Source organism: Populus trichocarpa, chromosome 6 (genome assembly GCF_000002775.5).
Source record: "Populus trichocarpa isolate Nisqually-1 chromosome 6, P.trichocarpa_v4.1, whole genome shotgun sequence".
In the NCBI taxonomy this organism is placed as follows: Eukaryota; Viridiplantae; Streptophyta; class Magnoliopsida; order Malpighiales; family Salicaceae; genus Populus; species Populus trichocarpa.
Window position 1 is genome coordinate 4,294,233 of NC_037290.2, and position 144,179 is coordinate 4,438,411.

Here is a 144,179-nt window from a genome sequence, read left to right on the forward strand (position 1 = left end):
GGGAGGGAGGGAGGGAGGGAGGGAGATGGTGGCTGGAGGGATGCCGCGGTGTGTCTGCGTCTGTGGATAGTTTGTCTGTTTGTATGATGGGCATATGCCGATTAAGAAATGATCCTTTTTTATCTCTATAATATTAATTTCAATATCAGCCTTTATATCTTCAAAAGTTCTCAGTATCACCCATGTTCTTCTCTAATTACTAAAATAGTAACAATTATTTTTCAAAGTGTTTTTTTAATATATTAAAATAATTTTTTTTATTTTTAAAATTATTTTTAACATCACACATCAAAACAATCTTAAAACTTAAAAAAATTAAAAATTAAATTAATTTTTTTAAATTGTTTTTGAAACACAAAGGTTAAGATGGACATATTTCATACATCAAGTAAACCATTAGTGATTATATAAATATTAATATTTTATTTGCATAAAAGTTATATCAACAATGATAACTTGCTGTAAAATATCTAATAATTCATTATTTTATTTTATTTTATTTTATTTTCTCTTCTTTAAGAAGTTAGTAACTGGTGATATATAACTTAAAAGTAATTTAAAAATAAATAATTCAAAATGTGATCCTATCATGAGGTTTTATCGGTTAGGGGCTATATTGAAACCTAATCTCAATACGGAAGCCAAAGTGGCATATCTCTGAATTATAGGGGCGAATATATGTAGTTGCCCTCTTTTCTTTTTTAACTACAGCCCCCTTCATTTTTTTATTTATTCTTTTTGTTACTGGAATGAACTATCAGTGTCAAAAGGGAGGAAGCTTTGTCCATTACATTTCCAAATGTATATTGACCATAACGCCACTTGCCTGATCAAAACTTTAAAATAATAAGTAGTAATAATAATAATAATAAATAAATAAACAATACTCTATGAAAAGACAGGGTGCCCCTCCATTATTCATGCCATGGTTTACCTATCTCTCCTTCTGTTTTTTCTTTTATTTTTTGAATACTCCAATTGTAAGTGTGTTAAAAAATAGATTATATAAAATATTTTTAATTATAATTTTTAAAAAGTAAATTTTTTTAAAAATGTGTTTTTTTAATTATCTTCGAATGGATTTTTTAAAACAAAATAAATAAATAAAACAGGTCTCCTTAAATAAATAAAAAACATGTTATTTTTTTACCTTCAACAAAATAAAAGTTTGAAACCCAATTAAGAGCCTGTTTGGGAACGCGGTGCAAACCGCCTTCCCTCAAATTTTGAATTTTTTTAGATAAATTTTTTTTATATGTTTTCGGATTGTTTTGATATGTTAATATCAAAAATAATTTTTTAAAAATAAAAAAAATATTATTTTGATGTATTTTTAACTGAAAAATACTTTAAACTGCAACCGCTACCACAATCTCAAACAGACCCTAAATGTGTGTTTGGTATTGTGGTGCAAGGTGTTTTTCGTTTAGAAATACATCAAAACAATTTTTTTCAAGTTTTTTATTTTGTTTTTTACACCAGCATATCAAAATCATTAGAAAAGCACTAAAAAATATTAATTTGATATTTTTTCAAAGACAAACAACCTAAACACGAGTGGAAATGCAATAAACATGCAATTATTATCAAGCCAATGTAAAAAGTAAAAATTATTTGGTTAACTAAACGATATTTTCTCCGTGACTGGACAAAAAGCATAAGCTAATAAAATACCAAACAATATATAAGTGGAACTCATTTGGATCAACCATTAATTTGATGCCTTCTACCATGAATTGGATTCAATTTAAACAAGCTAGCAAGGAAAATGATATATAAGTAAAATCTTCACATGAAAATCTCCGTAAAAACTACTTATCAATCTATAAATAATAAAAAACATGATATACAATTAAAAAAAATAACTCCAACATATGTTTGTACAGAGATTTTGTATAAAAAATAACTTTGCAAAATCAACAATCCACATAATTCAGCTAGTTATATAATTTTTTTTAACGATTATCATAAATAATTCTTAAAGTTCAATAATCCACATAAAATTTAAAGTAGTACGTGTCAAATACAAAGATGGGTGTTAGTTTAATTGATAAATAACATGGGGGGTTAAATTTATATTAGAAGAGTGGCTTTATACATCTATAAAGTTGTTATTTAACCTATCGATAGATTACAGTAGTGTTGATTTATCAAAATTTAAATAGTTGAGGGACTCAACCGAGACAATTTATAAATAAAAAACCTAATTGCGAAAAACATGATAGTTCAGGGGCAGATTTATCATTTCCAAGTTTGTAAATCATTTAATGCTACTTTTAATTTTAAGAAAAAAACATCATGTGTACATTGAAAGAGGTAAGACTACAACAAAAGGAAACAATCCATAATTAGTAACAAAAAAACAAATAAAATTACATCAGTGATTTTACTTGCCATATTTATATTTATAAATCATTATACTAAATTCTATTTGTGTTGTAATATATTTTTTTTTTCTGTTTGTATATAGCAACACCATAAAGTCACATCCACACCTCGCCATTTCATTTTCTAGAACCAGAAATCTTAAAAATCAAAACTTTTTTTCCTAAAAAAATAAAGACATGGAAACTTCTTCATCACAAAAGCACCTTCAATTTTTAATAATATCTCAGAAATAACCCGATAGAGGAACAGCAGCCGCACAGAAAAGGGTATTCTTGTCCACACACCATAGAGCAATTGCCGACAAAAAAAAAAAAAAACTCATATATGGGTTTTTTTTAATTGATGATTTCAAGTGTAGTTGTAATTATTTTTTAATAAAATATATATTAAAATAATATTTTTTTATTTTTAAAAAATTATTTTTGATATTAGTATATCAAAATAATTTAAAAATATAAAAAATATATTAATTTAAAGTAAATAAAAAATAAAAAAATCTTTAAAATTATTTAAAAACGTTTTTAAAATATATAAAAACAAAAAAGTTAATATATCAAAAATATCCTATAAAATTAACTGTATTTAATTATTTATTATCTACACACGGTCACAACACTGCCTGTCGCTCACCCTCTACTTCTTCTCTCTCTCGGACACGTACATAAAAACCAACCACAGCCGACGCCAACGCCAAGAAACACAGAGAAAGAAACTGTAACAGAAAAAAAAAAAAAAAAAACCACACAATGTCATGCAATAACAGATCAAATCCGCCATTGTTTTTTCTCCTGGCCTTTGTTTTCCTTTTCTTTCTCTTCACTTCTTCAACAGCAACTCCCAGTTCCGCAACTTCCCATTCTCTATCCCTTTCCATCTCAGGTAATTGATTAATTAAGGATTTTGTTTTTCTTATCTTTTTTTTTGTTTTAAGATTATATTTCCAGCGGAAAAGTCTCAATCTTTGCATGTTTTTTTGGGTGATAAGAGTAACTTTTCTTGTCAATGTAGATGATGTGGTCGGTGAGAGAGAGAATGATGGTGTGCTGGTTTCATGGAAGGCTAGGAGGCATCTTGCTGAAGAAGGGAACACAACATCTTCTTTGATATTGGCTGCAAAGAGAACAAGAAGGAGAGACCCTTTAGATAACTCTAAATTCTACACTTCTGGTTATAATATCAGCAATAAACATTATTGGGCTGTGAGTTCTTTCTCCTTGTTTTTTTTATTTATTGCAACCAAATTTATCCATTCTCTTAGTGGGGTGTTAATAAAGTTTTTCTATTTCCTTTTACTTTATTGATTGTGATGTTGTAAAAGGGATAAATGTTACTAATTGTTTGGTAGTTATTGATTTTTGTTTTCTTATTTATTGTGTAATGGTGTTGGCTTCTTCTGTTTTTTTTTTTTTTTTTGTTAGGAGAATATGAATATTACTGATGTTTTGCTCTTATTACTTCACCTAATTTTGTAGAATGACTCATGTTCTCAATTGTTTTTTCCCCCTTTTTTAAGGAATTTATTATTATTATTATTATTATTATTATGTACAGTTTTCACAGAAAAAAAATGATTCCATTATTTGGGTTTTCTTGTTTGGGATTTGCTTTGCATTCCCACTGTCCATTCGTCTCACTGGTTTTTTTTTTCTTATGTTATTGTGAGAATGCGTGTCAAGTTTGTAAGTTGTCATTTCATAATCTTATTAACTGTCGTGGATTGTTTTGGATAATAACTATTTAATTCCTAGGCCTGATTGTCCCTTTAATGATGCAGTCTGTTGGTCTTACCGCGGCTCCCTTCTTTATCGTTGCTGCAGTTTGGTTTGTGATATTTGGACTATGCTTGTCCTTTATCTGCCTCTGCTATTGCTGTTGTAGAAGAGAACCTTATGGCTATTCTCGAGCATGCTATGCTCTGTCTCTTATCTCCCTCATTTTCTTTACCATTGCTGCAATGTAATAATCCCTCTTTCTCTCTTGGGCTATATTTACATGCATTTTTTATGATTAATAATTTCATGACACCCTCAATGTTGCTCTGCAATTACAGTGCAGGATGTGGTGTTCTGTATGCTGGTCAAGGGAAGTTTCACAACAGTACAACACGCACATTGGAGTATGTAGTTAATCAGGCAGATGTTACTGCTGAAAACCTCAGGAATGTGTCAGATTATCTTGCTGCGGCTAAGAATGCTGGTGTATTGTCAGTTTTTCTGCCAACCAGTGTCCGAAATGACATTGATAGCATTCAAACAAAAATCAACTCCTCTGGTGCTACTCTTTCCAGTACTACACAGAAGAATTCGGAAGGCATACAAGATGTTTTGGATACCATGTCCGTAAAAGCTCTTAAAACTTCTTCTGGTTCTTGCTTGGTTCTGGAATTTTTCATAACGGCATTTACTTTTTATTGTGCATTGCAGAAGATTGATCCTGATTATCCTTGCTGCTGTAATGCTTGCTCTGGCATTTCTTGGATTTGGTGAGTGTTGTTTTCTTGAACTAGAGGTGGAAATTCTTAATTGTTTGATCTAACTAAATTCTTTTCTAATATTATTTCTATGATGACGTTGGTTGCAGTATTCTCCATTTTCGGGATGCAGTGTCTTGTTTACTTGTGAGTGATATGATCTTTCAGCCATTTTCTGTTAATTTTTTTGAACTTAAGAAAAAATTGTAAGTTAAGATTATGACTCTGCCCAATGTTACTGTTTATTGACTGTAGCCTGGTGATCCTTGGCTGGATTCTTGTCACGTGCACATTTGTTCTGTGTGGTGTATTCCTTCTCCTCCACAAGTAAGCTTGTCCTCCTATTCTTTTGATTTTTTTAAAAAAATCTGTTATAGGGTCATGCATAGAGTTTATACTTCATGTTCTTTTTTAAAAATAAAATAAAATTTGTTGAATTAAGTTTATGTTTAGATGCCTTGTACATACATTCTGGTGTTTGGATACATATACACATGTAAATGTTGGACATCTACAATTAAGTCCAAGAAGCTCTATACGCTATAACGATGCGCAACAACATAGAGCTTCTTGGACTTAACTGTAGATTTCCAACATTTTCATGTCTGTATATACACACACAAACCTTTTTGTAGTTGTGTTTTGGATAATGCTAGAGATTCTTAATTTTTTTTACAAAATTCCTGACAAAGTGATATGCATCATGCCATTGATTTTTTATCAATCACTTGATTCCATAGTTAAAATTATCACATGATCTACATTCCATGGTTTGAAATTTTTTCCTAATATATGCCTAGTCACTTTGTAAAAAGATTTAAGTATCCTTGGCATCGCTCGTGTTTTTGCATCACTCTGGCATGTGGAACTTCTTGTTCTTAATTGTAGATTTCCATATACACACACACGCGAACATGTGCTTGTAGTTATTAGTTTGATGGTTATCTTCTGTGTGTTTGTCTGTGGCACTACAAACCCATTGGTAGTGGGCAAAAATTCAGTACCCATTGGTAGTGAGCTAGAATTTTCATTTTCATTAGGTTACATAGTGATAGGCTAACTTGTTATATCCCTGACATTTCTCTTGATTCTGTTGTTTTAACCAATTCTTGAACTATCTGCGCCTTGACTAATAACTGTTCTCCCTGCTAGATCATGATTGTACTGAGTTCATCCATGCACAATAATCAATCTCTGAATGTTTTGGCTGATCAAGAAATATTCCTGAAACCAAATTAGTTTAGAATTTTGCAATTCAATATCTTAAATTAGAATGAGGGGAAAAAAGCCCTATAAGCTATGAAATGTAGAAGGCTTTGTTTTCTTGTTAATTTAAATTTTTATTTGGCAATATATCTGTACATAGATAGGAAATTCATTTCCAACACCACAAGAAACGAGTACTCCTGAGGTTTCTAAACTTATTTGCTTTTAAGATCAGGTCTAATGAAGCTGCATCTTAGTACCCGAATAACATTACACCTTTAAAGTTTGTTTGATAACATGCTCTGCTGTTAATTTGATCTACCAGTTAGTTGAAGCTAGTGTCATTTAGAATCAATAATTTAAACGGTACAAATTTGAAGCACTCTTTAAAAACAAAATTATCTTCTTTCTTAAGCATGTGGATACTCTTGCACACCGCATGTAAAGAGAGACATTTGCACTGTTGTCTTCGACTTGGAAAGTGTTTGAAAGTGTCGATTTGTCATGTGTTAGCTGTTCTTCTTTGTTGAGTATGTGTCCCTCCCTAAATGTATTTGTTTGTTTTTTATCTTCTAGTGTGGTTGCCGATACTTGTATTTCTATGGATGAGTGGGTTCAGAACCCCACTGCCAAAACAGCTCTGGATGATATAATCCCTTGTGTGGACAACGCAACTGCTCAAGAAACCTTGAGGCAGACAAAGGAGACAACTTACCAACTTGTCAACGTTGTTGATAACATCATCAACACTGTCTCCAACAAAAATATCCCACGCCAAGCAGGAGGTCTATATTACAATCAATCTGGTCCGCTAATGCCTGTACTTTGCAACCCATACAATTCTGATTATACAGATCGGCAATGCGCTGCTGGTGAAGTGGACTTAAGCAATGCTACCCAGGTAATATATGTGAACATGCATAGTGTAAATAGAAAGGCTGAAAGCATTTTATACATAGGATATGCTGAAGATTAGGCCACGATGAGCACATCCCACTAACAGATGCCATACGACCTAATTTTTAGTTTTAATCTTTGGCCAGAGTGTGATGTTTGCATCATCTTATTTTAGCCCATGTTAAGTTTTCCCTGTCATGGAAATTCCAAAATCTTGTGTAGTTTCTATCTGTTTAACTTGTGGTGCCAGCGATTTAAAGTGATATTTTAGGGGCATTTTTCTTGTTTTTGTATTTATGTGCTTTTCAATTTTGATTAAGATTATAAATTCCAGTTCAGACCTCCTTAGTCAGCTTCTGCATACAAAACACCACCTGACCCGCAATGTACTTGAGAGTATGGCACTGAAAGGCTTACTACCATTGTTTTCTGTAACGAGCAGGTGTGGAAGAAATATACCTGTCAGGTATCATCTGGGATTTGTACTACGCCTGGTCGGCTTACTCCTAGCTTGTACAACCAGATGGAATCTGCAGTAAACCTAAGTTATGGGTTGAATCGTTATGGTCCATTCTTGGTTAACCTGGAAGACTGCACTTTTGTGCGAGAAACATTCACCAAGATCAACCATTCTTATTGTCCCGGTTTGCGGCGATACACGCAATGGATATACGTTGGGCTAGTAATTGTATCTGCTGCTGTAATGCTGTCCCTGATCTTCTGGGTAATTTATGCAAGAGAGAGAAGGCATCGTGTATATACCAAGCAGTTCGTGCCTACCTCCTTGGAAGGCCCTGGCAAGGCATCATGAGATGCCATCTAGTTAACAAGGTTGCTAATTAGATCTTGTGCATATCTTGGATCGCTTGCTGTCCATTATTTTTGTACATTATGCTATCATCCATAGGCTGGCTGGAGCATTGTTAGTGTGTTACCAAGCACGGCTCTTTTCATAGGACTCACTCTGAGACCAAAATGGTGACTGCTGCTTTGCCACCTGTAAGAAAAGGGTTATGATTTCTTGGCTTTTTGCTTATACGATCTAAATATGGTTTCTCTAATGGAGCCTGTTTCTTGTATAGCAAGCAGATGTATTTGAGTATGGTTGTCGAAATTGATTTTTATTTGCGGAAGGTAAGTTTCTGGTCAAGTTACTTGTGCCTGCACGTTAATTTGCCAAGTCCTTGAGCTCTCGAGAACTGGTTAGAAAATATTACACGTGCAAAGAAACAAGTGGTTAGAAAATCACACTTTTTGTACAGGAGCACCAAGCCATCATCTCTTGTACAGGTATTTAGATGGTTGATGGTGCAGGAAGAAAAAGGACATGGCGGGATCAGTGGCTTCTGTGCAAGCTATCTCGTAGCCATTCAATAAATGATCCCCAGCAGGAATTCATCTCCTTGACCAAAACTCAGCAGAGGCTGACGATATTGGCTGGGAGATTGAAAGAAAGGACATCACGTAACTTTGCTATACTAAGTTTTTAACTGACGGATAACATGTCTTGCCATCAATCAACATCAATGAAAGCTTTTGATCAAACAATCTATCCACTAGCTAGAGCCACCCTGCCCCCATACACTTGTAAAACTTTGAGTGCAAGTTACAAACTAGACCGGTTTAGTTTCAAGTTTAAACTCTAATACAGGATACAACAAATTTCACAATACAAAATGTTCAGCAATGGAGCTGAACATGTTCTTTTTCCTAAGAAAAACCAAATTGATACATTTTAAAATCCAAATCAATGGAAAAAACCCAAAAGAAAAACCAGATTGATGGTTTTTTTCTTCTATTTTTTTTTTTATAAAAAAAACCGAATTGCAGTACCAAACGGTGCAAATTCATTAAAAGACCCAATACATGACCAGATCAGTAATTTACAGGGAGTTCACGTGAAGTTAGGGCAACTAATTAATTGCTTAAAAAACAGACTTTACTCATCCAAAAGTCTCCAAGGGATTAAAGGGTAAATTAGTAGCACTAGAAATCTCTTCTCTCTGTACATCACCCAAAAATATTTGACATTATTACACTATGTACCAGTTAACCAGGTTGTCATAGTGTACTAAATCAAAGGTCATCAAGTCCCAAACGAAGCTATAAAATTGGACATAAATCCAGTCTCGGATTAGTTTGCCTCACAAGAAACAGAATCAGAGAAGACTCTCTCTTTGAGAGGTATAAAACTATCACATCTTACATGGCATCTAGAGACGTACCTTATCCTAGGTCAAATGCGCAGCAACAAGCCAGGACATGCCTATGTTCACCCACCACACATCCTGGATCATTCAGGTGCAGCCTGCACAGGAATTTCCGTAAGGTGTCTTCAGGATCAAGAATCGGTCGTGTTGGGTCGAATCATAATTGGGACTTGACTGTGGTTGCCAAAGCGAATCCGTTCAAGGCAATCTTGTTACAGATTATCAAGCCAACCAGTCATGACCTTCACAGGAGGAGGGATTTCCAGCCCAGGCCTACCAGGTTTTGCCTAATGAATGCTAATAGAAATGGGGTTGCTGTTTCTTGATCTTGATTTTATAATTAGATCCAAGAGTTCTTTTATTTTTTTTAACATTGTTTGAATTAGATCATGAGATTTTGCAGTTTTTCTGCCAAGTATATACGAGGATTTATGTACATAAGGTTACTTAATTGTGTTTCAAAGAGTCTGATGCATCAGGATTCTATTAGTTAAATGGGGTTTTAAGATTCGTCCATAAATAATACAAATACATAAGCATGTGTATGTGTTTACAGAAAGCATTTCTTTAATGTGAAAGCAGGTGAGAAGCATTTGCAGAATCTTGGGTTCATTATAATTTCTTAAATGATGAACAGAAGTTCTCAAGAATACAAATCTTGCAGAATATCACACACACACACACTCGCCTCACATGCATCCTGATTTTGTTAATTGAGGATTTTTCTAAACTGAACCTTCAGGACACCAGGCAGTAAATTCTTAAAATCCATAAATTCTCTTATGCTCAGCTGAATTCAGGAAATTAAATAAGAGGGGATGTTAATGGAAAAAAGAAATTAAAAAAAGAAAAGATGTCTATCTGAGTGATCTCACCCTTCATACTTTCTCCAAGACAAAGACAATTCTGAAAAAGAAAGCAACTTGATTTACAAAATCCTTTAACCTCACTCATAATTAAGGCGTGATCAGATGTCCGTCAAGACAGGTTACATTTGTTAATTATATTTCTAATGAAAATTAATTAATTAAGATGCTAAGCTCGATTTTAGTATAAAACGCAGGTTGCACCGCATAGTGAGTTCTTCAATGTCTGACAAAATGGTCCTTCTGTCACCTATTTGGAATAGAAGAAACTACATGGGAATTCGAGGGTACAAAAGGGGCAGATTTCAGAACAATATTGAGAAATCCAATGCTGTTAAGCTTTCACTTTCGTCAATCAAAAGTTGTTTTGATCTATATAAACTCGTTCTTCGGAAGTATTTTTCTCGTTTGATTTCCTCTGCTATCATGGTCGATCATTCTCCATCCCCATTAGGTGTTTTTCCATGTCAGTGCAGGAATTGACTGGCGGAATCAAAGCTGTCGTTTCCTTAAAAAACAGCGTTTTTGCCGCCAACAATGGTTGTAAAAATGCAGCTGCCAGATTGAATTGAACAAGGTCCTACACATGGCTCAAAAAGAGCAGCAAAGACTAATTCTCTTCCCCAAGAGATCCGCAGAGTCAAAAGTCAGAATTATAAAAAAGATTTGACCATTTGACCTGTTAAAGAGGAAGCATCGAGTGACAAAACTAGACATTAAAAGGAGGGCCCTCAACCTCCAAAATCTGTGGGCTTCCACACCATGTGGAAGAAAATTGCTCTTCCTAATAATGTAGATGCGGTAGTTTTCAAAACCAGCAGCTACTTGGTTACGGCAAATTTTAATTTTCCTGCCAAGAACCGCAGTACAAGTGGATGCTCGTGTGCCGTTTGCGTGGAGTTTAAACTACCATTTCAAGACAATTTACTTGTCATCCCCATGAAAGTTAAAGAACAACTTGGTATCCTCAAGTTGTTAAAATCATTGTCTTTAATGACTTTGTCATCGAAGATTTTTTCTTGAGTAGCAAGTGCTATACGTTAACTCAATTGGGATTTTCAATATTGTCAAAACGGGATCGGATCGGCATAAATAATTTCTTTATACTTTACATTGTAAATAAAAATCTAATAAATACATGAACGACAACATATTTGATTATTAATGATGTATATATTAAACATTATTTCCAATTTGTCTTAACACATATTGCTATGAAGAACAAGGTCTCCAAATGACAAGAAATTAAGAAGCAATATTCATACTAGAATTATCGTTATAAATCTTCAAGTTGAAGCCATGCTCTTGCCGTCTTAGGTCGCTTTTCATTTTTATTACCTGAAGTTACATATTCAAATTCAAATGATTAAAGTAATATAGCATGATTAGAGAATCTTGTCAATAAAGGACGTTCTGAACGCGTTTTTGCAATGTAGAATCTTGCATTCTTTTATGGATCCTTTTTCAAACAGGTTGAATTGGAAGGGAAAGAAAAGTATACCAGAGAAACAGGTGCATATGGTTGACCCTTTTCTGGTTTTTATACGCATGGTGCCTCTCATCAAGTCTTTAATGGCTCTAGTGGTCTCATTTGGCAGATGTATTCGAACTAGTATGCTGGGAAAAAGAAAGAGGAAGTCCGCCGGGGGTGGCTAGCTACTGTGGGGCTGTAGTTTTATGGCTGGTCCTTTCGGTCCACCCACGACAGATGGTTCCATATTGACATTCTATATAGTCAAGACTCGCATGCCATAAGCAATTTTTTTGTTTAATGGCAATTTCTTGCCCCTTAACTATTAGGATCGTAGCACATTGAGGCATGCACTATCAATTTGATCAATACTATCCTTCAATTATTATGTTTTAGACAAATATTGTCTCTCCCCTTCAAGAAAAAGTATTTTTTTAGTATTTTGTACTGAATCTTTCACATTTTTAATAAAAATTCCAATAGTTTCAACCATAATTTTAAAAGAAAAATGAATTCAAGAAGCATTTTTTTAATTTTTTCTCGGATATTGAATACGAGAAATAGAAAATAATTTGGAATGAACCCAGATTTTGTTGGTAGCTCTGAAAATTTTCATTAGTATCTAGGAGAATTTTGATTTGAATTAGATGCCAAAGTATGATCAGTTTATTTTTATAGGATTTTCTTTCCATGATAATGGCGAGTTCAAACGAAGGGACAGTAGTATTTATCCAAAACATGATAGTATAGGTCTCGATAAACCTCAGGAAAGAAATTCCTTCGTATCTTCTGGATGCATATATGGCCCCCAATTGTGGGATGGAGATAAGTATACTTAAAGTTTCCTTCTCCATGAAGTTCCTTTTCCTTTTGATGATTCCTTCAATATTATTCTTTTGACGTAATCTTGGAGAATGACATGCATGATCATAAGTTGTGATGGACCAATATATATATTCTTGATGATGAATCCAGGAGATAAGATTTTCTTTCACTTTAATCCTTGATTGGATCTTTCTAACCATCTAATCTAACCAAACCGACGTCGGATCGATGCAACCAAATTAATGGTCCAGATAGATCCCACAATATATATATATATATATATATATATATATATATATATATATATATATATAAAACGAAGGTTCCTCCCTCTTTTCACTGAAATCTTAAGGCTTAAGCTCTTCAAAGTTGTCTTTAAATTACACTAAATATTCGCTATAATTATATCAATATATAATTAATGACTCGAAGTACTAAGAAAGACGACTTTTATTGTTGAGGGAATGATCAACGATCAAAATTAATCCGTGTAACAAAACAAGAAATTTTATTTTTGGACATCAAGTAATTAATGAGGTTGAAATTATGCTCGAATATATACATAGTGATAAAATAAGAGATTTTTGTTGGCTAAAAAGTTGTAAACAATTAATTTTAATTACATGAAAAACTTTCAATAGGAATTCCTTAATTCTATCCCAAATAGCAAGAAATTTTGTTTTTTTTTTTTTGTTCTTGTTTCAATAATCTAATTATCAAAGGACCAGTTAGTTTCCAGGCCGACTGACTATGCAAGAACATTGAATACAAGATGGGCATTATATTAAATTAACTCGATAATATTATTTGTTATTTTGAAGGTTATAAATATATACTATGTCTTTCCTTTTCGTTTCATACCGTACATATATAATATGCTACGCCCTACGACATGGAGGTTGGGACATCTTTTTACCTGCAGGTTATATGCATGCATACCATAAAGTTCAGAAAACAAATTAAAAAAAAAATAATAAAAAAAAAGAGCATGGCATATTGGCATGCATTGAGTGATGATCAGTACTGTCCAACATCTCCATTAGTATATTATTTTATTGATTCCGCCAAGCAAGCAAAGATGACAAGAAAAACCTTCTTTGTGAGTCAGTGACTACACAATTTCTTCTATTTCTAATTAATTAGAATTGCCCATTACCTACTTTTTACTCAAAATTGACATATCGATGCTATTTCTTCTTGATGTGATTTTATATATAGAGCTTGTTCATCTTTTTATTTTAAAAATATTTTTTAAAAAAATAAAAAATTTTAAATTTTTTTATTTTAAACTACTTTAAAAAACATATGTAACTAAAATTCCAAATAAAAATTGTCATCAGCAGCTGGGGCCAGAAAACAAAGCAAAAAGCCTAGTGGTTGGGGGTTTGATTTCCAAAATCCACAGGGTGCCTAACACGTTCTGCCTTTCTATGAGTTTAATTGATTAAAATAAACACCACGTAGCTGCCAAAATCATGATTTTAAATTTTTAATACAAGAAAAGAATATTATATAAAAAAACAATAAGAGAGGGCTTAATTTGTTGACACGAGTCTGCTCAGTGAAGCCACCAGTGCCATGAGCTGATTCCACGTGGGTGATACGTGTCATATTGTTTGTTGTCCTCGTCTTTTCCTTTGTGGATCTGAGAATGTTCCCAAGCCAATCAAATGTGTAAAAGCGGCGTGTAGTGCTTTTTCTGTAAGAATGCCTGACTCCCTACGGCGAAAACGATGGCGTTCTTCCGAAAAAAACCACCAAGATAACCCTTCTTTATTCATATAATAAGAAATTTACCCGTGTAAGCAAGCAACCTTTGAACGCTTTGCAGTTTTAGATAGGTACCATCAGCCATTTATTAATTAAAAAAAAAAGAGAGAAGGGGGAGGAGTTATTGGGTTTTTTTCTTTTAAATTAGAACAATAAACTTGAAGTTTTGGAGCACTGTTTGAAAAAAAAATCGATGAAAACCCACCCAGTATGCTGCAGAGAAGGGAATACAAGCAAATGACAGTGCTGTTGTTGAAGGGACTAAAAAAACTACCCATTATCTTGCAGATAAAGGAGCACAGGTAAATGACAGTACTCTAGTTGAAGAGGCTAAGAAATCTACCCAGTATGTATCAGAGAAGGGAGCACAAGCAAAAGACTCCATTGTTGAAGGAGCTAAGAAAACTTCAGAGCATGTTGCAGAGAAGGTAGTAACAGCTAAAGATGTGACAATGAAAAGTGGCAAAAGAGTTGTTCATTACGCAGACATTTCATCAAATGCCATGACAAAATTATAATTACTGTCACGATATTTAGTTAAATATCTTGTTTTATTGAATCGTGACATTAATTCAATATCACAATTCTAAAACATAACATCTTAAAAATATGTTATTTTATCAAAGATTTTTTTGCTTTTATAACATTTTGTTATTTTTTTTAAACATGATAATTCAGGTTATTATTTTGGATATTTTTTAATTGATTTTTTTTTTAAATTTTATCCTTTAACATTATCTTTGTTAGAAATTAAGATACATAATTTGTTTTAGTTTGTTTTTTATGAAATTATCAAAGTCTCGTAACTTGATATGTAGATTGACAAGTTAACTCGGGTTAACCTGAATCGATAAAATATGTTGTCGTCTCAATATCTATATAAAAAAATCTCATCTTAAATATTTATTTTGAGTCAAACTACTTTTTTATTGGTCATATAAGTTGCTTTTGAATCCGTCACGGAGATTGAGTCATATCAGATCAATTCACGTACAGTTTAAAAAAAAATCTACAAGAAAAAACATTATTAACGCTGAGATATTTTTTATGTTAAAAAAATTTGATCTAACCTACCACGTAACGCGGAACAATAATATAGTAAATTAATATTTTGAGACAAATAAAAATAAAGGGTTAGTGAATTTTTTTAAATAATAAGAATAATAATAATAATAATATTTTTAAATGGATCCCATATAAAATTATTTAACTCGTTAAATAATTTGGGTCATCTAAAATAGTGTTGAGTAGGTAGTCTAATAAAAAAAATTACAAATAAGAGTTTGAGACAATTTTAATTTACAAACCAATAATCATAATTTCATTAACATCAAAAAAAAAAAACTAAAAAAAGAAGAGGAATTCATTCTAATTTTTCTCGCAAAATATTATTCACTAAAATAGTTTTTTTTTTAATTTCATCTTCCAATACTAAATTTATTAGGGAGTAAACTCTTATATTTTTTTCTTCAATTTATTTTGAATGAGGCTATCTCATGCTTATGACTCGAGTCACAAGTTTGATGGGTTAATATGGTTGACTCGATTTTTTTTTATTTTTCTAATTGATTTTTTTTCTCAATTTTATTCTTTAATATTGGATTAATTGGGAATTAGGTTTCATGATTTATTTTGGTTTGCTTTCTATGAGGTTATTCATGTCTCGTGACTTGAATCACAGGTTTGATGGGGTAACCCTAGTTGACTCGAGTTATTTTTTGTGTTATTTTTTATTCATTTTTTTTTCAATTTCATCTTTCACCACTGGTTTGATTGAGAATTAAGCTTCATAATTTGTTTTAATTTGCTTTCTATTGATTTATCCCAATTTCATGACCCGAGTCGTGACTCGAGTCATTTTTTTAGGTCTTTTTTTAATTGATTTTTTTTTTCAATTTCATTCTTAAATATTAGGTTTATTGGAAATTGAAACTTTACAATTTGCTTTTTACATAGTTATCATGATCTCATGACTTGGTATATGGACTAACAGGTTAACTCGGGTTGACCCAAATTTTATCCAATACGTTGTCGTCTTAATGTTTATTAAAAAAAATCTCATCTTAAGTATTTATTTTAAGTCAAACTATGTTTTTGTCGGTTATCCAGATTACATGTGGACCTGCCAAAAAAACCGAGTCACATCAAATAAATCCACATATTATTTATTTTTTTTTCTACTAGAAAAAACATTAGCAGCACCTAGATATTTTTTTACGTTAGAAAAATTGATCTAAACCCCAACATTGCGCAGATCAATGATCTAATTTAAGTTTCTATTTCTGGTGTCAAATTTCAAAAGGTGGTTTGAACCGAAACCAGAGTCACTAAACCGGCTAGTAAACAACCTAAGCAAGGTATGTTAACATAAAACATAGAATTGTTTTAAGTTTTTTTGTTACCAAAACTGTTTTATTTTGAAAATAAAATTAAAAAATAAAACCAAGTTTCAATCGAGTCGCAAAGTAAAACTCTCATGTCGATTGATCATACCGAATCCTACTTGATTTATTTTAAAACCCGGTCTGAACTAAAATCAAATTATCGATTTACCAGGTTTGATAAACCAGAATACATTGAGATAATGACACTAACCAAACTGAGGAAGATTTTATGTATACAGTACGCCTAATTTATTTATAAAAGCTTGGAGACAGTTATACAGATAACCCATATCTAAGCTGGTGAGAAGTTCTTGCGATATAGTTGCAACTATATTGCATAAATTTAAATCTTAAACCTTGTTATTTGCTAGCTGTAATTTTCATCCTGTGCTTAGTGGAGATTAGATAAACATCATCTCATGATGTGATTGGCTTGGTCAGACAACCATGATTAATTATTACTGTTATTGAGAACGAACCATGATTAGTCTTAACCCCGAGTAAATGTATCTACACTCATCATAGTGCAAAATTAGAAGGACTAATTGGCGCAGTCCAAGTTTCAAATCTTGATTAGAGTGGTAAAAGATTTATAAATGTGCCCATGCTTATCCCGTAAGATCAAGATTAGAGATAGATAATCATCTAGGTAGTGGTTTAATGGTAAAAATTTGGGATTAAGAGATTTTTTTTTTTATAGTCTCAGGTTCGAGCTCTATGGTTACTCATATGATGGTCACTGGAGGATTACATAGTCGTTAACTTCAGGGCTCATGAGATTAGTCGAGGTGCGCATAAACTGGTCCGGACACCCACATTAAATTAAAAAAAAAAAATAGTAACATGTCTTTGATAAGTTTATTTTATCTTTATTTGATAAGTTTAAAAAATATAAAACAAAATAAAGTTATTTTTGAATATTTATATTGTTATTTTATCTTTATTTTTTTATATTATTAAACTTGTAGTATTTTTTGTCAGCACGGTGTTATAAACGTTGACAATTGCGAAGAAGCAAACGATGTGAATTTGTGACCCCTCCATTGCCATTTGTTTGAAAAATGACGTCCTGAATTGTTCAAATAATAATAATAATAATCGACCCATGCCGTTAAAAAAGAAAAGGAAAGAAAGAAAGAAAGAAAACACAGACGCTGTATTTGTCAAGAAATTTGTAAAATAAAACGGTGACAGTAGAACTCCATTTCTGCTTCATTACCGGTTAAAAACAGAAAATATAAATGTAATTTGTAAGTACAAAAATATAGCCTGAAATATAATCATGTATATCATTATTATGGCACAACTTCACGAATTAAATGTATTTATTGGGCTAGCTAACAGCAATAAATAAATTTATTCTAAAAAAAATTAACAATAAAAGAATTATATTCCTGCTTTTCCTTTAGTTAAGATCGTCGACAAGGGACAATGACCCTCCACCATGGCACCATGTGCCAGCCCTTCTTATAACGACATAGACACCTGTATATCTATCTTACATTGCCCATAGAATTTTTACAGACAAACAACAGGCTGCTAGTGGTCACCCAGTGAGTGAGTAACACGAGTCTTGCTTCTAATCTTATTTATTTATTTATATAATGCACGAGATATTTTGAAGTTGGTTTATATATTGATTAAGATTAATTGTTTTAGAAAATTTTGAGAATATATATATATTATAACAGTATAATCATTTAAAAATTTTAATAGTTTTTCTTATTAATCTTAAGATTCAAGTTAAACCTTTCTAACCACTTAAAGCGTGTTGAGTATTATGATAGCGGTTATTTTTTAAAGTATTTTTTTATTAAAAAATATATTAAAATAATTTTTTTTATTTTTAACATTAATACATCAAAACTATTTAAAAATAAAATTTTTTTTTTAAATTCTTGACAAATAATGTTTTGACTGTATACTCTTAATCAACTCCTAATATATTATGCTGCATAAAAAAAACCCTCCCCCCTCCCTTGTTATATTATAATTAAAAAATTGAATTTTATATATTTGATATATAACTAATAGATTAAACGTACATGTGTTGTCTTTTTATTTTATTTTAATAATAAGAATTGTTTCTGATCATCATACATAATTTAATTTAATTTAATCGATAACTGAATTTGTTTACTTTAGAAAATGGATCATACGAGAGAGTTGAATATGATATCGATGATGAAGAAATTGTATGATTAGTTAAATAATTCTTATTTTTTACACTGAAATTTACTTATAAATGTGTTTTAAATTTTGATTTTTTAGAAATTAAAATAATTTGTTTTTGATTTATAGGGACTTACTTTTTATTTATTTTATATTAAAAAATAAATCTTACAATAATTTTAATAAAAAATATATATTCTTAAACTTTTTTTTTTTTTAAATCACAATTAAATATTCTTTTTTAAACTGCAATAACAATGACTTTACTCCTATGATGCCAAATATATACTAAAATTAGACTCCACCCGCCAGCTCTTAAGGAATTTATTGTTTAAAGAGTAATCTGAGGATACTGTGTTATTAAATAAAATAATAAAAAATATTCGGGTCTGTTGGGAGTGGATAGATGTCAGTGTTACGTGGAATGTAAAGAGCGTGTGAGAGTGTCACAATAGGAGACAGAGCCTCTCGAGGATTTCCAAGAGCTGTCAGTGAAACGGATCAAAATTCATTGGTTTCTTTCTTTTTTATGGCTGTCTTTTGTCAGGTAGAGAGAAGAGAGCCCATAGGTTTTTTATTTTCTGAAAACCGTTGGATCCACTTGGATTGCTTGTGCTCCAACTCAGCCAGAGGTCCTGGTTTGGTTCTCCTACGTTTTCAACTCTCAAAAAGTTGTGGAGCCCGCCGCTGGTTACTGTAATTTCCGTTGCTATTTGAAGTATTTTTTTTAAATAAAATTAATTCAAAAAAATATAAAAACTTAATTCTTTCAAAAATATTTTTAAAATACAATTACTTTTGCAATCGTGTCCGCATACTCTTGCCATTTCCTTAAAAACAATTATTGATGGGTTTTCTACTTTTATTATGTGATTGCATGTTGCCATGTTCTACATTCTTTGTATCTGCTCATCAGATTTGGAGGGAATATAATTTAGGGAATTAGTTCACTTGACGTGGAAATCCAAATAAAGGAAAAAACTCGTGTTAATTCCATAATTGGGTATTGATATTAAAAAAAAAAATCAATGCATTTAAGGGATTTTTGTCATTGTATACTATACAGTAACAAATTCAATGTTCCAAACCAAGAGAGAATTTGAATGGTTATTTTGTCATTGCATTGTGTTCATTGATGGTAAGATATTATATAATTAACATTTACAAATATACTTTTTTATACCAAATTTCCATACAAATTAATTTGCTAATCTATGAATATTAAAATGCATTATGATTGGTATTATTAACAAAAAAAAACTACCACATGCTCTACAAAAAAAAATGTTTGTATAATAAAGTATTTATCTATTTTGATAAAAAGCACATATAAATTCCATGTCATTCTTAATTTAGTTTAATATTCAAAAACCTTTTTTTTTATTTCTCATTTTCATAAAACTGATATGTCAATTTATTAATGGTAAAATGTAAGTATTATGAATTTTGAATAATTAATATACCATTAAAAAATTCATTATATATATATATATTTATGAAAATTTTAATAAAATGACAATACTCAACCAATTTTAAATTTTATATACAAAGGTAATTCCATAAATACACCAAAATACCCAAACAAAGGAAATCTTAAAAATCCTTGTCGACATGTAAATACTTAAACCTCCAAGGACTCCAAAAGAAAACCCAAATTAAAAGATCCCGAACCCCTCAAGATATCGCGAGATATCGAACACCCCACCCCCTTCCCTTCCCTATAAAGATGTCGCTCGAGTAAAGCTAGGTTTGCCAAATCAACTAGCCGAACGCCTCCGACTAGAAAAAAAAAAAAAAAAAAAATTCCCACTTTCTTTCTCTGCCTAGATTTCCCCTTTCTCTCTCTGTCCTTTTAAACCCTAAAAATCAAATCCACCACCACCACAATGGCAGCCACAGCCACTGGATCTTCTAGAAGAACATCAAGCGGACCAGCTCTCCGCTCAGTCTCTCCTCCCGGCAGATTTCACCAGCACTTAACCAGATCTCCGACGTCTTACGCCTCCTCCACGGCTTTTGCTTCTTCAAGCTCTAGTTTCACCTCTCGCTCATCAACTTTCTTCACCAGATCCGCCTCCCCCACACGTGTCAACATGTACGGACACACCTCACAGTCGTCTTCTCCATCCGTCCGTTTAAATGCTATATCTCCTAACCGTTCAATCTCTACCGTCAATCCCTCTCGGAGCCATCACCATCAGGTCGTTAAAAAACAGAGCACTCCTAAGCGTACCTGTATGTGCTCACCGACGACTCATCCAGGCTCCTTCCGTTGTAGTCTCCATAAAGGTGTAGGGTTCGGGGGCTCGCCTTCATCATCCAACTACTCTTCAAACAACAATCGGTTGAATGCGCGCAGATCTGCAATGACAAATTCGCTAGTGAGAATCGGCGGTGTCGAAGGTGATTTGGTGAGGAGAGCTCTTGCTTCTTTGATTCGGCCCTCTTCACACCAGCAACGGAGGCGTTCTGCTTTCCAGCCACGACCAAGCCGACTCTCCGTGATGTCCAAATCTGAGGTTTAATGGGTACTCCGGTCAATTCAAGTGTTTTTTCCTTGAATCACCCGACGAGAGTACTAGACTCAGATTGTGGTGGCGGCGCGTGGGCTTCGGGACGGAATTGATTTTTACGGACTCCGGTGACCGAAACACAAAATCCGACGACATGACTTTTTTTTTTTATAGATATAATACACATGGCTGTTGAGTGTATATAGTTATCAAAGCTATATTATTCATCTGCAAAATTAAGGAGTTTTGAGGACTTCAAATTAAATTTCTAATCACCAAAACTAACTCTGGCAACTTAAACTAATTGAATTCCATTAATCATCAGTGACATCCATCAATTTTCCATCAAGGCCATTTTTTATTTTCCCCTTTAATTTTCTTTATCCTCCATCTCCATTTCCCAGTTGTGTGTGGCTTCTTTTCCGTCTGGTTTCACGTGTTTTCTGTTCATTCCGTTTGTAGGGCTTCTGTGTTGTGTGCGTGTTGTGATCCACCCGTTCACCGTGTCCGTTTACGTGGTCTAAGTTTCTTCTTGAGAGGTAAGGGGTTCTCTCCTTCTTATGTGTGTTTTTATTAGCTTATATCTGTTGTTTATATATATATTTGCAGGTAGGTATCCCAATCCAAGTGTTGTTCCTTCATGCTCTGCTTGGACGGGAGGACGTTCTTAAGACCGATCAAGGGGAATTTACAGACAGAAATTAATAAAAAAACAAAAACAAAATAAAATGAGGAGGGATACTCAATGGATGGAAATCACCAAATAATGAAGGCCATTGATTTGGTCACCTAATTGGAGAAATCTAAAACAAATAATTATCATAAAATGAAGAGATTAATGAATTTATGAGGAGGATTAATACTGAGATTATTGCGAGGAAGATATTATCATTTTGGGAAGAGAAAACTTTATATTACATGAAAAACTACATTGAAATTGAGATTTACTGCCTAAGGGATAATTATGAAAGTTGGACTTCGGCCAGAACAAGAAGTTGATCGTGACACCATGACAGGAAAAAAAAAAAAAAAAAAGGACTGCAAACATTTGATTTCCGCGGGAATACAGCGAGCAAGTACATAATTTATTTTTTATTATTAATATAAATATTCGGTTAATTTACGTGTATTTTAATTAATTTTATAAATTTTAAAATTAATAATTATATAAAATTTGTAAAATTTAAATTAATAATTTTTAAAAAACAAACTTAAAAACTGAATAAATATAAACACTTGAGTTTTATTCAACTCTTATTATCATGAAAAAGCAAGGCAAAAGAATCCTTATTCGGCTAATTAAATTAGAGGCTGCCCTTATTATTCATTATTTGCATAATTACGTCTCACATTACCCTATGTATCACTATTAAAAACCTTTTCATTTAATTTAGAATAGCTTAATTAATTAGATTTTAAATTTATTTTTTAATAATTATGAGTTTGAGTTATTTTAGAAATTAGTTGAGATATGATTATTAACTTAAAAATTATAAATTACTTGAAATTAATTTTTTTAAAATTATAATTATTTTAGAATTACTTGAAATTTATATGATTATTAACTTTAAAAATTATAGATTAGTTGGGATATGCATAAATTAATTTGAATATTTATATTAATAATAAAAAGAGAACCGTTCCATGACTATGCAGGGTCTGTACATAACCAAACCCCTTGTTTTTATTGCATTTATCTATTAAATCATGCCTGCATTATTCCTCGAGTCATCAGATTCCATAATTACGTTGACAGAACCATATAATAGAGGTTTGCTTGTATTTAATTTGCTAATTCAGGCTCATAAGTCAGGCTCTGTCTGCAGACATTTTCCTATATATGCTCCTCCTCTTCATCATGTAATCATGAAACCTCCCACGCTCTGCTGCAGCTGGAGATCATCTCACCACCAAGGGGCATGGTTTGTAGTTATTGTCTTATAAATTTATATTTTGCTCGAGCCTGTTTCAAACCCTTTACCATATATATATATATGTTTTTTTCCTGGGAGTCACCAAACACCACATCATTGCCCACCATATATGTATTATAACCTTCTATTTTTATTTCGTATTTACAAGATAAATACAATTATTTAATTAGTTCAAGAGTGATCATTCATCTTAGAGCCTCTCACACGACAAAGGATATTTACAGTGGGACTCTTCGCTATCACCTCCCATTGCATGATCAAGATATACACAAACCGCTTGGACTTTTAGGGATAAAATTATGACACAGACACGTCTCTATTTACAAAATTTAAAAAGATAAAAAAGCTATTTTCCAGTCGTCTCTATCTGTATAGATGATACCCCATACATGCCTATCGAACACCATTTGCAGGACTAGCTAGAAAACAGCTCTTGGGAAAAAGATGAGGCTCTGAAAGGGATGGGTGTGGGTGCAAGGAAGGTATTGGCAGTTTCTGAGTGATTGTCGTTGTCACAAGACCCATAGTAGATGAGAGATCAAACAAAGAAATGAGATTCCTTCCTGTTTTTGAAGTGGGAAATCAAAGAAACATGTTATAAAAATACGTATGTCATTGTAAAACAACTACACTGATCATGTCATCTGATCAACAAGTCTTTGCAGATGAGGTTCTAACCTGTGATCTTAATCAGGAAGAATAAAAAAACGCAATTAAAGAAGAAGGGTCATAGGTGTAGCTAGTGAGATGATGATGATGAGGTGATGATGTCAAGTGAAAGAGAATGGAAGACAGATGACAGTGAGAGGGGGAGACTGGAGAGAGCTTTAAAATGTAAATGTATTTGGCTCTAGGTTTAGTGTTACATTTAGCTCTAATTCTCATCTTAATTGTCGAAAGCTGAATTGGTAATGTTAACCAAAACTAATACCGCTTCGAAAAATACTTATTCGGTGAGTGAAAATACCGGTAACTGGAAAAATGTGCTCATGGTTTCCTCCTTTCCATTATAAATGCAGCGTAGAAGTCTTTTCACATGAATTATTATATATTATTAAATTAATTAAAAATAAATCATATTATCACTAGTGGCACGCTAGTCATGCAAATTGTTTTAGAGTTGTCGTTTGAGTTATGAGGATTTTTACTTCGATTTTTTTTTTTGATTTTTAATTTTTGTTTTTGGTTATTTTGTAATTTTTTTTTAATTTCATCATTCAATTTCAATTTGGGATATATAATTTTTTTTAATTTAGTCCTTATTCTTTTGATTGTTTTTTTTCCTTTTGGTAAATTGATTTTTCTTATCAATTTCAGCCTCCAATCATAAATTTGTTTTTATTTTTGTATTTCAATCATGATCCTCGTTCTTTTTATTTCTTTGGGTCCTTTTTTTAAATTAATTTTTCTTTTCAATTTCATCATACAATGAACAATAAAATTTAATTTTAATTTTAATCCTTATTTTTTTTATTGCTAACTTTTTAATTTTGTTTAAAAAAATATGTAGAGAAATAAAAGGAAAAACTAAAAAAATATAACAAAAAAAATGAAGATAAGAAAAAAAAATGATGATAAATAGGCCAAGTGTGAAATGAAAAAACTTGTTTAAAAAAAACTAAAAAATTACAATTTTGCCACCGCTACAGTAACAACAAAATTAACAAAATCTACAATTATTCCATTTCTATAGGAAAAGGCAATTTTATTTTAGTATATATACTAGTTATTTGACTCGTGCTTTACCGCAAGTCGGTTAACTTTTTTGGAAAAAAAAAGCAAGCTTTTCAAATGTATTTATTTAAACTCTAATTATAAACCAGAAATCCTATGCATGCATTTAATTAAATATATCGAGAACCATCTGTGCTAATAAATAAATAAAAAGTGTTAACGCGACTATTTAACTCGCTTCGCTACAGGTCAAATAATGTTTTTATAACACAAATATAACCGTGAATCGAAAAGTCGATTCTTAGATATATAATAAAATATAGTAATGATCATATGCGTTAATAAAAGCATGTAAGATCTCAAGCTAATTTTTAACGTAGCAGAAAAATAAAACAATATTATAATTGCTATAATGAAACACCATTTTTTTAGTCCTTGTATAATAAATTCTTAAAAAACAATTGCGAAGAAAAATATTTAAAAATAAATTACAAAAGAATAAAGATAAGAACAAGAAGAATGGTATAAATAGGTCAAATTTAGAGTGATAAATAGTTAGAGTGTAAAAAATAAAAAATAATATTTTTTCTTAAAAAAATGTAAAGAAAAAAATGGTGATAAATAAGCCAATTTTAAAATGATAAAAATACTAAGTATAAAAAAAATATAAAAAAGCTCTTTTTTATTAAAAGAAGAAAATTATAACATTGTCACCACTAAAATAAAAAAAATGGCAAAATGAACAATTAATCATTTTTACAAGAAAACACTATTTTCTTTTAGCAGAAGTACAAATGAAGAGAGTAAAATTTTAACCGTTTATCTGTTCCATTTATTCGAGGCACCTACAGTGGGCCTCTTCACAGACCGAAACCCTGAAATGGAAAGAACAAAAGCAGCCCACATGAATGGAAAGAGAGAATATTTAATGGGTTATAGCTGTGAGGGGTCACGCCAGCACCAAGGACCCTTCCATGGATTTAAACATAGCACAGAGAGAGAGAGAGCCTCTAGCAAGTTATTTTTAAAAGTGACAACAATTCTGCAGAGCATTTATCTTTTTTTGTCGGCTGGGGCTGAGGCTCTGTAGGTCCATCTCACATGGAAGCTTGCCACCACCATTATATACCTACAGAGACAAAGACCTAATTCTTGATCTCACGAACAAAACCCAGCTTGTAATCTTGTGTGCTTTCCATGAAACTGGGTGCCCAGAGATCTACCGAAAGGGAAGGGATGAGTCAGAAACCCGAATCGCTGACTCAGGTACTTGTGTTTGTTTATATGACAAAACAAAAGAGAGACGGTGGAAAAACTGGGAATCGATCTCCCTCGGAGATGATTTTGACATGTGGGCTCCATGATGGGTAGTGGGCCCTTGCTTGTAGTCCTAGGTATTGCTATGGTTGACAGCCCATGTGCATGTACCAGCCTAAGACATGCTGCTGCTGTGATGATGTTTTTCTCTGTTGGAGGAGAGGATAAGGACTCTACATTTTTTGTGCTTATGCAATACTTTATCTTAGTTTGACAACTGAAGCTAAATTCTTAACTAGTTGATGTGCTTTGTCTCTTTGCATGACCATTGAGTTTTCGGGATTCTTTTTTCTTTTTTTTTAATCTCTAATTTAAAATCTAAACTATGGTGTAATTTAATTATATTGATATATTTTTAAAAAATACCTTTTAAAAATACATTGTATTATAATACAAAACACATAAAATACAATATGCACTCCTTTTCTACTAAAGAAGCAGCTTATGTTCCAAAGTACATGTGCATAATACAGTTTTTAATTTCTTTTCAATCAAAATATTGGCATGTGCATATATATATAGTTAAGTGGTGGTTTGGCACACTTTCACCAAGGCCAAGGCTGCTTTTATTTTTTATTTTTTTTATTTTTTAGGGAAGATTGGTTTCTACTCTACTTTTTTTATTTAAAGAAGTTTGGCTCCTGGCTCCTACTTATTCTAACACCAAATGGCGTCTAATATAATGGTGGCACTCCTTCAGAAAAAAAAAAACATGAGACCAGAGAAAAATCTCAACGTCACCTTAAAAGGATAACGATAAAGAGGAAAAAAATCCCAGATGTCATCGAAATCAGCAGCTGCCGGTGGCTCATCGCTGTATCATGCTATAGATAATAATAATAACATCACATTGTAGCGGGTTTGGCAAGCTAGTAGATAAGAGTGAGCATTTTCGATTTTAAACTAAAAAATATAACCAAACTAAATTTATTTGTTTTTTTTTAAATTTAACCGGAAGCACACCGAAATAATATGCTAAAACGCACCAATTACTACTGGACTCGATGGCCTCCTCGACATTTGGCAACAAAAATGATACAATAAATATGTTAAAAATCATTTCAACCTAAAAGTTGAAGTTATTATGTAAAGTTCTAGGATATAATTTATATTATTCTCTAACACATCCCTCAAGTAAAAGCCCTTTGGGCTTGAAACTTGCACAGACCCACATTACCTTTTGCTTAATTTTTATCAAATAAATAGAGGGTTGTGAGATTCAAACTGGTGATCGCTTAGTTATCAAGACTCTTATACTATCTCAAAGAACCATCTCAACCCAAAAATTTATGCTATTAAATGATATTTTATAATATAATTTATATTATTTTCTAATAAAATACACTTGCAAGTAATCACCATTAAAGTTAGGAAAGAAGGCAGCTAAATCAACAATAGAATGTAACTCCAAATCTATGAATAGCTAACAAAGAGTAGCGCTCAATTACTGCTTCGAGAAGGAGTACCGGGACCGGTTTTTCAAAGAGAATGAAAGACAAAGATTAAGAGTAAGAAAGATGAAGAGGAGAGTCATCGATGGCTGGGGGTGCGGCAGCTAGGCTGACGTTGTTTGTTTTTGTATTTTTAAAAATTTTAATTTTTTTTATTTTAAATTAATATTTTTTAATATTTTTAGATTTTTTTATTTGTTAATATCATAAATAATTTTTAAAAAATAAAAAAAATATTATTTTAATACATTTTTAAATAAAAAATATTTTAAAAAGCAACTACTATTACACTTTCAAACACTTTCTAGGATGGGAAGAAAAGAAAGTTTAATATTTATACCCCTATCTTTTTTAACTTGGTTTAGTTTGCTTGAACCGGTCTGATTTGGTTCGGTTCGTTCAATTTTAGCCTTCTGAAATCGAACCCGAGCCAAACCATTTTTTTTTTTTTTTAAAATTCTCTTAGTAGGTTTAATTTTTTTTCATGGTTTAATTTTCTCATTTTTATTTTTAATTTTTTAGTTTAATCAGTTTTTTTTTCCCCTCACCTCTCTACTAGTAGCAGCCACTGTTGCGGTAATTTGCACTTAGATGACATAGATAATTGAGCATATGATTGGAAATAGGTGCCGTTTTACAGATGATGGTGCTCATATATTTCATCTGCAAGTCATACTGGCTAGCAATTTGAATCGCCATTCTAATGGGATTTGATTTTTGTGGATCATCTAGTTGTAATTAAATTCTATGTGGAGGCATGATGAGACCTGCAACGTATGGTATCTATGGGAGCAATAGACAAAGTTGGATGCACCAATTATTTGGATGCAGCACATGAGTACATGTTATTGAAAGTGTATTTTTCAAAATATTAATTTTTCTTTTTAATAATCTTGATATACTCATATTAAAACTATCAAAAATATCCACAGCATCGCACGGATAAACGCATTTTAAAAATTATGTGAATTACAATATCAAATGATGCTTAAAAATCTAGCAAGTTATAGCAAAAAAAGATGTGAGGAAAAGAAAGCTAGTGCAATGATATAACTTAAACAATAAATATCTGAAAAAAAGAAAAAAAAAAGAAAAGAAGTTCTGTCAATAGCAGCAGTTAGGACTTGGGATCGAAGTGGCCTTGAACTCTTGGTGGTAGGCTTGCCGTGAATGGGCCGCGGGAGATCAGCAATTTCTAACTAACCTCCGGGCCGGCTAGATTTTAATATCTACCTTGGGTGGCAGCATGCACCATGTCAATAGTTCTATCCTATTTTTATGGGCCAACACCACGATGATTAAACTTGAATGACGGTAAATAGTAGCATCTTGGATTACAGAAAGATGTTCTCCTTTAGTTTAAGTTGAAAAGAAAAGCTGTCAAATCCTCTGTTTTTTCCCTAATTAAGTGGTGTGCAATGCTTGCTTGCAAATGATTGGCATGGTGTCTATATATAAAGTTCTTAAGAACGTAGCTATAAAACTCTACTCCAAGAATAATCCAGCAGTTCTTGACAAGAAGCCTTGCATTTTCTATATATATATATATATATATAAAAGAATATTGCATTGGGTGTTGCTGGTTTTTGGGTACCCTCCTGACTGTTATAACTTTTTAGTCATTGGGCTAAACCAGATTTCTGGGGAGGGCTTCGTTAAGCAAATCTATATATGTTCCTTCTGGTTGGGCTTTTGATGAAATTTGTTCTATCCTTCTGATCTAATTCAATAAAACTATATGCTCCAGGAAAGCATATATTGGACCGATTTTTAGAACATCAAAAAAAGCCAACCAACTGAAATAATGCTCAAGAATATGATCAACACATTCCAAAGTCAGAAGACGTTGGTCGGTGGAAAATCAATTTGCATGGGTTCGTGCTTTGATATACCAGCAACTGGGTGGAGGCCGAAACACCTTTTCGAGAAGAAATGCTCTCTTCATTACTTCTTTTTCGATGCTGTTCGAAATCATAAAACAAAGTAGTAATTTTCTCCCACAGCTTACCTCAGGTTCTATTTTGGCTACTAAAACATAATTTTTTCTGTAAACTTTGTCCAAATATGTTGCATACACACGTAAAGATATGATGAAGAAAGAAAGAAACAAGCCCTGATATATGATTGCAAAGTAAAATTGACTACATGGAAAGGAGACCTCCATTGTTTTGATCGAAGAGTAATTAATAATGAACTACCGTGCAGGCGAAGCAGAAACTCGGAGCAAGCGGAACATAAGTTTTTGAGTTGTAATAAGAAATATAGGTCGAACCAATAAAGCCCTATAGCTCCATTGCTAGCAAAACTCTCCATTTGAAGAGAGGTTGTGGGTTTCGGTTCTCTAAAGGAGAGTCAACCCTAATTTCTTACACTAAAAAGAAAACAAGAAATATAGGATCTAAAAAAAGTTTTTGCTGCTTAGATAATTGGAAATTTAATTGAAAACGTTCACTATTGCTAATGAACTTGTAACTCAACTTGCCCTCATGTCTCCTCTTCTAGGAGGTCTGAATTTCAAATCTTTTCTTTTCTTTTCTTTTCTTTTTAATAACAACAACAACAACAAAAATCACTTCTACGTATATATGACCTATATATAAAACCTACTCATCCATTAGTTTTGATAGATGTACTTATCCAATGACTTAGGGTGGTCGTTTTCTAAATTCTAACCGTAAGGAGAGGAAACAAAGCAGCAAGAGTAAGCACAAGATTTAGGAAGAACCTGGTGATATCTGGCTATATCTCTAGTTTCTTGCGTAAAAATTCTCTCTATTTTAAATTTATGGGGGGTACCTTCCGTTTCTTCCATGTTGAGTGCTCTCGAGGACATGCTCAACCTTTAATTTTCCCTTTAGTTTTGAATATGGTGTCAGCATCATTTGCCATTTCCTTTTGTTTCTTTTTTTGTCCTCTATCTGGCCTACAGATGAGAGTATAAAATTCCAAATAAATATATATATGTGCTCAAGAACTATTACCTTTGATGGAATAACTATTTATGGCCCATAAGCTACTCTTAAAAAGTAAAAACCGCCTGGCAGGCAATTATTTCTGCAAATGGGCCTTTCAGGAGGACGAGCGATCAGGAAAATGATTCCATACTATATATATATATATATATATGATACTGTCAGGAGTCAACAATGGGTTTGGCAAAATAAATAAATAAAAAAAGATGGCAAACGGTGGATAAGGGTCCATAATTAATAACCAAAAAACTGTACATATATAGCTTTATTTGCTAAAATCACTTGCTGCATCCCAAATAAGTGAAATAAATGAAGTTAGATTTCATATATCACTCAAGAAATGGAGAGTTTGGTGGAGATGGGTCCTTTCTTTTTCTTTTTTCTCGACATGCTTTCTACTGGAAAAGATTTGCCTTGGAGCATATAAGGAAGCATAACTTGGTGGCATTGCCATAATGGTTGGTGCCCATTTACTTCATAGTTCTTGACCCCAGAACTTAATTTCCGTAGGAGAAACGCAAGAAATCATCTACAAACACAGAGCACTTGTTTTGTGGGTCCAAGAAAATAACAAAGCAACCAGAATTTCTGGCATGGATCAGGGATATATATGGTTTATTCGCAACAAAACTTGATGTAGGGTTTTTCTTTTTGGAAATAAGGTTGGGCCTTGCTTATAAATGTTTAGTTTATAGGCACCCACAGTTATAACAACGGTTTTTGAGTGTTCAAACAAGAGAATCCTCGAATCAAGTAATGATAAAGAAAACACTCCAAAAAGGGTGTAAATGTCAGACTTTAATCTTTCTAATTAATGTGATGGCCTGCAAGTGACAGTTTATTAATTATTTCATTTTTTGTTAGAATGTTATTAAATACGATAATTCACAATATCATAGTTTCTAAAAATCTTCATAAATAGTAATTGTCATGTCTGGTTAGTAAGCATGTCAATTTCAGTTAGAATTACTCATATAACTATTACCATTTTGAAAAACAAAACAAAACAAATTAAATTTTATCTTATCCAAAATCTCAAGTCATTTAAAACTTTTCATGTTCACATTTTAGCCGAGATGTTCTGGGTTTACTTTGTCCGCTAGACAATGATAAAGTGGCATTAATTCTAATAGTAATCTGAGGAAGTTTCAAAGTGATCAAAGAGCGTTTTTATTTCTTAGATTCTATTAGACTAGATTTTATTTATTTATTTTTATTTTTCAAAAAATAATTGATTGCTATCTATGTCATGTCATTTTCAAAGAATATTTATTTCAAGTTGTTTGTCTCAATTTATGCATTTTAGATCGAAAAGCATGTAAAATAATACTTTTTAACATAATTCTCAACCTAAAAAGCAAAAATAAATAAATAAAATAATTAGAAAATCAGATTTTGAGTAGGAGAGAGTTTGACGTGTTTCTCGAGGATGCTGATTAATTAAAAAGAGTAATTCAAGTATTCCAAATATATTATATATAATATATATTTTTTAAAAATTAGCATAATAAGTTAAAAGTTTTGATAAAATAATACCGTTTAAATTTTTTTTATAAAATAACATATTTTTATCTCATTGCGCTTCTAAAACGCAATTACTTAACATGTCGAGCTTTTTAATTACAACATCAATTAAAATAATAAGTGACCTCCTCATATTAAAGAACACATAGACACAACAATTCATTTCTCTTTCCAAACCAATGTCCCAAACCAATTCATTCATGTTAGACTAGATTTTAAGATTTTTGTGTGAATTATTGGAATCAACTAATAATATAATTATCCACGTTTGATGATTTCATGCAATAGAGCATGAATGTGGTAAAATTAGAATGAATTATACTTGCATTGAATTTTTAATAAGTTGATGAATTTGATATTTTTTTGAATTATTTTAATTTGCTATAAATTTATGTTTGATTTAATGCAATTCAACATGGAAATATCAATTAGATTTGATATCATGAATTATGTTTAATTTTAGTCAAATTTGCTTTTATATAAAATTTTGATAATTATTATGATTTGAATGTGTTAATTATTTGTTAAGTTTGCATGAATTCAAATTATCATTCCAAAATGTTTGAGAACCAAAATTATCGTTCCAATAAAAAATAAAATGTTAACCAAAATAAAATTACGTTAACCAAAATAAAATTAACAACTTTACTCGTGAACTTTAATAAAAATAATAGTATTTCTAACTTAATTAATTTTTACTTAATCAAATAATCAATATGGTTAAGATTGGAATTTGATACTCCTTTTCTCTCATCAAAATTTTAAAAACTTAAAAAAATTAAAATATATTATTTCATATTGAAAAAATCCCTACACAAATTGATTACTCGATTGCAAAAATCAATTATAATAATTTTAAAGAATCAGCTTAATTTGAATTCAAAATTTAAAAGATGATTTTCAAAATAAAACGTCAATTCAAATATATATATATATATATAGTAAAACAAAGCTTAAATAGAAAAAGCTTACTTCAAGAATATAAGAACTAACACTATAATACTCTCATCATTAAATTAAAACAAAAAAGTAATTAATTATGATATTGTGCAAGCTTATAAAGAATATTATAAGGGAGAGGAGGCTCGATCCGACAAAAACACAAAACTAATAAGAAAAATCTAACGCCACACACGTGTCACCTAAATATTTAGGCTTGGGTGACATATGCCTAACCTAGTCGACCCTAGTTCCTATTTTGGATCTAGACGATCTACCCACGACAAAAAATCCAAGTGGGCCCAGATGACAACATACAAATAACGATGCGCTCTCTGTCTATCCTGAAGAACCTCGCAACTGGAAAGGACCCACGTAACGGCTTTGGTCACATGTCACTCCCAGTATGTCACGTGTGCTGCTCATGCTCCTTCTTCACTCACGAGTTTTGTGCATCATGTGATATATTTAGTTGTTGTTTTGAGATGAGATAATCAACATAGTGAAAATAAATAAGTTATTTTTTTTTAAATAATGAAAATATGTTTATAAATTCTTTTAAAGATAATTTTTTTAAATATTTTTTCTCAATTAAATACATTTTTTTATTTCTGTATTTTTATTATGATATATTAACCAAACATGATCTAACTTTGAAATTTACCTTATTTTGTACTTTTTTTTCTTAACCTTATTTTAGTTCTAAAATAATATATATATATATATATATATATATATATATATGTTTGGTAATATTCCGGATAATATTTTTGCTAAAAGTATGTTTTATTTTAAATATATTAATTTTTCTTAGGTTTTTATATTAATATATTAAAATAATTAAAAAACATTTAAAAAATATTAATTTAATTTTTTTCAAGTGAAAAATATTTTAAGGGATAAATATTTTTAAATGTTTGTTCACATGGTAAGCACATTTGCTTTTAGACGTTGTTTTGAATTGGAAACTCTAACGAACGAAATTGTTAAAAAAATAATAATTCTTAAGAGTATGCTAATTTGAAGTGAGAAATAATATTTACACTCTCTTGAATTATAATAATGTCTTTAAAAATTTAAATGGCATATGCAATTGAATAATAATATTATAATAATATCGAATGATATTATTATTGTTCTGTTTAATAATAGATGATTTATTTAATAATTAATTAAAATAATTTTAATTTTGATATAAAAAAATCAAATTGAGAAATAGAACATACCATTTTGTTATATTTTTCGATTTATTTCTACCCAAAATCTTCAATTCAATAGAAAATATCCGGTGCTTCCAATGATTTTATCTTTCCATGCTTCAACTATATATTATAGTGGCCATTCAAAAAACCTGAACTATTACAAAATAAAATAAAATAAAAAATAAGTTTTTGTGGTGGTATTACAAACTGCATGCATTACCATTTAATTAATGTATACAGTGATTCTTAAGCTATATATATATATATATATATATATATATATATATATATATATATATATATATCCATGAAACATTTCATTACACTTGATTAAGAAAATCTTTGGGAATACAGCTAAAATAATGTTTTTTAAAAAATTAATTTTTTTATATTTTTATATTGTTTTGATTTGTTATGTCACTAAAATTTTTTAAAAAATAAAAAAAATATTTTTTTAAATAAAAAATATTTTAAACCATTCTTCTAGACAATTGATAAATATATCAATCAATCTAGCAGTTATCTTCAGAGATATGGGTTAATGCACGTGAATCTAACAGCATCTAAGACTACACTGCAGTTCATTGTGTTCTGTCCAAAAATTGCTACAGAGAAAACATAATAAAAAACGAAAAAGGAAATTCCAGTAGCTATGGAGGAAAGTCATGAACTAGTACAGCTCTTTGTCCAAATGTCAAGTCATTACATTACATTACATGTACAAACAAACTCACTCAAACCCCACTTTAAGACACTCTCTTGTCCTTCTCCCTCCACCCCCCCTCCCCTCTCTCTGTCTCCTGACTTCATAAGCAAAACAGAGAATTAACCCACTACCCTATTCGGCCTCAACACCATCCAACCATGGTGAACCTGAAAGCTGGGACAAGGCCGCCATGGGTTGGACTTGGAGCAGCAGTTTGGGTGCAAATAGCATCAGGGAATGCTTACAATTTCCCTCTTTATTCCCATTCTTTAAAATCTGTTCTGGGATTTAACCAGCACCAGCTTACCATGCTTGGTGTTGCTAATGATGTTGGTGAGAATGTTGGACTCATTCCTGGTATTGCTTGCAACAAGTTCCCTCCTTGGGTGATTCTCTTGATTGGTGCTCTTTCTTGCTTCTTTGGTTATGGTGTTCTTTGGCTTGCCCTTAGCAGTAAAGTACAATCCTTGCCTTATTGGCTGGTGAGTTCTCTGAGCTATTGCTTATTTGTAATGTTTAGAAAGACCTTTTGTGAAAGTAATTGACGCCCATTTTCTGTTTTCATTGAATTAAGATTTTAGAGGTTGAAGGTAGAGTGGTCATTGTTTACATGGTTTAGGGGCTATCAAATTGATGTGATTAATGTTAATTACACCGATCTTGGATTCGTATTGCAATGTTTTTTTAATTACTTTTTTATGATCAATGAGTGGAAAGCTTTTACATTCTAAAGTTGTTTTGGAGAGAATTTTTGATGAACTTAGTGGATATAATTTGGTAAATTTCCAATAGATTTGGCTTTTCCGGTTGCTTGGAAGTGGGAGGAAATGTTCGTGAAGCTTGCGGGGGAAAAGCTTAAACGAGACTTAATTACAAGTAAATGGACGATTAAAGAGAACTCCACGCAATCTAATACTATTATGCCGAATCAGGATGAATAGCCTGGTAAGCTCAGAGGGACAGTAAAGAAACTAAATGAAAAGAAATAACCAGGCACCATGAAAAGTATAACACCATTAAAATAATCATACAGTATGGGAGAAAGATAAAGTTTCAATTCTGCAATCATGTCTGGAAATACTAAAAGCACTTCTCGTCATTGATATATGGTTACTGGGTATAGATTATTAACTGCATCATTAGGCAATAAACTTCATCTCAGGAAAGGTTAGAGAAGAATGTTTCAGGTGTAATCACGGATGCATAATGTTCAAGGAGGGGAAACCTTGAATTTGCATGGACAAAATGCAAACAATGAATGACCATACATACTTTTTTTGATTGAGAACAAGCATGTACGCACAAGCAAGGATTCCATTTCCTGCTGAAAGAGCACCATCAGGCTGTCCTCTTTTTATGGCTAATGTAAAAATGGTAAAAAATGAGTTCAATACTAGATTTGAACTCACAATCTGCTGCAACTCCACCCCCCGCACTTTTGTCATTTGAGTTCAAGGTTGTCTACCTTTTTGTCTAGTAAAATCAGCTTCCATATTATTGCTCATGACAGATATGATAAACTACAGTGTTAAAGGATTGCGAATCACTGTTATGCTGTAGAAACTCACAAGTTTTTTTCGTTGTTGTATGCATAAGAGTGAGATTTTCTGCAAATTTGGATATAGTTGCTGCTTCATGTGGTTTACTTTGTGATTTGTGGAAAATATCCTGTGCTCAGATACTTTAATGCATGTTTAATTTCTCAAATTCTTCATCATTTTTATTTTGAGTGGCATATATGTTCATTGTGCTCATTCTTAAAATTTTCCAACAAAAGGACTGAAGTCACATTTTTTGTTTTCACTTCACGATATTGCAGCTATGCCTTGCTCTCTGTGTTGCCACCAATAGTAGTGCTTGGTTGAGCACAGCTGTTCTTGTAACCAACATGAGAAACTTTCCTCTTAGTAGAGGCACTGTTGCTGGTGTTCTTAAAGGTTACGGTGGAATCAGTGCTGCAGTATTTACTGAAATTTATAGTACTCTGCTCCGCAATTCCTCATCTAAGCTTCTGATGTTTCTTGCACTTGGAATTCCTGTTCTGTGTTTCATAGTCATGTATTTTGTAAGAGCTTGTACCCCTGCATCAGGTGAAGACTCTTCAGAACACGCCCATTTTCTTTTCACTCAAGGAGCTCTTATTGTACTCGGCTTATATGTCCTAACAACCACCATATTGAATCACATATTTCATTTCAGTGCTCCGGTATCTAATACCATTCTTGTTATAATGGTTGTCCTTCTCATGGCTCCATTTGCAATACCCATAAAAATGACATTTCACCGCATGAGAGTCAGTAAACCAGAGATGCATCACCAGCCAGTTGAGACTCCAGACAGTGTGATACAAGAAGACAACGCAGACAAAACCGAACCACTGCTGAAATCATCTTCATCAACAACAGCCCTTGGAAGTTTTCGGGAAAATGTTGAGGCATCTGAGGTGGCTATGCTTCTAGCTGAGGGTGAAGGGGCTGTGAAGAAGAAGCGGAGACCCAAAAGAGGGGAGGATTTCAGATTTACTGAAGCCCTAATAAAGGCTGATTTCTGGCTTCTTTTCTTTGTGTACTTTGTGGGTGTTGGATCTGGGGTAACGGTGCTAAATAATCTGGCCCAGATAGGAATTGCACAAGGCGTGCATGATACTACCATCTTGTTGTCGCTCTTCAGCTTTTGCAATTTTGTGGGGCGTCTTGGTGGGGGTATTGTGTCTGAACATTTTGTCAGGTTACTACACTCTTTCCTTCTTGGCTAATCATTAAGTTCATTACATTGAAGTTTTCTGCATTTTGATGCCTAATTGATTTACATGCTCTACATTTAAAAGGTTAAAAAAACCAAATCATCTAAACCATGCAAGTCTTGGCTTAGAGCCAGTTACTTTATAAACAAAATATAAAACACAGAAAAACATTTTCATTCTCAAATTGTGTCATGATGGGGCTTAGTTCCAGGAATAATACTGTCACTCCATCTATTGGACATTGCGAGCATCCTCTGAGAATTAAGTTGCATCGGTTTTTCTTCTGTTATATGCTCCAGATATTGATGCTCGTAGACGGAGAAAACATATGCATAAGAAGCGTAGCTCATGTTCTGCCAAAATGTCATATGAATGTTACTTGTCATATTTCCATGAGCTTTTGTCTTTTGCACATCCTAAAATTTCTTTATCAGTCCATTGTAATTGTCTGACTGTCGGTTCCAAAAGAATACAGACTGCACAGGCTACAATATTTTTGTGGTGTTGTATTACTTTGATGTGTTGGACATTTATTCCTTGCAGATCAAAAACAATCCCTCGGACAATATGGATGACGTGCACTCAAGTAATGATGATCATAACGTACCTGTTGTTTGCTTCTGCAATTGATGGTATCCTTTACGCCGCAACAGCATTACTTGGGATCTGCTATGGAGTTCAGTTCTCGATAATGATACCGACTGTCTCTGAGCTTTTCGGCTTGAAGCATTTTGGTTTATTTTACAACTTCATGTCACTAGGAAATCCTCTCGGTGCGTTCCTTTTCTCAGGTCTCCTGGCGGGCTATGTATATGATAACGAGGCAGCAAAGCAGCAGGTACCAAATTTGCTGTCCAATTCAAGCATCTCCTGCTTGGGTCCAAATTGCTTCAGGCTCACCTTCTTGGTTCTGGCTGGTGCCTGCGGTTTGGGCTCCATCTTGAGCATTATTCTAACTATGAGGATAAGGCCTGTCTATGAGATGCTTTATGCTGGGGGTTCTTTCAGGCTTCCTCAAACTTCAAATCACCAACCTGCTCGAAGTGGAATATGATAAGTTGAGGCCATAGGAAGCCATTCTCCTGAAGCACATGACATAGTAGATATTCCGGCTATGTAAATTCACTTTTTAAGAATTTGCACAATGCGTTGCAAGTTTGAGTGCCAACCCAGGAAATCAACAGTCATCTAATTCATGCTAGAACTAGTTATGATGATAAAGTTTTCCTCTCCATATGACAGCTAAAATGCAATTGAGGAGGATAGTTATCGATGATTGATATCCTGTTTTAGCTAGAAGTATACCGAACAAGGTTCATGTATCTATTATTTTTGGTTTCCTTGAAAATGCACTTCTAAATTTCTTTGATGAATAATTTTGCACTAGTGTAATGGTTCAGCTCAAATCTTTGAGTGGTTTTTTTGAATTGGATAACTGTTGTTTTCGATCTATAATTTAGTTTAGATTGCATGCATTTTTATATAATTAAGTTCATCTTGGTCAAAATAAAATCATAGCATACATACTAAATAGATATTAAAACTTGCAATGTATATAGTGTATGAGGGGCATACCCCAAGGAATATAAATGCTTGTTACCTGGTCTATTTAACAAAAAATAACAAGAAAAAAAAGCAAAAGCTAAAAAAGAAACTCAAAAAGGACAAAAGTAGATTATGAAGACAAATAACAAATAAGTCGGTCGACTAGTTAATTACATATGAAACTGTACTAAACAGAATCTCGAAATCAACAAGAGCAATTATATCTCATGACTCTCAGAGGCATCAAATGGACCTGAAAGTAGCTGGGATATGAAACCTGGTTCGAGCTCTATCAAATGGGACTGGACCAAATAAAAAATGTCTTTGCAAACATCTTGATGAGATCAATAAATCTTATGGAAGACTTGATTATTTCTCTCACACTAGATGAAGTAAATCAAGGTTGTAAGGGCTAGCCAAGTAAGTAGATGTGTAAATTCTTTTTTCTTTTATAGTGCTTGCATGCCCACTAAAGTAGATGATGCCATATAAAAGAAGGCCAACCCATAAGGGTCATATTCTTGATAACACCCTAAACTGTAGCAAAGAAAGGACACTGAAAGAATAAATGTTCATGTGTTTCAACCTACAACCCACAAAAAAAACATGTCGAATAGGGAATGATCTGAAAAGCATGTAGTCTATCCATGATGTTGAGACAACCCATAGATACAAGCAACATGATAAAGAGTGTCTCATGATGAAACCTGGAAACCAGAGAAGATGGTGCATATAGTCTATAGGTCTGGAATATTTAAGAACCTCCCATGCCGAGTCAATAGAGAACCTCCCCAATTAGTTACCGTTCCAAACATAATGGTTTGGTAAGGCACTCCTGGGTTAAAAGTAATCGAGTCTATATAAGCTGGAGCTCTAGACTACCCGATGGAAAAACCCAAGTATCCCTCTTAATGATGTTTGAGACCTTAGCATTCCACGATAACCTAATAGAAGTGAGCACCCTAAAAGACACTAGGTTGCATAATCGTTGCCCATCTGGCAATCAATAGTCTAACCCCAAAGAGGTAGTAGTTCCATTACCAATACTGGAGACGAACTTCCTTTTACACCAATCTTTGATGAGTAGAACCTTCCTCCATGACTAAGAGGACATTGAAGGAGGCATGACATGCCATAAGGATCTGCCTTTGAGCAAAACATTATCGACCTATCCCGACCAAATTGATGATCAATCTGATAGTAGTCGCTAGACATGCTTGAGAATAACTGCTTCATTCCAAGTTTGAGCCTCCTTTATTTTTAGGCCACCCTTCTTAAAGGATAACAAACATAGACCCGAACCACCTTAGCCCCTAAGTGGGAGATAGAGCAACTTTTCTAAAGAAAGGCAGCTAAGATACCCTTAATCCTCTTAATAATAGAGCAAGAAAGAATAAACATGGAGGACCAATAAAACTGGATGGAGAAGAGAAATGATTTGATTAGTTGAACACGCCCAACATAAGTAAAAGAAGAAGAAAAGATACACAACTTAATCTTGGAGAGAATCCGCTCTACTAAAGGCTTACAATCAGAGTGAGTCAGTTTAGTAGATATCAATAGAACCTTAAATTAAAGGGTTTTGTAAGCCCTCTCTAAAAATACCTCTTAAGTTCTCCATAGTCAGGATAAATAAATAAGGGGACAAATGATCACCCTGTAGATGAACCCTGGAAGATGGGAAGAAACCACAATTCTCTCCATTAAAAAAAATTTATTTTCGTATGAAAACAATTCCAACAACAAAATTGAACATAAAAATTCAACAATAAAAAGAAAAACAAATATAATGCAAAATATATATATAAAAAAAAAGAAAAATCTTACCTTAACTTTGTTACGAGTGAAGTTGAGTAGAGAAAAAAAGAACAAATTCATACAATATGTTAATTAAAAAAAAGAGTAAAACTGAGAAGAGAAAAAAAAAAGAGAAGAGAATGACTTACCTGGTAGGAATGAAGGAGAAAAAAGAAGAGAAGGAGTTAAGAAGGAGAGAGAGAGAGAGAGAGAGAGAGAGAGAGAGAGAGAGACGTTTTGTTTTTTACAAAAAAAAGGAAGAGAGAAGAAGAAGAAATACTTGTCTTTTATGAAATTAGGGAATCTGGTCTTTATTTAAGGTTTTTTTATCGAAGGTTTTACCGATAGATAATTAAATATTAATATTTTTGACATTTTCTTTGGTGTTTTTATCTGTAATATTTAGTTGAAAATTTTCAGAACCCCCCAAATATCACCGATGACTTTTCAGTCCATTACTGATTTCGTCTGCAATGAACAATAATTAACAGTGTCATTGAGAAGTGAACAATTCCAAAGCTCTCAGGAAAATATCGATGAGCTTAATTTGTTGGTGATTCCATATGTAATAAATATAATGAATAGTGTTATTGAGAAGTGAACAATTTCAAACCTCTCTAGAATAAACCAATAGACTTAATCTGTCAGTGTATTTGTTGGTATTTTATAGTAAGTCGGTAATTCCATCTGTATAAAACAATATATGTGGCCATATTTTATCTATATTCTTTATCTATCCATCATGTAAATACTTAAAATCAAAACAGCGTACACAACACAATAATACTAGTTCTGTGTATAATAATAAAATTAAAAAAAATAAATGTTTCCTTATCATGTAATAATAAATGCATGTCATTGTCATTACCCTAAAGATAATTTCATTACACATTTGTGTGTTGTGCAAATTAATCAGAATTGTCTTCTTCAATTTCATCTTCGTCATCGTCATCTCCATCATAATCTTCTATATTGGTTCTGTATGTCTGTTGGTTCTCAAAACATCATTCAATTCCTCAACGTTAACATCAATATTAATAAAAGTATTCTTGATAATATGAAAATTCAAATTTTATTTTAAATCAGTAGACAAAGCAACTCGATATCAATAAATTATTTAATCAAATTAAAAAATATCATCTCCCACTGTTACTAAGTTATTCTATTTCAATTTTTCGTGCGCATATGAGAAGCCCATTAAAACCATCTAAAAGGTAAAAAGTCACATGATTAAAGCTTGTTTTCACGGTTGACTTGACTTTGGTTGGGTCATTGATTTTCACTTGTCTTTTAAGTTTTGTGACTTCAATAATTATTTGTGATTTCCTTCGTCTAGATTTCGACTCTTTCTATTAGTTTAGTCGATAAAAATAAACCCTCCAAATTCTTAATTTTGTCTTATTAAACTGCATTATCAACCTTGAATATGCATAAATCCTTGTATAAATTTCTAAACTAGGCATGGTGTATTTACGGTGCCACTACCTTTTCTTTTGTTTGAGAAATAACCCTTAATTATTTCTAGTTCTTATAAGTAATTTAAGAAAGTTATTTTATGATATAATAAAAAAAATAAAATTAGTAATATAAGATTAAATCTCGATATTCCGATATTTTTAATTGTCATTCCAAGGCAAAGTGAAAAGTAAAAGGAACGTAACAGAGGGGGGCGAGACCCCTGTGTTACCGACAATTGAATTGATGATCTTTCTGCTGGCACCATGCATGATGTAATGCTAAAACTTGGGAATTTCCTCGAAGCATCAATGGGACAATAAGCCAAATAAAGAAGACTTTATTATATGTGGAAAATCATGTTACGACGACTGTTGTAACTCAATTTTTGATTAACCAATATTTTTGTAAATGTTATTTTATTTTTATTATTATTCATAAAAACCCAAAAAAATTAAGAAAAAGTTTAAAATTCAAAAATATATTTTTCTCGAGTCAACCGCATCTTTCCATCAAAACCGAGTCCACCGAGTCAATACGGGTCAAACCATGTCGACCAGGGTAAACAATGAGTTTCATGCCGTTTCGGGTCAAAACCGTCATTTTCGACCAAAACCGAGTCCACCGGATCAATACGGGTCAAACCATGTCGACCAGGGTAAAAAATAAGTTTCAGGCCATTTCGGGTCAAAACCGAGTCCACCCGATCAATACGGGTCCAACCATGCCGACCGGGATAAAAAATGAATTTCAGGCCATTTTGGGTCAAAACTGTTATTTTTGATCAAAACCCAGTCCACCGGATTGATACCCATCAAAAGTTTTTTTTTTTTTTTTAGTGTTTCAATATAATTTTTGGTAATTAAAATTGATTTTTAGCGGTTGAAACGAGCTTTTTCTAATACTGATTTGAGTTTTTAGTTTTATCCATATAAATATTTATTATTATATATAATAAAATAAAATTAATAATGTAGAAATTTGTAATATAGTAGGCGGTCAGTTATGCCGATGATAGGCAGAGTAGTTGTGGCGATGAAATTTTTATTTAAAACAGATACGTGCCACCTGCATTAGATCTTGATGTCCCTCATCAGTGGCTATAAATAGCTAGTGACAATTCACCAGAAAGGGGGAGAGAAAAGAGAGAGAAAAAAGAAAGAGAGAGATTTGTGCAAATTTTTTTTTCTATTCCTTCAAAACCCTAAATATATCTCAACCATTAGATCTAATAGTATTTAGTTCTGGACCTTTGATTTAAAAGGATACAATAGGGCTTACCACACTAGATTAAAACCCAAATCCATCTCAGCCCTTAAAATAATCGGCCCTTCGATCCTGTTGTGCCACGTCTCCTGGTGTACCAAGCTCTCGGTATAATGCGCCACACCAGATCAAAGATCAGCTCATCCGGACCGTCCGATCAACTTGCAGATCAAGCCAATCACAGCCGAAGGATCAGTTCATTCGCGATCCAACGGTTCACAACCTTCAGCTGCACCGGTGTACCATGCTAACTTTCACACCGTAGCAAAATCTCGGAGTCTCTCTCTCCTCTCGCTGGCGATTCTCTCTCTCTCATCCGATCTCCAATTTCCCTCCGTTTGAAGCCTCCGAACAACTACAGAAAGGTTAATAGCCTCCTATAAAGCAAAACCCCTGCCGAGTTCAGCGTTTCCTCCTCCCTATCTGGCCGGAAAAAGGCTGCGATTTTCATTGGCCACCCGAAGCTTCAAACCGACGATTCTCCCTCATCCGCCATCAATGGCCGTCGAAACCACCGTCATCAGAATCCTCTCCCTCAGATATACCAGAATCAACCATTTGTTAGCCGGAAATCTCGCCGAAAAAGTTCACCGCCTCCAACAGTAACTGCGCGTGAGCCACACGCGCATTTTCGTAATTTTCCGAGAAATTCAAGGGTATTTCAGTCTTTTATCTATACAGTGGCACTCAGGTAATTTTTTGGGGTTTCTAATGGTATTTTTTATATTTTTATATATATAAATACTTGTAAATTTTCTTGCATGTGAAAAAAAAACAAAAAAAACCAAAAATAAATATAAAAGAAATAACGACGCGGGTCCAACACCCATCTTATCATGTCATCGTTCATGAGGTCCAGAGCCCAATTCTCAAGTATGGTTATACCCATTTCTCAACGACATCAAAATAATTTTTATTTTATAAATGAATATTGTTTGTCGACATGTCTTTTTTATTTACATAAAAGGACTGATGTCAAAAATTTAAATACCAAATATGGATTATGTCCATTATTTCTTTTGGTAACCCACATGTAATTCTTTTTTTTAAGGACAAACATCAATATTTTAGACGGGACTGATGTCATTTTTTGACGTGTCTCCTATGAATATTGTTTGTCGACACGTCTCTTTTATTTACAAAAAAAAGGACCGATGTCAAAAGTTTAAATACCAAATATGGATTATGTCCATTATTTATTTTTATTCAGACGCAACTCTTCTTTTTAGGGTTAAAACGTCAACATTTTAGACGAGTCTTTTATTTTTAAGGATTGATGTCATTTTGACGTCTCTTATTTTTAGAAACTGATGTTAACTATTTAAAAAAAAATGCAAATAAGCTCAAAATGTAATAGCATTTGAATCAAATAAAAAAAACATACAAGTAAGGATAACTTTTTTTTTGAAAAGATGTTTTAAGAGTGGTGACTACCTTTTCTTAATCATAACTAACCCAGTACAAGAGTGTTTCTGATACTAGTATTTAATTTGAGATTTCTAATTCACTCAAATCACTAAACAACGATTTTAATAAAATTTTTAATTTCTTTGATCGAGAAAACACTTTTTTGTTAAATAAACAACAAAAATGGAGCCGTCGCCCTCGTGTATCGACAACGACGACCAATTCCATCCAAACCACATGGTCGACAGCGTGGAATTGAATTCCAGTGCCATAATAAGGGCTCTTCCTAATATGAACGCGCAACGCCACTGGTTGTAGGGTACAGTACTGCGCTCTCCTCCTATAAAGAGCAACCCTTCAGTGCACAAAGCCAGCGGTATACAATTTAATTCATAAAGTATTTCAAATGGGTTAAGCAGGTTCTCTATAGTAGTGATAAAGCTGATCTTCATGGTTTTATTACTAGGGTGATGGTGTCATTTGTGTTTGGAGGAAGAGAGAATTGCTCCACTGGAAATACCTTCCCAATTACAACTGCCGGCTTCTTTCCCCCAAGATTGCAGGTGTTCGCCGTCGTTTGGGTGGTTAGAGGAATTTTGGTTGTATACAAATATACAGGCTGGCTTTGTACAAGCTGCTCTTTATACTACAAGACGAATCAACACGCTCGATCTTTCGTTAACAAGGGGTTGGGAATTGGAAGATTTGTGCATAAATACGTCATGGGGATTGGAAGGGGTAGTTAAAAGGAAATTTTTTATTTCCAATGGAGCAATTCTCTCTTCCTCCAAACACAAATGGCACCACCACCCTAGTAATAAAACCATGAAGATCAGCTTTATCACTACTACAGAGAACCTGCTTAACCCATTTGAAATACTTTATGAATTAAATTGTATACCACTGGCTTTGTACAAGCTGCTCTTTATACTATAAGACGAATCAACACACTCGATCTTTTGATTGTTGTTGCTGTAGTAGCGGATCGATTTAATTTACTGTTGTCTTTTACAACGAAAAAGTTGAGAAAGTGTTCGTTCATGAATTGTATTAAACAGCCCACTTGTATGGCACTGGAATTCAATTCCACGCTATCTACCCTGTGGTTTGGATGGAATTGGTCGTCGTCATCACATGATTTTCCATATGTAATAAAGTCTTCTTTATTTGGCTTATTGTCCCATTGATTCTTCGAGGAAATTCCCAAGTTTTTGCTTTACATCAATATCAATTCAATGGCTGGCATTGGCAACACACACGACTCTCGTCTCTCTGTTACGTTCCTTTTACTTTTCGCTGTGGTTTTTGAACACTATCCAAGGTTGATCTGGAGCAAATCTTGGATTGTGGGTCAGGTGAAACTTGAGAAGGTTATTTATCAAGAAATTCTCAAATCCTACCAATGTCAATTCTAACTTAGCAACATCGTCTTTTTATTTGTTAATAATATATTTAAATATAAATCAAGATTCAAATTAATTTAAATAATATAGTTAAATGAAAACAAGATTTCAATAAATTTCACTCTTTCTTTCATTTTCTTTTTCAAAACCTTCACCATTCTAATCCTTCTCAGCTATCATGTCTCCCTTCTTTGATATTGTTATCAAATAGCAAAAGTGCAAATAATCATGCTCTTGGAGATATCAAAATTACCCTACAAATCAACAAATTCCATTCATATAGGATTTTAAATTCCATTCATATAGGATAGCAAAATTGTAAATTATGATGGTATTTAAAAACATAGTAATGATTATTTTTTAAAATATTTTTTATTTAAAAATGTATTATAATAATATATATTTTTTATATTAGCATATCAAAATAATTTAAAATTACCAAAAATACTTTCTTTCTTTATTGTTTCTCATAAAATGCTCCATATATAATCCTTATAATGTGCATATCTCTAATTATATTTCTGAAAAATTGGATTTCAATAAATATCTTCCTAGTAATAACAACAACTAAAACATATTTGACATTCACTATTTTAAAAAATAGTTATTATGGATTGCGTTGTTTATTTTGAACAATGATTCTTTTCCATCATCAAACTTTTAATATTTTCAATTTCATCCTTGTCATATTATTTTCTGTTTACATTTCTTTTAATTTGCCGTATCAAGCATGTTTTGAGTTTTGAGAGGAACTTAATGATCAATTAGTCAATTGGGGCTGAAAATTAAAATTGAAAGAACAAGGACCATATTTAACAAAAAAAACTTTAGTCTACCTCATTTGAAGTACATACGAATCGTTTCAAAGCTTCAGTCCAGCTAACAATTCCAGAGCATTCACACAATAAATTCCAGAGCTACTCTGTTCCAGTTGACATCTCCAGTTAACACGGGGTAAATGAAAACTTTACCATTTTCTGCCTTATTCAACAGATACTCCTACAAATAAACTACACTGAGTTGCATGCCTTGGGTTTGTCTTAGGTATATCCATTACTCGTTCTTACGATTTGAAGGAAGATATATGAGAAAGAACTTGCTGAATGCTGAAAGCAAAATTGTGAAGAAATGATTTTCTTCATTACATTGCTCTAAAAAACACAGCTTTTCAGACATAATTTATACTACTGAGATGAGATAAGATTGACCATCTAAATCTTCCCTTCGAAATGTAGAAACAATGCAAAGTTGAGATTTATTTATACCAAAGGCTTCCAAACTCTGATTCTGAATGGCTTAAGAAGATTGTCCGCAACAAAGTAGTAGCAAGTGTTGATGCTCTTCTCAATGAAATAAAACCATGCTCGCCGCCAGTCTGGGTTTATGTACAAAACTGCAGCTATTCCAAACAGCACCATGATGTACGTCACAACAAAGCTCACACAGAAAACTTGTGCATCAATGATGACGCTACTCTCTTCTTTCTCATCAGTAGAAGGCCCAGGTGGTGGTGGTGGTGGTACTTCTTTGGTGCAACTGTTAAGCAGTGGTGGTCCACAAAGTAAGGGATTTCCCTCGTAGCTGCTCTTACTGAATGTTGAGAATTGTGCAACCATCTCAGGAGTCTTACCAGACAGGTTATTGTTGGCTACACTAAAATAGGCAAGAGAATGCAATTGTACAAGTTGAGGTGGGATTTCCCCATTCAAGCTGTTATTGGAAAGGTCCAAGCTCTCAACTTCACTCAAATTTGAAAGAGTTTGTGGGATTGGGCCTATTAAATGATTGTTGGACAGGTTCAATACATGAATGTGGTTGAGATTCCCAATTTCAGGAGGAATCGCACCTGACAAACTGTTGCAGGAGAGATCCATTCCGGTCATGAAGTACAAAATACTTGGCGGATAAGGATAGGACAGGCTCTTTGTTGCAATAACCAATGGTTCTCGAAGATTAAACTCAGAAGGATATCCTCCGCGGAGGATGAACCGAATAATGCTTTTAAATCTTAGGCACGGTAGAATATGACCAGAAAAATTATTATGAGAAAGATCAATGAAGCTTAATTTGTTCAACTTGCACAATTGCGTGGGTATACTGCCATCAAGATTATTATAACCCAAGAGAAGAAAGCTCAGTTGGGAAGACTCACCAATCCATTTTGGAATGCTACCAGTCAAATGATTATGGCTAAGATCCAACGTTATTAGATCAAAGGATTTCTGAAATGCATGTTCTAGGGATCCTTGTAGCATATTTCGTGACAGATAAACATGCAGGATGTCTGAAGAGTTAAACAAAGATGGTAAGGTTCCAGAGATGTTGTTATTTGAGAGGTCCAAAACTTGAAGAGACAACAGAAAGTCAAATGAAGAGGGAACGCGACCACTGAAGTGGTTATCAGACATGGATAAAAATGTTAAACTTGGAAAATATGATCCTATTTCTCTAGGAATGTGGCTTTCGAAGTTATTGTTAGAAATATCTAATTCAGACAAAGTCTGATGAGGATGAATTGGCAATTGAAAAGTCCCTGAAAGAGAATTGTTGACCAAATGGAGTTCATTTAGGTTTGTGTTGTTCTCTAACAACCAAATAGGAAACCCTCCCCTCATTTTCAGGTTAGAAAAATCAATTATTTGGAGGCTGTATTGATGGAGGAGGAATTTGGGAAAGGAAAATGCTCCACCATATCCATTGCCAGATAAACGAATACACTCTAATTGGAACTTTGGGGCCAAATTATGCTCCTCTAATTCTTCAACATATATTTCGTTATTGCTACCATCGAAATACTTGAGTTGTGAATGGTTGAGAAATGAGCTCAATGAGACGGGGATCTGAAAGTGGTTGTCTGAAAGTGATAACTCTCGGATGGATGTGAGACTTGTAAGAGGAGAGAAGGAAATGTCTCCAATAAAGTTATTGGAAGACATATGTAATTGTTGAAGGGATGTCAAATTTGCCAAACACCAAGGCAAAGCACCACTGAGATCATTCCCACTGATTTCTAGATTTTGGAGATGCTTTAACTGACATAGGCCTGAGAATTTATTGATTCATAAAAATTTTAGTCAGAGAAGAAGCAGAACGCCTAAGGAGGGAAAAGGTGGTCAGACTTACCTTGGGCTTTAGGGATGGAGCCCTTGAGTCGACAGCCATTCAAGCGTAAACTGTTTAGAGTAGTAATCTTCCCGACTATTTGCAGAAAGCTATTATCGACAGTGGAGAAACTCAAATCCAACTCTTCTAAATTCTTGAGAGAAGCCAAGTCTACAATAATCAAACCCACAAGAAATTATGCTCGGTATTCAAGAGCCGGATAATGATAAGGAAGCAAGATGATGAAACCAACAAGAAGCTCCATTATAATGTCCCCGCTACAATCAATTAAATTCCTATAACTAGGAAAATATGATTTAAAGCACGTTTACAAAGAAAAAAAGAACAATTAACAGATATTCAGGATCGCTTTTAGGCATCAATACCACAAATTACCTTTATCTAATGTTGTTCCGAAACTTCCTTCAAGATTATTCTCATCCAAATAAAGGGTCCTGAGGTTTGGGAATTTCGTCAACGATTGCAGCAATGTAAATGGAAGAGCTCTTCCATTTGAGGTGCTCTGAGATAATGAAATGAAGCTTACATTTCCAAAACCTCTAGTATCTGCAGGGGACAGCAGAAGTAAAACAAGTTTTAAGACCTTCTGAGCTTTTATTCTTGAGCAAAATCATTCTCGAAAATACAATTCAATTAATGAGATTTTAGGTTGATCAAGCGGTAAAGCTACCATCAATCAGTGTGGAAAGCAATCAATACCTTTGGATAACACAAATTTGTCAATCTCGTTTCCCTCTAGATCCAGTCTCTCTAAGTTGATCAAAGCATCCAGCTCTAGGTTGTCGAAAAACAGAACTTTAATATTACGTCACAGAAAAAATCACAGATTGGTTTCTAGGAATCAAAAAAGGTGAGGTTACCAGTCACATTGAATGATCCTTTCAGTTGGTTGTACGCTATATCCAGGGATTTGAGAGATGAAAGACCCTTGAGGGATGATAAGGCACTGTCATTGAAGCGATTACCATTCAAACCAAGGGATTCCAGATTTCTTAACCTCAGTAATTCGTCACCAGTACCTATAAAAATACCATAAGCTTTCATGTAACCTGAAAGGATAATGGAGTACTTATGTGTGAAAACAAATGCTCAATCAACTCACAACTCTTTCATACCATGAATGGATTTAAAGCTTTCAATTTCATTGTCACCAAACTCCAACCACCGCAAGCTTGTTAGATTATTCAGTTCTGGCCAAATATAATTGTACCAAGTACAACAATTAAAAAAAGGGCAGTAATTAACATGGTTTTATTTGAGAAAGAAAAGGAGAGAAGTGATCAAGCTTAATTACCATCAACACTAATTGCTCCTTTGAGTTGGTTACCATCTAGATACAGGGTTCTCAAAGAGGAAAGCCCACCAAGGGATGAAAGGATGCTGTTGTCGAATTTGTTTTCGCCTAAATAGAGATCCACCAAGCTGTCAAGTCCTGATAGTCTTTCAAAACCTGCATGGGCATTTCAATCAGTAGCTTGAAAAATATAGAATCTATTCTTTTTTTTTTTCCTGTTGAAATTGCAGTAGCTTGAAAAATATAGAATCTATTCTTTTTTTTTTTCCTGTTGAAATTGCAGTAGCATGCAAATAAGAGATAAACCTTCATTCTCAACACAGCCAACTATAAAATTTCCACTTAAACCAAGAGACTGCAGTTCTTGGAAGGGACGAAACAAAGAGACATTTAGGTACAAATCTCCCAATCCCTCTTCCCTTATGCTTGAAAGATGAAGTTCGACAACTCGTCCTGTAGTGAAATTGCAGTCAACGCCTTCCCAAGTACAACAGTCGGCTACTTTTCCCCAAGATTGAAGGAATGTGCCGCTTGGGTAATTAAAGGAGCTTTTAATCCGCAAGAGAGCACTTCTCTCTTCGTCTAAACACCCGTGACATGAGCACTAGCTTTCTGACAAAACCATAGCATAAATCATCATTGTCACTGCTAAAGAAGTGAACCTGTTTAAACCCATTTGGACTTCTCGATGAAATTATGTATCGAAAAACAACGGTCAGAGGCTTTTTATAGATAAGATCGTTGGATTGCAATTTGCAATATCACAATCAAATGTCGTAATTTTTCCACTGACCATAAACAGAGTCCTCTCTTTTGGCTTATAGTCTTCGTGGATCAACACACTTGATGGAGAAAATTGCCCCCGTTATTTTTTTAAACTGTTTAAAGAAACCCTCATAGTTTAGTGTTAGTTTAGCCCCTCATGTTTATAATAAATTGCCCTTCTTGAAATTGTCCTCTTTTCTAGATTTATTATATTCCAAAAATTAAAAATCCATATCATTTGGCAAAAATTACTACCCATTTATGGCTTATTTATGTTTTTAAATAATTTTAGAATTGCAGAAATTTAGTATGGATATTACTAAGATTTTATTTTTTTACCAATTTAAACCCATGTAATGGCAAACTAGAAATATATCATAGATCTAGGGGAAAAGTTTTAATAAGTTTTTCAAAAAGGGTATATAAATAAAATTATTTATGTGATAATTAAAGTTCTCTCAATCAAGAAATTTATAGAGGGTGGTGACTATCCCCTCCAATTCTCCAAACTCACATTGAACCCACTTAACCCTTGCTTTATCCATCAACACATTTAAATTTTTTGATTAAGTTTGATAGATTTTACTATTTGACACACAAGGACTTAAATAAATTTTTTCCCAAAGACTATATCGTATCTTAAAAGGATAAAAAGTAAAATAAAATATGGGAATTAAAATAATTTCTTGAGAATACCTAGAAGGTTAGTTTTGATTGGTTTAAAATCAACCATTTAAATTGGGTTGTTTTCAAGAGAAACGCACAAATAATTCATTTAAATTTTATATGAGAAATTTTGTGACCAATTCCTCTTCTTATGGCTGGATATGAATGAGTTTATATTGTGATACGGAAACACGGAACATATAGAAAAAAACATGTTTCACGGTATATTATTTTGCGTGTGAATATTTTTTTACTTTTTCTGTTTTCTACAATAATAGAGAAATAGACCAATGAAATATGGCCTTTCCATGCAATGTCTTCCTTACGGAAAAGACAGTGCGCCATCAATGTCAGTCTTGTTTTTGGAATATAATTAATATTGTTTTTTTTTAAATATTTTTTATTTAAAAATATATTAAAATAATATTATTTTTTATTTTTTAAAATTATTTTTAATATCAAAATTTCAAAATAATTTTTATTAAAATATATAATTTTTCATATCAAAATACTCTTTATTATCTCTGGATTTATGAATGGGAAAGCGACGATCACATGTCTTTTCCAAGTGTGAAAAAATCCCATAAAACAATCTAAATAGTCTAAAAAGGTGGCTTGACTTTTCTCTGTGGCGTCGAGTTTCTCTCATAGCTCGCACGTCGGAAATAGATGCACCAACATTGACTTGTACACGTAGTGCAGCGGAAAAGTAAGTTTAATAATTTTTTCTCGGAAATTTCAATTAATATGTGATTTAGAATTATTTAGTGTTTATAAAAAGATTATTGGAATATTAAATATATTTTTTTGATTTTAAGTAATTGTTTTAAGATTGAGTTATCGTAAAAATCATTCAAGTATTCGGTCTCTAATAGCAATGTACATGAACCACTAATAAAAAATTTCATAGACCTATTTACAAAAGAGAGATTATTATATCTTTGAGTGCTAATTCTTTTCTTTTGTATTTTTCAGGTGTTATGTAACTTATGTAGTTTCTCCACAGAAAATAAAAGACATAATATTCTATTTATAGGAACACCTGAAAAACCATATAAATAGCAAAATATCAATTGACCCCTTAAATAATATCACACGTATTATTTCAGAATAATTTTATAAATTTATTCAATCAAGTCCCTACTTGATTTTTCTAGATCTAGAATTATAATTCCATGTACAAATTACATTATAGTCCTTAATTTCTAAAACTTATTTATAATCAAGTCAAACTTGATTAATCATCCAATTTTAATTTCTGACTAATGGTTCTTATATGTGTGACTTATTAGGTTCCCTAATAAGTTTACCAAAAAATAAATTATAATCTTAAATAAAATAGGATTAAATAAATTAATTTGTTATCAATTCAGCAATTAATTAATTTATATTTGAAGATTAAGTACAATGTCTAACTACTTGTCATTATCCCCCAAATATTAGAAAAGTCATAAGTGGTTTGACTTAACCTTTTAGTAATTAGTTTCTTAGTATAATTATTATCCCTTCATCAACAATGTTCTGATTTAGATATTATAGTATGGAGTGTGTCTACTATATTAAATCATGTTTATTCTCAACATTATAGCTATTGATGTTTTAAATAAGATTTGAAACTCTTTTCAAATCTCATTGCTATTTGAGAACAGATGAAACATTTTTCCTAATTCACCTTGGGTGATGAATACTCTCTTGATTGCGTAAATACCTTTATATAGTTCATGTTATACCTAATATTTACCCATTTGTTATCCTTAATTAGAATAACGTGTAGTTGGATCAAAACATAACACTCCTTATATAAGATAACTTAGTGATCTAAAATCTAAGGACCATTGACACAACTGTCACATGAGCTTTTTTATAGACACAAGTGATTTCTTCATATGAAATTCTTATACAGATCAATTCAATGTACATGTTATCTGAAAAAAAACCTATATATTAATTCTAGGTATCCCTCATACCTCAGTTTATGAGAATAACTATTTCTTTTCATAAAGGAAAGAACATAATATGCATTAGTCTCAACAACTCTAATTAATATCCAGTCTTAATAGAGTATTAACCAATGATATTTTAGTAACAATGTTTTAATGCAATAGGAATCCTATAATTATAACAACTTTATAATTTCTTTTGCATAGTATTTTTATTCCAAGAACTTTATCTTTACTCTAAATTCATTAATCATTTTTTTATGAATATTAAAGATAAATAAGCTTTTATTAATAAATTAAATATATTTACATGAACAAAGTCAATGCCACATGTAACCAACTGATTGGCCACAAGGCATATACACTAATAGTTTGGGTCCTACTTTGTTTGTAGTAAGTGGAAATTTATGACATTTGATTGTGATATTGTAAATTACAATCTAACGATCTTATTTATAAAGAGCCTCCGACTGTTGTTTTTCAATACATAATTTCATTGAGTAGTCCAAATGGCTGACTACTAAGTGGCGCTTGGGTCTGGTATGCGTGCCAGACCCACACTACCTTAGACTTGAATGAATACCAAGTCCAAACTCCTTGGATCTGGTAGGCGTGCCAGACGCATGCTACCTTGGATGTGGTGTGCTTCCAAGTCCAAGCGTCTTGAACTTGGATGAATGCCAAGTCCAAGCTCTTTGGATCTGGCAGACGTGCCAGACCCACGCTACCTTGGATGTGGTGCGCTTCCAAGTCCAAACGTCTTGAACTTGGATGAATGCCAAGTCCAAGCTCTTTGGATCTGGCAGACGTGCCAGACCCACGCTACCTTGGATGTGGTGCGTTGCCAAGTCCAAACGTCTTGAACTTGGATGAATGCCAAGTCCAAGCTCTTTGGATCTGGTAGGCGTGCCAGACCCACACTACCTTGGATATAGTGCACTGCCAAGTCCAAGCATCTTGGATTTGACTAACTGTTAAGTTCAAGTTTCTTGGGTATGACATACATGCCAAACCTGCACTACTTCGGACTTGACTGACTGTCAAGTCCAAGCGCCTTGGATCTAACATGCGTGCCAAACTCACATTACCTTAGACTTGACTGATTGCAAAGTTCAACGTTTTGGATCTAACATGTGTGTCAAACTCACACTACCTTGGATTTGGCTGATTGTCAAGTCCAAGCATTTTGGGTCTAACATGTGTGCCTGACCCACGTTATCTTGAGCTTGGCGCATTGCGAAGCCTAAGTGCCTTGGACTTAGTTGAATACCAAGTTCAAACGCCTTGGCACAAGCATGTGTGCGAGACCTACACTATCTTGGGCTCGGCATACTGCCAAGCCCAAGCGCCCCAAGCACCTTGGACTTGGCCGAATACCAAGTCTAAACGTCTTGGGTCTAATATTTATGTCAGACCCATATATTTTAAAGAAGTAGACAAAAATTAAATAAAAACTTAATAAAATTGACTAATCAAAGACTTAATTCTAAAATTTTATTTTCTTTCAAGGACTATAAACTTCTGAGCGGACCATCATACCCCTTTTCATTTTTTTTTTTGTTATGAATCTGTGATTTTTTTTTATCAATTGATGATTGGTTTTTTCGTATTATAATGCCTCTTTTATTATTTATTATTCATTAGAACCTAGATGTTCGTGTGATATTTGCGATAGCTCATGTTGGCTTTACATGAACGAGAGCAAGACGCCTCATTTACCTTTTGTTGTTGTGCCTGAAATGGCAGAACTGGGGAGAGGATAATTAACACAAATAAAGTGAATGTATTAAAAGATGATGTGATGAGAATACAATATTTCTTGACAAAGAGACGAGAGTGTAGGGCTAGTTTAGCTATTGTTTCCCTTTTTTTCTAAAAAAATCGCATGCTAATTTCAAAGTTATTAAAACTGTCATGATTTACGGCTTGGTCCAAACCTCATGTGACGGGTTAATGTATTATCTTGGGTCAAGTGAAACAATTTTTTTTTAAAATATTAATATGATATTATTTTGATTTTTTTAATGATTAAATTAGATTTTTTATTATATTATAGTTTCATATCAATTCTTATTTGATTTTTATGAAATCTAGATAGATTGATTCTAAGATCCAATAAATCATAACTCAAACAAAACTAGTAGACCTTGTGTATACTTGAACCTTACAGGACCACTAGCTATCGATAAACATTGCATCAGCGGCAAATTTTGACTCATTTGAAATCTAGGGAATCTGCATACGACTATCCCTTATGCCATTGATTAATTACACCACGATTTCGATTCGTTTGATTTTTTTTTTTAGTTTTAAGAACATCAAAATGCAAACGTACCTAGCATATAAGTTGCACTCCAATTTTCATTAAGATACAAATGTTTGGTAAAAAAAATGAAGTTTGTATTTCTTATCTTCAACTTTTTAGAGCGGTAATCACTTAAAAAAGTTTTAACTCTAATTAAGAGTATAGGATTATTTGTTTTTTTAAAGCGAGATTTGTTGTAATAATTAGTAGTTATTTTTTATTTTTATGTGATAAAATTAAACTTCAATCTTTTAAATAATTACAGTCTCAGTATTTACGTAGCTATGTTTTTTTATTTGACAAACTATTTATATTATTATTTTTTGCTCTTATTACTTGATATTTTTTTGATTAAATGAACAAAAAAAAAATATTGTTTTCTATTCATTTTATTTAGTTTTACACATGTTATTTTTCTTATATCCACTTTAATAAATGAAAAATCACTTATGTTCTTATTTATCATTTTGATTCTTATAGATATTCCGGCGATGTAAATTCACTTTTTTAGAATTTGCACAATGTGCTGCAGGTTTGAGTGCCAACCCAGGAAATCAACAGTTATCTAATTCATGTTATACTAGTTATGATGATAAAGTTTTCCTCTCCATATGACAGCTAAAATGCAATTGAGGAGGATAGTTATCAATGATTGATATCCTGTTTTAGCTAGAAGTATACCGAACAAGGTTCATGTATCCATTATTTTTGGTTTCCTTAAAAATGCACTTCTAAATTTCTTTGATGAATAACTTTGCATTAGTGTAATGGTTCAGCTAAAATCTTTGAGTGTTTTTTTTGAATTGGATAACTGTTGTTTTCGATTTATAATTTAGTTTAGATTGCATGTATTTTTATATAATTAAGTTCATCTTGATCAAAATAAAATCATAATATATATATATACTAAATAGATATTAAAACTTGCAATGTATAGCAAAACAATTTTTTTTTTCTTTTTTTCATAAGAGTAATTGTATTAAAGGAAAGAAACTATATAGAGTACGAGGGGCATACCCCAAGAAGTATAAATGCTTGTTACTTGGTCTATTTGACAAAAAATAATAAGAAAAAGAAGCAGAATCTAAAAAAAAAAACCTGAAAAAGGACAAAAACAGATTGTGAAGACAAATAACAAATAAGTCGGTCGATTGGTTGATTATATATGAAACTGTGCTAAATAGAATCTCGAAATTAGCAAGAGAAATTATATCTCATGACTTTCAGAGGCACCAAATAGACCTAAAAGTAACTGGGATATGAAACATGGTTCGAGCTCTATCAAAAAGGACTGGATCAAATAAAAAATGCTTTTGCAAGCATCCTGATGAGATCAATAAATCTTATGAAAGACTTGATTATATCTCTCACACTAGATGAAGTAAATCGAGGTTGAGAGGGCTAGCCAAGCAAGTAGATGCGTAAATTTCTTTTTTTTTTTTTCAAGTGCTTGTATGCCCATTAGAGTAGATGATGCCATGTTAAAGAAGGCCAACTTATAGAGGTCATATTTGTGATAGCACCCTAAACTGTAGCAGAGAAGTGACACTAAAAGAATAAATGTTCATGTGTTTCAGCCTGCAACCCACAAAGAATACATGTCGAAAAGGGAATGATCTAAAAAGCATGTAGTCTATCCATGATGTTGAGATGACCAATAGAGGCAAACAACATGATAAAAGAGTGTTTCAGGATGAAACCTGGAAACCAGAGAAGATGGTGCATAAAGTCTATGGGTTTGGACTCTCTAAAAACCTCACATGCCAAGTCAATAGAGAACCTCCCTAATGAGTTACTGTTCCAGACATAATGGTTTGGTAAGACACTCCTGGGTTAAAAGTAATCAAGTCCTATATAGGTTGGAGCTCTAGACTACCCGATGGAAAAGCCCAGGTACCATCCTTATTGATGTTTGAGACCTTAGCATTCCACGACAACCCAATAGAAGTGAGCACCCTAAAAGGCACTAGGTCGCATAACCGTTACCCATATGGCAACCACTAGTCTAATCACAAAAAGGTAGTAATTCCATTACAAATACCGGAGACGAACTTCCTTTTACACCAATCTTTGATGAGTAGAACCTTCCTCTATGACCAAGAGGACATTGAAGAAGGCATGACATGTGAGAAGGATTTGTCTTTAAGCAAAACATTATGGACCCATCCCGACTAAACTGATGATCTATTTAATAGCAGTCGCTAGACATGCTTGAGAATAACTGCTTCATTCTAAGTTGGGACGTCCCTCTTCATTTTTAGGCCATCGTTCTTAAGGGATAACAAACATAGACCCAAACTACCTTAGCCCCTGAGTGGGAGATAGAACAATCTTTCTAAAGAAAGGCAACCAAGATACCTTTAATCCTTTTAATAATAGAGCAAGAGAGAATAAACATGGAGGACCAATAAACTTAGATGGAGAAAAGAAATGATTTGATTAGTTGAAGATGCCTAAAATAAGTAAAAAAAACTAAGGTCTACAACTTAATCTTGGAGAGAATCCACTCTACTAAAGGCTTACAATTAGAGTGAGTCAGTTTGGTAAATATCAATAAAACAACCAAGTATCTTATTGGCTGAGAACCTAACCTGAAACCCACTTAACCCTTGCTTATCCATCAACACCTTTAATTTTTTTTTTTCAAAGACTATATCGTATCTTATAAATTGGGTTGTTTTCAAGAGAAACGCCCAAATAATTCATTTAAATTTTATATCAGAAATTTTGTGACCAATTCCTCTTCTTATGCCTGGATATGAATGATTTTATATTGTGATACGAAAACCCGGAACATATAGAAAAAAATAATGTTTTACGGTATATTATTTTGCGTGTGAATATTTTTGTACTTTTTTTGTTTTCTACAATAAAATAGATAAATGAAATGGTCTTTCCATGCAATGTCTTCCCTACGGCAAAGACAGTGCTGCGCTACCAATCAGTTTTGTTAGAGCTTGTTTATTTTTATGTTTTAAAAGAAATTAAATTAAATTTATTTTTTTATTTATTTTAAATTAATATATTTTTAATGTTTTTAAATTATTTTGATATGCTGATGTCAAAAATAATTTTTACAAAATAAAAAAGCATTATTAATATATATTTTAACACAAAAATTATTTAAAAAACATCTATAATCATTCAATCAAAGAAGCTCATGTTTGTAGAAAATGACATCACGCGTACGCAACTAAAATTCAAAGAGACATAGACAAATGAAATGGTCATCGCATGCAATGTCTTCCCTACGGCAAAAACAGTGCCATCAGTGTCAGTCTTGTTAATGGTAGTAGAAAATTCAAAGAGTCTAGCTACGAGTGAAATGCTTTGCTTTGTGGACCACCACGAAGATTTTTACAAGAGGAAGGTTGAAAATATTCCAAAAAAATCGAATAAAAAATTGAAAACTAATGAAATAATTGAAAAACCAGCATCTTGCCACTTATTTCATTGGCTTGGTCATAGGTTTTACAAAATGGTTTTTCACTTTTCTTTTTAATATATCTTTCAAAGTTCGTTCTACAAATCTTCTATAGGGTTCTTAATGTTTTTATTTATGACATTCAAAATATTTCTTTTAAAAAAATTAAAATAATATAGTTTCATTTTAAAAAAAAAAGACTGTCTAATCATTTAGGTTTCACTAATCGTTTCTTTAATTATATATATAAATTTTTATAAAAGTTCAGTCTGAAATAGGTATTAAAATAATATGATGTTGAGCCAAATTGAATTTAATAATAATAATAATAATAATAATAATAATAATAATATAATCAGCTAGTTAATATTGTATTTTAATATGATGTAAATGTTTTTTACTTAAAAATATATTAAAATATTTTTTTAATTTTTTATATTTTCAATATTAACTTATCAAATAATAAAAAACAATAAAAATTAAAATAATATGATCTTGAGTAAAATTGAATTTAATAATAATGGTATAATTAGTTAATTAATATTGTATTTTAATATAAAATGAATGTATGATATTACGGTGTAAATATTTTTTACTTGAAAATATATTAAAATATTTTTAAAATTTTTTAATATTAACTTATCAAATAATAAAAAATCAATAGATTTTTTTCAATTTAACAAGACTGTAACTTTGTCCTTGCAGCGAAGCTCTGCTTTTTTTTCTAACGTTTCTACCGAGCAAAGTTGCAACAGAACGAATCATTTCTTTTCATTTATGCTTTGTAGATTAGTTCCTTTACTAGTCATACAGTCCCATTATATTAGAGTTAGATTTGTTATTGGACGGTACGAAACATTAGTTTAGTCAAACTTGAACCCGTTCATAATAAAAAAATTTAAAAGCATTGATCATGGCTATTAAGAGTATGTTTATTTTTGTATTTTAAAAATATATTTTTATCTTATTTTTTTTGGTTTCAAGTTATTTTTTTGTAATTGTAAAGTGTATTAATATTAAAAATAAATTTTTAAAATATAAAAAATATTATTTTAATATATTTTTAAGTAAATTTTTTTGACTGAGATAATAATACACTGAAACTTAGAGATCTGGGATTTGAAATTAGCAGGTTATGTATCATGAACTTTTATGAGGCCATAGAAAGAGATGAAAAGACTTGCAAATGCGGTCGAAATATGGAGATTTAAGATGATATTCACGGGCTTCCAAATGATTTGAGATGGCCCAGCCCAAGGATCCAAAGTAAAAGAAACAGACATTGCTTGTCGCCGCCCAGCCCGAACTTCCAAAGGGAAAAAAAAGAGAAGACATTGCATGTCTTGGCCCAACCCAATTGTCAAAGGAAAAAAAAATTGAGATGGCTGCACAGTAGATTTCAAGTTCGAGTCAGGACATGCACCTCTTGTAAGAACCTGGGACAGCCGAGATTTTACTCTCTCGTCTGAGTCCACAGAATGCGTTTTTCGGGAGATAGAATTTGCTCGAATCTAAAAAAAAAAAAAAGGTAATTGAGGGGGGCGAGACTCCTGTGTTACCGACCATTGAATTAATTGTCTTTCTGCTGGCACTATTCACGATGTAATGCTAAAACTTGGGAATTTCCTCGAAGAATCAATGGGACAATAAGCCAAATAAAGAAGACTTTATTACATGTGGAAAAACATGCGACGACGACGACGAATCCCATCCAAACCATACGGTCGATAGCGTGGAATTGAATTCCAGTGCCATGCAAGTGGGCAGTTTAATACAATTCAAAATTAGGTAGACTAAAGTTTTTTTTTGTTAAATATGGTCCTTGTTCTTTCAATTTTAATTTTCAGCCCCAATTGACTAATTGATCATTAAGTTCCTCTCAAAACTAAAAACATGATTGATACGGCAAATTAAAAGAAATGTAAACAGAAAATAATATGGCAAGGATGAAATTGAAAATATTAAAAGTTTGATGATGGAAAAGAATCATTGTTCAAAATAAACAACGCAATCCATAATAACTATTTTTTAAAATAGTGAATGTCAAATATGTTTTAGTTGTTGTTGTTACTATATAAGGGAAGATATTTATTGAAATCCAATTTTTCAGAAATATAATTAGAGATATGCACATTATAAGGATTATATATGGAGCATTTTACGAGAAACAATAAAGAAGGAAAGTATTTTTGGTATTTTTAGATTATTTTGATATGCTAATATAAAAAATATATATTATTATAATATAATTTTAAATAAAAAATATTTTAAAAAATAATCAATAATACACTTTTAAATACCATCATAATTTACAGCATTATAACTTTGTTTGAGGAAGGGCAATTATTTAAAAATATTAAATTGAAAGGCCAAATAGATTACTCATCATTGGGTTCATGATCCCCAAGCCTCTCATATATTTCTAATGTTTTGGTGGACTTGCATCCTTTTGGAACTTCAATGAATGAAAGGATCCTTTCAGAACTTGGAGGGTTTAAAATTTTAGCATGTTAGCATTTTGTTTTGCTCTACATTGCAAGTTTTAATGTCTATTTAGTATGAACTTAATTATATAAAATTGCCTTGACTCGAAGTCAGCTGAGGAAATCTAAACCATCTTTTTTTCAGTAGACTTTTTAGATGGTTTTACTGGGTTCTTGATACACATGACGAAGAACACGCAATCATCCGTTTATAAACGCCAAGATAGTAAAATGTGTTTTCCATAGGAGGAAAAAACCTTGCGGGCACATCGTGGCTGGCAATTTTGACCACTGCTAACAGCTTTCTTTTCTTTTGTCTTAGCAGGTGGCCCATCGAGCCATCATCAGGTCAAGCGATGAATGAATGCAGCAACCTTCTTCTTCGTCATAGCGTGTAATTTTCCACAACCACTAACAAGACTGACAGCCACTGCATTATTTTCGGCCGTAGGGAACACGTCGCGCGCGATGACCAGTTCTTCTGTCTCTTGTAAAAAGTAAGAGTAAAATGCAAGATTTTTCAAGGTGTTCTTCAGCAGTCCCCAGATCTTGGTGTCAGGGTTTCATCAATCAACCTGTTGGCAAATTGGTCTCTGTTTTTATTTTTTTTAAAATACAAAAACAAACATGCTTTTAATAGCCACGGTGAATGCTTTTTTAAATTTTTATTATGAATCGGTTCAAGTTTGACTAAACTAATGTTTCATACCGTCCAATAACAAATCTAACACTAATCTAACAAATCTTGAAACAAGAAAATTTAAAATCCTATATGAATGGAATTGTTGATTTGTAGGATAATTTTGATATCTCCAAGAGCATGATTATTTGCACTCGTGCTATTTGATAACAATATCAAAGAAGGGAGACATGATAGCTGAGAAGGATTAGAATGGTGAAGGTTTTGAAAAAAAAAATGAAAGAAAGAGTTAAATTAATTGAAATCTTGATTTTCATTTAACTATATTATTTAAATTAATTTGAATCTTGAATTTTATTTAAATATATTATTAACAAATAAAAAGACGATGTTGCTAAGTTAGAATTGACATTGGTAGGATTTGAGAATTTCTTGATTAATAACCTTCTCAAGTTTCACCTAACCCATAATCCAAGATTTGCTCCAGATCAACCTTGGATGGGGTTCAAAAACGACGGTGAAAAGTAAAAGGAACGTAACAGAGAGACGAGAGTCGTGTGTGTTCCCAGCCATTGAATTAATATTGATGTAAACCTAAAACTTGGGAATTTCCTCGAAGAATCAATGGGACAATAAGCCAAATAAAGAAGACTTTATTACATGTGGAAAATCATGTGATGACGACGACCAATTCCATCCAAACCACAGGGTCGATAGCGTGGAATTGAATTCCAGTGCCTTACAAGTGGGCTGTTTAATACAATTCATGAACGAACACTTTCTCAACTTTTTCATTGTAAAAGACAGCAGTTAATTAAATTGATCTGCTACTGCAGCAACAACAATTTAATATTTTTAAGCCCTTCCTCAAACAAAGTTATAATGCTGTAAATTATGATGGTATTTAAAAGTGTATTATTGATTATTTTTTAAAATATTTTTTATTTAAAATTATATTATAATAATATATATTTTTTATATTAGCATATCAAAATAATCTAAAAATACCAAAAATACTTTCCTTCTTTATTGTTTCTCGTAAAATGCTCCATATATAATCCTTATAATGTGCATATCTCTAATTATATTTCTGAAAAATTGGATTTCAATAAATATCTTCCCTTATATAGTAACAACAACAACTAAAACATATTTGACATTCACTATTTTAAAAAATAGTTATTATGGATTGCGTTGTTTATTTTGAACAATGATTCTTTTCCATCATCAAACTTTTAATATTTTCAATTTCATCCTTGCCATATTATTTTCTGTTTACATTTCTTTTAATTTGCCGTATCAATCATGTTTTTAGTTTTGAGAGGAACTTAATGATCAATTAGTCAATTGGGGCTGAAAATTAAAATTGAAAGAACAAGGACCATATTTAACAAAAAAAAACTTTAGTCTACCTAATTTGAAGTACATAAGAATCGTTTCAAAGCTTCAGTCCAACTAACAATTCCAGAGCATTCACACAAAATAAATTCCAGAGCTACTCTGTTCCAGTTGACATTTCCAGTTAACACGGGGTAAATGAAAACTTTACCATTTTCTGCCTTATTCAACAGATACTCCTACAAATAAACTACACTGAGTTGCATGCCTTGGGTTTGTCTTAGGTAATATCCATTACTCGTTCTTACGATTTGAAGGAAGATATATGGGAAAGAATTTGCTGAATGCTGAAAGCAGAATTGTGAAGAAATGATTTTCTTCATTACATTGCTATAAAGAACACAGCTTTTCAGACATAATTTATACTACTGAGATGAGACAAGATTGACCATCTAAATCTTCCCTTTGAGATGTAGAAACAATGCAAAGTTGAGATTTATTTATACCAAAGGCTTCCGAACTCTGATTCTGAATGGCTTAAGAAGATTGTCCACAACAAAGTAGTAGCAAGTGTTGATGCTCTTCTCAATGAAATTAAACCATGCTCGCCGCCAGTCTGGGTTCATGTACAAAACTGCAGCTATTCCCAACAGCACCATGATGTACGTCACAACAAAGCTCACACAGAAAACTTGTGCATCAATGATGACGCTACTCTCTTCTTTCTCATCAGTAGAAGGCCCAGGTGGTGGTGGTGGTGGTACTTCTTTGGTGCAACTGTTAAGCAGTGGTGGTCCACAAAGTAAGGGATTTCCCTCGTAGCTGCTCTTACTGAATGTTGAGAATTGTGCAACCATCTCAGGAGTCTTACCAGACAGGTTATTGTTGGCTACACTAAAATAGGCAAGAGAATGCAATTGTACAAGTTGAGGTGGGATTTCCCCATTCAAGCTGTTATTGGAAAGGTCCAAGCTCTCAACTTCACTCAAATTTGAAAGAGTTTGTGGGATTGGGCCTATTAAATGATTGTTGGACAGGTTCAATACATGAATGTGGTTTAGATTTCCAATTTCAGGAGGAATCGCACCTGACAAACTGTTGCAGGAGAGATCCAATCCGGTCATGTAGTACAAAATACTTGGCGAATAAGAATAAGACACACTCTTTGATGCAATAACCAATGGTTCTCGAAGAGAATACTCAGAAGGATATTCTTCGAGGAGGATGAACCAAATACTGCTTTTAAATCTTAGGCAAGGTAGAATATGACCAGAAAAATTATTATGAGAAAGATCAATGAAGCTTAATTCGTTCAACTTGCACAATTGCGTGGGTATACTGCCATAAAGATTATTATAACCCAAGAGAAGAAAGCTCAGTTGGGAAAACTCACCAATCCATTTTGGAATGCTACCAGTCAAATGATTATGGCTAAGATCCAACGTTATTAGCTCAAAGGATTTCTGAAATGCATGTTCTAGGGATCCTTGTAGCATATTTCGTGACAGATAAACATGCAGGAGGTTTGAAGAGTTAAAGAAAGATGGTAAGGTTCCAGAGATGTTGTTATTTGAGAGGTCAAAAACTTGAAGATACAACAGAAAGTCAAATGAAGAGGGAACGCGACCACTGAAGTGGTTATCAGACATGGATAAAAATGTTAAACTTGGAAAATATGATCCTATTTCTCTAGGAATGTGGCTTTCGAAGTTATTGTTAGAAATATCTAATTCAGACAAATTCTGATGAGGATGAATTGGCAATTGAAAAGTCCCTGAAAGAGAATTGTTGACCAAATGGAGTTCATTTAGGTGTGTGTTGTTCTCTAACAACCAAATAGGAAACCCTCCCCTCAATTTCAGGTTAGAAAAATCAATTTCTTGGAGGCTGTATTGATGGAGGAGGAATTTGGGAAAGGAAAATGCTCCACCATATCCATTGCCAGATAAACCAAGACGCTCTAATTGGAATTTTGGGGCCAAATTATGCTCCTCTAATTCTTCTACATATATTTCGTTATTGCTACCATCGAAATACTTGAGTTGTGAATGGTTGAGAAATGAGCTCAATGAGACGGGGATCTGAAAGTGGTTGTCTGAAAGTGATAACCCTCGGATGGATGTGAGACTTGTAAGAGGGAGAAGGAAATGTCTCCAATAAAGTTATTGTAAGACAAATCTAATCCTTGAAGGGATGTCAAATTTGCCAAACACCGAGGCAAAGCACCACTGAGATCATTCCCACTGATATCTAGATTTTGGAGATGCTTTAACTGACATAGGCCTGAGAATTTATTGATTCATAAAAATTTTAGTCACAGAAGAAGCAGAACGCCTAAAGAGGGGAAAGGTGGTCAGACTTACCTTGGGCTTTAGGGATGGAGCCATTGAGTCGACAGCCCCTCAAGCGTAAACTCTTTAGAGTAGTAATCTTCCCGACTGTTTGCAGAAAGCTATTATCGACAGTGGAGAAACTCAAATCCAACTTTTCTAAATTCTTGAGAGAAGCCAAGTCTACAATAATCAAACCCACAAGAAATTATGCTCGGTATTCAAGAGCCGGATAATGATAAGGAAACAAGATGATGAAACCAACAAGAAGCTCCATTATAATGTCCCCACTACAATCAATTAAATTCCTATAACTAGGCAAATATGATTTAAAGCACGTTTACAAAGAAAAAAAGAACAATTAACAGATATTCAGGATCGCTTTTAGGCATCAATACCACAAATTACCTTTATCTAATGTTGTTCCGAAACTTCCTTCAAGATTATTCTCATCCAAATTAAGGGTCCTGAGGTTTGGGAATTTCGTTAACGATTGCAGCAATGTAAATGGAAGAGCTCTTCCATTTGAGGTGCTATTAGATAATGAAATGAGGCTTACATTTCCAAAACCTCTAGTATCTGCAGGGGACAGCTAAAACAAGTTTTAAAACCTCCTGAGCTTTTATTCTTGAGCAAAATCATCCTCGAAAATACAATTCGATTAATGAGATTTTAGGTTGATCAAGCGGTAAAGCTACCATCAATCAGTGTGGAAAGCAATCAATACCTTTGGATAACACAAATTTGTCAATCTCATTTCCCCTTAGATCCACTGTCTCTAAGTTGATCAAAGCATCCAGCTCTAGGTTGTCGAAAAACAGAAATTTAATATTACGTCACAGCAAAAATCACAGATTGGTTTCTAGGAATCGAAAAAGGTGAGGTTACCAGTCACATTGAATGATCCTTTCAGTTGGTTGTACGCTATATCCAGGGATTTGAGAGATGAAAGACCCTTGAGGGATGATAAGGTACTGTCATTGAAGCGATTAACATTCAAAACAAGGTATTCCAGATTTCTTAACCTCAGTAACTCGTCACCAGTACCTATAAAAATACCATAAGCTTTCATGTAACCTGAAAGGATAATGGAGTACTTATGTGTGAAAACAAATGCTCAATCAACTCACAACTCTTTCATACCATGAATGGATTTAAAGCTTTCAATTTCATTGCCACCAAACTCCAACGACAGCAAGCTTGTTAGATTATTGAGTTCTGGCCAAATATAATTGTACCAAGTACAACAATTAAAAAAAGGGCAGTAATTAACATGGTTTTATTTGAGAAAGAAAAGGAGAGAAGTGATCAAGCTTAATTACCATCAACACTAATTTCTCCTTTGAGTTGGTTACCATCTAGATACAGGGTTGTCAAACAGGAAAGCCCACCAAGGGATGAAAGGATGCGGTTGTCGAATTTGTTTACGCCTAAATCGAGAAACACCAAACTGTCAAGTCCTGATAGTCTTTCAAAACCTGCATGGGCATTTCAATCAGTAGCTTGAAAATATAGAATCTATTCTTTTTTTTTTTTTCCTGTTGAAGTTGCAGTAGCACGCAAATAAGAGATAAACCTTCATTCTCAACACAGCCAACTATAAAATTTCCACTTAAATCAAGATATTGCAGTTCTTGGAAGGGACGAAACAAAGAGACATTTAGGTACAAATCTCCCAATCCCTCTTCCCTTTTGCTTGAAAGATCAAGTTGGACAACTCGTCCTGTAGTGAAATTGCAGTCAACGCCTTTCCAAGAACAACAGTCGGCTACTTTTCCCCAAGATTGAAGGAATGTGCCGCTTGGGTAATTAAAGGAGCTTTTAATCCGCAAGAGAGCACTTCTCTCTTCGTCTAAACACCCGTGACATGACCACCAGCTTTCTGACAAAACATCATTGTCACTGCGAAAGAAGAGAACCTGTTTAAATCCATTTGGACTACTCGATGAAATTATGTATCGAAAAACAACGGTCAGAGGCTCTTTATAAATAAGATCGTTGGATTTATGGCTTATTTATGTTTTTAACAGTTTAAAGAAACCCTCATAGTTTAGTGTTAGTTTAGTGTTAGTTTAGCCCTTCATGTTTATAATAAATTGCCCTTCTTGAACTTGTCCTCTTTTCTAGATTTATTATATTCCAAAAATTAAAAATCCATATCATTTGGCAAAAATTACTACCCATTTATGGCTTATTTATGTTTTTAAATAATTTTAGAATTGGAGAAATTTAGTATGGATTTTACTAAGATTTTTACCCCTCTATGATTTTATTTTTTTTACCAATTTAAACCCATATAATGGCAAACTAGAAATATAAAAAAGTAACTAAACCGAAAATTTTCTGTGATCAATTTCGGTTCGGTTCGGTTTTTATAAAAAAAAAATAACCAAACATAATTTTTTTTTTAAAAAAACCAAAACCGGTTCAAACCAACCGGTTTCGGTTTGGTTCGGTTCGGTTCGGTTTTTTAGAACAAAAACCGGTTCAAACCGGTTTGGCTTGATTTTTTCCGACTTGACTCGGTTTTTTGATTTTGACTCGGTTTTTTCCGGTTTGGCTCGGTTTTTTTCTGGTTTCGGTTCGGTTTTTTCAGTTCCAGGCTTATAAAATCAAAACCGAACCGGTTGGTTTTTTCAAAATTCTAATCGGTTTAATCGGTTTTTTTTCACGGTTCGGTTTTTTCAGTTATTTTTTTTCCAGTTTTCTCGGTTTAATCAGTTTTTTGATTTTTTTACTCACCCCTAAAATATATCATAGATCTAGGGGAAAAGTTTTAATAAGTTTTTCAAAAAGGGTATATAAATAAAATTATTTACGTGATAATTAAAGTTCTCTCAATCAAAAAATTTATAGAGGGTGGTGACTCTCCCCTCCAAGTCTCCAAACTCACACCGAACCCACTTAACCCTTGCTTTATCCATCAACACATTTAAATTTTTTGATTAAGTTTGACAGATTTTACTGTTTGATACACAAGGACTTAAATGATTTGTTTTTTCAAAGACTATATCGTATGTTATAAGGATAGAAATTTCAAAATACGGACTTGTTGATAAAAAGTAAAATAAAATATGGGAATTAAAATAATTTCTTGAGAATACATCACGCGTACGCAACTAAAATTAAGCTAGTCATCGCAACCACACATAAACAAGTTGCTATTTTAACTTAAATTTAATAATAAATAATAAATATGATGGGTACAAAGGGGAGAATATACAAATGAAGTGGTCATCGTTGCGTACAATGATTGATTTTTGTTGAGTGCTTTGGTGAACGTTGTTAGGCACAGTAGCTGCTAGCAGCTATAATTTGCAAGAAAAATAGAGTTTTGTACCTTTCCAATGGTGCAATTCTCTTGTGCAATTTGGAGATTTCTGTTGCAGATGTGTGGAATTTGCAGACATGTGGGTGATTGGCAAGCTGAAATTCATGGGACAATGTCAAATCTCCAGAATGTTTTGCTTCCGAGACTTATTTGCCGGTTGTTATTTTGAAATTTATGCTGGCTTATATTTATTTCAGAAAATTTTATTTAATTAATTGAAACAGGATAGGTTCTATCTGTTTTTTGAATTCAAATTAAACATAATGCTACCTCTATATACCAATACAAGAATGTGTGCAATTCTTCCCATTTTCCTGATTTTAAAATATACAGCTATTATACAATTATCTCTGCCACTCAACTGTATATGGAGCTAGGGATGAAAGAAACAGCAGAGTTCATGATGGGATTGGCGCGCCCAGAAGCTCAGGTCAAATCGTGGGAGATTCAAATGGTTAAATGCACACTTTAAGATTTCAGATTTCCACTCTTATGAAGAAAGCTTGTTCTAAGTACTCTAAACATGATCTAGTCAGCAGGATCTAATCAGTTATTTGTTTATTTATTTATAGTTTTTGTGAATTTTTTTAGTAGATTATTTTTCATAGATGTGAGACCTAGTTTGATCTGATATATTTATTTTGAAGTCCCATTATATTAGTGTTACATTTGTTATTGGACGGTATGAAATATTAGTTTAGTCAAACTTGAACCCATTCATAATAAAAATAAAAAAAAATCATTGACGGTGGTTATCAAAAGAATATTTATTTTTATATTTTAAAAGTATTTTTGAAAAAAATTAAATTTTTATTTTATTTTTTTTTAGTTTCAAGTTTTTTTTTAATTTTAAATCGTTTTGATGTATTAATATTAAAAATAAATTTTAAAAAATTAAAAAAAATATTATTATAATATATTTTTAAAGAAAAAATAATAATAATAAAACTTAGATATCTGGGATTTGAAATTAGCAGGTTATGTATCATGAACTTTCATGAGGCCATAGAAAGAGATGAAAAGACTTGCAAATGCGGTCGAAATATGGAGAGTTAAGATGATATTCACGGGCTTCCAAATGATTTGAGATGGCCCAGCCCAAGGATCCAAAGTAAAAGAAACAGACATTGCATGTCTCCGCCCAGCCCGAACTTTCAAAGGGGCAAAAAGAAAAGACATTGCATGTCTCGGCCCAACCCAATTGTCAAAGGAAAAAAATAAAAACAGAGAGACCAATTTGCCAACAAGCTATTATAATACAACCCACAGGTTGATTGATGAAACCCTGACCCCAAGATCTGGGAACTGCTGAAGAACACCTTGAAAAATCTTGCATTTTACTCTTACTTTTTACAAGAGACAGATGAACTGGTCATCGCGCGCGACGTGTTCCCTACGGCCAAAAATAATGCAGTGGCTGTGGAAAATATTTACACGCTATGACCAAGAAAAAGGTTGGTGCATTCATTCATCGCTTGACCTGGTGATGGCTCGCTGGGCCACCTGCTAAGACAAAAGAAAAGAAAAGAAAGCTGTTAACAGTGGTCAAACTTGCCAGACACGATGTGCCCGCAAGGTTTTTTCCTCCTATGGAAAATACATTTTACTATCTTGGCGTTTATAAATGGGAAAAAGGATGATTGCGTGTTCTTCGTCAAGTGTATCAAGAACCCAGTAAAACCATCTAAAAAGTCTACTGAAAAAAAGATGGTTTAGATTTTCTCAGTTGACTTCGAGTCAAGGCGTAGAGCTTCTATCATAGATAAAAAAGGATGCTCCAGGATTGACTTTGCACCAGGGGGTTTGGGCCTACATAAGTAAGCACCAGATCTCTTATGCTCGTATATTTATCGTGCTCGTAGTTCAGGATCTTCAGACATGAATCAGCTCATTCTAAATGTTGAATTGTCTTAGGCGCTAGCTGTGGATTTTTCAAAGGAGTTTGGATTTCGATCATCAATCATTGCCTATGAGAAGCCGGGTGGTGTTTTTCTGAATCCACTATAGGTAATTAGAGGCATCAACACTCCATATATAATACTTAGTTCCAAAATCTCATTAATTGTTATAATCACGTACTTGAGGGGATTTCATGTTCTTTGTCATAGGTATGAAAATAAAATTAACCGAGCTTAATTTCTAATAAAAAGCCCAGAGTAAACGGTTGATAATTAATTTTTGGGGAATTGACTCCGAGTCAAGGTCTAAATCTCCTCTTTTAGGCGAGGAAGATGTGGCCAGTGGATGTAGATATCCACCAACCTTCGAGCCATGGTGGACAGACTCTGTTACTGCTGACTGAAACCTGATTTTGACGTTAATTCAGTATGCATGTCGACGCTATACAGCCAACACTTTCCATTTTCCACGAAGAAATGGACGATAAGTTATATATATATATATATCATTTTGTAGACGGCGGTGGGAAATTATGCCATTTCAAAGTGCAGTTGCAATGCAATTACCTCGCTAGGCAGCAAGGAATTAGTTTTAAATCCTTTAAATTTCCATTTCTCGATCCTTTCTTCGTAAAAACTAAAGCATTATCAAGATTCAAGACAGTTTTTCATATAAATTTCTCATTTAAGATTTATAAGATCTACATTTTATCACTTATGAGTTAATATATTAGTTTAAATGGAAACTAAATTAGATAAATTTGTTAATTTGTAATCGTTTTTCTTAATTTGTACGTAGGAGGATAAACTTTTGAGTGGACCATCCATTTTCATCTTTTTTGTTATGAAAATGTGACTTGACTTTTCTTTATCATTTCATGATTGGTTTTTTCGTATAATTATAATGCTCTTTTAATTATTTATTATTTATGAAATTCTAGATTTTGGTGTGATAGTTTATATTGGTTACTAGAATGTCAGCTTTGGAGAGACGACAAGATAATATAATAGGCATTGCTATATGGAAATTGTAAACACTAGTGATATTTTAAGTGAGCTGTCACACGTAATTATATCACAATAAAAATAGATGTTAATAGAAAAAAACAAGAAATAAAATTATTAATAAAAAATATATTTTTTTGTCAATTTTTTTTGTTTTATTCAAATGATTTTTTTTACAACAAAATAATTTTTTTTATTAGCGGTATAGTTTATTAAATAAAAAGAAACAACAATCAAGGAAATATTTAGAAAAACAATATTGATTTTAACTAAAAAGAAAAAAAAACCACATATTTTTCATCAAAATCTAATTTTTTTTATTCATGCATTTTATTTTTATTTTAATGAAATCATGTTTTTTCTATGAGAAGCATTGTTTTTTAAGTAAAACTTTATGGGTTCTAATCTTCTTATTATGACATGTTCAAGAAAAAAAGTATTATCTTCATCGAAATCCTCTATTTAAAACAAATTTATTAATATCAAGATTAAATTTTGTTGGTGGCTGTTAATCAATTATTCTTTTCCCCTTTTTTTTTTTTCAATGACTTTCTTTTCTCTTTTTAAATTTCAGGATCTAAAACATAAAACAAATAAAATTTACAACTGAAATATATATAAAACCTTCAAAACATAGAAAACAAATAATAAAAATTTCAAGATAAAACTATAGTTTTCCATGTCCAATGAACAATAAAAAAAAGCTGTTTTTTTGTTTCAAGTGTTAAAATCTTGTCCCTTTTGTTTCAATTTTTTTAATTGATGAAATTAAATTATATTTTAAAATATCAAATATCAATTATTAATAATGAGATGATTTTTTATATCATGAATACATCATAACTTGTAAAAAAAAATAATTATAAGTTTTGAAATCATATAAAATAATATGATATGATAAAATAAAAAATAAATCTTGATAATTTTGAAATGACTAAAAGAATGGTGGACTAAAATCACTGTAACAGACTAACAGTGCATAGTGCAATTTGTTTTACTATTTCTTTCAAGAAATATTACCCATGATGCTACAACAGAGAACTTTCTAGAATTTATTTTTTATTTAACTATGTACAGTGCAGTGGAGGCACGCTAAATGCAGCAGTAACAGGGCAGGCATATATCTAATTTTTCCCCTTTTTTTTCTAAAAGAAAACGCATGCCAAGTCTGAAACCAACAAATGAGAAGTCAAACAAAGTAGATCTTCTGTACACATACTTGAAAGTAAAAATAAAAAATAAAAAGAAAATCTGTTGAACATCACACGGAGTAATTCTCGTTAATTTCTCTACAAATTAACCGGAGGACCGTGGTCTTGTAAAAACGTAAGCTTTGCGCTATCCTATCCTATAAGAGAACCTCTGACAGTTACTTTCTACGGCGACAGAGGTGTATTTTGTTTTTTTTTCCTGAGAATTAACTAATAGCAAAGTTCTTCAAATGGAGTTGAACAGGTTGTGTTTAGCAGTGATAATGATTATAAATGTGGTGGTTTTAATACAAGGGTGGCGGTGCCATGGTTGTTTGGAGGAAGAGAGAGTTGCTCTCTTGCAAATCAAAGATGCCTTTAGTTACCCAAATGGCAGTTTCCCGCACTCCTGGGGAAGAGATGCTAACTGCTGCGAATGGAAACAAGTCCAATGCAACTCCACCACACTTCGAGTTGTCAAAATAGACCTTTCTTTCTCAAGGGGTTGGGAGCTGGGAGACTGGCTCCTGAATGCGTCTTTGTTTCTTCCATTCCCAGAACTGAACGCTCTTAACTTGTATGGAAATCGTATTGCTGGATGTCTTGAGAATGAAGGTTTGCCTCTTAGCTGCAATTTTAGAAATTGATACAAGTTTTATAACTTTAATGCTTAAACGCTAACCATGCACTCTCATGCAGGTTTTGAAAGACTATCAGTCCTTGGCAATTTGGAGAGACTCGAGTTGGGCCAAAACAAATTCAACAGCAGCATCTTTTCATCCTTAGGTGGTCTTTCATCTTTGAAATGTTTATCTCTACACAATAATGAAATCGAAGGAACAATAAGCGTGGAAGGTGAGCCTGGCTTTTCTCATCTCAGTTCTTAAACTAATTGTCTCAAACATAATCATGATTCCAAAGCAATTATATATAGCATTAATTTATGTTCTACGTATTTCCAGGATTGAATAATCTGACAAACTTAAGGAATCTGCATATTGCGAGCAATCACATTGAAGGGTTTAAATCCCTTCATGGTACGAAAGATTTTTGAGTTACGCATTATCTTTTCACAGTTTCGCTATTTTTACATCAAACCTTGTACAATTATTTCTTACAGGTGGTGAGGATGAAGTGCTGAAAATGAGCAATTTGGAGTATCTAGACTTGGGAGGTAATCGCTTTGATAACAGTATCTTATCATCCTTCAAGGGTCTTTCATCTCTCAAGAATCTCGGTCTGGAAAAGAACCATCTGAAAGGAACATTCAATATGAAAGGTTTATAAACCAATTATTGCTCACACGTTATTCCATTTCAAAAAATGAGTTCCAAGGCTTTGCTGTGACCTAATCAGTTCTATTTTCCTGCAACCTAGAATTGGAAGCTTTGAGCAACTTGAGGAAGCTGTATCTCAGCGGAAATGAGATTGACGAGTTTGTGTTCTCAGAACGTATTACTTAAATATTCCACATGAACGATGGTGGCTTCACGGATCGATCGACCCACCTAACTTTTTACCCAAGATTCCATGCAGTAAGGACGATTTTGATTTGCTCGTAAGGTGTGAAACTTGTTTTGTTTCTCTTCTCTCTTGCAGGTATTAGAGGTTTCGGAAATCTAAGCAGAGTTCGTTTATTTAATATCACCGCAAATGGAAGAAGAATTTCACTTCCATTACTGCAATCATTGGCAAAACTCCCAAACCTCAAGACACTTGATCTGGGGAACAATAATTTCGAAGGAACAATATTAGCTCAAGGTGAGTTGCAATATGTACTGATGTCTAATTTGGATATAGAGATCAACTTGAGCTTCTCCTAATTGGTATCCCTTACTTTATCCTCTTCAAAATATACTAATCATTTCTTGTCGGTTTGATTTATCGTAGCCTTGCCTTCTCTCAAGAATTTGCACAAGTTGGATTTGAGTTCCTCTACTCTCGATAATAGCTCTCTGCAAACAATAGGAAGGATTACCACTCTGACGAGTTTAAAGATGAATGGTTGTAGACTCAGTGGCAGCATACCTATAGCCGAGGGTAAGTCTGATGGTCCTTTCTGATCTCTCTTGCTGATCTCTCTCTTTTTTTTTTCTCATGTTAAATAGTTTGTAAATTGATAATTCTCAGGTCTATGCGAGTTAAAGCATCTTCAAAGTCTTGATATCAGCAATAATAGTCTCACCGGTGTCTTGCCTAATTGTTTGGCAAATTTGACATCCCTGAAACAAATAGATCTCTCTTCCAATCACTTTGGGGGAGATATTTCCTCGTCTCCTCTTATAACTCTGACATCCATCCAAGAATTAAGACTTTCGGACAATAACTTTCAAATCCCCATCTCATTGAGGTCATTTTCCAACCATTCTGAACTCAAATTCTTCTTCGGTTATAATAATGAAATATGTGCAGAGCTAGAGGAGCACAATTTGATCCCAAAGTTCCAACTAGAGAGACTTCATTTATCTGGTCAAGCATATGGTGGAGCATTGCCCTTTCCCAAATTCCTCTTCTATCAACACAACTTGAGGGAGATTTATTTTTCTAACATGAAAATGAGGGGAGGGGTTCCAAATTGGTTGCTAGAGAACAACCCAAACCTACATGAACTTTTCCTGGTCAACAATTCTCTTTCAGGACCTTTCCAGTTGCCAATTCATCCCCATGTGAGTTTGTCACAATTAGATATTTCTGACAATCACTTGGACAGCCACATCCCAACTGAAATTGGAGCATATTTCCCAAGTTTGACATTTTTATCCATGTCTAAAAACCACTTCAACGGTATCATTCCCTCTTCGTTTGGCTCTATGTCTTCTCTTCTAGTTTTGGATCTCTCAGAAAACAACATCTCTGGAAAGCTGCCATCTTGTTTTAGCTCTTTGCCACTAGTTCATGTTTATTTGTCACAAAATAAATTACAGGGATCTTTGGAGGATGCATTTCATAAGTCCTTTGAGCTAATTACATTGGATCTTAGCCATAATCAATTGACTGGCAACATTTCGGAATGGATTGGTGAGTTTTCCCACATGAGCTATCTTCTCTTAGGTTATAATAACCTTGAAGGCAGAATACCCAACCAGTTGTGCAAGTTGGACAAATTGAGTTTCATTGATCTTTCTCATAATAAGTTTTCTGGTCATATCCTCCCTTGTCTAAGATTTAGAAGCAGTATTTGGTACAGCAATCTTAGAATATATCCTGATAGGTATTTGATTCGAGAGCCTTTAGAGATTACAACAAAGAGTGTATCCTATTCTTACCCGATAAGCATTTTGAACATCATGTCTGGAATGGATCTCTCTTGCAACAATTTGACAGGTGAGATTCCTCCGGAAATTGGAAACCTTAATCATATCCATGTACTGAACCTGTCAAATAATTTTTTGATAGGTCCTATCCCACAAACTTTTACAAACTTGAGTGAAGTTGAGAGCTTGGATCTTTCCAATAACAGCTTGACTGGGGCTATCCCTCCTGGACTTGTACAATTGCATTCTCTGGCATTTTTTAGTGTAGCCCACAATAACCTATCTGGTAGAACACCACCTAATATGATTCCACAATTTTCAACATTCAACGAGAGTAGCTATGAGGGAAATCCTCTCCTTTGTGGACCACCACTCTCAAGACATTGCACCACCCAAGAAGAAGAAGCTTCGTCATTACCAAAAAGGACTTCAACGGATGATATAGAAGAAAGTGGCTTCATGGATACAGATGTTTTCTATGTGAGCTTTGTTGTGACATACATCATGATGCTGTTGGTAACAGCTGCAATTTTGTACATAAACCCCAACTGGAGACGAGCATGGTTTTATTTCATTAAACAAAGCATCAATAATTGCTACTACTTTTTTGTGGACAATCTTCATATGCCATCCTGGTTAGAGGTCCGAAACCTTTTGTGTAGATATTTTTAGCATGTGTGGTGTTTCTACTTTTCAAATTCAAGACTGAATTCAATCTTATCGTATTAGTACAAGTTATGTCTGAAAACTTGTGTTGTGCTCTTTATACAAGTGTTTCCTTTTCCTTTTCTTTTCCTTGAATGGACATAGCAAATTTGTGATGAAGAAATCATTTCTTTCCATTTTTTTTTCAGCAACCAATAAGTTCCTCTATCGATATACTTTCCGTCTACGATAGGATTGGATTTGATAGAAGCTCTAAATTTACACCCAAGGCGCCGCGCCCAACTTGGCCATTGTAACTGATTTGAAGTAGTAGAGTTTAGAATCAGGTAAGAAAAGGTCTTTAACACCAAATGGGACAAGACACCATTGATTCTTTGATGAGATGCAGCTTGAATATTGTAGGCCAGAGTAGCAGTTAGAAGCTCTGTTGAGCTAAATGGAAGGCGAGAAATTAGTTTGTTTTCAACAAGAGGAACTTGTAGCCAGAAAAGGCAGCAGCCCAAGCAATAAAACAAGCAGAGTAAATACAGAACTTCTCCCATTCTGACCCTGAACCAAGGCCTCCAACCGTGGCTGCTCGTCAAATACAGAGCAGATGGGTGCTTCCTCAAAAAAGCTAGATTAAGATCAATTTCGATGCATCATTTACATATGCAAATAGTTGGCAGGTATAGGGACCATTTGTAGTATTCAAATGGCTAAAGTTTCCTCAGCCGCAGTTGCAGAAGAAGTGGCAGTTGAATGTGTTTGATTCTCATACAATCTTCATTGCTTAGCGACAAAGTCTGGAGTAAACGATGCTAAGCTTTTTTCAAGACTAGTTGATGAGCTTTGAAATTGTTAGAGAAGAGTTTGACGTGAGAGTCATAATCTCCTGCAAAACAAATCCTATGCATAATGTAGGGGATCATCAAGTAAAGATGTAAAAGTGATCGAGTTTAATTAAGAGAAGGCTAAGAGATGATCTTGGATTCGGGCATAGCTTGTCCTAGGCCAATCTGAAAAAAAGCTAAGAGTTGGCCTTGAGTTTGGGTACTGTTCGTCCTAGCTCTACCAGGAGGAAAGACCAACTTTGGATTTCCTTAAACATAAAACCATGCCTCGTGGAGCATGCTTAGGAGTAAGGAGACCCCTATGCCTTATCTTTAACCCAACACCTGGGCTGTGAAATGCACAAGGACTGTTTTGTCTAGACCCATCACTCACAGATTTAAAAAACAGAGCTCTCATGCATAATTTTGTTCATAGTTGGGTTTGAAAAATAGCTAGAACTGCTGATAGAGCAACTGATTGGGTGGCCAAACTGACTAGAATAGGACAATATCCTCGTCACTGGGTCCATGAATCTCTAACCTATCTAAACTTTTGTCCTTCAACTTAAATATTTCAGCTCCAACGCAAAAAAGGAGAAGCAGGATTAGAGCTGAAGAATGACTTGGTGGAAGCAACTGTGCCAAATGAATACCAAATTATTGAAACCAAAGAATGCCATACTATGTTTTGATGTCTGAAGGTAAACCTCCAAATCACGCTGAAAAAGAGATGCAAGTAAAAGTACATAAACATACAAGAGTTTGTTTCAAGATTGGGAACAAAAAAAAAAAAAAAAGGAAGACACACCAAGAAAACAATTATTCGATTAAGTGGGTTTCATGTCTTGAAAAAGTGCAGACCAAAGTGACTGATCGTCAAAATCACCGTTGAGTCCTCTTCTTTCCTTGCTGTAATCACAATGAATTTTTGGGCTTGTAGATCTTGCATCCAAGGGGCTACGTACTTGTGGGCTCCTATTAGTCATCATCAAACTTTGTGGCACCCTTCCATCTGAAGTCCCATATAATTTTGGGCTCCTGTAAGCAAACACCAATCTCTCCTGCACTTTCCCATCCAGAGGCCCAGACAACTTCAAGCATCTATTGGCATGCATCAAATTCTCTTGCATCCTAGTATCCAAAGGACCAGATTTTGCTTGTCTCCTGATTTTGAGTATTGGAGGCTGCTCTACTTTGATCAACTCCTTCTCACTCCTGTACTTCCTTGTCAATGCTCCTCTTTTCCACTGTCCTTGATATCTAGCTAGCTCTGGCTCTAGTTCAGCCTTAAATGCTGCAGAATCCCGATGAAAAACCAACTTATTGATACACTTCTGGATGCTCTTCTTGGTCTTGTTGATTGCCATAATGAACTTAGAGAGGCTATGTGGACCTCCCCCAACATCCTTCCTGGCAAGCTTGAGTATTTCTAGCCTATGCTTGGCTACTGAAATACCCATACTTTGAAGAAACTCATGGTTCAAGTACGTCAAGTCCTCTGCTTGGAGCTCATTACGAGCAAAGGCAAGACCATACTCATAGATTAGTGAGGGCTCGAGGCTGCTTTTTGACAGCCAAGAGAACCAGTCCATAGCCAAAGATAACAAAGTTTTGGCTGTGTTACATGATGCAAAAACGTAAGGTGTGGTGATGCTATATGAGATATCCCTGCATGTGAAGAGTGGTCCTTGAGATATACATATATAAACAGATAAGAAGGTCAAGTAAATGAATTGAAAAAGTGGGGAAGGAAAAGTGTTATCTTTTTATGAAATTTGGATGGCAGTTGAAATTGACAATGACAGTAATGTGGAGGTTGAGCTTGGTCAAAAAAATCAGCCTTAATTTGTGTCTCAATAATTAGTGGTTAAGAACATCATTAATTTTGGGATGCCCTCTAGGAACAGGCAGTGGACATGAACTTTGAAACCCTCTAGAATGTCAATTGCCATGGCCAAACACTTGAAAAGGATTGTTACAGTAGCACCATGTTTATGTGCCATTCAATTTCTGCCATGATAGCAGAAGCCAATGCCCAGGTGGGATGCCAGCTCTGTTGGTCTGACTTCACTGGTTTATACCAGCAGCCTCCGTTCAAGAATACAATATTTTACCTGTAATCCTAACAAGAATAATGGTTCATGAATTTGCCCTTACCTATCAGCAACTAGATTTGCAGACTTCCAGTGGTTACCTCATCCGATTGCTCTGTCCTTGCTTAATAATTTAAGACCAAGCCATGGTAAAACAAAAATTTCTAAGCTGCTCTAGTTTTATGTTTACAAGGAAGACGCTTTTGGAACACGACCCCAGCGGAGTTTAAAAAGAATTAAAAGAATTATGTTTAAAATTATTGTTTTTATATTTTTAAATTGTTTTGATATATTAATGCTATAAATAATTTTTTAAAAATAAAAAAATATTATTTTAATAATTTTTAAATAATTTTTTTTTGAAAAATAAATTTTATCGTATTCTCAAACATCTCTAAAAGTTTTTTTTAAAAAAAGTTGAACTAAAATATGAAAAGAAAACATTTTCATTCAAACAAATTATGCAGCATTCAAATTTAATTTTAATTTCAATTTCATTAATATAATATAATCATTAAGGTCCAATACAAACTAATTGATGGATAATTAAATGAAACCAGTTAGTACCATCATTGATGAAATTTGTCAGAAACCTACTCATGGAGTTTAATTCAAACCTAATGCATTAAAACTTAGGCCCATTGAATTAGCACCAAATCTACCAACCAGGGTCTCGGCTACAGTTACAATGAGACAGAAGACAGAAGAACACTAAATACAGGGCTTTAAGATCATGAGGGCCCAAAATTAAGAGGGATGCATGTTTATTAAATTAGACTAGTTTATTTGCCGGTCTGTATAATATGAAAAAAATTAATTTAAAATTAAAAATTAAAAATTTTAAATTCTTTTAAAAATATTTCTCAAACACAAAAATAATGGGAATGTAGCTTAATCATCTCAACCTTGCATTAATTTGGCACTGAACTGGTGCCTATCAATTTTGACTTGAGCACCAATTCGGCGCATGCGGAGGCCCTTTCTTTCATTAACAATGAAGGGTTAGTGGTAACTCCACGTACGGATACACATTTGTAGGTTGGGTAAATTAATCACTCAATCTAAATATTATTATATGCAGTGTTATTATTATATATACTTCAGTTAAACAAAGTGAGTTGATTCTATTAAATCTGGTAGATCTAGTTTTAAAAAAATCTTTTAATTTCTTTCGGGATAATGGATGAGGTTAATAAATCTTTGGAAGGAGCTGGTAAAACGTAAGGGCCACAACATGCAAGGGTAGGTAAGTGCTGGTTAAAGAGAGCAGTGGCCGACAACGGGATTTTTAATCAATTGTATTAAATATTTCAGTATCATGCAAAATCCCAATAATCACCTGAAAGTCCAAAAGTTTTTTTTTTTTTTATTAACAACTTTCTTGCTATCTGTGCAAACATTTGTTTCATGGGAGATGAGATTGTACGCTAGCTTCTGTAGTTATTTCAGATTTTTTTTTTTTTTTTTTTTGATTTGATGGATACGAAGAGTGTCAACAGTACCAATTTATTTTGATAATCTGTAATAATTAAAGATATTTAACTTTGATCTAAAAAGCATTAATCAGATGCTGCATTTGCAGACATAGACAACGTGACAGTCTTCACTGTTGAGCCTTAACTATGGTGGTTGCATTCCACATCGCAAGCATTAAAAATGATCCCAGATGAAGAATCTAACAAAGTGAAATAACATAAGGGATGCTCATGCATGCCGTAGTTCACCCTAGCTGGAGACCAACGCCCTTTTCTGATTGCGATTTAGACTGAGACTGTGACATGCATGCAACCAGGCAAACCTCTTCTTCCACTATCACCCTCCCACGTTACCCTCATATATATCTATGGAAAAGAGAGGCATATATGCTTTTTTTTTTCCCCAGATTTCATCCACTTTTAAAGGTTAAAAATGCAAGGATCACTTGTATGTTAATTACATGTTTGAGCCAATACTAATGGGATAAAAACCTTTATTTGATTATGACTGATTGTAGGCCACCATATTGCCCTTTGAGCTCTTCAATTAATTAATAAATACTCCGCCCAGGATCGAACATGATGGAGAAGTCAATAGTGTGGAGTCCTTTATTTCCCGAACTGAAGGCATCAGCAACGAAATATCTAGTGATTTCAGCAAACCGGTCGAAAGGATAATATATGTAATCGGATGGATAGCATGGAGGTAGCAAGGGTAAAGGATCCATATATGGAGGACGAATTCCACAGACACGCACGCCGGGCAAGAGCCTCAGCACAGTATTTGACAACTTTCCTCGTCGATATATATGCTCTCTTCTTTAGGAGCTAGAGATCGAATTTCTGCCAAAAGTGAATCTGCAACGTCCAAGTTACCACCTTCAATGGCCTTAGCACACTCCATCAATCTGTAAAAAAGAAGAAAAGCCATCGAGCAACTAATTTTGATCAATGGAATCGAAGCAATTGGCTCTCACTCTTCATTTCTATAGTCAACCCCATTTGATTTCTGCATACGTTCCTTCGTGGAACCAGCAGTCTGTAAAAACTAAAGAGGTCCCTGTTTTTTTATTATTATTATTATTAACAATTGGTTTTTTTTTTTTATTATCGTAGATCTTCAGGCCAGTTTGTATACATCTCGACTAATCTCACGGGTCCTAAAGTTAAAAACCATGAAAATCTCCAATGATTCTGAAGTTTGTAAAACTCAAACTGGTGATCTCTAAAAAACAAACTTAAAATAAAACTAGAACCTAACCAGATAAACTACAGAGTTATTAACAAAGAGTTATTAACCATTGATTACTTGAACTTTAAAGATAGTGTCACTTTAAACATGTAACAACATCATGTTACATGTTTGTTTTTAATTATTGGATGGAGTATTTTCTTAAGTAAAAATACAATATTTTTATAGTGAGATTTATTATTTAAATGTATAATAATTAATTATGATTAATTTTTTTACTAATATTATTATTTAAAAATAATTTTTTTTAATATTTTTTAATAATTTTGAGATAAAGATGTTAAAAATAAATTTTAAAAAATAAAATATTATTATTTTAATATATATCTAAATGAAAAATACGATTTCAAATTTCAAATTCAAACAGACGTGAAATATTATCGATCAATGAGCAAAAACAAGAATATTTTTGGTCTGGCCTGATTTGGAAAGGCATTCTGGACCTTTAACCCAACCTCAGAAACCAGGCTTTAGGATATGGTCCTAGGACTTTCAATGCAGTGGCCCACGCTAAGGTTAGCTTTGAATCAAACCACATGTTTTAGATTTCGAAGGTTTGCCTTGAAGAGCCTCTTCCAAATTCGAGCTCTTTCACTCTTCATTTGGAAAGGTATTCTGGACCCTTAACCCAACCTAGAAACCAGGACTTTCAATGCAGCGGCCCACGCTATAGCCAGGTCAGCTTTGAATCAAACCACATATGTTATAGATTTTGAAGGTTTGCCTTGAAGACCCTCCTATTTAATAAAAAGACATATTTGTTAATTATATTTTATTAAATAAAAATTGTATTTATTTAACAAAAAAAACCTTAAATACGAAATGAAAACCGTTCAAGACTCCACTTATTAGACATGCATAAAAAATAAAAATAAAAATATTTCTTAATTATTTTTTAAAAATCCATTTATAGTTTTATCCAATGCCCCTATTCATCCTATGCCATCTTTGCAACAGAAAACAATATATAATATTTGATAAACCTGAAATAAGACTAAATTTTTATGACTGCTTGATTGGGTTGAAGCTCTACCTCTGTCAATGAAAACACAACGAGGATGATCTGATTCAAAAACATCAGACAAATATTCATGATCTTCCTCAAGTTGAGATGCCATGATGATATATAATTAGGGTCCAGTTCAGAGCACCCCACGATGCAGCTATAAAAAGTAGTGATTAATAATTATTTCAGACGATGCAGCTTGGGTGTCGAATGGTGATCTTCTTCCTCCCATTAAAAAGAAATCGTTCATCTTTGGGTATGTAAATCTTTCACATGCTCGGCGCGGCGGTGGACGGTGCTGGTGGTAATTGTTAGTTCAGGTATTATACCAACAAGCAAAAAAATAAAACAGTGAAAATATCGGCGGAGCTGTCGATAAAAAAAAGCAAATTCATCGGAATTTTCATCGGAATCCTTTTACATATTCTGGAGCTTTTGACTTCATAGATACACCCATTCTCACTGAAAAAAGAAGCCTTGAGATTTTATTTAATGGTTAATTATATGAGTGATAAACTAACACGTAACCAGTGCGTTCATCCATGACGTGCACCTATCAATCATTATCCTTTCAATATGACTCTATCATCCACCATAGTATAAAACAAATAACAAAAATTACCCTCCCATGGATAAAAGAAAGTGCTAATAATCTGAAATATTATATTTACTTGGATCGTACTAAATTAAGTTATCCTAAAATAAGCATATACCATATTTAAATACACTAAAGATCAAGAGCTTAAATGTAAATTAACCACCTGTCGCACTCTTAACTTAATTTAGATCTTGTTTATTTTTTCGTTTTAAAAGTATTTTTTAAAAAAGTATTTTTTATTTATTTTTTTTCTTCAAATTAATATTTTTTTATATTTTTAATTGTTTTGATATGTTAATATTAAAAATAAATTTTTAAAATAAAAAATATTATTTTAATAAATTTCAAAGTGAAAAGAACTTTTTAAAAATAACTGTTATCATACTCTTAAACATGCTTTTAAACTTGTTCGAGGCTACGTCGTTATCAGAGTGTTAATAAAATTTAAAATTTTAATTTAAAATTAAATTTATTATGATTTTGAATTATTTTGATATGTTTATATTAAAATTATTTTAAAAAATATTATTTTAAAATACTTTCATACAAAATAAATTTTAAAAAATTACAATTAACACGAATCCAAACGAATTAATACCATGCCAATCCAGCACGGCACAGAAAGCAGAACACAATTGCCAGACCAATCAGAAAACCCGAAACCGCGTCATATCCAAGGAATGAAATTACACAAAAGCCAAAACAAAAACAAAAAATAACAAAACTTTCATGGTCACTCAACCTTGTAAAAACCCGAAAGAAACTAACTTTTATTCCCTCCTCACACAGACAGTCACAAAGCCCACAAGACAAAAACACAATGTCTTCTCCTTCAATGGCAAAACTGAAGGTAGCAGGAACATGGGCTGGAGTTTTAGAGGTAGAACCAGAGAATTGGACAGTGCTCATGTTGAGAGAGGAGATTGCAAAGAGATCAAACATGGGCACTGAGTCGATCAATCTAATTTTTGCTGGCAAAGTCTTGAAAGACTGTACCAGTGAGGAAAAAAACAGTCTTTCTCAATTGGGTATTAAAAATAACTCTAAAATTCTTGCTTGTCGTGTCTCTGTGGAAGAGGGTAAAACTTTAAAGAATGAGTTGTTGGCTGATGATGAAAGAAACCGTAGACTTGCTCGTATCAAGTGAGTTTTATTTTTCTTGTTTCTTTCATTCACAATTATCATCTTTGATTATATATATATATATATATTTGTGTGTGTGTGTGTTTTAATTTGTTTGTAATATTGACTTGTTATTGATTTAATTGGATTGTTGCTGGTGATGGGTTTGTGAGTTTTCTATAGGTTTTTTCTTATTTGAATTTATCGAATAAATTTTAAGTGTTTTCTTACGATGTTTGTAAGGAATTTGGTCTCTTTATGTATTATTTTACGGGTCTTTATTATTTGCTTGCTTGACTATCATCGCTAGTTGTTGCATTTCACTTGTTGGTTTCATTTAACTTGGCAGGGCAGCAGTCACTGCATTGTCCAAGAGACATGCAGATGGTGCATTACCAATAGAAGACTTCGATATCGAACTCGAAGATCAGAGTGGGAAGAAAGTGCACTTTTCTGAGACCGATAGACAGTAAGATCCTTTAGTAAATTCTGAACTTTTCTAGATTGTTTTAATACCTGACAAACTAATTCCCTTAGGAGTTTAAGGGACTATCATCCATATTTATAAGAAGTGAGATCTGAGCCATTATTTGGCAGGGCAATAATGACAGGTCTGATGCTTCATACAAGCGGAAAGCGGTTTATCAGAAAGCAAATGTTTAGTGATGCACTTGAAGTTCTTACTATGGGAGAGGTTTGTTTTTGCATTTATTTAAATGGTTAATTCATTTCAATTGATTTGCATACTTAGCTTCTATGATCTCATCAATTATTTTGAAGTTAGTGGTGCTTCTGTTAAGGTATATTTTGATTTCAATTTCTGAGGGCGCCCTCAACAGTATAACTTTTGGATCGACATCATACACTTTTTTATAGTTTTTCTTTAATTAGCTGATCACAATTCCCTGTATTTGCCATATTTCCTCTGCTTGTCTATTGCTATTGGCATTGCATTGCTTCTACATGGCTTAGTTCATTTTAAAACTTTTTCTCATACATATGAAATGATTTCTATGTTGCAGGAGGCTTTCTCTCTATGCAATCCCAAGTCTATTGAAGTGAGTGAGCTACTCTTTTTCTTTAACTAAGATCGTTAATGCTATATCTCGTTTCTCGTATCTTTTATGGTTAAGTGATTAATATCGTGTCCTTTTCTTTTTTCCTTTTGGCTATGTGTTGCTTCCAGCTTGTCGACAATATCCCAATACTGCAAATAGACATGGTGTGGTGTTACTTCATGCTCCAAGATATTGCCTGGCTCTCAGTGGCAGGATTACGCCTCGAAAAGGCTAGAGAAGGACTTGAACGTGCTCACGGAAAGGACTCCTCCCGATTCAGACTGCTTCAAGCTGGTTGTTCTTCAGAGCTCGCATTGTGAGTATCTATTGTAAACTTTCAGCATGTTTACTGATAGCTGGATAGAAAGTCTTGGTTGGCACTTTGAAGCTAATCCCGCTCTGTTACTTCTTTGTTAGATATTTGCGATTGGAATTGTTGGAAGGAGTGGTGGCATATCACAGTGGCCAATTTGACAAGTCTAGGAAGTTCTTGACCTCTGCACAAGCAAAATTCTTCCAGGTCAAACAAGTTTTTTTCCCTATGAGTGTGTGTATAAACATGAAATTGTTTGGGTAAACATATTAATTTGACTACTTTATCTCATCTTGGTTGATATTTTCCAGAATAGTGGATGATGGTACTGAATGTTATCTGATTTTTTCACTTTCTATGCTAAAGTTGTATGTTGTTTGCAACCTTGTACCAAAATTGAAACCTATGCGTCTGCAAATAAAATCTAATTTTTAGACTTTTTGCTTGAAGTGGCCTGAACTTTGGCTATTGCTTTTGTCTAAACATTAACAATCAAATTTATGAATCTCAAAATTGAACACTTGTATATTGCTTATGCTGCTTCTGAATTATTATCAGTAGTGAGTAATTCTGGACTCTTCATTTACTTTGTCTTTGATCTTCTTTTTCATCTCACTCTTTCATTTCCTGTAAAGTTATATAGCTTCCTTCCATTTGTATTCATTCTGAATACAATCTCCTGTTGTGGATTCCAGCTACAAGTGCCAGATGAAGCCTTATCAGTTGTCATGAGCATTGGATTTGGGGAACAAGATGCAAAAAGAGCATTGAGAATGAGCAATCAGGATGTTCAAAGTGCCGTTAATTTTCTTGTACTGGAAAGGGAAAAGAGAGAACAGAAACGGGAAGATGACATTCGTCGAAGAAATGAAATCAAGCAAGTATCATAAAATTGATCTCTGTTTTTTTATGGAATTGCCCTCTGTTTGTAACCTTCATTTCTCTGCTGATTTCCAGGGAGCAGAAACGGTATGGAGTTACACCCTTAAAGAAAGCTGTGGATCTCCAGAAACTGACAGAGTTGGTCTCCATAGGGTAAGCAAGCACTGAAATACTTTTGTTAATGGTGTGACTGAGGAAACGTGGTTTCATGTTGGAAAATTTATTTGTGATTTACTTTAGGAGTTCTGATGTTTGAGCTTATACCTTTGGTGCTCTTTTAACATTTGTTTTACAAATTCCAATGCACATTCTTGGTAACTGACCTTAATATTCAGTTGGATGAGAAATTCCTATTTACTTCGTGAATATTTTGACATATAGACTATCCAGTTCTTCAATGTTTTTAATCACATTCTGTAAATATGAGATTGGCACTTACTAGCTCAATCATGGTTGCCTATTTCATCCATTTAGCATTTATCATCCCTGATAAAAGCTAAGAGCTCCTCAACTTGGCAGATTTGAGAAGGAGCTTGCTGCTGAAGCTCTTCGAAAAAATGAGAATGGTTCTCAGGAGGCATTGGATGACTTGACAAACCCAGAAGCTAATACTGAACTCCAGGTCCTGAAAGTTCAAATATTTTTGTCTGAATTTCGTTTTAAACTTTTACCATTACTAACTTTGATAGACCTGCAGCGTGCTATAGAATCAAGAAAAAGGAAAAGACAGCAACGAGCCACTGATGCCACAGTTGAACAGCTTGTGTCCATGGGCTTTGAAAGATCTAGAGGTACTCATACACACACCTATGCCTTGTGGCGCCACTAATTTTAGGCATTTGGATTACCTTACTGGCTACTGACAGTTTTTTTGCCTGCATTCTGCAGTGATTGGTGCTGTCCAAGCTGGTGGCTCTTTAGAGGAAGTCATGCATCAACTACTCACACATCCCCAAGCAGACACCACAGCTGCGGCTGATGACAGCTCCAATGCTCATGATTCCTCTGGGAACAATAATGCAAGTACTGACTTAAATGCTAACGATAATGCTTGTGCTCCTGATTCAACTCCTACCAACCCTGCTGTGGAGAATCTTAGTCCAGATACTTTGGGCATTGATAATAGTAATGAAGGTCCTTCAGCCGAACAGCGGGACTTGGAGATGGAGGATGAAATTGCTGATGAACTCACAAGAGGCGATGCATTGTCAGATTATAACATTGATGTGACACAGGAAGGCGATGCCATAAATGAGTACCTCGCTTTGCTGGATTCAGGGGGTGGCAATGGAAAAGCTTCGTCTTCCCAGTTGTCCCACTAAGAGGAAAGCTGACTGGAACAATGACACGAAGCATATCTGTGAATATAATGTGAATGATGTTAATTGCAATTATAATGATAGGATGGGGAGCCTTTAGGAGTTAGGGGTTGAACTAGCATAAGTTGCATCGTTGTACTGACCAGCATTACAGAAAGCAAACGTAATTGCAGTAGATTGTGCAGCATCCATCTTGAGAGTTGTGGTGCAGGCATCTATCCTTTTCATTTTGAATTTTTTTTATCCTACCTCGTGGTTCAAATGAATGCATTTTGGAGATGGATGCCACACAGGCACAAGAAGTCTTCTTGTTTTATAGATTTCTCTGAGACGAAAGGTTGCCCCGACAAAGGGAAGAAATTCATATTAACTCACCTGTTTTTTTTTTAATTTATTTATTTCTGAAATGCCATCTTCTCCCCGAATATATTCAATTAAATCCGGGCTATTGTAATCTTAGGAATGCGATCTTGTCAATGATTGAGCCGAATGCATAAAGAGTCGAATAAAATCTTAGGCTAATCTCAGGTTTCTTATGTTATTGTTAGATTATATATGTAGCTATTACGAGAAACAGAGCAATAATATTTGAAATTTCCATACAAAATTTTTATTATTATTTTTTATAGAAGAGCGAACGATCATTAATAAGTGAAATTTACACCAAATGAAAAACACTAGCTGTTTTTACTTGATTATTTGTTTCCCGAGTATATTTTTGTTTTCGTTCATCTATTGTTTTCGTTCAATGAACAAAAATCTTCAAATTTTAATAGAATTCTTGGAGGTGGAGTTGTCATTTTTGTCACTGATATAATATATTGTTTTGTGGTGAAAATACACGACATGGAAAGGACGCAATGCTTAATAAAGAATCAAATAGAGAGGGATGGTCCAAATAAAATTCCTGAAATCTTATTTTACCTTCTTGCAGGAAGCCAACTTTTTATCTCAGAACCAACATCATAAACGACATTAAAACCCAGAGCATAACTTGACATATTAGAAAGCAACAAATTAACCATCAATGAAAGAAAAGGAAGAAAATTTCGGTAAGACCGTCAAGGAATGTCTTTTTTCATAGAATTTACATATATTCTCCCATTAGTTTCAGCAACTTCGATTTTTCCAAAGTTACAACAACACTGTCAAGCACTATTTGCTGTATGTTTTCTGAGTCCAGAAAAGGCCGCTCATTGGGCCGATGGCATGAGAGCGACTGATTGACTGTTTTGTACTTGCAAGGGAAGAGCCATATAAAACATGAAGAATACACTCCATTAGCTCGTTTAATTTGATTTGTATTGACAAAGGTCCCTCTGCAATACGTTGCTTATTCATCCGAATCATGATTAGAGGAATCAATGTCAGGTACCATAAAGATCTGCTTATCATCGGCTTCGACTTTATCTGGTTTAGCTTCCTTGTAATCCTTAGGAAGAAGATTGCAATTAATGGTGTGCCACACTGGTCTCTCTTCTTGAAACAATCTGCAAAGTCAAAAGTGGATGCAATGCATTGTGCATGCAAGTAAACACACAAGATTCAGTGGGAGAAAATGGTATGTTTCCTAAGGAAACTTATGGTCCATTTGAAGCCAGATAGAAGTGAACTTCATGTTCAAAACAAGTCCAATCATCAGCTCAACAGATAAAATAAGTGCATTTTACAGAAGAAACAAGTAAAAACAGATTGAATATAGATATATTATTACTTTGTATCAGAGAGTATTTTCCATTTTATGGTGTGAATTTTCAAGGAACTTAAAAACTGTAGATTCTCCATCTGTGTCATTCATATCAAAATTTTGAGCTTCATTTTGCAATGAACAGAAGATAGATAAATACCCCATTTTGTGTAGTAGCAACATGGCCCTTTTTCAGATAACAATTAACATGATGAGAGATGATTTTTTGCCATTGCAGTACAATTGGCTTGTTTTTCTACCCGAGCAGGACAGTTCATTGCCCTAGGCCATCAAGTTTAGTACCCCGAGCAGGACAGTTCATTGCCCTAGACCGTCAAGTTTAGTCTAAACTTGAGACAAATTTTCTTTTATAAATTACAACTTAAACAACTAGCAACACACTTTTATTAGAGAAAAGGTTGATCAGGAAGGCTGAAACATGCCATTGTATATTTTATTCCTTGACAGCATTTGAACTGTAAGCATTTTAAAGGTTGCAAGATTTTATCACATCTGATCTTTAGCATCTGTGATTTTGACCTCAGAGAGAGAGAGACTTACGGGTGCTTGCAAAGCATTGGAGAGTGTACTGTAAGTGCATACTTGCAAGTGGATAGCTCGGTGATTGAACTAATCATAGCTCTGGGCTCTGAGCAAACGAATCTCACCTACACACAAGGAAAACATGGACACTACATGAGAGAGAGAGAGAGAGTCAAAGGTTCCAAAATGCTACTCCTTTACCATACCTCAGTTTCTCGCGGCTCATTTGTAAGATCACATATGGTTCCATTTGTATACTGATGAGCATGATACCTGCTCAAACACAACAAACAGAAAAGAAATGGGGTGATTACTACCTTTTCTTGCTTTACTTTAACCACAATTGAAGTTTCTCTCTCGCACAAACTTGTTGCAAGGGTTCACAATCATACCTTTGAGATGCATCTTTTGAACGAGGATCTTTCAATGTAGAAATGTCAGAAAGATTCTGGTTGAATGCAGCTGTGGCCTCTTCATCATACACACCCAAGATAAATTCTTGGATAACCTGTAATGGGAAATACATGTATCGTTAAGGTAATAGAATACATGTTGCAGATGTGCAATATACAAAGAGAAGCCGCTATGCTGCTGGTCTATAATTGGAAAATAAACTAAAATTTTCAATACAATAATGATAAAGCAGCTGGCTGGTACAATTGCTATTACTACAACAAGCCACAAAGAAATATCTATATAAGACATCCAATCCACTTAAACTTCAAAGTTATTAATCCATCAGCCACAACAAATCACAAAATTGAAAAAGAATAAATTTTGCCCTCAATAGCATACTTCCACTTATAAAAGCAAGAAAACATCAAACCTGAATGCAAAACAAAAGAAATTGAAAGATCAAACATGAGAACAACTCATACATGCTCAAGTGGCTACCTTAGCTTTCTCGTCCTCCACATGGAATTGCCTCAACTTCTTCTGATAGCATAACTCGTAGGACCACCAACCCTCTTGCTGCATTAAAGATACAACAGTACAAGACAAATGACTTGAGACTGATACAAATTTATTCAAAAAATCTTGATATTGGAAAACAAAAAAGCATAACTAGCAGCAAATTATGTAGTTACAGATGATGTCTGTAGCAATTTTGATCAACAAATATAAGAGTATTATTTAGCATGAACATGTACAAGAAGGTTTTTGGTAATAGATACTGACTCTGACAAGGCATGAGTCTTTCAGTTCTTCAAGCAGCTCATCAGGTGTCTTCAATTTAACCCGTTTCTCAGTTTCCACAATCAAGCTGCTTACATTCAGCTGAGTAAGTGGCATCTCACTCTTAGCTTTCACCACCTTGGGCAAGAAGCATATGTAATTCTCACCATTTTTGTTGGGCATGACCATTGACTCCTGGTCATCATCCTGCAAGAATGTTGGATTAAAACAAAAACACACTTTTTTTCTGCAATTAAGATAAAGAAACCATATTCAACATAGAAGGAACTAGAACGGAAACAAATTATGGTCTATCACATCAGAAACCCAATAAATTTTCATTAGGTTGCTTCAGGGAAATGCTTTTCACAAAAAAAAAAAAATAACAGCCTCATGGGATGTGGAGAGGCTAAAAAGGAAGAAAGTAAATACATCAGTCCTGGTCTGAGCATTAAGAAACTGGCTTAAAATAGATTACACACAGACAGAACCTGCAGCTATTTAATATTACAACAGAGTTAAGCATCTTGCAATCATGTCACTTTTCAATCCCTCAATACCCAATACCCATCTGTTGCAGAAAATGAACTAGGAAACTCTCATTGACAATCAAATAATACCAGCTCTCTTTGCATACAAACTTTTTGAGAACCATTCATCTTCCAAGACTTGTGCTAATGATAGATTTTCATTTTTTCAAGCCAAAAGTACAGTGCAACACCGTCCCCAAGTCCCAGGCCACCATCGTATTGTAATTTTAAGCAGTACAAGAACATGTGGCGAGAGCACTGTTAAGGAGGCATTTTCAAAATATAGCAAGCATGCTTGTTGATGACCATGACAATGAACAGACTAGCATAATACAAAGAGATATGCAGGCCGGAAGTAAATAGATCCCAATAATCCAAAGCTTACTTACGGGATGAAAAGGAGACTCTTCTGAATGAAATTCAATCTGATATTTTGGTTCACGAGAACTACGACTGAACGTACCACCTGTTAATTAGTAGAAAGTCAAAGCACATACAAAATACAAAACAAAACAAACAGGAGAAGGATACAACTTAATAACATTGATTTGACTGACTTGCTTAACATGTAAAACACAAACCACCTTTGTAAATGATTGATCACTGCCAACATCAGTAATGGTTACATTACAGCCCACCACTTAGTTGTTCATCTATTTGTTCTTTTCAAAGGCTCACACACAGTTAAGCACCGCATACTTTGATCTAAAACAACTAAACAATAAAAAAGGTCACGCCAATTCAGCTTCCTAGCATATTTCAAACTATTACTAACCCCTCTGAATTCTCTCCCCAAAAAAAGAAACCATTAAAAAAACACTCCAACGTCTTCAACACAAAAAACATAATAAGCTTTAAATAAAAAACATTGCATGAACAATAAAACAGCTCACGAAACTCATTACCCATTGATTAATCATAACAAACCAAGTTCTTCAAAAACTCACCCTCAAATTGAGAACCAAATAGAAACAAGAAAAACCCATGTCAAAAACAATAAAATCTCAAAGACCCGTTAATCTTATATAGATAAAGCTAACAAATCTACATGAAAGCAGAAATCTTTGATTACCTGCATGAGTAGGATAGATCTGATCAGCTAAAACATGGATGCATACAGTGTATAACACCACTGTTAACCATAAAAATCTCATCTTTCAAACTCCTTTTGAGTGGTTTATTTTTCTTTCTTTTATTTGTATACCTAATAATCTAAGAACTTCCAAAAAAATGCAGATTTTGGGTTTTGTGTTGAGAATTGAAGAGGAGGAAGCAGCGTTGTTGTTGCGTTGATTGGCCAATGAAAGTTTGCCACGTCATAGAATAATGACGTGTAATACTGCCGGTCTTGTGGTCTCATGATTGTAGTGGGCTCGTGATGACTGGGCTTTTTTCTAATGGGTTTATTTTGGGTTATAATCATATTATAATTTCATAATTTGCTGAGTTACTACTATAATTTAATAATTATCATACTTCATCAAAATTATTTAATTAATCCTTTTATTATAAAAATATCAAGTGGTATCTTGATTAAAATTTATCATCCTCAATTTAATAAAATTTTGTTTCAAAATTAATTCTCTCCTGATCAAGTTTTTTCATCTTACCTTCTCTCTTTTTTTCAATTTTTTTTTTAAAAAAACATAATAAATTGGATAAAAGCATGAAATTAATCAGCGGGTTAGGTTATAAATGGACTTAAGAATATAGAAATCAAATAAATAGTTTATAAAACAATGAGGACTAACTTATCATTTTTGTTAAACTCTCTAATTTATTAATTTTTTTTAATAGTAAAATATTACTGAGAGATTTTATTATGCTTAAAGAGTAACGATATCCTGTTAGTTACTTTTTAAGGTTTATTTAAAAAAAAATAGATACAAGTACGAGAGAGAAATTACATAAATATTTTTATCATTTTTGAAGATTATGGATTTAATTTTCTATCTCCCTCTTGTATTTATTTTTTTTAAATAAATAATAAAATAATTAATAAAATACCATTAACTACTCCCGAGCACCATAAAAATTTTGTGTACATGCTTGCTTTCCAACATTGAAACTAAATTTTTCTCTCATCTACGTTTAAGCAAGTAATTCAACAAACAAATCCACTGTATTGCATTCCCATATATTTGCTTGTTATATCCCAAATTGTTTCTTTATCCTTTGGAACATTTGCCAAGCTGAACCATGGCCATAGCTTATGTTAATTAACATAACGAGGCTTTGTTCCATTCAATTAATCGATCATTTGCAAAGCCAGAGACGACGGCCTGGCCTCTCATGTTTTCGGGTCTTGGAATATTTCTCGAAGCTTAATGTTGCAACTTGCAGTTTCTCTTGAGTCTCGTTATTCGAATATGAAGAACACCAGACTGAAATCTTGCGTTTCCTGCAGTAGTTTATCACTGGAAGTGTCGTATTAAACACATTATCCCTTCATTTAAACCCCAATCAAAGTAGTTTCGTGTAGATTGGAAAGACAAAGCTTGTACAATCTGCTGACAAAACTACCATAAGAAGCATTAGATTCGATAACGAAAGACTCATCAAAATTAGACATGACAAGGATAAGAGTGGAAGCCATAGCTTAAAACTTTCATCAAGCATTCACCAATTCCTAGAACTACAAATCATTCAATAAAATAAAAACACAACATACAGATACACACTCCTTATAATTTCATTTATTTTTTAATATATTATTTTTTCCCCTCCTATATTTTACTAGTTTGAGCATTGAAGTGTCCATATATTTGTAAGATAGTTGTTTTGCAAGAAAAGTCATGGATCATCCCAAAGTCGTAGCATTGGAAAGCCCAAATTCATTCTGAAGCATTCCACGACTACATCATGTAGAATATGGCATCTCTAGTTGGATTTAACTTGATCATAATTATATAGACCATCAGAACTCACTAAGATTATAACATGTGAGCAAAACTTGGAGATCATATTATTCTAATACACCAAACACTTGTTGGCTGGAAACATAAGTAAATCCAGTCCAGTGGAAACCACAGGACAGCATTAACTAGGTCAAAAAGGTGACAAATCCTTGGTATAGTGTATCTGAAGAATCTAAGATGGTGTCTTGTTCAGATGAAATATTAGATAACCCCACATTAGCATAAAGCACCCATTCGTGTAAACTAGGCGGAACCCATTGTAAATTGATGACAGATTCACTCATGGTGTGTAACTCATACTGAGGCAGATTCGGTGCAATAATTTCTTATTGCAACACCAAAATTCTTATCTTACAGATCCTTCAGCGGGCCTCTTTGGTGATGGCCAGTGGTAAGGTCAGGTGAGACTGTTGCTCCGACGAGACTTCTACAGGGGTAAGTTGCAGTATGAACCACGGTATTAACCAAGGCAAGAAGACCAGCTGCTCCATAACATCTCGTTAAGAACCGACTAGTTAGGTCTACCGCCACATCCAAAATTATGTCCAACTCAAACCCCGACATAATACCCAGAGAACCGATCCCGATTGAAACTAACACTACCGGTACAAGATTGTGAAAATCCAAGTACTCACGATACGGAAAAGATAATAGACTAGACAACCAAAGATCTAACCAATACGGAGTTGGATGTGAAAACAAATTAGGCCACCCCATGCGCGGTGCATTTAATAGTACAAACTTGGAGAAGCCTTAAGGTATGGCACTTGATATCATATTTTCTTAATCAAGATTCTGAGAATCTATCTTCCACCAAATGGGATGGACGGTGAAAGAAAAGCAAGCACATCCAAAATTCCTGCATGATAAATCAGAAATATATCTGGAACCACGAAAAGAAAAATAATCGTTCGACTGTTAAGCACACTAATATAAAGCACACCGCCGTTGGATGGGCACCAAAAACAATGGCAAGAATAATTCCAAAAGTAGACATTATATTATTTCCAGCACGGTTAATTAATACCATTAACTGGGGACTTGCACACTGCAAAATGGAGTTTCCAAAGCAGGGCAGATAGTAGTTGTTCGCAGCCAACATAGACAACTTATATACAGATTCATTCTGTAGCAGCCAGCAAGCAATATTTACATGTACCTTCAGCTTTCTGCAAATGCATTGCGAGTTCCGACGCCAATGCCCATTGCCAATCCAATAATTTTCTATTTCTTACCGGCCTACTTTACACAACAATTAAACTGTACAAAACAACAATTAAACTGTACACAATGCTATCAGGTTGATAACAGTCTATATACATGGTGTTATATAACCAGTCTCTCGCTATTCTGGCCGAACACTTGCCAGATTAGGGAGTTCAGTTGACTGAAGCTTCTTGATTTCAGATGCAGTTACCTTGCAGGATTCCAAAGTTAATGCACGTAAATTCTTCAAAGGCTTCAAATAGCGTAATCCTTCGTTGGTTATGAGAGAATTTGAAACATTCAATGATACCAATTCTGTCAACCCTGTGGTCACAAGGAAGATAGTGAACAAGTGTCAGCTGAAAAGGAAATTTTAGTCAAATCCAATTTCTCAATTGAGTGCAAATAACAAGAAATATGGCACTAGTAGTCTCAAATAATTTCATCACACTATCAAAACAAAGAAACATGACAAAACCAATCTCTACAAGCACACGTATCCCTGTGCATCATCTATAATGACATGATTTTATTTGCCAGGTGCTATGCAGTAAAGAATAAACTTATGAGCAACAAAAAGCAAATGATACCAGAAATCAACTCCAAGGTCTTGTCTGTCAGATTCGTATTCTGTGACAGGTTCAGAACTGTCAGGTGTACAAGATCTTTGATATTCTTCACCCCAGCATCAGTTAGTCCTCCACCACAGATTTCAAGTGATTTGAGATTTTTGAAGTCTGCTTGGCATAAAAATATTAGGAGTAAGAACATTTGGCAGAATCAGAGCAGGAAAATACTCCTGGTAAAGTTTGAATTTTATGCCAAAAAAATGATTGTGGACAGTCTGGAGTCAAATTACTTATATCTGCAAATTTCAATAGCACAAAGGGAAGCAACTTGGGATTGAGACAACTTATGCAATGATAAAGTATATCCATACATTTCAAACAGTTTGTTCCAGAATCTGTAATGCGAGCGCCAAAAAGATCCAGACGTGTCAATCCAGTAAGACCTGCATCAACAAAAGCATTAGCAAGGGCAAAACATGATTAAACAGAGAAAAGGAAGATTATCCTTGTATGATTTTGAAGACTCGTCTTCTATTCAAAGTTCTCTCTTTTTGTGGTTTCTAGATTAGGGTTTTTTTTCTTGTTGCCTGAAGTATTTTGCATCAGTTTACTATTTAGAAACTTATGCTTCAAATACCAAGGTAACCTCAAAAAAAAATCTTCATTTCTGAATTCCTAGTTTCTCATCCGAGTTTAAGCTTCCAACAGATTTATCCCAATAACACTGGGAAAGAGCTCATAAATGTAATTAAGTTCGCTTATCCATTTTTTTGGAGGGTTCCCAGCATTAAAAATAAACCTCCACCAAATGCTGAAATCCACAAATGCATTAACTCAAAGACACACACAGGAGCCACATTATTTCAACAAAACATGACTCAGCACAAGAATACCATAAGGTTTCTAATAGTTGCATAACCCAATACTTGCATTCATATTCATAGGTGAATCAGATGTGGGTTAATGCTTACTCGTAAGAGCTGTAAGTCCAGCATCTGTAATTTGGCGAGCATCCAAGTTGAGTGATCTAAGAGATGTCAGTCCAGATAACTTCCTTAAACCACCATCTGTTACTAAGGTGAATGATAGATTTAAGTTCTCCAGATGAGGTATTCCTAAAACAATGGGACAAAATTGTAAGAAAGCCCTTCCATTTGATAAATACACAGAGAGATGCATGGGGTAAAAAGTTGTCTTCACATCAGACAGAACACAAATAATGGTTAATGCAACAAACCCCCATCAATTTCATCCCAAAAATCAAATCCTAACATAAGAAAGGGATAATTAACTAAGCCTACTAAAGGGAGGATCACCAGACAAGCCAATTGTATGCTTAACGTGCATTTGCTTTTCTAGTGTTTCAGCTAGCCAACATTTTTCTAAACATTTTCATGTGAAAAAACATACATCAAATGAATTTAGGGTCCCATTTTCAATGCCTCAACACAATTAACAAAGCACAAGTACCAGTGAGTGAATCTTCGGAATCCAACTGAAAGGAGAAAAGATTAAAAAAAAAGAATAAAAAGGAGAAACATGGACAGTCTGTAGAAACATTCCAGTGCTCTTGAATATGGACCTGCACTCAGCTTCATACACTACCAACCGTGCCAATAAATGACACTTCCAAATATAGCCATGGTGTATGATATGTTCCAAGCACAGAATCTTCAAGCAAGGTAAGCTTAAGTTTTTTTTGTCAATTAAGTGGACATCTAAAATATAAAGCAGCATAAACATGCATTCGCATTACACATGAGCATGATTTTCAACTCCCCACTTAATCTATATTTTCAATTCAAGACCTAATCAAAAACTAGATTCTATTCTCTTTGAAAGCACTGTAAACCATAATCATCTAGTCAATAAAATCTCTTGAAAGTTAGAGAAACAAATAACATGCAAGGGAGAATTAATCATGGTGAGATGCAAGCACCAAAAGAGAATTAAGAAAAGGAAGAAATGGTTCTGGAGAGAGAAAAAAGGTGGAATTGAAGTTCCAGAATATTCTGCAGCTAAAACCAGAATAGGACGAAGTATCATGAGTCACACAAGACAAATGCTAGATAGTAAGTGGATAGAATCCTAACCAGAAAGATGCCGCAGCCCACTGCTTCCAACTATAGTATCAGACAACTCCAAACTTTTAAGTGGAAGGCCTGAAGAGAGAAACCCAGCAGATATCAAAAGCATGCTTTAACACAAGTACAACATAGACCTGTTTGCCCCTCAATCAAAAATCATTAGAGCACCATTGTCGCGACATATTTTTTTCCCAAACATGCAACTAGCTCACAAATTAAAGCGCCAATAAAAACACAGCACTAGTGGCATGTAGTTGCCATTGCTACACAACAATGAACAATGAATGGTTCCTTTGGAACTTCAGCAATAAGCTGAGTCATTGCTTTAGAAAGTAGCCAGCATATTCTATATTTTCCAAAATACAACGAGTACGAGCTCTCAGTTATCAAGATGCATGGTTATAAAAACCCTTAGAGCAGATGGAGATTCTTGAATGGGAAAAGCAGCACTGACAGCTATTAGACACCAAGAACAAAGCTATGACTATCTGAAATAACATAAAACAACATGGTTTATGTAACCCTGGGTTCTTTTTCCTCTCTAACTACCAAAAGATATACAAAGATTTCAAAATCTGTGAGATCTAACGAGGATTCATAATAAGAAAATGCTTGTGAAGGCCAAATGCAGGATAGCTGGTCAAAACAGTTGCTCTTTTATCTCATCAGGAGTTTCTTTTGCCCTGGGTAGCAAGAGTCACTGTGGAAAGGTGGCACGCCACACTGACATTATTAAGCAGCCAAAATATTCAAGATAGAACATACCTGCCAAATTAGCAATGCCTTCATCACCAATCCTACAAGAATCCAAGTTCAAGCTCTCCAAATTTTTCAAGCCTTGATAGAAGTGAAACCAGAGAAGATGATAAGTGCAAGAACCATCATTTTATTGGAGAAAGAGCAAGAAGAAAAAATAGGTGACTGAAACATAATTGGTCGATTGTAGGACCATGAATAAATGAAATCATATAAATCTTAGAGACAACATCAAAGAAATGTACAACTATATAGAGGTTCTCTGTATCCTCTGTGAGGGGAGAGGGAGGGAGGGAGGGAAGCATTGCAAACCTTTTAGATGCACCAAACATGCATCTGTTACATCGTTGAATGCCAAGCTCAACACCTTCAAGTTTTTCAATCCTGTACATGTTTAATGCCGTAAAATCAAGATTAAATAAAGATGCTCCACTAAACTTATGAAGGACATAGTAAGGTCACAGGTAAACTTAATTCACTCACCAGAGAACTTATCACATCCATCATCAGGTAGATGACATCTGTTTAAATTCAAGTAGGCAAGGGTTGCAAGAGCTGCAAAGACAAGTTCAGAGAAACACCTACTTGATTTCCCATTAGTAAGCAGCAATATATTAAGTATTGGTTGAAAACCCAATAACTAAACAATGAGTAAACCTGAAATGGAATCTAAACATGCAGTGGTAATATTGCACCCCTCCAAGTTCAACATAATAAGCTTCTGCAAGCCTGCCAATAACAAACAAATGTTGTTACATGTCTACCCTAAAGATTGGAAACAGTGTGCAATGACCATTAGCTAAAAAGGCACGCATTTGCCAGATTAGTGGGATCATTGTAGACCATTTCAAATATTTGGGAGCCAGAGCAATTTAATTTAGTAATAACAGATACTAGCTTGAAGAAATAGCAATGATTTCCATACAATAAAATTTCATACATGGAAAGGCCTTTAGGTGATCACCCTTTGTTAGTAGCCATCTAATCTTAAAAGCGAAGCAACTATATAATCATAAAATTTGGGGCATGGGGGTGAGATGGGGAAGATGGGAGAATATTCACTGGTATAAGCAGATGTCGAGCCACATTCCCCTTTCACATTTCACAGATCATATAAATATCATTCCGCATTATGCAACACCATGTGGGATATATGGATTGCATCCCTGTGGGAAAATTAGTAAATCTTTGCTTATGAAAAAGAACAGAGAAGAAACATAGTGGAACCTCTTTCTTTCTTTTTTTATTGGAAACTCAGTGGAACCTGATATCTGGAATTGTTTACATGCACACCACAGGTGTTCCTACAGTCGGTTATGGAGTTTGCAATATAAGTTGGTAAGGTGATATCTCAAGCTCAATCTAGTCTAAGATTGTGTCTAAGTATTAATATATTTGAATCTCTTCCAAAGCATATGAACTAAGAGGTCAAAAATAATGAGAGGCTCTGCGATTTTCTCTGACTCTGGAAATGTACCATTAAAAACAGCTATTTGTTAGTGGCTTTCTGTTTTTTCTTGTGCTACACACTTCTGCAGTTTATACAGACCATATCTCTAATGAAAATTGTTTACAATTGAACAAAGCAAATGGACCAGGAGAAGCTAAGCAGCCATGTTATTAGATGAAAACTGAGAGGAAGCAAAGTACCTCTTAAATAAGAAACTCCAACATCAGTAACGTTAGTATTAGAAATCTGTAACTCCTTCAAGTTAGTAAGACCTGAAACATGAGAAACATGAGAAAAATGAGACTTTAGATATCGACCAAAATCTGGAAAAGGAAATCACAACAAATTTTGATCATCATCCAGTAAACATTCTTAAGCCTGCATCTTTTCTTTTCTTTTCTTTTTTATCTTAAATGTGGTCAATGAGGACCTACTTTTTTAATACTCTTTAACAATTCCATCTTTAGTGCTAAAAACTGAACCTGGGCCATTGGTATTCCCGCCAGCCAAGGATGGCAAACAGTGCATTCACGAGTCATTCAATTCAAGTACCCTCAAATTACAATCAAAGAAACAGGTATTGGGAAAGATAAGCATGTTCACAAAAACAGACATATACAGGTACCCCTACAGACAAAATTAAACAAGAAAGTAAATAAACAAGTACCTGATATAGCCTTCATGTCCATATCTGTGATGCACTTACAACATCTGATATTAAGGGACTCAAGTTTTTTTAATCCTGTGAAAAGAAAAGAAAAAAGGCAGCATTGAAGAGTGAGAGCCAGATCAGCAGATTAGCAACCAAATCCCACGTGATAGGATATAGAAGTGCTAGGCATAAAGGCTAACATTGAAACTCTATGAAGTCATAAGTAGGCTGAACTACTCTGTTCACACCTCTAGGAAGCATGCAATTTAAAGCAAAAATACAATGTTCTCTGAAGAATACATCAAAGAAACCTGATGCATTTATCAAACAAAAAGACAAACCTTTAAGATGAACTAGTCCACCATGAATCCCAGAACACCTCTCCATATCTAAATTTTCCAAGTTGAGCAAGGTAGAAAAGGCACGCATTCCTTCAGCAGTTACAGAGCAGCTCTTTTTCAAACTCAAGGATGTAATATTTGTAAGACCTTAAGAATACCCAGCAAGTGATTGGTGTTTATTAGTGGAGTGTCAGAATGATTATTAAATAGGTAATTACTTGGACATGCAAGAGAAAAATTTAAACAATATGGTGAATGGTAAAGAGAACAGCCATCAATTTCAGACATCAAACTGGAAAACATCTGTTCACGTGCTACAAATGGCACATTAGGCAAGTAACATTCGGATAGTCAATTTGTTCTTTCAGATCATACCCTTGCAGCTCAGAGCTTACTTACACCATTTTTTTTTTCTTCTAAATGGGCACATGGCAACATAAAATCTGTTCACTGGAAAACATCTGTTCAAGTGCTACAAATGGCACATTAAGTGAGTAACATTCAGATAGTCAAATATTTTTTTTTTCAGATCATACCCATTGCAGCTCAGAGCTTATTTAAGCCATTTTTTTCTAAATGGGCACATGGCAACATAAAATCTGTGAGATCTATAATAAATAAATAAATAACAGATCTCTTCAAAATGCTCCAAAAATTCCTCCAAGCATGACATACTTCAAAATTTGCTACAATGCTTGAGGAAACAATTCAAAAGTACTTATTTAAAGCAACAAACAGGAACCAGATCAACAACTTGTCGTTCTTAGCATTATCTAACCATTTTCCTAGCATTAAATCTTTCTTGAAAAGAGAACCTTTTCCATTAAAACAACAAACAGGGAACAGACCAACAAGTTGGCATTCTTAGCATTATCTAACCATTTTCCGAGTGCATATTACATCTTTCTTGAGAAGTTGACCTTTTCCATTGAATGCTATGCAAAATAAGTACCGTCAACTCATGACCAACCAAAGTAACATGCAGCATTGCAAGATAACTTGCTCAGCATTTTTTACCAGAGACATGATTTTGTTACCCGCATAACATTCAGCATGGTTTTCACCATGGATGAATGCATGCAGATCGTCAATTACTCTATTCAAAATTAAACAGATTAAAAACAACAATTATAAATGACTTGACCTATTAAATTTTCCAAACAAAATAAGCATCTCCCTTTGAACTCCAAATTTCAACTTCATATGGTTAATGTAAACCCTAAACATAAAAAGATCATTCCATTAATCTTTGGTGGTCCAATTGTGCTAAAGAATCAGCTTTATATTTGAATGTACCCACTACTATATTTCATATAACATAGCAGCTTAAATTTCCACCCAGAATATAGAATCTGCAACACATTGATTTTGCACACACAGACTTGGGTTATGGCAGCATGTATAATTACGAAGGTTATTTCCATAAAGCACATGGCAGAAAATAAAAACAGTCATCAACTTAGCAACAAACCATGCCCCATGTAACAATTATTAATATAGCAATAAGAGTTATAAAGAATGAAATCAGATTTTGCACCAACATAGCCAAAATAAGGGAGTCGATTGAGATGTACCACTTAAGTGTTTCAGACCATTGTCAGAAATGTTGTTGCAATAATTTAGAGCAATTGCTTGGAGGTTTGAACAGTCCTTGAGGAGACCCAACCCAGCATCTGTGACATCAGAATCAGAAAGGTCAACAGAAAGCAAAGATGAACCTTGTGAAGAGATGACATCCATCCAACTATCCATAACTCCAGGATATTCACCCAAAAGGACATCCTGTTAACAAAAAAAAGGCAAACTAATTAGTTCCATCCTGCATGAAAAACTGAAAATTGGCCCATCCTCAACAACATAAAAGTGTTTCTATTTGAAATACATTGAGAAATTACCTGAAGAGCACAGTCTCTAAAAGCTTCAAGAGAAGCTGCTGTAAGACTATGTGAGATTACCAATTCATTAAAGATTTGCTGACTTAAATCCCTTGGCAGCATAGAATATGATTTATATCTGCTGATGTCCTGTTACAATCGAGAATAAAAGTTTGATCAAACTGTCAAAAAGAACAATCCTACGGCAACACAAGGCTAAGAAATAAAGTAACCTCGCGTATTCTGTAGATGCATAATTCCAGGAGAGATGGGAAACTGCATCCTGGCTGAAGATCAGCATTGGGTCGAGCAAATGTGGTCCCCAGCCATTTTGAACTTGAACTTTTACTATAGTTTCCAGAAACCCCTCTTCGTACTCTACCCTCTAAAACCTGCTGGTCTCTCTTCCTTGAACAAATTCCACCCATTGACTTGTGATCTCGCTGGTTATCTATTGATGTCATCAAACAAGCAGAAGATCGGTGTTGTTTCCCATTTCAAAGCCAAAGCATAGGGCAATAAGCCTAATATATCCTGTATGCTTAAAAAAAAGTATCACATTAGAATTTCTTTGACTAATATAGTAAGGAAAATAAGAAAGCTATAAAAGTTAACCATCTACCATAATCTAGGGTGACAACATGATAACACTACTGAAGTTGGTCCATCATATAGTTCATATACATTACAATGCAAACTCTAATGCACTATTAACAATTCCCCAGTTGAGACAAAGAAACCTTATGGATTAAAAACAACAAAGATAAAATTCCTTGTATCAACTTAAGAACACCAGAAGTTCAGCTTTCCTAGTTAGGCGTGCCATGTGCGTACTTCAGAACCTCAAAACACAAATCATCAGCACTTTTAAGAAACCATCTGCAATCAAAGTAAGCCAAAACAACATGATAAATTAAGAAAACGGACCAACTTCCATTTCTAAAATGCAAAGAGGGTGATCACAGATAAAATTCTTCATTTTTTTTCTTATTCCACAGGCAAGTTTGAAATGAGTTGACAGAGAAATCATCCGTTATAAATAAGCAAGTCTCATCTCTCAATTCAAAAAAACCAAACCAATCCAACTTCCCAGAACAACAAAAGGGGGCACATGTAAATATTCATTTCCAACAAAAAATCACAACTTCAATCACAATCAAATGATGACCCGCTTCACTATATCAAGTTCTAAAGAAAAGTACAAAGATTTATGCTAGAAAATCAAGATTTACACCAACAAAAACCAAAACTTTACATGATCGTGCCCCTTTAATATCAGTTAATGATCATCAAAGTTACAGTTCAGGAAACAAAACATCATCAAAGTTAGTAGAAAGAAACAACCTTAGAAAAGCCAAACTTTGATGTGATCAAGTGAAAGTGATCAAATAACAAAACCGATTTGTCTGAACTAAAAAGGGTCTAGCATTGGAGAGGGAAAGAGAGGACTTTAGAGAGAGAGAGAGAGAGAGCACCGAACCTGAAAGCAAAAAAGGTCGGGAGGAGAGAAAAGTAGAGTGAGCGGTGAAGGAACTGGGGCTGGAACCGTTCGATGAAAGACACGTGGAAATTGAGTGGTTGATGAGGTGATAACTGATAAGTGTTTGGTTTTGATGGGTCCCACTTTGCGTCCTTTCTGCTTTATCCGGCGGGAGGAGAGAAATAATGGGTATGCAATTATTTTAATTATTAATTTTTTCCTTCTTCTTTTCCGCACTGTACGTACACAAATCGTTGCTCGTAGCCCTACTATACATTTAACTTTTTTGGGAAACCTCAATTTCGTCCATGACCTATATACTAATCTATATTTAGTCCCAAACTAAATTTTATCAATTTCGTCCCCCACGTTTCAGACAATATTCAATCAGGCTCTTTTGTTAATATTTTAAGAAATGCTTGCAAAAATTGACAAAAAGACCCTTCATTGATGCCAGAAGAAGCGTTTAAATATTTAATTAATAAATTATTATGTCTGGGACTCAATTAAAAATATATACATAAGTTCGATATTAAATTGATATTTACCTTCTTCTTTTTTTCCTCGTGCTTCTAAGAATGATAATCAGGCATACTTAATACTAAATTATATGCAAAACTTTTTTTTAAATGATGTTTAGTATTGCAGTTAAATCATGCTTTAAAAAAAAATATTTTTTTAGTTTTATATTAATTTTTTTGTATTTTTTTATTAGTTTAATATGCTAATGTCAAAAATAATAATATATATTATTTTAATGTATTTATAAACAAAAAAATACTTTAAAAATCAATATTTATTACGCTTCCAAACATGCACAAAGAGTATGGATCATTATATCATTAGATCAATCCACATATTTAATTTAATCAAGTATTTCACTCCAATTTACTTTAAAAATTCGATACTGAATGGAAACCCATGTATCATTTATTTTTTCCATGAATCCACTCGTCAAAAAATCTCCATTCTCGTATATCCAGAAGGTGAATTTCTTTAGAAAATCTTGAAGATCCAATCACTGTAGTTAATGAGTCAACGTAAGCAATTAATAGGGTAAAAGGTGGTATTATCATAACATGGACTGAGTTAGTATTTATTGTAAAATCGAGGGACTATTCTTATCTTTGAATCAGTGACTTTCATTAATCTCTACGGTAATACTAATAAATGTATCGAGATATTTTCGAAGAGGGCATTCATGGCCCCCTGTTTCGTCCATAGATTTATTTATGTTATCCACCTGAGACACTCAGCTGTGGGGCCGGCTGGCCGGGAGACGAGGACGAGAGGAAGGATGCTGTGGATAGAAGGAGTATTTTATAGAATTTATTGATTAGAGATAACCATGAAATAATTAATCATAAAAGTGCGCTAATGATACGAAGCTTAAGTGCAGGAAAGAGTATTTTATTAGCAACATAATGGGATAGACGGCAATGTTCTTTCCTCTGTGTACATTTCCATTTGTTTGAAGGGAGGAGGAGAAGCAATGGTAGATTCATTGACAAAGAATGTATATTTAAAGTAGTTGTTGCCCTTTCATCATTATTCCTGAGAAACATGAGACAACTTCCATAAAAGCCTTGAATCTTGATTGATTGCTTGTATCAGACGGCAATCTCATTATTTTTAATTCACAAGTGGTGGATTGAATGATTAGGAAGTTCCTTGCAAGACTTAACTCGACTTTGGTGGAATTAACTCCATCTAGGTGGATTAATTAGCTGATTTAGGATTTAATTCAAGTCCAATAATCAAACTTCTTACTTTTCTTTTAAGGGAAAAAAAAACACAAAGTTATTTCAGAGTTTATTTTTTAAAAAAAAAACCTCTGCTAATTCCAGCCAATCCCCTACCTCACCTACCTTAAACGAAATACACTCCTGCCCTACTCTAAACTACATAGACTCTCTCGTTAAAGAGCTAGTTGTTTTTGCATTGAAACATGCTTTTAACAATTTTAAATTTTTATTTATTTTTAAATTATTTTAATGTACAAATTTCAAAAACAAATTTAATATATATATATATATAAATATATTATTTTGATATATTTTAAAATAAAAAATATTTTAAAAAATAATTGTGATGATGATAATGATAAACATTACCTAAATCTTATACCTATGTTATCTACAAATATTGCATAAAGAATTGGATTCCAACACATCAAAAGGATTTCACGATTGATTAACCTCAATATGAATAGTCCATTTTTAATAAAATAAAAAAGAGATTTTATAAATTAATCCATGTATATAAACTAATCCGAAAATAACACCTTGTTTGATGAGAAGTGTCAGCAACACTGTCCATCCAATCCAATACAAATAATTTGCCTTGGATGGAAGTAAAATGGAGTGCAAGTTTGAAACTCTTCGCTTCCAAATAATTAAAAAAAGGAGTATCTGACAAGCTTATTTCAAGATATCAACAACAGGTTTGACTAAATCCATGGGAATAGGATGCCTCAAATTACTCCCCAATTGGGGACTGTTCGTGGGGAACCACATGAAGTCAAAGAAGTAACAAAAATTAGATGGCTAGTGGTACATACAGAACTGCTGCTTTTCGGATAGGAAAACCCCAAAAAAGCTGTAATCCATGAAATAGGGTGCAGCTCTGGAAAATGAAGATCTGCAATATAAAAATTGAAAACATTGACAGGGACTTTTATGATTGTTAAGGGTTAACAATATGTAAAAACTGCGAGTTACATGGTAAGGTACCTTGAGCAATAGTTCTCTCTCTGTAGTACTGTGCCCACGTCTTTTAACTTTCACGAGATTACATGCTAGATCTGATACTCACTAACAGCCGCTACAAATATTTAAGAGGCCAAATTTGTACAAAAATTGAACACCTTTGGGGGGCAAAAAAGAGCAGCAATCAATCAAATTACAAATGGTATATCATATGCGTTTATGATACAAAACATATCAATTTCAGCTAGTATCACACCATCATGAAGCTTCAACTGTTCGGGCACTGCTTTTTCCAAGACCAAGACCACCCAAACCCAAGGGTGCGCTATCTGTTCTTGGCTTCCCTTGGTGATTATGGCTGCAATGGGAAGAATGGACATGACCCTGAGGGATTTTATTTTCTGAATTCACATTGATAGCCACATGGCCATTGCCATTCATGTGATGAGAATGAGCATCCCCATTTTGCAAGTTTGAATTCCTCGACATGTGCATCATTCCAATCCCCTCAGAATGTGGAGAATCTTCATTATAATCCACATCTTCATTGTAACCATTGATCAAGAAATCTGAGCAATTCTTTTTACAGCCATGATCATATGGGTTTCTGAAGCGGCCCCCTGGGCCCCTAAGGTAGCTATACCGCAGTGCATTTGCCATTTCATTGGTTGTTATATTGCGAGATATCTGTGACAGGAGAAAAAATGATTCAGAACTATTCATCTAAACTGTTAAAAGTTACAGCCCGAAACACTAGAGTTAAATGGCAAAGCACAGCTTGTCAACACATAAAACATTCACAACAAATAAAGTTGGATTACAAATACACCATATAATATCCTCTAAATGTGTAAATCTTAGTTAACGCGTGCTATCCTATCTAAGACCATCGCTTGGTATAGAATAGCAAATTAAGTGAACTCCAAAGAAAAGACTTTTTTTCTTCAGACAAGCACACAGCAATAGCAAGAAACTGCACTTACCACTCCATAAAGTCTAAAGATAGACAACTATAAAATGCATCACAACAGCAAGTCAAGTGAAAATATAAGCACGCAACTCAAGTTCATGAATTCAACTGTTCTGTAACAGCCGCTACAGAACAAATCACCTGCCACCAACAGGCTCTGATATTCAGCACTAGCAGATGTTTACAGGACTTACCTGAGAAGCTTGTACAACAGTTAATACTGCCACGCCAAAGAAGAGGAAGAAGTCCATAATCAAAAATGATATAGCACCAATATGATGAGAGCCAGCATGGTTTACCCATGCTCCCAGTGAAGACGGAGCAAATGGATCAGTCAGAACTCCTACATACAGCAATTATTCTCAATCAGAAAACCCCCACCAAAAAAAAGAAGCTAGAAATATGTTTAGAAATAGCTTGAATCTGAAAGGCTAATCATTCACATACTTGTGAGAGTCACTGCACCAGTTATCAACATTGCTGAAACTTCTAGAACAAGAAATGCAAAGAATTCCCATTTGTTTTTCTGCATCAGAAGCACATCACATTATTTTACACAGGTAAATACATTGAAAAATAATAGTGATGTTGATCATTTGTGCAAGGTAAACCACGAAAAGTAAATGGCATGGTCCCACTAAGGAAATCTCAAGTCATATGTATATAAACTAAATGTGAGTATTAAGCCAATCTATTTAAGAGAGTATTTGGCAGTGTGGTTGCGGTTGCTTTTCAAATAACTTTTCGTGCCGAAATGCATGTCAATGATGTTTTTTTATTTTTTAAAAATCATTTTTGACATCAGCACATCAAAACGATCTAAAACATACAAAACATATTAAATTTTAGCAAAAAAAAAAAAATTGAATTTTTTGGGAACGCGGTTTGCACCGCGTTCCCAAACGTATTCTATAAGTCTGTCACTCAGACATGCATTCCAAACAGTCACATGGACTTTAAACTGTCAAAGGTCAATTTATATGGCTGAATGTTATCAAACAAATTGCCAGGGCAATCAACTGAATTCTATTTTGAATGCAAGATGTTAACTATATTTTCCTTGCTAGTAAAATACCAAGTAGAAATATGAGTTGAAAGAAAAGACATCAAACTTTATCTACGCACCTTGCCACTGCAGTTAGATACCCAAGGGCAATGATGATCAAATTGTTATGAGTTGAAAGAAAAGACATCAAACTGTATCTACGCACCTTGCCAATACAGTTAGATACCCAAGGGCAATGATGATCAAATTGTTCAACACATCGATCACATGTGGAACAGTGCTTTGCACGGAGAGGTCTGACAATCTGATTATTATATGAAATTGGATTGATATTAAACAAGCATTAATCAGAAAAAGGAAGACGAGATACATATAGGCTGACAAAAATCACTACCTTGCATGTTGCACAGAGCTGAGACCAATTCCCAGCTAGCAAAGCAGGGTTGTTTATCTCAATCTTCAAAAGTGGCTCCTAGAATAAAGGGACAATATAGATACAAAAGTAATCAGAGAATATACAGGGCCTGCGCCAAAAAGAAAGAAAATAGAAACCCTGTATGCCTTCAATGAAAGAACTGATTAGAAACCTATCTTTCTACATTCCAAAGAGCCATGAATAGTAATAATATAAACATGCTTAACATATAAGGGATGAAATGTACATCATCTTTCATATTCTGTGGATCATGCACATTCATTCTAATGTAACCTGGATCCTTCCTGCAAAGAAATAACACCGAGAAAAAAGAGAGCCAAAATCAATTGAGATTACAATGTTCAAGTAAGATGTTAAATCATAAATTTTCATGTACACAAAAGATTCACATTGTAGAATGAACAAAAAAGAATCAGATGTTTTATCATCAACTGTAATATATGCACAGGTGTGGATGCAAGTATGCAATCGATTGGAGATTAATATGCAAAGAGAGAAGCATTAATTATGTACAAAAAAACATATTAAAAAGTTAACTTTAGGTGATTACCATATCTTGGGAAAGGAAAAGGTAAAATAGAATATACATAATTCCCAAAAATTAAAAAGAAAAGGAAATTTTTTTTTCTCAACAGACACAAATGTCTTTATGACAACAGACGAACATGACAATAGCCAACCGAAGCAGATCTGCTAAGACTCCAAAGGGTTCCGTGTCTATTGAAACATTCTGACCATAAATTTCAACAGGACAGAACTGTCTCAGAATGCTGCTCCAATAAAACAAATTAAACGCACATGATTTATATCACACGGAACAGTTTTAGCATGGATTTATTCAACTATTCAACAAGTCACTAGAAATGCACAATAGAGCATACCTGCTACATCTATAAAACATAACTAGTCCACCAGTAGCCAGGAAAACAGCAAGCCAGGCAAGAAGGCCAAAGCCAGCTGTTAACTTTGGCAGATTTGAAGCTGCACCCAAAGTTATCAAATGAAAATGTAAGAAAGTGATGTTGTAGATGGTCTTGATGATAGGAATAAAAATACATTGTATCAAAAAGATAATGGAGGATACCCAGGATGACAGAATTAACATAGATCAACAGGAGAAGTATAATTATGAACCACAACACAGGTGCAAGCCCCAACTTTGAGAGGCGTCCCAGGCGGTCGTTCCCATCACATTGTTTGTCAAGCAACCTTCTAGCATTTCCCTGCAGAATGGGATTCTATCAGAAAATATAACTTGAAGAAAAACTTCAGAGACTTTCAAATTAGAATAGAACACTAGGAAACTTGGAAAAATAAACAGAAAACTCATCAGCATTTTCAAAATTCTTAGGAAAATTAAAGATTCAAATGCAAACAGAACACTAAGCCACACCTGGAAGGAAAATGAAAATTAAATGGGAGAAAAAGCATATGCTATGCATATCAGGTCTAGTCACATTCAGGTAGATTAGGTTTCCATCCAAACATCTATACATTAAAAGATCCTCCTGCAGTTCTCCTTCATCAACTGAGAACTAATGATCCTATAGGAATCTCAGCTGGCTTGCAAACAGTTAGACCAGTCCAAGAGAGAAGGTCTATTGCATGTTTGCATTCAGATAGGATGGCCATACAAATGGAGACACCTAGAAGGAAACACCAGACTCTGCATATAGACTTTCAAATGAGATTGAAGACCTTTATTGAGATGGAAGGGTTTCTGTCAGAAAAGGGTTTTTACAATTATAGAATCAAATCAAGCAACTATCAACCTAGAACCACACACCATTTGGCAACTATAGTTCACATTGGGGAGGAAGGGCTTTACCTATATGAGAGCCAAATAAGTGAATGTGGGGGTGATCCAAAAAGAAAAAAACGCTTTGAGATAGCACACTTCATATAACTAGATGCAACACAACATCCAAAATCAACAAGACCACAAGCTTCCTTTTTTCTGTGGAATCCTACCATTATGTTGTCTTTGTGACTTCCCAAGTTCCAGGTGCCTCTTGCAACAGTTCTAGTATACACTTCTTTTATTGTTATCCTTACTTGCTTGTGGCAATATTATTTTAATTCAGTCTTGAAGACATCATTTCAATGGCAAATCACTAGCCACAAAAAGCACTTGAGCCTCACATAAGAACATATGGAAAAAACAATAAATCCCTCAAAAAAGTAACATTGCTAACCAATTTAAATTATTTTTTGTTGTCGGACACATACTAGGAAAAAAGCAACTTGTCGATGATTTTTGTCAGAAGCAAGCTGCGCTGGAGTAAGGCCAGTGTTATCAGTCACCATCAAGTCCTCTTTCTTTCCAGCCTGTACTAGCACTGTGCATGCCTCCAAGTTACCCCTAATAGCAGCCCAATGGAGAGGAGTGCATCCTAATGTATAAGTGAAAAATGTTAAGGGAATAGAAACACTTATCCATACAGATTAACACATGTATATTTCACTAATTATTTATATGTTGACAAAACGGAAGTTCAAACATTTGGGAAGCTGATTTACCCTCTCTATCTTGGCGTCCTCTATAAGAATCCAGAAACAATAGAAGGCGTATAGAATCAGCAAAACCTTTATAAGCAGCCCTAAAATACTCCAAAAAAGAAACAAATGAACAAAAAAATCAAAACACTACCAATCACTGATAAAAAGGAAACTATGGCACGTAATTCTTGGTACAGGAGCTATTTAATACAACAAAATAATGACCGATAAAGGAATTGAGACTGGCTTAACATTTAATATCGAAGCTAACTTGTTGATTTTAAGCATGTGACCCACAGATATTTGTCAACAAAACCAAACATAAGCTGATATTCTCAAAACAAAGGCTAAGCAAGCTGTTGCATCATAGCGAACAAACCACAATGGTGTAGCCCAAGCAAGAAAACATTGAAATATTTTTAGATAAAAAAAGTGTTTCAAGAAAAAAATAACCTTTTCAACAATAAAAGGGAAGCAGAAGTTCTTATATACCAGTGTAAAGGGCTTCTTCCATCAAAGTCAGGAACATCGGGGTCAGCATTCCATTTTGAGACAATGTGATAGAGAAAAGCTGTCTGACCATATTGAGCTGCAACATGAGTTGTCTGCATTGATGTCCAATTAACAACCAATGTGTCACTATCCTCAGATTTCACAGATAAGTACTGGTTAGAGGAATTAATAACCAGCAATTCAGGACAGGATAGCCAGAGCACAGCATCTAGAAACCTTCCGTTTTCATTTTCACATCAAACATGATTAAAACAGTCCAAGTTAATGGATAGAGAATAGTTATTGGTAATCTTGAGAGGGCATCTTAACAACTAAAAAAAAGGCACGGCAAAACTATGATTGCCTGTGCTTTGATAGCACAGAGTTTTAAGCATCGTTAACATTTTTAACTAGGACAGAATTATGAAAATTTGAATTTAGGATTTTAAGCCAAAGGTCATGCCAGTTACAGAAACTATTGCTCACCTCCTATATATTTCAGTCAGCATTGCAGCTCAGGGATTTCATTCCTGGCTCTCTTCTTTACCTAACCCTCATTCAATCAATAACAGGCCCCTAAACCATCTGTTATAACCAATCTCATGCTCCTATATGCTATATCCTAACCAGTTTGAGCCACATTTTTTTTTATCAATTTTAAGCTGAAAACCTGATTTGCTTTCATTATTTTATTGAGTTTCAGCATCAGTTTTAAAAATGTTTCAAATAGTAGGAATAAATTGCAACAATTCACTTACTAGGTGCCTTTCTTAGAGCAGCACAAATTTAAGGGAATATTTAGAAGGTAAACAAGCAACCTGAGTTTATAAATAGAGACGGCATCAACAAGGTCACCGAACCCTTAAACACTCAAGACTAAAAAATGCAGGGACGAAAATAGTTTTATTATACTTCTTAAGTTCAAGTTCCAATCACTTCAACATTCAAACAGAAAAATCTGAAACCCCTTTGACAGATCCCATTTAGTGGATTACTGTAGAATTGCTCCCTTAAATATGGCAAATTTCGTCCCATTTTAAATGTATTTTCTCTTGATATATCTGGAAGTTTTCCATCGCTAAATAACCTATTAAATGGATGAAGTTATTAAAATGGAAACCAATGATCAAATTGTGTGTCCAAATACTGATTTGCAATGCTGACCTTGGAAGCTTTACTAGAACGATTCAAGGGAAATATGCAAACTAAACCATTTCTATGTATGATCAATGTTTTGGATTCCGTTTACATGTGAGAAAAGGCCCTCTTATACATATTACAGAATGTCTAAGCATAGCCACCGACTCCAGTTATATTGTGTTCAAGCAGCAACAGGTGATAAATTTTTTGCATAATTGATACATGATCTCTTGCGTTGAAACTCTTGCACCCTGGATATAGAATCCCTTGAAGAAGAATGAAATAAAAAGGCGAAGAAAGAGCCAGTAGCCAAGGGATCTGAAAACTCAATTCAACCTACTTCTTCAATTATAGTAAAAATCAATTAACCAAAGAGTACTAAGCTGACCTACTTATAACCATATCCAAGTGCCAATCAGAGAGGGGAAATCAGTACTATTCGACAAAAACAAAAAAAAAGAGTACCCTTGAAGGGGAAGTGAAGAGCTCCTCAAATGATCCTATATTTTTATCATTTGTGCATAAAATAACCAATCAAACTTCAACCGTCTTGGTTGCTAGCCCAAGACTTTTATCGTTACAATTGAAGATACCCTCGCAAACATCTCTAAGGTGGGAATCAACACAACTAGTTAGGCAGTTTTCCATGAACAATGATGTAAACAATCATTGTGACATTATTTAACACTGTGAATTAACAGGCAAACAGATTGCATGAAGGTGTCCCAAATTTTTGAGATATCCATCCTTCCTATATATGTTTATCCTGAATGATAAACCACTGAGAGAAAAAACAGTAGAAGTACATGCACCAGAGAGTTGTCATGCCATTAGCATTCATGACCAAGCGCTAGAGGTACCAATTAAAAAACAGGTAATAATTTCACAACACATATATAACTTCAAACACAATTGATAAAACAGTTCTTATCTCTCCCTTAAACAAAGTGAAGGCATATTTGCACAACAAAGATTACACTAACCTGATAGCCATACATATCGGCGGCATTTACCCCCGCACCCTCTTGTAGCAACAGCTCAGCAACTTGAATTGCACCCCGGACTGCAGTCCAATGCAATGCTGTCTGGCCTGTATGATCAACCACATTTACATCTCCTCCATGCTGGCAATCAGAAAAACATCCAGTACCAAATCAGTCGATCATCTTATATCATCAAATCCAAATCAGATATCATCACATATCATTAATTGAACTCTCTTCGATCAACACAAACAAACTAAAAGACAGAAACTTTGCCACAATATCAAGTTCCCAAAATCAAATTATCACTTTTTAAACAAAAAAATAAATAAAAATGAACTAACAAGCAAACCCAGTTCCACTATCAATACACAAAAGCACTTAAAAAACTCCATCAATGCATCAAACCTCAACCAAACAATTTGAACTTCGTTCAAAAAATTCAAACCAAAAGATACAAACTTGACCACAAAATCCAACTACCCAGATCAAAATCATCACTTTTGATCGAGAAATGAACTAACAATAAACACTTAAAAACATCAATAAACCCTTCAATACCTCAAAATCAAACCCATCAGTCAAAACTAATAAAACAAGCAAGGAGAACAAATCCATTGAAGAACACAAAAAACAAAAGAACCCATTTCAAGAAACCAATCAAAAAAACAAAATCCACCCAGAATTGAAACAAACCTCGATAATATACTGAGCAGCAGCCGTGCGATTATTCAAAGCAGCCCACTGTAAAGCATAATAACCAAGGTTATCAGGTACAGAAACAGAACATCCTTCACTCTCAACCAATCTCTGAAGCTTCTCTAAATCTCCATAAGCAGCTGCTGTGTAAACATCATTTCTCAAGCTGTCTTCTCCAGCAACAGCAACCCCATTATTACTAATGCCTCCATTAACAGCTGCTGATTCTCGATCGTTGGATTGGGCCACCACATCTTCCTCTACTATCTCAATCTCTGATGGCATCTTTGGAGATGTGAATTTATTGACAGATTTATTTAATTGAAGATTTGGGTTTTAAGTATTTGTGCTGACGAGATTAAAAAGGAAAGCAAAGGAAAGGAAAGAGGATGCTTTGCTTTGTGTTTGTTTGGGAGCTTTTTCCTGGAAAGTTATGAGAGGGGTTATTTGGCCGTCCGCGTTGACTGGGACCTTTGGATTGTTGCTAGAGAGAGAGAGAGAGCCAGGAGGAATACAAAGGTCTAGAGGCAGTTTGCCTATGATTATGAATATTCCCCTTTTTCCCCCTCGATAATTCATTTGTTTCTTTGGATATTTTCATCTTTTTGCTTTGTTTTTTATAGTTTTTTTTTTCCAGGATGCAGTATATGGCAAGCCAATTTAGAAAAAAGAAATATATATATATATATATATATATATATATATATATATTAAAATATGGTGCCAATCAAGAAATTAATGATTTATTCTCTAGTTTTAGAATCATCAGATTTGATTTTTGTTTTGGTATTATTTCCAATCTACTTAGTACTTTTACTCAATTTCTTTTATTCTTTCTTTTTTGTTTTGTTTTATGCTTCTTCTAGGGTTTGTAATTGGGGTGGGATTTTTTTTCAGGATCTATGATGGTTTAGCATCTAGATCTAACAGTGAAAAACATATGGAAAGAAAAAGATTTTTCAAAACAGTAAATCTACCAGTGAATTGTTGTAAAAAATAAAGGCATTGATGATTTTTTTTCTTGTAAATATTGGATTTGTCAACTGTGCTACTTTGTCAAAAAAAAAATTAAATGTATTATTTTTAAATGTTTTTGGTATTTTTAGATATTTTAATGTGTTAATATTAAAAATAATTTTTAAAAAATAAAAAAATATTATTTTAATATATTTATAAATAAAAAACACTTTAAAAAATAATCACAACAGTATATCATTACTGCTTCTACTAGCTAAATTCTTCTTCTTCTTTTCTATTGAATGATATATAGTTATACCATCAAACTTTGACCAGTTAAGTATTTATATTAGGATCTCTTATTATTATTTATACCTTTAAAAAAACAAAAACCTTTCTCATTTATGATAATAATTTTCAAACACACCATATAATACATACACACTAAATATTTTTGGAGTTCGAAAACACCCACACAACAAATTTATTTTTATGATTTAATGATATATTTTCCATAAATATATATTTTTATACAAGATTGTGAGCATATTTTCTAGTAAATAGGTGATAAAGCAAAAACATGTCATATTTAATGCAATTAAACACCTAATTTCTCCATTTATTATTATTTTTAGTCAACTGGTTTTTACCAACCACTCTTTTAATAACATGCTAAATATTATATTAAATAGTGAACACTAATGTTTTCATTAGTTAATTTTAATGCAACTCTTGAGATGAGCGGAGATTTATAAATATTTTAAGTTATCGAGTAAATAAAATAAATCATAATATTTTTAGATTTGACATTTCGATGCACTTATATTTTTCTTCTCAATTTCCCTGTATTTTTTTGCTTCGTACATCTAGTGAATTAAGCACTAGAAAATCGAGATTTAGAATTAGGAGAGAGCAGCGCACCAGGCTCAAGGACAATTCCAAGAGACACACGAGCTCTGACTTTTTCAATTTTTAATTTTAAACTTATTTTTATTGTTTAGTTAAAGTGAGATTGACATGGTCAACTAAATACCAATGAAAAGTCCAGCAATTAAGAATAAGAATTCGAAGCCAAAAGCAAGGTGTTGAAAAGATAAATCAATCATTTTTTTAATAAACTTACTCATACCATATCCAGATAGCAACAATCTCTAGTTGGGATTTCAAGGGGAAAAAACTCTCAAAGGATGATCACAACACTCTATGAAAAGCCTAAGCAAACCTAGCAGACTGTACAAGAAAGGAGTAAAAAGGAGGGAAGAGAGTTGAGAAGGCAGAATGAGGTTTCAAGTTTTCTTTATCCTTTTTGTTTGCTTAGCATTTCTCGTTAATGATTGCTTAGGACTTAGGAGATGCTAATTGTGCATGCTCCTGTGCTCAAGGTTGTAAATCACAAACACATTGGTATCAGTTTGGCCCAGTTTCTAAGTTTTGCCTCTGTCAATGCGTATGCCCACCGCCCCATTTTCATCTCCCTCCAACAGCCAAAGATCTCCCGTCTCCACCAGCCCCCAACCCCACCAGCCCAGAATCCATATGTGCCACCAAATTCTAGTGAACAAGTGCAGAAATGTCATGAAGCTGTACCAGGCATCCTTAGGTGTGCATGCGACATGCGAGCTTGTATCATCACTATCAAATCCAAAAATTGAGATTAGTGCTGACTGTTGCAGTGTGGTTAAAGTGGTGGAGGAGAACTGCTTGGCACAAGCGTGGGTTCCTTATATCAACTTGATACTCCCTCTCAATCTCCAACAGCACTGCAAGAAAGGCTAAATTATGGTCCCATTGTTAGATTGGCTAAATGTTTTTTGTAGGGTTTTATCAGGGTTTTTTTTTTTTTTTTTTTTTTTTTTTTTTTTTTTTTTTTTATGGTCATTGTGCATCTCTGGTGCCTTCAGGATTTTACCATGTAAGATTCATGTTGGTGCCTTAAGGGTGTTTTTTTTTTTTTAGTTTTTTTTTTTTTCATGTTTAGCTTTAGGAATCGAATTCCCTCGTTGGAATTTTCTTCGAACTTTTCCTCATAATTTTGCGTTGAATTCTATTAAAATATTTGGTAGAGACTCGATTCTTTTTGAAGAGCCCAAACTTCACAATAACCACCTTCAAACTCAAGCATTTTCTGGTGATTGATCCTGTAAGTTTTATAAACCCTTCTTGAATCTCGAGGATATTCCAGGAGATGAATACAATAGTGCTATCTTGCGACTCAGTTCCTTCTAGGGGCAAGCAGATAACCACCAACAAACAGACAACACAAAAAAGATCACAATAAAAAAAGATCATCTGCATGTGAAGGATGAACAATTGTAGGACACGAAAACATCTCAAGGTTACAGTATAACTGCATTGTTCCAAGGTTATAGTATAACAGCCTTGCAGAACAGAAATAATTTACTGTTAGAGTTCAAACTAGCACGGCCAAGAAAAATAGAATTCACTGCCCAGATAGATGCCTACAGGAGAGTGCAGCTGCAGCAGGACAGCAAGATGCATTCAAGAGAAGAAAATTTAGTGCTCTTCAGAATTGTCTTCGAACTGGGTTCCAGTGCTAGAACCACTTCCACAAAATAAGCATGTGCTGAGATAACCTGCAAAAGGATGAATGAATGGATAAATCACCATAGCAATGCCAACGGAAATCTTATTGTCAGATTAATCATAGTTGCAGTTTGAGAATGACATCCTCATTCACTCAAAAGAACATGCCATATCGTGAACTTTTCAAACGATGGTATGAATTTGCTGTCCCTTTATAAGTGAAAGCACGACATAATTAACAACATGCAGAGGACTTGCAGACATGGCTAGAGCAGAAAGAAAAAAAACTGCCTTTCTTTTGCCTCTTAACCAAGTAAATAAAATGTGCATCGCTACTGCAATTCTTCACCTCACCATTTAAGAAACATGTGATGCAAAGTGATAGACATGAAAAATCTGCAAGTTCCTGTATGAGGAAAGCTATCAAATGCAAGAGAATAGGTACACTTGTAAGCTCATAGCCTGGTTACCTAATAACAGTTGATCAAGAATGCATGCCAAGAAACTCAATGAACTCTTTCAAGAGCCACGAGGAACAACTAAACAACCCAAGGTAAGAACTGAAGTGAATTTTTGATAAACAGACTTGGTAAAAGTAGTGAACAGAGCAAATAAACTTCCTTTGAGGCAAGTGAGTAGCTAAGCCACCTGATCAAATTGTTTAGTAGTTTGTGAAGACTTCTTAGTTATTGTAAATATGGATGAGCTGACAGGCATCTGGACACAACTCATTCCGAGGATACGTAAACATATTGGTTTTCAAGAGCAAAAAATACTGCACACAAAGCAAAATCACTATAGTTCTCTGGTGACTACATCTCATCTGTTATTACAGAAGCATTTTGCGGTAAATAGGATGCTCCCAAAAAAATTCAACAACTGAGATTAAATTGAAGATTTATTTACAGTGCCCACCTAAGCGATCAAAATGAGTGTTAGCAATTGCAAAACAGAATCAATTATCAATCGTACAAAAAAGAACGAAACCACATGTTAAACAAGAAAAAAATAGAACTTTGCAGAAGATGTATTACGCAACTGGCAACTGAATCTCAGACAACGAATATAATGAACAAATGTCGAACAATCAGTGACTAGGCATCTAGCTTCAAAAGAATTGGCCAGGTTTCATGAAAGAATAAAAGAGAAAACATACAAATGGTTTCCTTGACCGTTGTCATTTCCCAGGCTTTGACATTTATCCAGGATAAAGCTATAGTGCTAGATCACATTAACAATAGAAACACCATCATTCAGCAAACAACAGTCCTCTCACAAAACATCCAAAATCATCTAGTCACTACTCAATAACTACAGAACAAGTAAAGAGTGCAATTTTCTAAAGCACCAACAACAATACATAAAAAATAACAATGAATGACAATCATTCACCAACAAGCAATTTTCACATGAAGAATCATTCAGACATCAAAAGGAAAAATAAAACACAAATCCGAAAATTAATCTTTCACTTACTAAGGCAATTTCCCAGCTCGAAAAATCGCAAACTTTGACACCTCAGAGTACTTGTAATCAATCCCATTCTCCTTCAAAAACCCTTCAAGCTCTCTCTTAACTCTTTCAGGATCATCGCTCTCACACTCAACCTCGTAACAAACTCCAAAACTAAACGTACTCTCATCAACCTCCAACTTCAAACCTCTCCAATCATAAACCTCTCTCACATTTTCGAACCCACCTAAACACACAAAACCCACTTCCCCATCAATCCCAAACTCATCTTTACACCTCTTAATAACCCTCGACTCAATCGACCCCAACTTGCTAGCTTCCTCCACGCATTGCTTTCCAATCAATGGCTCTATTTCCTCCTCATCCTCCTCGACACGACTCACCCCATTAATCAGTACTGCCTTTGCCTTGAGTGAAAAAACGCATCGCGTGCTTTCATCGTTGTTATCATTGAATGAGCGCAAGCGAAGCACTGCCCTTTGAGAAGCAAGAACGCCATTAGCAGAATCATAAAATACATTTTTTTGGTTGAGTTTTTTTAGGTGAAATGGTGAAAGGATTTCTTTTAACAGGCTGTGATTTGCTGCATCAAGCAGACGCAATTTCACCTCCACCTCCATAAGGAATTCAATTGCTCTGTGGATTTTTTGTAAAAACGTTTTGATCTTTTTAGTGGTTTTTTGTGGGGTTTTGGTTATGGGGAGAGACCAATATGGTGGGACTTGGAGGGCTCAAAGAGGTGGAGGAGAGAGGAGGTGCTGGTAGCAGTGGTTGAGGAGGAGAAGGTGGTTGTTGTGGTGATGGTGGGTTTTCGGGATTCTTGGAACTTGTCTTCAATTTTGACTTGGACTTTTGTTGTTTTTCGTCTTGGCATTTTTTGGTTCATGGAAAGAGGTGGGTAACACTGGTGAGAAAAAATCGTTGTAGACGACTTGTCATGCCTACTACTTGTTATCAAGCTTAACCATATTTGTTAACCTCGGCTTACTTGGTAGGTTTATCTATAAAACATGTGTCGAAGCCCAATTCAAATTGATTCTATAAACTCAGTTGATCGAGGAGGATTTTTAGTGATTAAATTGATTTGTTTAAGCACAATTCAAATTTAATTATGTTAATATCATGAAATTAAAAAGAAAAAAATTATTTAACATTTATTTTTTATTTCAAGTTGATAGTTTAAAGCATGTTTGATATTACAATTAAAATATTGTTTGTCAAAATTTTAATTTTTTATAATATTTTTAATTATTTTAATATACTAATATTAAAAATAAGTTTTAATATTAATATTAATATTAAATAAAAATATTAATTTAATATATTTTTAAATAAAAATTATTTTAAAAAATAACCGTTATTATAATATTAAACATAAAAAAATTCATAATTCATAATTACTATAGCTTAATCAAAGCAGCTAGCACGTACATGTTATTTTTTTTTAATTAGTTTCTTAATGTAATATATAACAAGATTTTAAATTTATTCTTTAACAAGAAATTAAAAATTCAAGGGATGTAACTCAACTGATCAGGTTCTGAGTTTACTTTTCAAAAATTAACAGTTCGAGTGCCACAAACTTCAGGTCTATTATAGGTTTACTTAGTTGTTAATTTCAGGGTCTCGGGAGATTAATCGAGATACATGTAAACTAATTTAGACACTCATAATTACCAAAAAAAAAAGAAGAAGAAAAATAAGGAGGAATTTTTCATTAATTCCAATACAAGATAATCTTCCACCATGACCAAGACCATGGCACCAAAACTAGTTTCCATGCTAATGATCACAGGGTGCATGGCAGCCATGTTGATCCAAATCAATGGGGTTAGCTCGTCCGATGGCACCGCAGTCTGCAATCGCACCTACAAGTGATGGTGAATATCATGAGCAACAAATCCCAAAAATCTCTTTAAGTTGTGCTTCATCTTCTGCAGATTTACCAGAATGCATTGAACTTGCCACCAAGTCACCTATTACTGCTGCTGCTAACAGATGTTGCTCGGCCCTTTCTGCAATTACTGGTAATTGCTTGCCCAGGATGAAGATTCCACTCCCTAATCTCATCACTACTGCATGTTCTTTAACTCAATGACGAGCTCGCACCGAACTCAAGAACCACTTGCTGTCAAAATCTTGAAATCAAATATCATCTGCACAGATTATTTTCCTTGTTTTGATTCGTGATTGGTTTTTATTTTTTGTATTATTAGCATGAGTATGGTGGATTTTTTATTTCAAAACAATGAGAAAGGGGGATCGTAACAGTACTGGATCCTACTAATTTATGCTTACATTCAAAAGCCAGATATTTATAAATTTTGGTCCATAACTAGCAATGCCATTAAGGTTTACAATGGGACTAAACTACTAAATTTAATTAACTTAGAAACTGAAGAGCATAATTAACTAACCTAATTAGGACAAAAAAAAGCTAGAAAACCTTAACATGCTCAATGAACCAGATTTTTTTAATGTCTGAAAATGTTTTGGTATTGCTATAGAAATTGTTTTTTAAAATGTTTTTCTTTACTTGAAAATACTTTGAAATAATAATATTTTATTTTTTAAAATTTATTTTTAATTTCAGTATATAAAAATAATTTGAAAACACTAAAAAAATATTAATTTAAAAAAAATAAAAAATATTTTTTTCAAAAATATTTTTAAAATATAAAAACAAACAAACTAAAAAAACGATTCCTCACATCCAGTGGCAGAGACAGGGGGACTGACACCCCCAGCTCTTACAAGAAAATTATTTTTCCAACTCTTCCCTTAACAATATTTATATTTTTAGTTTAAATAATAAAATAACTAAAATTTTAATTTTTTTTAATTTTATTTTCTAGTTCCATCCCTACTCACATCCCACATGAGTTTGAAGCCTTGCATTAAAAACCTAATGCAATATAGACTCATATATATATATATATATATATAGACACACACACAGAGAGAGAGATTTACAACATAGCGTACACGACTTTTGGATTTGGAGGTGGGGGTGGGGGGCTGCAAATATTGACTTTACCATTAATTAATTATTATAATTAATTCTAGATTTGAATTCTAACAAAGATTAATGTAGGAAATCTTTTTTATTGTGTATTCTTAATCTATCTATCTTCTATACATGTGATACAAATGAAAGACAAGTCTCAAGAGAGTTTAGTTTTAATCCTAGGTAGATTTCATGCACGATGCCATTTGTTTGAAAAGATTAATTGTAATTGATTTTAGAATGTACGTGTTTAACAAGGCTAAACAAGGGTAAATACGAAGTTATTATATCATCCATGTGTCTTCAATGAAATAAATTATTAGTCGGTCCTTTTATTTTAAAAAACCTAATATTAAGTAATATTTGATTGTAACTTGATCCTTCTGTTGGTAATTCATCATGATGATTAATTCTTCTTTCTTTCAAATGTCCTTCATTTATAATCTAAATTCTCCATCTGATCTTCATTTAAAATTCATCATGATTAATTAATTGCTTTAAATTAATTTTTTCTTGGTGTTTTTATATTGTTTTGATTTGCTGATGTCGAATATAAATTTAAAAAAATAAAAAAAAATATTATTTATATATTTTTAAATAAAAAATATTTTAAAAATTAATCGCTATTATAATTCTAAAAATATCATAGTTTGAAGAATTTTGATATCATATGCTCTATCGGCAGCTCAACGGTAGAATACTAGTTTGGAATTAGAGCTGATTAGGTTATATTAAATAGGAAGAAAAGTTAAGGTCCCTTCCTAACTCCTCTATCCCATAATCAATTAAAATAGCTTCATGGTAGACATATTAATTAATATACATGCAAATAAATAAAAAGAAGAAGCAGTAGCCCTTGTGATTTTTCTTTTTGATGAATAGCCCTTGCCAGTAATATATATCTACTGCCTCCACCACAAGCTTCAGAACTAATATAAAAGAAGTGTTTGTGTGTGTAATACATTAAAATAATATTTTTTTTTAAAAAAAATATTTTTAATATTATTATATTAAAATAATTTGAAAAAAAAATTTAAAAAATATTTTTAAAACACAAAAACAAAATTATATGGCATTTGATTGATTGAATTAATAAAAATATCTTATAATTATTTCCTGATTAATGGCATAGGGTGATAATCAGCTGGATCTTGTATAGATGTGATCTTAATTAACATATATTATTATATAATATATATGCATTTACTGAGTTGATTGAATATTGAGAATATTAGTTATATTTTCAAGTACTATTATATATTGATATTTCTAATCAATTTGTCTTTTAATTCTCATAAATCGCCCGTCTCAGATTCAAACAATACTTCAAGGAAGTTTTACAGATTCAGGTGCATGGCTTGCTCCGACCCCCGAGAGATATGAATTGGCAGGAGACTGCCTCAAAAAAGGAATTACATATTTATTAGATTAGATTAGATATTAATTTAAAAAAAATATTGAGAGTAAGTCTTAAGAAATTATCAGACTGAATTATAACTGTCTATTAGCTTAGAAAACCTAATTAATAATTAGTTCCTGTAGTGTTGAAGGCATTGACCATCATCAATTTAATATATAGTTTTGTGTTCCAAATAATCGAAGTTTTCCATCTTACCAAATCTCTTTTCTCTATCTTAAAAAAGAATTAATTAAAATCAACAATGAATTTATAAAAAGGCTAATTTACTAAAAGATTTAAAAACATAAGGATTAAATATATATTTTATAAAATCACAAGAATTAACTATTAGTTATATTAAACAACAATAATTAGTTAAATTATAATTAACTTTATGAAAAAAGTCTATTCATAAATAGGGCGTCCCTTGCGGGATTGCTACTAAATATGTCAACTTATTGAGAGGACTTATGCATCGACGTATGCTTGAATCCTTCTAATTTTGGGCCATAACTAGCTAGAATGTTAGCAATGTTATTAACTCTCACGCGGCATTTAGCATGGGGTTGGAAAAAGTCAAGGTAAATTATTATAAGAACATTTTTTAAGTGTATAAAAATGATTTTTTTAATTAAGGATGTTTAATGTATTTATAAATGGAAGATTAAATGTTAGTACAAAGAGAGAGAAAATGTAATTATATTATTAGTAATGATTGATGGGAGACAATTAAAAATGGTTAAAGATTAAATCTTAACTTTCATTTTCCTTGTACTCAACATAATTTTTTAAAAAATCAAACTACATATTGATATTGTAATAGTTTAATAATTATAGTGTTAAAAAGCATGATTAGCAAAACAAATTAAATTAAATTAAATTGAAAATATTTAGTTATATGTATGGTTGAATAAAAAAATATTTAAAATGTGTTATGAAAATGACCCAAAGGGTCTTGTGTGAAAAAAAATCTTTATTATTTTTAGTCGACATAGCAAGAGAACAAAATTACTTTAAGACCATATATATATATATATATATATATATATATATAATAAGAATAAAATGTAGTGTAAAATAAAAAATAAAAATAAATGTTTATCGATTATTACAATGTAAATGATAGTAGAGAGATTGCTTTAGAACAATTAATGATTTTCGATATTATATTCAAGAGTGACGCTATTTCCACGCTTCCTCTATTGTTATTTCAATTTCATAGAATTGTGGAGTGATAAAATTAACCCTCTTTAAGAGTTTTTTTTCTTCTTCACAAATCTACCATTAAATCTCATTAATTATATTTGACACATCATATATAAACGACTAAGTATTAGTTTTTATTCTAAGCATATTCTCAATAGAAATGAAGATTCTATTCTATATATAGAATACATCAATAATATCTAATAAAAAATGTACATATCCACGAAAACATAGATATATAAGAATTTATAAAAAAAACATAAATAAAAATAAAATGACAATTTAACAACCTAATTTCGGATGTAATATCCATTCATAAAGAAAGTTAAAATTCAAGGAAATGATAAACAGTATCGATTTTTGTATATTATTTTCAATATAAGTCTTACTTTATTTTATTTTATATAATATAAGTTTATAGATTCTTTATTTATACTACCTTTATATCTAATTCTATGCCAATCCTATACATGGTTATGATTTCTACACCGCAGATAGTGTGGGATCGTCGTAGAATTAGACACTAGATTAATTAGCATTAGATATTAGATTGGATGGGAGGATTTTGAAGTCTAAAATGTTAGAGGCACTTTGTAACTCTGTAATCAATTAAAGAGCTCATGGGAGGCATATTAATTGACATACATTCAAATTAAAAAACAATAGTAGCACTTGTAATCTTTTATTTTTATTATTATTTTTCATATCCCTTGTCTATATTAAAAAATAATATAAATTATATATTAAGACCTCATAAGTTTTTAAGTTGAATTGATTTTTTGATATGATATATATTAGAGTTTTCATGACCAAGCGGTTACGAATTCAAATCTTATCATTTTTATTTATTTGATAAAAATTAAGTATAAGATAATATAAGTTTATATAAGTTTCAAGCCCAAAAAAATTTAACTTAAGAAGGTGTATTAAAATTTAATATAAATCATTATTTAAAACCCTAAACTTTTAGGTTTAATTAATTTTTTTTGGTAGCATCTACCACAAGCACACGAAACTAGTATAAATCCCCCTTAAGCCACACTATGTTTTCTACACAATCCACAATATACTTAAACATTTCAAAAACAAAAGCACTAATACTCCCAGAAAAAACTCTGATTTGCCTTGTATACAATGTCAACACAGACCATAGCAATTTTGTTGGCATTTTTGTGCATGGGAACGTTGATCCCATCTGGGTTAGCCCAGAAAATTCCAACACTTCCATGCTTTTTACCTCTCACAACTATACCAGGGTGCTCTAAGGAAATTTTTGTGGCCATTTCCGCTGGCACTGGCCGTATCGCCATCGGTCCTGCTTGTTGCAAAGTCATCAATGAGCTTACCGACGTCTGTTGGGCTCGACTGTTTCCTTCCATACCTGCCACCGGTAAGTTTCTTAGAGGCATCTGTTCTCGTAGTGGAATCAGCCCTGCTCCGGCGCCGGCGCCTAATTAAATCGTGTTGATTGAATAAGCAGCGTATAGCATAAGTGGCTTTCTAAAATAAGTATACACTTGCATCTTCAAGTGAGTACAACATCCTAGCTATTAACGAATGCCTGTAATATATAATAATAGGCTGATTAACGATGGTGATGATAATCAGCTGGATCTTAGATGATCGATCTTCATTAAGAAATATTATATGATATGTACTTCCTTAAGTTAATAAAATCTTGAAAATATTGGTCATATATGACAAAACAAAAGAATTTGCCAAGAGCTTTTAGCTTTTACACAGGAACTGTTTACACTAGAAAACTGGGAGTAATGCTTACTTTATTAATTGATGCTTATGGCTGTTAAATAGCCTTACAATAACAGAAAATAACAACCCAAGATTGCAGGACCTAGGATCGTTGTACATGACTAAATCAAGAATAACAGAAAAGAATCTTCTCCCTTAAGTAACGGAGAACTTATTTGCAACACTGAATAATAAATGTCAACTAACAAATAATACTAAGTTTATCATCCTCCCTTAAACCGAATGTTCTCAACATTCAGTTTATTCAGAATATTCACAAACACCCATTGATTCTCGTATTTTTGAAAAAACTTCAATCTTCAATGGTTTGGTCATAATATCAGCAACTTGTTCATGAGTAGAACATTGAATTAGCTCTATTACTCCATCTTTGACTAGATCACGAAGAAAATGAAAACGAATATCTATGTGCTTGCTACGACCATGCATTACTGGATTTTTTGAGAGTCTAATGGCTGATATATTATCACAATACACCACCGTAGGTCCGGACAACACATGAGTTAGACTTTGCAGAATTCTTCTTAACCAAACAACCTGACAGGCACTTGATGCTGCAACAATAAACTCAGCTTCGGTGGTAGAGAGAGTAACTACTGGTTGTTTCTTTGAAGACCAAGATATTGCACTTGAATTCATCATAAAAACATAACCTGAAGTACTCTTTCTATCATTTTGATCACCTGCATAATCACTATCTGTGTAACCACAGAACTCTGCATCTCCTCCCTTCCTATAAAACATCCCGAAACTAGTTGTCCCCTTTACATACCTTAGAATCCTTTTTGCTGCCAACAAATGAGACTCAGTGGGATGCTCCATGTATCTACTAATTAGACTTACCACAAACATTAAATCAGGACGTGTGGCAGTTAGATACATAAGACTTCCCACCATTTGCTTGTAAAGTGTACTATCAACCTGCACTCCTCCTTCATCCCTTGACAGTTTAAATCCAGGAACAATTGGATTTTTGACTGAGTTGCACTGACCCATATGGAATCTTTCTAGAATCTCGTGAGCATATTTTCGTTGGCTAATAAAGATGCCATCTTCCTTTTGCAATACTTCAATGCCCAAAAAATATCTCATTTTCCCAAGGTCAGTCATGTCAAATTCAGCCATCATTGACTTCTTAAATTGATCGAACATAACTTCATCATTTCCGGTAAAAATAAGATCATCAACATAAAGGCAAATGATTAATATTTTACCTCCAACCGCTGTTTTTATGAACAAAGTATGTTCATAGGGACATTTGGTGAAGCCTTCTTTGGAGAAATAGGACTCTATGCGACTGTACCAAGCTCGGGGAGCTTGTTTGAGTCCATACAATGCTTTCTTGAGTCGGTAGACTTTTGTTTCTTCCCCCTTCTGCTCATAACCTGGAGGTTGATCGACAAACACCTCTTCATTAAGTTCACCATGCAGGAAAGCTGATTTTACGTCAAGTTGATAAATCAACCAGCTTTGTTGTGCTGCAAAAGAGAGCACCATACGAATTGTGTCTAACCGAGCCACTGGTGCAAAAATTTCTGCATAATCCACCCCATATTGTTGGCTGTAGCCCTTGGCAACTAAACGAGCTTTATACTTATCAACTTCTCCAAGCTCGTTGAGTTTGGTTTTAAAAATCCACTTCACTCCAACTGTTTTTCCTCCTACTGGCAGATTCGTTAATTCCCATGTCTCATTCTTCTCAATTGCTGCAATTTCCTGATTCATGGCAAGCCTCCAGTTTTCACTTTTTACAGCCTCTTCAAAAGTTGTTGGATCACTGTTGGTGAACAAAGCTAGATGAGCCATATTCACATCTGTTGCAGCGAAGAAACTGTGATCAGTTTCATAGTCTGTCAGCCATGCAGGACGTCGGCGTGTTCTGCCTTCTGCAATTGTGGTTTCTGCACAGGGTGAGTTAGCTGAGCTATTTGCTTCAACACTAGCATGTGCGGTGCCATTTTCATCCATGGTTGCTACAATTGCATGTGAAGGTTCTTCTTGAAAAATACTATGTGTAGACCCATTCTCCACCGATTCTGCAACTACAGGAGACTCATCCTCATTTTCAGTGGCTTCCCATGCTAACTCTGCTGCGGTAATTGGCTTGGGAATATCATCCCAATTCCACTGTTGATCTTCTTCAAAAACCACGTCCCTGCTAATAATTATCTTCTGTGAAATAGGATTAAAGAGCCTGTATGCTTTAGAGTTCTCACTTACCCCTAAAAAGACACATTTCAGACTTTTGGCATCAAGCTTCACCCTTCTGTGATCAGGAACATGGACATGGGATATACAACCAAAAACTCTGAAATGTGCTACTGAAGGTTTGATGCCATTCCAAGCTTCTGCAGGAGTCTTGTTTTTCACGGCAAGAGTGGGACTTCTATTCAAGACATGCACTGCCCAATTCACTGCTTCTGGCCAAAATGATTTTGGAATTTGTTTCTCCAACAACATACTGCGTACCATATTCATAATGGTTTGATTTTTCCTTTCGGCAACACCGTTTTGTTGAGGAGTATATGGTGCTGTCAACTGTTTTGATGTTCCATTCTCATTGCAGAAACTGTTGAATGCTGATGAAGTAAACTCGCCCCCCTATCTGTTCTCAGACTTTGAATGAATGCGCCAGTTTCTTTCTCAACCTTAGCCTTGTAGATTTTGAATGTAGCAAAGGCTTCTGACTTGTCTGTCAAGAAATAAACCCATATTTTTCTACTGAAATCGTCAATAAAAGTAATGAGATACCTTTTGCTGCTGTTGGAAATTGGAGTTATCGGACCACATATATCTGCATGTACCAATTGAAGAATTTTTGATGCCCTCCATATGCTGCCTTTTGGAAAAGAATCACGATGTTGTCTTCCTGCCAGACATCCTTCACACACCTGCTGAATAACTTTGAAATGAGGTAACCCGTCCACCATCTTCTTTTGCTGCAGTATATTGATTCCATTCCAACTGAGATGACCATAGCGATAATGCCAAAGAGTATACTGATTGGTGATCATGGAGGAAAGACATTTCTGGTCTTTGGATTGTGAGTAGTCTGCTAACACAACAAACATTTGATTATGAGTCATTTCAGTCTCAATAATCAAACCTTTCTCAGGATGAAAGATTTTACAGTTCCCTTGTTGAATAAGCACAGCAAGTCCATTTTCTTGGAGTTGGCCGATGCTGAGCAGATTGGTCTTCAGTTCTGGTACAAAAAATACATCTGTGATCACATGAATAATGCCATTCACCTCCATTCGAACCCTGCCTTTTCCTTGGACAAGAAGAGTTGAGTCATTTCCCATCTTTACTGATTCTCTGAAGTTGCTATCAAAATGAGAAAATATGTCCCTCTGTCCACACATATGGTTACTGCATCCAGAATCAAGAAACCATATATGTTTTGTTTCAGCTTGCTGCGAAGAAACATGAGCCATTAACAGCATCTCTTCTCTCGTCTCTGCATAGTTTGCCTTTTGATCTCTTGTTTTCCTTGGACATTCCCACTGAAAATGTCCTAGTTCACCACAGTTATAACATTCTATGGTTGTTTTGTCAAACCCAAATCTGCCTCTTCCTGTTCCTCTTCCTCTTCCTCGTCCACGATAGTTATTTCTGCTGCCATCTCTTCCTCCTTGTTGTGCCCCGTAAGTCATTTGCAATGCCTGTTCTTCGATGACAACATGACGGCTAATTCTCTGTTCATGAACTAACAAGCTACTCTGTAGCTCATCAATGGACAAAATATCCAAATCATTGGATTCTTCTATAGAACATACAACATAGTCATATTTCGGAGTCATAGACCGTAATATCTTCTCAATGATCACCACATCCTTCATGCTTTCTCCATGAATTCTCATTTTATTAGCAATAATGAGAGTTCTTCCAAAATAGTCGTTGACTGATTCTGCAGCCTTCATATGCAGTGTTTCGAACTCTTTGCGAAGAGCCTGCAATTGAGCACGTTTTACACGTGCAGTTCCTTGATATTTCTGTTTCAAGGAATCCCAGATGTCTTTAGCTATGTCCTTCTTCAATATTGTTTCTAATATTGATCGATCAAGAGCTTGAAACAAATAATTTTTGCACTTCAGGTCTTTCAACTTCTGCTCATCAATCTGTTTCTGTTGTGCTTCGCTGGGATCAACTCCTTCTGCTGCTGCAATGATCCCTGTCTCCACCAGGTTCCAATACTCTTTGGAACGTAGAAAATTTTCCATCAGCATACTCCAGTGATCATAGTGTCCATCAAACCTTGGGATTGCAGGTTGTACAAAACTGCTTTCAGATGCCATTGTTTCTTCACGCTGGTAACTGTGTTGAGAACTCAATAATGTTGATTGCCCTGATCTGTGTCTTCTCGTCTGTGAGGTATGATATAAAGAAGGTTGTAATAAGAGTTTTGTGGAAAAGGCTCTGATACCAAATGACAAAACAAAAGAATTTGCCGAGAGCTTTTAGCTTTTACACAGGAACTGTTTACACTAGAAAACTGGGAGTAATGCTTACTTTATTAATTGATGCTTATGGCTGTTAAATAGCCTTACAATAACAGAAAATAACAACCCACGATTGCAGGACCTAGGATCGTGGTACATGACTAAATCAAGAATAACAGAAAAGAATCTTCTCCCTTAAGTAACGGAGAACTTATTTGCAACACTGAATAATAAATGTCAACTAACAAATAATACTAACTTTATCAATATATATTTTCAACTGTTGTATTGGTATTTCTAACTTTCTTTTTCAGATTTTCTTTGAATTATAATTAAGAATATGAATCATGCCACTTGACTTGAAAATAACTTGGTTTATAACAGCAATGAAAATTAATAGATTGCTTCTACAGCTCAACTAATTAATGTAGGTAAAGTAGTAATTCTCATAAACTGTCCATCTCAAATTCAAACTATACCATTTTCACCGTCATCAATAATAATAATAATAATAATAATAATAATAATAACTATCTAGGTGGTGGCTCAGTGGTAAAGCTTGGGACCAGGAGGTTTGCTCCCTCTGTGGTCTCAGGTTCGATCCCTGTAGTTGTTCATATGATGGCCACTGGAGGCTTACATGGTCGTTAACTTTAGGGCCCGTGGGATTAGTCGAGGTGCGCACAAGCTGGCCCGGACATTCACGTTAAACTAAAATAATAATAATAATAATAATAAAATAAAAAGAAGAAGAAGAAGAAGAAATCAAGGTCCACATACCCATGCAATATATAATTAAGCTTTTCACTCCATAGAAGGCTCAAATTATTATGGTAAATAAAACACGTTAGACCTTGTATTAAAATGTTCAGCCAAAACATTCCAAATTTTGCGTTGTATCCATGGCAAGAATATCTACACAGGCCCATGCAATTCTTCTGGCATTGGCATGCATTGAGGCTTTGGTTTTGTATGGGTTTGCTAGAGACAATCCACCTGAAACCCTTACAAATGAACCAAAGAATGCAAGCATTCCTGACTGCTTGGCACCTTTCGAAAGTGTAGTAGGTGCAAGGTAGTTAAAAACATCTTTTTTTAACGCAAAACAAAAAATGCAATATAAACTCGGATTATAAATTTAGATTGTAAAATTATAAGTAATTTTTTAAATTAATTATATATTGATAATTCTAGCCAAGAAATTAAATTATATTAAAATCTAATAAAATGAGTCAACAATATTATAATCAATGAGTTATATAAATAAAATGAAAGAGATAAATAGTATGAATCAATAAATTAATGACATGGATAAATAAAAAGTTTCAGAACAAAATTTCTCAATACAAGAGAATCACTGAAAAGTAAGAAGCACACATAAACCTAGTGATAACCTAGTTGTTCCCATCACAATAAGTCCTAATAGATTCCTTTTGAATTGCAAACTAATAAGTTTAAATTAGTAATTAACTAACATAAATTCAATAATGAAATAAACTCTTTAACAATGTCTAATGCGTTAAAAAAAATTCAAATTAAAAATAATTATTTAAAAATAAATAAATAAATAAAATATAATAATAAAAAAAGTCTTCATGTTAAAATTTCTCCATGTAGCCTGAATTTCAATTTTTTGCATATTTTTAGCAAATTTGAGTCTTGATTTCAAACATGTCGTTCTCTCTCATTTAGATGAATTATTGAGCCCACAATATATGGTTGAAAAGTTTCAGATGTCTAGTTTCTATCCCAACTTTAATCGAAGCAAAATTCCACCAGTAACTCTAGATATGTCTCAAACAGTACACGAATGTCTTGTTTGATATATTTGACAATATTAGTTTACTAACTTTGACCCATTGAAATATTATGTTTACTAACTCCACTTGACCTGAAAATTTACCACAATGTATCTTTATATATATAATATTTCCCTGTAAAATTTTAGATTTATCCAATATACAGTTTGAAAGATGTATTCAATCTTGCAAAATTAGTCGGTAGACATTTTAAAGTTGAATTTGGACATGACTTGTTTTATATCACAAATTTAGTACATTTGTAAAATCGGACTGAGTTTACCAAATTTATCAATTTTACCGATTTTGCACGATTTAAGTCCAATTTTACTGGTTTCGAGTTTTTAGTTCGATTTAACACGTTAGATACATGTTGACTCATAAAATCATAAGATTTTAAGAGTTAACTCGTGATTTTAACAATGATACGCTGTCTTTATTCAATTAACACAGATCTTTCCGGCGATGGAGATTTTGTCGATATCGCACCTGATTGTTGCAAAGTCGTGACTTCAATCGATAAAGAATGCCTTTTCTTTCCTGTTCCCGGCGAACTCTTCAGCTCCTTCTATTATTGAGGGCATTTGTGATATTATTGGACGTAAGAAGGTTGCACACCATCTCTGTCAAAATGAAGGATACAAATTTCCATAAGATGCACGGGCCTTTTGCCTTCTGCTTGGAATAAGGATACGTGCATATTATTAATTTGTACCTTCCAAGACTCAGATTTATGAGACCTAGTTCGTAGCAAATGTCTACAATGAAGGGCCGGTCTGGTTCCTTGTGACAGATCAGCTGCTAGCTATATAAATATTGGATTAAAAACAGTTTTGTGAGATTTCTACATTAATGGATGCATTTATGCCTCTGATTTTTCAGGGAAATAATTACCTTAATGAATAATAGTATAGCACTTTTTTAATGTTAAATTGATAATTTCCAATAGAATATTACTCTTCAATCTTTTGCAATTTTAGTTTTTAGAATGTGTATAGCTTATTTGTGTCCCAACAGTGCCTTACCGGATGTTCTATCGATTTCCTTTGTTTCCTGCTTATCAAAACCGATAAACTTGGATGACGGGCTTTGAATGAGCTGTAATTGAAATTAGAGGTCCGAAATCATAGTTTTAAACCTGATTTTTAAGGTATTTTAATGATTTGTTGACCTCTAACCTAATCTTACCCGAGATGGGTTTTTTTTTTTTTTAGTTTTAACGTGAGTGTCCGGGTTAGTTTGCGCGTACCTCGACTAATCTCACCGGTCCTGAAATTAACGACCATGTAAGCCTCCAATGACCATTATATGAGCCAAGGTTGTCAAAAACACATTTTTGACACGGCACGGAAAATACAAAATAAACTCGGATCGTAAAAACGGATCGTAAAATCGTAAAGATTTTTTTTTTCATACATAGTTCAAGGCTTCAAGCACCTTAAAATACATGCTTCTAATTTATTCGTAGTTCAAGCATCTTAATCAATCCAAACATAATATGATTCTAATTAATTTTTTGTTAAAAAAAAGTACCATTATTCGTGTGTTATACATAACAATTTATATAATCCATGCATGAAATATTAAATCACTGATCATGTATCAGTGTCAGGATATGAATCAAGTTTTATTTATTTATTCAATTTGCAGGAAGATTTAATAAACTTGAAATAATATTATGATAGATAGTTCTTGATCAAATATCTTCAGGTGATTTTTAAATTCTAGATAATTAGAAAAGGCAATCTCTGGAAACACATCAAGCAATTTTTTCCAATAAATAAACCAGCAACATCATAATAAGGTGCATTTTGACAACCTTAGGCGGCTCCTCCTAATTCTCTCGGCAATTCTGTTTTTTCTTTCTCTGTTTTCCTCTCCATTTCTAATGGAAAATGTCAAGAAAATGGCAAAATTAACTGACTAACCAAGTAGATATTTCTCTGTTTTCCTCCCCATTTCTCCGATTCAAATAACAGTTTACAGTTCATCAGTGCTGATCAAGAGAATTAATGGAGTAATTATTTCTCTGATTCAATAATAATTGACATCTCAATTATTTTTTATTCTCTCCAGTCTCCACCATTAACAAAATATTATGAACAATTGAACATATTTCCTTTACTGAATTTGCCATCAATAAAACAAACGAGACTCTGAGAGCATAGAATAGGCAGAGAGCATAAATTTTTGAATAAAAATTCATTACCAAATCTGCAAATCACTTCAAATTTTCTACTGCATATTCATTACCCAATCACTTCAAAATCATCATACTAAATTACTAATCATTCCATCAAGCAAAACATTATAAAGGGAATAATTTTTTTTCAAATCATGGGCAATCAGAACCGGGAAAATACAGGGGATTGGGGAATATCACATTATAAATAGAACTTCTTACGGTGAAGACTGAAGAGGAAGCCGGCGAGCCGAAGACTGAACTTTGAAGTCTGAAGAGAAAACTGTTGATGTTGGGGAAAAAAAAGAGATCGATGCCGCTGTTGATGAAGAGTGAAGACTAAAGAGGAAACCGTTGATAATGGAAATAAAGAGAGAGGGGCAGAGAGCTGTTGATGAAGAGTAGAACTGTAGAAGAATGAACTCTGAAGTCTTAAGAGAAAACAGTTGGCCTGGAGGAAAAAACAAGATCGCTGCCATGGATGAGATCGCCTGTAGCTGTTGAAGAGAGGAAGCCGTGAGTCGTCAATCTCAAAGATTTTCTCTTCAGGGATAATGAATTTAGGGTAAACCATGGATGAGTGACAATTGGCATGCCGCTATTGGTCTGGAGGAAACATATATTGCACTATTGCAGTGCAGTATATGTTTTTTTTTGAAATCGTAAAATCGGGACCAAAATCGTGATTTTTTGCGATTTCATCCGATTTTACCGATTTTACTCGATTTTAACCCGATTTTATCAATTTTCAAGTTTTTAAGACGATTCTGCACGTTAAGCATGTATTGACTCGTAAAATCGTACGATTTTACGAGTTGAATCGCGATTTTAACAACCTTGATATGAGCAACCACAGGGCTCGAACCTGAGACCATAGAGGGAGCAAATCTCTTGGTCCCAAACTCTTACCACTGGACCACCACCTAGATTGTTAGATGAGTTTTTTTTAATAGGAGTGGATATTGTCCTGCTAAAGAGTCAACTTGTGATCTAGTTAACTCGACCGAACCCGAGTAAAACTCGATAAATTTAATTTCAAGGATTTTTTTTTTCAAAACAATATTATTTTAGGATAGAATCTAATCAACATTTTATTTAAAAAATTATTTTAATATATTTTGAAATAAAAAATGCTTTAATATCAGCCCAGTAATATTGCCTAACTATAAATACCGTTACTATAAGATGAGCCTGTTATCGGAAACTAAATATTCAGGTGGATTCACCAAATGGGCTTTGGTTCTATGTTTGAACTTGCAGTCTCTTCATCAAGCTTTGGGCTCTCTGTGGTTTCTCGATCGGATCTCTCTCTTTGTTTTTGTTTCTCTTGTAATTTCCAACACATTTTCATCTTCCCTTTGCCCTAATTAGACGTTTGCATTGTTTGTCCAAAACAACCTGTTTGCCTCTCGACTCTTGCTTTATTGCCCGTAAATAATCTGGTCAAATCTTTCAATGGATACACAGATGTATATCCAACCAAAAGAAACGAAGATTAGGTATTAATAAATCCAATAAGGTTCATTATCAATGCAATCATAGGTCGAAGAAGACATTAATAATGTTTATCTCCTCTTGAAGCCCCAGTTTGTCTTGCATTATGGCTGTGGGCGAGGATTAGATGGAGACATGCCATGAAATGGACTTTTAGTGAGTGATACATTACAATTACTCTCACCCTCAAGGATGAAGACGAGTTAATCTAAAGTTTCCATTAGGCTGAAACTTGTAAAAGAAAGTTGGAATTAAGACAAAGTCTTCATCATAATTATGACATGCAAGAAAATTATTCAAGTTGCAAGGCCCTTTTCCTAGAATAATAGATCACAAAATCCACAGGTCCCTTTTGTTTTCTTGGGTTAAAGACTACGATAGAGGCAAAATTGGATTAATTCTCAAGATACTTGATAAATTAACAATAAAAAGCGGTAGAAATTAATGTTACCACCATGTAATTTAATTCAGTAGATCTCTCAATAACCCAAATATAAAATAAAATAAAATAGTTTGTCATAATATACCAGAATCAGCCAAATTATCTTGGATTAATTATTACTTTTGTATTTTAAGCATGATATTAAATTATGTAGTGATTGCTTCCTATCTCGAGATGAGTATATTCTGATGGAGATAATAATAATAAAAAAAAAGAACAAAAGGACAAAGATAACATGCTTCTATTCGCTGTGTTTTTTTTTTTTTATTATTTCAAAATAATAACTAAAAAAAACCCGACATGGATAGAATCTTGAAAGAATATCTTTCTACACATGAAGCTTTTTTTTTAATGGTCATAATATTCTTACCGGTTTTCACATATATCGAAATCATTTTTTTCTCTCAATATTCAAGCCATCCACAGCCAGATTTAGGGCCAGAGGAGAGAGTGGGAAGTGGGAAGCGGAAGAAATGGGAAGCGTGTTCACTTTATGGTATACTTTATTTCCACGCCTTGCCCTTTTCAGTCAAAAGCAAGGGGTGGCAGTGCGGTGGCGGTGCCCTCGGAGAAGAGGAGATCTTGATCCTATAAACAGCAGTCATTTCCTTCCATTGGGGGAATATTAGACATGGACAATGAGAGGCAGTGTAGTGGGCAACAGCTTCACAGAGTCATATTTCCAATGGTATTAGGTATAGGAATAAACTTAATGCCACCAAACCTAGATTTCTCCCTTTAACTAACATTGAATGGATTAGGTCTGGGTGGATCCCCTTTTGCATGCAGAAACTGATCCCCATGGAAACAAGATAAGGTGGGGAGGATGCTTCAAAGCCAAACTACTAGTTAGAAAAAAATGCAGCAATGGACCCAGCTCTGTGAAAGGGAAATACAAGCCTTAGGTTTATAGCATACTCGACAAATTTCCAGCTAGAGTAGTCTTTAGTACACATGCCTTTAGATTGTGTTGTGAGTCTGCAAAAATTAGGTGCAACTTATCATCACAGATTCTGATGCTTTGTTTGTTAACCAAAACACCTTGTTTGGTTGGCTAGCAGGAGAGGGTTGTAATAATTATTTTTTAAAGTAAATTTTAATTAAAAATATATTAAATATATCGAAACAATTTAAAAATATTAAAAAATAATTTAAATTTTTATAAAAAATAGGTTAACTACAGCCCTAAACAATCACTCAATTAATTGGGTTGTGTTTTTTATTATTATTATAAAATTGGATTATATGCATTTATGTGTCCTTTGACATTTGACAAGAAGTTTTGACAAATGCTTTGCCCATCCCATAAAATATAAAGGGGAATGGTATAAGGGATTGATTGGGCAGTTGAAAATTTGAAAAACCAAAGTACAAGTAGATGCCATCTTTGTAACTTTTAAGATCACATCACATGCACCTTGTTCTATGCTTCCTCATGTTTATCTTTTTCCCTGCTTGCCTGTCTTCTTCTTCCTCCTTTTTTTACAATAATTTGCACGCCATGGTTTTTTTTTACCTTCTTACATTGATATAATTTTTCGTGCATGAATGTGTAGATTAGAGCCATCGGTTATAGTGGTAAAAAAAAAAAAAAAAAAAAGTAGGTATGCATCCAGTTTCGTGGCCTAGTGGTCCTGCCAGAGAATTCCCTGCCTCTGCACTCTAGGTTTGAACCTTTGTGTGCATGTCTGTTACCCACGCGGTGCATTACCTGTCTACTAGGCTTGCATGATGTTTAGTAAGTTCGGAAATTAGTCGTTATGCATGTAAACTGGTCCGGATATCCCGGGTTATAAAAAAAAAGTATGAACGGTGAAGTAATAATACAGAAAGAGGGATTATTTTAGTAATTTTCACCTTAATTAATAGTTTTTAAATAAAGGATTAGTTATTACCCTCTCTTCCCAAGTTCCAACATAATTAATAATTAATAATTAAAAGTGTGCTGGTTAACGTGGTTTAATTTTAAAATGTATTTTATTTAGAAAAATATTAAATTAATTTTTTTACAAATTATTTTGTATGTCATGTTAAAATAATAATAAAAATATTACTTTAATATATTTTTAACTAAAAAGCATTTTAAAAGAGCATCTTTTTAATTCGAAAACTACAGAGAGTGTCAACAAAAACTTGAGAACTAACCAAACGAGTGGGTCTCAGGATCACACACATTCATAGAGAAGCAAGGCACAAAGGCCCTTGAAAATTGATCGGCAACTAGCCGCTTTCATGAAAAGCCATGGCCCACTTTGCAACAAACCTCTCATTATTCTGACCTGCAAGGTTCCACAGGCAAAAGATTTAAAGAAAAGAGAACCAAAGCTTGAATGTGGTTACAAGTTACTAAGTATTTGCCTATCAAACAAAGCTTCAATAATCACCAATAAATTTATTTTCTTTTATAATATCATCAATCATATTTATATCTTACTTGTGAACGTATTCTAAATTTTTTATATCCCTTATTAAATTCTGTAGCCTGCTGTGGCAAAACCTCTGGTAACCCCACATCCTCTGCCACTTTCATGGCTACCTTACCCATTTATACAGAAAGCCTTAGATCTTGAACTTGTATTTGCTTACAAAAAGATGAGTTCTTTGCAGAACCGGGAAATGGGGTTGTGCTTACTGGTGTGCATCATTAGCTGCAGCTTCATTTATGTGAGTTCACAAAGTGCTGTGGCTGGAAACGATAATAGCAGTGTTAGTGAAGGAACTGTTTTCATTGATGGAAAGACTTCCATTGGAAAGATTGATGAAGATTTCATTTGTGCCACCTTGGATTGGTGGCCACCTGAGAAATGTGATTATGGGACATGCAGCTGGGACCAGGCTTCTCTCATTAATCTGGTAATGATCCATTTTAGTATGCTTTTCCGCTTTTGAAGTTGTTTTAGATATCTGATTATGATGTTTGATAATTGAAACTGAGCTTGAAATGCTTGTCCTTTCCTGTCCTGTACTTCTCCAAACTTCACTGGCATTATACTATTACGTATGAGTTCTTAGGAAATTATTCTCTAAACATGTATTCTTTTTGAAATTTGTTTTATATTTTCTCTTATGCAGGATCTCAACAACAACATCTTGTTAAATGCCATAAAGGGTAAGAGTCCTTTGAAGCAAAGCAACCTTTTCTTCTTCAATTTCATGTTTTATTTAGCAAGAAC

General features: G+C 33.6%; 12 protein-coding genes across 18 annotated transcripts in view; 6 read left to right on the forward strand and 6 right to left on the reverse strand.

Annotated features, from left to right (window-relative positions):
- The first annotated feature begins 2,999 nt into the window (after positions 1–2,999).
- Positions 3,000–8,111, forward strand: LOC18099886 (uncharacterized). Its single transcript, XM_006381007.3, has 9 exons — positions 3,000–3,267; positions 3,397–3,587; positions 4,163–4,344; positions 4,439–4,723; positions 4,812–4,870; positions 4,969–5,005; positions 5,114–5,185; positions 6,641–6,965; positions 7,404–8,111. The coding sequence occupies exons 1-9, from the start codon at positions 3,135–3,137 to the stop codon at positions 7,770–7,772; spliced, it is 1,653 nt and encodes a 550-aa protein (XP_006381069.2). The 5' UTR covers positions 3,000–3,134; the 3' UTR covers positions 7,773–8,111.
- Positions 8,112–20,407: 12,296 nt separating this feature from the next.
- LOC18099888 (uncharacterized) lies at positions 20,408–21,437 on the forward strand. The gene has a single exon (XM_024604767.2). It carries the CDS (start codon positions 20,546–20,548, stop codon positions 21,182–21,184), a length of 639 nt encoding a protein of 212 aa, XP_024460535.1. The 5' UTR covers positions 20,408–20,545; the 3' UTR covers positions 21,185–21,437.
- Positions 21,438–34,867: 13,430 nt separating this feature from the next.
- LOC18099889 (protein NUCLEAR FUSION DEFECTIVE 4) lies at positions 34,868–39,010 on the forward strand. 2 transcript variants are annotated; one of them, XM_024603949.2, is made up of 4 exons: positions 35,233–35,373; positions 35,684–35,836; positions 36,711–37,618; positions 38,178–39,010. In XM_024603949.2, the coding sequence occupies exons 2-4, from the start codon at positions 35,825–35,827 to the stop codon at positions 38,686–38,688; spliced, it is 1,431 nt and encodes a 476-aa protein (XP_024459717.1). In that variant the 5' UTR covers positions 35,233–35,373; positions 35,684–35,824; the 3' UTR covers positions 38,689–39,010. The 2 variants fall into 2 exon arrangements, with proteins under 2 accessions (XP_006381072.1, XP_024459717.1); XM_006381010.3 differs by lacking the exon at positions 35,684–35,836 and having other exon boundaries at positions 34,868–35,373.
- Positions 39,011–47,590: 8,580 nt separating this feature from the next.
- On the reverse strand, positions 47,591–70,456 carry LOC18110034 (receptor-like protein 45). The gene is given in 12 exon segments (XM_052453634.1): positions 47,591–48,353; positions 65,573–66,623; positions 66,626–66,768; positions 66,849–66,998; positions 67,224–67,394; positions 67,543–67,617; positions 67,704–67,862; positions 67,959–68,033; positions 68,138–68,293; positions 68,392–68,825; positions 70,156–70,241; positions 70,427–70,456. Coding segments are annotated over 12 exon segments (3,117 nt in total). The 3' UTR covers positions 47,591–47,766.
- Positions 70,457–74,355: 3,899 nt separating this feature from the next.
- On the forward strand, positions 74,356–78,241 carry LOC18099890 (receptor-like protein 9b). Of its 2 annotated transcripts, XM_024603191.2 has the most exons (8): positions 74,356–74,854; positions 74,939–75,094; positions 75,202–75,276; positions 75,360–75,518; positions 75,617–75,691; positions 75,839–76,000; positions 76,130–76,279; positions 76,370–78,241. In XM_024603191.2, exons 1-8 carry the CDS (start codon positions 74,491–74,493, stop codon positions 78,163–78,165), a joined length of 2,937 nt encoding a protein of 978 aa, XP_024458959.2. In that variant the 5' UTR covers positions 74,356–74,490; the 3' UTR covers positions 78,166–78,241. The 2 variants fall into 2 exon arrangements, with proteins under 2 accessions (XP_024458959.2, XP_052309868.1); XM_052453908.1 differs by lacking the exon at positions 75,202–75,276.
- Positions 78,242–79,594: 1,353 nt separating this feature from the next.
- On the reverse strand, positions 79,595–80,667 carry LOC18099891 (uncharacterized). The gene has a single exon (XM_024603193.2). It carries the CDS (start codon positions 80,561–80,563, stop codon positions 79,799–79,801), a length of 765 nt encoding a protein of 254 aa, XP_024458961.1. The 5' UTR covers positions 80,564–80,667; the 3' UTR covers positions 79,595–79,798.
- Positions 80,668–86,034: 5,367 nt separating this feature from the next.
- Positions 86,035–90,405, forward strand: LOC18099892 (uncharacterized). Its single transcript, XM_052453911.1, has 11 exons — positions 86,035–86,538; positions 86,867–86,986; positions 87,115–87,211; positions 87,540–87,575; positions 87,704–87,891; positions 87,993–88,095; positions 88,584–88,769; positions 88,850–88,923; positions 89,290–89,392; positions 89,468–89,561; positions 89,659–90,405. Exons 1-11 carry the CDS (start codon positions 86,216–86,218, stop codon positions 90,090–90,092), a joined length of 1,758 nt encoding a protein of 585 aa, XP_052309871.1. The 5' UTR covers positions 86,035–86,215; the 3' UTR covers positions 90,093–90,405.
- A 731-nt stretch (positions 90,406–91,136) lies between these two features.
- Positions 91,137–95,310, reverse strand: LOC18099893 (protein OS-9 homolog). Its single transcript, XM_006381015.3, has 8 exons — positions 95,098–95,310; positions 94,415–94,491; positions 93,499–93,702; positions 93,214–93,291; positions 92,712–92,827; positions 92,526–92,592; positions 92,338–92,444; positions 91,137–91,579 (listed from the first exon to the last, which is right to left on the reverse strand). Exons 1-8 carry the CDS (start codon positions 95,177–95,179, stop codon positions 91,423–91,425), a joined length of 888 nt encoding a protein of 295 aa, XP_006381077.1. The 5' UTR covers positions 95,180–95,310; the 3' UTR covers positions 91,137–91,422.
- Positions 95,311–97,921: 2,611 nt separating this feature from the next.
- Positions 97,922–107,391, reverse strand: LOC7474690 (uncharacterized). 2 transcript variants are annotated; one of them, XM_052453910.1, is made up of 17 exons: positions 107,223–107,361; positions 106,501–106,757; positions 106,112–106,412; positions 105,900–106,028; positions 105,579–105,786; positions 104,005–104,151; positions 103,679–103,753; positions 103,212–103,283; positions 102,219–102,290; positions 102,045–102,116; positions 101,874–101,945; positions 101,571–101,642; positions 100,812–100,880; positions 99,690–99,833; positions 99,090–99,161; positions 98,740–98,886; positions 97,922–98,473 (listed from the first exon to the last, which is right to left on the reverse strand). In XM_052453910.1, the coding sequence occupies exons 3-17, from the start codon at positions 106,340–106,342 to the stop codon at positions 98,289–98,291; spliced, it is 1,767 nt and encodes a 588-aa protein (XP_052309870.1). In that variant the 5' UTR covers positions 106,343–106,412; positions 106,501–106,757; positions 107,223–107,361; the 3' UTR covers positions 97,922–98,288. The 2 variants fall into 2 exon arrangements, with proteins under 2 accessions (XP_052309870.1, XP_002308980.2); XM_002308944.4 differs by lacking the exon at positions 106,501–106,757 and having other exon boundaries at positions 107,223–107,391.
- A 2,411-nt stretch (positions 107,392–109,802) lies between these two features.
- On the reverse strand, positions 109,803–118,865 carry LOC18099894 (protein S-acyltransferase 24). 3 transcript variants are annotated; one of them, XR_002982507.2, is made up of 14 exons: positions 118,289–118,865; positions 117,593–117,733; positions 115,470–115,582; positions 114,999–115,078; positions 114,708–114,871; positions 113,563–113,701; positions 113,360–113,459; positions 112,705–112,762; positions 112,437–112,514; positions 112,248–112,346; positions 111,484–111,562; positions 111,231–111,379; positions 110,091–110,753; positions 109,803–109,998 (listed from the first exon to the last, which is right to left on the reverse strand). XR_002982507.2 is itself a non-coding variant. In XM_024603732.2 (13 exons), exons 1-13 carry the CDS (start codon positions 118,574–118,576, stop codon positions 110,325–110,327), a joined length of 1,917 nt encoding a protein of 638 aa, XP_024459500.1. In that variant the 5' UTR covers positions 118,577–118,812; the 3' UTR covers positions 110,033–110,324. The 3 variants fall into 3 exon arrangements, 2 of the variants coding, with proteins under 2 accessions (XP_052309869.1, XP_024459500.1); XM_024603732.2 differs by lacking the exon at positions 109,803–109,998 and having other exon boundaries at positions 110,033–110,753; positions 118,289–118,812; XM_052453909.1 differs by lacking the exons at positions 114,708–114,871; positions 114,999–115,078; positions 115,470–115,582 and having other exon boundaries at positions 109,803–110,753; positions 118,289–118,813.
- Positions 118,866–121,517: 2,652 nt separating this feature from the next.
- LOC18099896 (triphosphate tunnel metalloenzyme 3) lies at positions 121,518–124,186 on the reverse strand. 2 transcript variants are annotated; one of them, XM_006381018.3, is made up of 2 exons: positions 123,269–124,178; positions 121,518–121,842 (listed from the first exon to the last, which is right to left on the reverse strand). In XM_006381018.3, coding segments are annotated over exons 1-2 (618 nt in total). In that variant the 5' UTR covers positions 123,886–124,178; the 3' UTR covers positions 121,518–121,841. The 2 variants fall into 2 exon arrangements, with proteins under 2 accessions (XP_006381080.1, XP_024458321.1); XM_024602553.1 differs by lacking the exon at positions 121,518–121,842 and having other exon boundaries at positions 123,268–124,186.
- An 18,995-nt stretch (positions 124,187–143,181) lies between these two features.
- The window catches only part of LOC18099898 (heparanase-like protein 3), a 3,422-nt gene continuing 2,424 nt past the window's right edge, over positions 143,182–144,179 (forward strand). Inside the window, exons 1-2 of the mRNA XM_006381021.3 lie at positions 143,182–143,859; positions 144,079–144,115. Of these exons, the coding sequence (XP_006381083.3) occupies positions 143,599–143,859; positions 144,079–144,115 (298 nt within the window). The 5' untranslated portion in view covers positions 143,182–143,598. The remainder of the gene's footprint in view (positions 143,860–144,078; positions 144,116–144,179) is intronic.

What these genes read in the sequence shown, in the direction of transcription:
- LOC18099886 (XM_006381007.3), top strand. Translation starts at nt 3,135, where the DNA reads ATGTCATGCAATAACAGATCAAATCCGCCATTGTTTTTTCTCCTGGCC. An exon ending in TCTATCCCTTTCCATCTCAG is followed by an intron (nt 3,268 to 3,396) that starts GTAATTGATTAA and finishes TTGTCAATGTAG; the next exon opens with ATGATGTGGTCGGTGAGAGA. An exon ending in ATGCAGTGTCTTGTTTACTT is followed by an intron (nt 5,006 to 5,113) that starts GTGAGTGATATG and finishes TATTGACTGTAG; the next exon opens with CCTGGTGATCCTTGGCTGGA.
- LOC18099888 (XM_024604767.2), top strand. Translation starts at nt 20,546, where the DNA reads ATGGCAGCCACAGCCACTGGATCTTCTAGAAGAACATCAAGCGGACCA.
- LOC18099889 (XM_006381010.3), top strand. Translation starts at nt 35,050, where the DNA reads ATGGTGAACCTGAAAGCTGGGACAAGGCCGCCATGGGTTGGACTTGGA. An exon ending in AATCCTTGCCTTATTGGCTG is followed by an intron (nt 35,374 to 36,710) that starts GTGAGTTCTCTG and finishes ACGATATTGCAG; the next exon opens with CTATGCCTTGCTCTCTGTGT. An exon ending in GTGTCTGAACATTTTGTCAG is followed by an intron (nt 37,619 to 38,177) that starts GTTACTACACTC and finishes TATTCCTTGCAG; the next exon opens with ATCAAAAACAATCCCTCGGA.
- LOC18099890 (XM_024603191.2), top strand. Translation starts at nt 74,491, where the DNA reads ATGGAGTTGAACAGGTTGTGTTTAGCAGTGATAATGATTATAAATGTG. An exon ending in TGGATGTCTTGAGAATGAAG is followed by an intron (nt 74,855 to 74,938) that starts GTTTGCCTCTTA and finishes ACTCTCATGCAG; the next exon opens with GTTTTGAAAGACTATCAGTC. An exon ending in AGGAACATTCAATATGAAAG is followed by an intron (nt 75,519 to 75,616) that starts GTTTATAAACCA and finishes CCTGCAACCTAG; the next exon opens with AATTGGAAGCTTTGAGCAAC.
- LOC18099891 (XM_024603193.2), bottom strand. Translation starts at nt 80,563, where the DNA reads ATGGACTGGTTCTCTTGGCTGTCAAAAAGCAGCCTCGAGCCCTCACTA.
- LOC18099892 (XM_052453911.1), top strand. Translation starts at nt 86,216, where the DNA reads ATGTCTTCTCCTTCAATGGCAAAACTGAAGGTAGCAGGAACATGGGCT. An exon ending in CGTAGACTTGCTCGTATCAA is followed by an intron (nt 86,539 to 86,866) that starts GTGAGTTTTATT and finishes TTAACTTGGCAG; the next exon opens with GGCAGCAGTCACTGCATTGT. An exon ending in AAGCTAATACTGAACTCCAG is followed by an intron (nt 89,393 to 89,467) that starts GTCCTGAAAGTT and finishes ATAGACCTGCAG; the next exon opens with CGTGCTATAGAATCAAGAAA.
- LOC18099893 (XM_006381015.3), bottom strand. Translation starts at nt 95,179, where the DNA reads ATGAGATTTTTATGGTTAACAGTGGTGTTATACACTGTATGCATCCAT. An exon ending in AAGAGTCTCCTTTTCATCCC is followed by an intron (nt 93,703 to 94,414) that starts GTAAGTAAGCTT and finishes ACATTCTTGCAG; the next exon opens with GATGATGACCAGGAGTCAAT. An exon ending in CCAATGCTTTGCAAGCACCC is followed by an intron (nt 91,580 to 92,337) that starts GTAAGTCTCTCT and finishes TTGACTTTGCAG; the next exon opens with ATTGTTTCAAGAAGAGAGAC.
- LOC7474690 (XM_002308944.4), bottom strand. Translation starts at nt 106,342, where the DNA reads ATGACATCAATAGATAACCAGCGAGATCACAAGTCAATGGGTGGAATT. An exon ending in TGGACTAGTTCATCTTAAAG is followed by an intron (nt 103,754 to 104,004) that starts GTTTGTCTTTTT and finishes TTCTTTTCACAG; the next exon opens with GATTAAAAAAACTTGAGTCC. An exon ending in GGACATGAAGGCTATATCAG is followed by an intron (nt 103,284 to 103,678) that starts GTACTTGTTTAT and finishes CTCATGTTTCAG; the next exon opens with GTCTTACTAACTTGAAGGAG.
- LOC18099894 (XM_024603732.2), bottom strand. Translation starts at nt 118,576, where the DNA reads ATGCCATCAGAGATTGAGATAGTAGAGGAAGATGTGGTGGCCCAATCC. An exon ending in CCGATATGTATGGCTATCAG is followed by an intron (nt 115,583 to 117,592) that starts GTTAGTGTAATC and finishes ACATCAATGCAG; the next exon opens with ACAACTCATGTTGCAGCTCA. An exon ending in TGTTAATTCTGTCATCCTGG is followed by an intron (nt 113,460 to 113,562) that starts GTATCCTCCATT and finishes CTTTGGGTGCAG; the next exon opens with CTTCAAATCTGCCAAAGTTA.
- LOC18099896 (XM_006381018.3), bottom strand. Translation starts at nt 123,885, where the DNA reads ATGGAGGTGGAGGTGAAATTGCGTCTGCTTGATGCAGCAAATCACAGC.